The 143,241-nt window shown below is 46.4% G+C and overlaps 6 protein-coding genes and 2 pseudogenes across 8 annotated transcripts; 4 read left to right on the top strand and 4 right to left on the bottom strand.

Moving 5' to 3' along the window:
• Positions 1-46,554: 46,554 nt before the first annotated feature.
• On the top strand, positions 46,555-49,847 carry LOC120660536 (probable serine/threonine-protein kinase PBL28). Of its 2 annotated transcripts, none has more exons than XM_039939101.1 (7): positions 46,555-47,037; positions 47,193-47,453; positions 47,602-47,786; positions 48,372-48,570; positions 48,678-48,841; positions 48,928-49,032; positions 49,135-49,847. In XM_039939101.1, exons 2-7 carry the CDS (start codon positions 47,366-47,368, stop codon positions 49,459-49,461), a joined length of 1,068 nt encoding a protein of 355 aa, XP_039795035.1. In that variant the 5' UTR covers positions 46,555-47,037; positions 47,193-47,365; the 3' UTR covers positions 49,462-49,847. The 2 variants fall into 2 exon arrangements, with proteins under 2 accessions (XP_039795035.1, XP_039795034.1); XM_039939100.1 differs by having other exon boundaries at positions 47,181-47,453.
• A 2,734-nt stretch (positions 49,848-52,581) lies between these two features.
• LOC120660535 lies at positions 52,582-55,332 on the top strand. Its single transcript, XM_039939099.1, has 2 exons — positions 52,582-53,456; positions 54,909-55,332. The coding sequence occupies exon 1, from the start codon at positions 52,704-52,706 to the stop codon at positions 53,451-53,453; it is 750 nt and encodes a 249-aa protein (XP_039795033.1). The 5' UTR covers positions 52,582-52,703; the 3' UTR covers positions 53,454-53,456; positions 54,909-55,332.
• A 299-nt stretch (positions 55,333-55,631) lies between these two features.
• On the bottom strand, positions 55,632-57,249 carry LOC120660534 (annotated as a pseudogene).
• A 14,339-nt stretch (positions 57,250-71,588) lies between these two features.
• Positions 71,589-73,396, bottom strand: LOC120660533 (protein ALTERED XYLOGLUCAN 4-like). The gene is made up of 2 exons (XM_039939097.1): positions 73,059-73,396; positions 71,589-73,021 (listed from the first exon to the last, which is right to left on the bottom strand). The coding sequence occupies exons 1-2, from the start codon at positions 73,187-73,189 to the stop codon at positions 71,758-71,760; spliced, it is 1,395 nt and encodes a 464-aa protein (XP_039795031.1). The 5' UTR covers positions 73,190-73,396; the 3' UTR covers positions 71,589-71,757.
• A 17,175-nt stretch (positions 73,397-90,571) lies between these two features.
• On the top strand, positions 90,572-94,790 carry LOC120660532 (pentatricopeptide repeat-containing protein At1g52640, mitochondrial-like). Of its 2 annotated transcripts, none has more exons than XR_005669640.1 (5): positions 90,572-92,331; positions 92,865-92,918; positions 93,281-93,304; positions 93,391-93,433; positions 94,379-94,790. XR_005669640.1 is itself a non-coding variant. In XM_039939096.1 (5 exons), the coding sequence occupies exons 1-5, from the start codon at positions 90,677-90,679 to the stop codon at positions 94,498-94,500; spliced, it is 1,383 nt and encodes a 460-aa protein (XP_039795030.1). In that variant the 5' UTR covers positions 90,648-90,676; the 3' UTR covers positions 94,501-94,790. The 2 variants fall into 2 exon arrangements, 1 of the variants encoding a protein (XP_039795030.1); XM_039939096.1 differs by having other exon boundaries at positions 90,648-91,816.
• Positions 94,791-97,234: 2,444 nt separating this feature from the next.
• On the top strand, positions 97,235-102,634 carry LOC120660531 (enolase 1, chloroplastic-like). Its single transcript, XM_039939095.1, has 7 exons — positions 97,235-97,765; positions 100,483-100,790; positions 101,051-101,205; positions 101,294-101,611; positions 101,902-102,048; positions 102,141-102,191; positions 102,306-102,634. Exons 1-7 carry the CDS (start codon positions 97,380-97,382, stop codon positions 102,369-102,371), a joined length of 1,431 nt encoding a protein of 476 aa, XP_039795029.1. The 5' UTR covers positions 97,235-97,379; the 3' UTR covers positions 102,372-102,634.
• Positions 102,635-104,573: 1,939 nt separating this feature from the next.
• On the bottom strand, positions 104,574-106,792 carry LOC120660529. The gene is made up of 2 exons (XM_039939094.1): positions 105,917-106,792; positions 104,574-105,188 (listed from the first exon to the last, which is right to left on the bottom strand). Exon 1 carries the CDS (start codon positions 106,592-106,594, stop codon positions 105,932-105,934), a length of 663 nt encoding a protein of 220 aa, XP_039795028.1. The 5' UTR covers positions 106,595-106,792; the 3' UTR covers positions 104,574-105,188; positions 105,917-105,931.
• A 15,376-nt stretch (positions 106,793-122,168) lies between these two features.
• On the bottom strand, positions 122,169-125,281 carry LOC120662642 (annotated as a pseudogene).
• Between the last annotated feature and the right edge of the window lie 17,960 nt (positions 125,282-143,241).

The following is a 143,241-nucleotide window of genomic DNA, read 5'->3' as shown; positions in this document are numbered from 1 at the left end:
GGCTTCGAATCAACATGGGCTTTGGTCCTTCCTTTGGGCTTTGGCCTTCGTCTTTCTCCGTGTTAGCGCTCGATCACGGGCCTCGTCATTTCATGCTCCAAAATAGGCCAAAAACCTGCAAAAAACGAAGTTCCTCCAAAATATATGTGCAAATGTGAAAATGACCAATAATTAGGCCGGGGTTAGGACGGTTAGTGATTTTGATATTAAATTCATGCCATTATCAAGGGTAAATAAGGGATAAAATGGGTACTTAAGGAGTGCTAACATCCTTCATATTGAGTAAAACCACAGCCCGCTCACATCCCTTGGCATAGAGACATAGGTGTGGCTAAGTTGGTTTGGGTGGTTTTGGGACAACAGCTGGATTTACTTTTGTTTTTTTTTTGCCATTACTTTTGCTGAGGATGGTGAACGGCTATCCCCCACCTTCCGATTGGGATCAGACTTGTTTGAAACTTGTATCAGGGTCATCTTCTTTGGAGACCCTTTGAACTTGATCTTGATATTTGACTTCTTGGATTTTGGAATTTGCTTGTCACTTGATTCGGTCATTTTCTTTGGAGACCTCTTGAAATATGGATGTTGAATCTTGAAACTTGCTCTGATCTCATAGGGACTTGGAGGGTAGCCATTCACCTATGTGTATCTAGGTGAATCCTCGCAGGCATAATTTTCTTTTGGTCCCTTGTTTTCACCTTCCAGGGATGGCAAGTGGCTGCACACTGAATGAAACTTGTGTCGCACCAGGTAGCCCTTTTCTTGCTCTTCTCCTATAGTCTTCCCTGGAGTGTGTTGCCCCCATACCAAGAAGCGCGAGGGGCGTGGTCCCCTCGCTGCTCGGGAGTAACTCAAGTCATCTTCCCACTGCCTCCAGTAGAGCACGCTCAGCATGAGCTGTGCACATTGCATGTAGGGGCGTCGGCTGTAAGCTCCACCTCGAATACTTCCTTACAAAGTTCTGAGGCAGTCCCAACCTGCACTGCAGCTGAACACTCCATGGGGATAGACATTTATTTATTTTTAGGACACATGAGGTCCGTTTTTTTTTGGCAGAAAAAAGTGACCAAGTAGTGCAATGGTGAATGCACACTGATCATCTAAGAGGCAAAAGGATTTATGCAAAAAATATGAACCTCATAAAGCTTGGATTAATGTAGGAGATGTAGTCAGAAATAACATCGACAATATAAATGATTGAGGAGACGTAATGCCCCCCAGTGTCGGAAGTTACGCCGGAACATCATTGGCGCCACATATGGATGGGGATGCAAAATGTTGCCCCCAGTGATGCTGCTGCATGGAAAGTCATGCCAGAACGTCGCTGGCGGTGTGGATGACCAAGGAGGCACATTGATGCCCCCCAATATCGAAGCTTACGCCAGAATGCCATCAGCGCTGCATATGGTTGTGGGGGGTGCATCGTTTCCCCATAGCTATTGATGAATAGGATCATGCCGGAACACCGTCGGCGGTGGAGACGAGCAAGGCAGTTTGTTGCTGCCCCCAGTGCTGTTGATGTAGAAGACCAAGCCGTTCTGCCTTCGGCGATGGAGACGAGGGAGGCAGTTCGCTGCTGCCCCCAATGCTGTTGATGTAAAAAAAACCACGCCTAGAAGATCAACCTGCTGCACCTCCAAAGACGAACAGGGGCGCCATGGCAATGTTCGCTGAGATGAGCAGATCGATGGGGTCCTAATGGTCGAACTCCCGCTCCTCCGTGAGAACTTCACCTTGTCGCTGGTGGTGGCCTTGGAAGTGTGCAGCCATGTCGCCGGCGATCCGATCCGATCCCTCGACTCTGGCGCAGTCGGCGCAGTCGCCGGCTTCTGGCTCTGATGATGGACGACGAGTTTGGTGGTGGCCGGCGATCCCTCGACTCCGGTGCGTGGCTTGATGTTGCACGACGTCGTCTGCATATTCGATGGAGATGGGCTGGGGGCACGCCTCGCCCCTGGCTCCTTCAGCCGCCTGCTGCTCCCGTCAAGGAAAGGAAGAGCCCCCTTCGTGAAGACCTCATGTCCTTTATATAGACAGGAATTAGGGTGACATGCAGCCCTAGGCCTCCCACCCGACACCATCGGCCTTCAGTTGAGAAAAACTTGGTAGACTTATCCGCCCGGCTCTTGGCATGCAAAATGGAACCACACGCATCCTGTCTAGCCAGGCTCACTGCACCGTGGGCCTAACCAGGAATGCTCTCCAGCACACGGGCACAAGAAGCTAAGAGGATGATGCAGCGGACCTCTCATTTTGCTATGGGCCAAACGCCAAGTCGTTGCCACGGAGCGAGAGTTCAGGAGGTCTTGACGCTTCTAGAATCTTCTAGGCCACACCGGCTGCCACATGGGGCCAGCAGCAGCTCGAGATGGCAATACATATCGCACATACCTTGAATGAGTACTCGCCGCCAGTTCAAGGAAGCATGCACGCGTGTATATGCTTGCCACCATGCACGCGTATATGAAGCCCACGAGCTTGCTAGCTTGTCTCTTGTTATATTGCTGTTTTTCTCTTCTTGTTTCTCGGTAAAACACTTGAGCTTAACCCTTGACATTTGAATATATCATGACAAAAATACATCAAACACCTTGTACTGATAGAGTACTTCTTTTTTGCTCTTAATTTGATTAAGTAGTGCTTTTCCTACTAGATTTCCAGAATCTAGGGAATACTGTGGGGGTAATTGAAGATGTGCCAAAAAGGGAGAGTTCTGTGGTGCAGGCGAGTACTTCCCAGGTCTTATCGGGAAGTGTCTTGCCACAAGAGAAGTTGAAACTTGCGTTCAAGCTTGAGGGCCCTTGTTTGGTATTGGTAATTGAGTGACAACTTAGGTGGACTAATAAGTGTTTATGTTGAGATACACAGGAGATTAGTCCACACAAAGACACAAGTATGAGCAACATGTGCCATGGAGGAGAAATGGCTAAGGGTTGATGTTATGCTCATATAGTGTGATGGAGGAGCTCATTGCATATGAGACATGACATGGAGTTATGTGACCAAAGTGGAGAAGATCAAGACAAGGCTTGGCTTGATGGACCGGTTGCAATGAAGAAGGGCAAGTCAAGGCTTTGAAGCGAGGGACCGCGAGGCGGTGAAGCTTGGGCAAGATTTGGCGCCGATGGACCGAGGCAACGGTGAAGAGCGAGCAAGGTCAAGATCGATGGACCAAAGAGGTCATGTGATGATATGGAGTGGATCATATCATTCAAGAAAGATCAAGCCAAGTGTTGACTCATGATGATGATCAAAAGGCTTGATGGAGTTTGGTGCTTGTGTGGCATCAATATTTGGGAAGATGAAATGGAATGCGCAAGGCAAAGGTATGACTTGTAGGGCATTTCATTTCACCGGTCAAAGGTTGTGTAGAGAAGTGCATGACCGGATTTAGGATAGATGGTCGTACTATCAAGAGGGGCAAACTTGTTTGCATATCGGTCATCTAGTGCCACTTGAGCGATCTAACATTGCGATGTTGCTAGGATCGAGTGGCGTGGTGAGATCAAGTGAAAATCCTTTGAAAATGTTTGTGAAATGCTAACACACATGCACATGGTGTTGTTCCCATGGTGGTGTTGGCACATTTGCAAAGGAGAAGGTGTTGGAGTTGATGTTGATCAACTTGTGGGAAAAAAGAAGTTACGGGCGGACGGTCCGGCCTGGTAAGGCGGACAGTCAGCAAGTATAATTCATTTTTTGTCCAGAGAGGTTGCAGCTCTATTTGGGATTGAAGGCCATACTGCGGACGGTCCGCCCCTGGGGTGCGGACAGTCCGCAGGTGTTTTAAAGAAATCATCCAGAGAGGTTGTTTCTCTGGCTTGGGCTGAAAGGTTGGAATGTGGACTGTCCGGCCAAGGGGTGCGGACAGTCCGCAGGTCACTTAACAAATTGACCAGAGACGTGTTGTGTCTCTGGTGGGATTTAAGAGTGAAGGGCGGACGGTCCACCCCTGGGGTGCGGACGGTCCGCAGGTCAGTTGCTAAATTGTCCAGAGACGATTCGCTTCTGGTGGGTTGCATGATGTGAAGGGCGGACGGTCCGCCCAAGGGGTGCGGATGGTCCACCCCTCAAACTTTAAGTTTGTCTAGAGACGCTGTCTCTCTGAGTGTTCGGAGTGTCTGAACTGCGGACGGTCCGCCAATAGGGAGCGGACAGTCCGCGAAGGGCTCTAACGGTCGACTCTGACACATAATCATTGCAGATCTAGCCGTTGGGTTTGAATGGCGGACTGTCCGGTTTTTGTGAAGCGGACAGTCCGCGAAAACTCTGTTTTCACGGGTTTTGAGTATAACGGCCAGATTGGGGACTCCCTTTATAAATATAGGGTGTGGCCGACCATTTGTGGTTGCTGAGCACCTTGGGGACTTGGTGTCCATGTGTGAGAGTGCTTGAGAGCCCTCTACTCACTCTAACTTGATAGTAATCATCCGATCGAGTGAGAGAGCGATTCTAGTGCGATTGCTTTGAGAGATTGCATCGAGTGGCACTAGGTGATCGTGTTGCAAGCCGGTGTGCTTGTTACTCTTGGAGGTTGCCACCTCCTAGACGGCTTGGTGGCAAGAGGCTCCGTTGAAGCCCTCAAGAAGATTGTGCGGTGAAAAGGGTATTGTGCTCACCCCGCGGGAGCCACGAAGAGCAACTCTAGTTGAGCAAGACGTGAAGAGCAACAAGTGGTTCGGCCGGATCATGTGCTAGAGCTCGGTGTGAGCACTCCACGTGGGAGAGTGGGAGAGTGTGACTTGAGAGTCACCACTAGCAAGAGGATCGGCGATAACCTTGGAGCTTGTCTCAATGGGGATTAGCTTGGTGGCAACCAAGTGAACCTCGGGATAAAAATCACCGTGTCAATTTTGTCTACTCTTCTCGGTGGTTTGCATTCTCCAAATCACAAGCCTTGTATTTACATTCATATATATCTTGTGATTGTGTAGTTGCTCTCTAGTGTAACTAGTTAGCTTGTGTAGCTTAATTAGTTGCTCTTGCCTAGATTGTGTAGCTAAGCAAGTTGAGCTCTTGGATTTGGATTGTGTATCCTTGTCCTTGAGCATCTAGTAAGCTTAGGCTTGGCTTTGTGCTTTTGCTCATTAGAATTGTGTAGGAGCTCCCCCGGTTTGTGAATTACTAGTGCTTAGGCTTGTGTGGCTCGGCATTAGAATTGTCAGGAGAGTTCTTGCTAGCTTGGCACTCCATTTCCTTTGTGTAGGATCTTTTTGGAGGTGACTTAGAGTCATAGTTATAGGGGTGAAGTCTTGGCTAAGCGAATAGTTACAATTCCGCATAAGTTTCGGTTAGCCAGCGCAATTTTTTTAGAAAGGACTATTCACCCCCCCTCTAGTCCGCCATCTCGACCCTACAAGTGGTATCAGAGCCGAGGTCTCTCATTTGTGGTCCTTACCGACCCGAGAGGATGACGACTTATGGGCTAGATGTTGAGTGTCCACACATTTTTGATGGCACACACTTTGCACGGTGGAGAAATTGGATGACATGCAATTTTAAGTTTATTTGCCCTCAAATGTGGTGGATGGTAGATGTAGGTTTTTCTCATGTGTTGGATGAAAGAAATCTAACTCAAACACAAGAGAAATGCCTAGGTCGAGACATCCAAGCTACTAACATATTGTTTAGATTTTTGCATGATTGCATTCTTTGTGAGGTCATGAACATGAAAACCGCCCACGAGATTTGGAGTTATCTCAATGAGACATATGGGGCGGCCTCCGATGATGATAAGCCCAAGGAGGGAGTGCATGAGGCTGATGAGCACATCCACGACATGGTGATTGTGGAAGATTGCTCCACCTCATGGACAAGTGATGATGATGATGATGATGATCAATCTACAACAAGCTCACTTGACAAGGTTGATGATGACGATTCAAGTGTTGCAAATAATGATTCTACGTCAAGCACACTTGACAAGTGATTGATCTTAATTCATATGATGAGCTCTTGAGTAGATATGCTAGCTTGACCAGATTATTTGAGGAAGTGTTAGCCAAAACAATCAAATTTGAAAAAGAAAACTCTTTTCTCAAAGACACATGTGAACAACAAAAGCATCTACTTTATGTCATAAGTTGTTCACATGAGGAGCTAAAATTGACTCATGAGGAGCTTAGTGTTGTTCATAAGAATTTGGTACTAGACCATGCTTTACTCACTAACAAGTTTTCTAGTAAAGTAATTAAAACTAGTGAGAGCTCATCACATGGGTCAAAGGATCAATTGCAAAATGTTGCTAACCCTTGTGATGTAGGCAAGAAACATGTATCCATCTCATGTGATGATTTATTGTATATGCCATGTACTTCACACACAGATGCTTGTTCTTCTTCTACTATGCAATATGAGACTAACCTTGTAGAAGAAAACAAAGAGCTCTAAAGTCAAGTGAAGTATTTGAGCAACAAGATAGAGAGATGGACAAAATCAAAAGTCACACTTGAAAGCATAATAAAAAACCAAAGAAACTTCGGTGACATGAGTGGCATTAGTTCCAACAAGAACAAAGTCAAAGGAAAGAAATGGGGCAAGAATAAATATAATAGGAAGATGAAGAAGCAAGAAGAAATAAAGCTATCTCATTTCATGTGCTTTCAATGCCATGAGATGGGACACTTTGCAAATGGTTTCCCCAACAAAGAAAAGCTCAAGTTGAAGAAGGAAGAAGAGAAGCTTAAACATGTCAAATGCTTCAAGTGCCGCACTTGGGGTCACCTCAGCTCAATGTGCCCAACCAAGCAATTGGTGAAGCAACAAGAACCTCAACCAAAACCACAAGTTGAGCAAGAGAAGGTACCCCAACCTCAAGTCAAGATCAACCATGATGATCAAGTTGATGACTTGAAGATGATGAAAAAGAGAACAAGAAGGGGTGGCAAGGCAAGAGCAAGGCACCCAACTCACATTCAAGATACCAAGATGTTGAGCAAGAACAAAATTCAAGAGAAGAATCCACATGCTCACATCAAGTGCCATATTTGTGCAATATTGTGTCACCTAGCTTCGGGTTGCCCAAACAAGCTTGAGAAGAAGGCTCAAGCAAACTATGAGAAGCAAGGCAATGAGAAGCATCAAATGAGTAAGGAAGAAAAGGCTCAACAAAAGAGAAGATGCTACTTATGTCGGGAAAGGGGACACATGGCTTATTCATGTCCCTTAGGTAACAATTGTAAGCCTATTTCAATTGATGCAAATATTATGCTTAGAAAGGATGGTAATGGTACCTCATTTGTTACTATTGCAAAACATCCCGCTGTTCATACTAAGGCATTGCCAAAGTATGTTGCTCCTAACTTGAGAGAACCCAACCTAGTTTGGGTACCATCAAAACGTGGATGAATGTGTGTAGGTACCGAAGGCATAGGAGGCTTGATTCAAATTAAATTCATATTTTTGATCTTATAATTGAATTAAGGAATTGAAGTTTTCTTTGCATATATATACAACCCAATGCCAAGTCAAAACAATGAAGTCCAAGTGCTACAACATACAAGTATCTTATTCTAGTTGTGAGAAATTCATTGGAAATATTTGATGGCTTGCAAACTTATTTGTGTTAAATCTTGCTTTTGGATAAAAATTCTTTTTGCAAATTGAAAAATGTGCTAAATGTCATTTGCTTCTCAAATGTGGCTTGAAAACTAGTACATATGACATTTGGTTCTTATGTGCACTCTTTGCTTCAAATTTTTTATTTTTAAAAGCTTTTATGGGCTATTTATGAGTTCCCTTAATTTTACTTGATTTATTTTTGATTTCTCGCTCTTACTCACTCATTTGAGTCTTTGGATGGTGTCCATGCTAGTTTTGAGATTTTTGGAATTTTATTTGAGCAATAATCCCAATTCAAAGTTGAAATTGTGAAAGTTGGTAAAATTCTGGGCTATCTGAAATTTGGTAGCGCGGACGGTCCGCGTGTAAGAGGCGAACGGTCTGCCATTCATGAAGTTTTTCACCAGAGGCTCTGATCAGCAGAAAATTGCAGCACGGACAGTCCGCCCATGTACCGCGGACGGTCCTCCAGATGCACCGGTAAGCTTCGGTTACACCGATGATGTGTCCACTAAGCAAGCGCGGACGGTCCGCCAAGTATCCGCGGACGGTCCGGTAGGCTTCAGTTAGTCCGACGCCTGTGCATCAGAGTAATTGGATGACAAGTGAAGCAGGTGCGGACGGTCCGCCAGTATACCGCGGACGGTCTGCCTGAGATAAATTGAATCTGCCCAGAAACAATCTTAGCTCTGTCAAAATCTGGTAGCAATCTAGAAATGTTTGGTAGCTCAAATTTTTATGGCTGCTATATGACTTAGTGTCACACATCTCCACAAAATTTTATGGCAATTCAACTTGTACTCTAAGAGATATGATATATTCTTTGAGAGGTACAAAATCTGCCAGAAAAGTGACAAATATTGGATTGATCTTGAGTCACTTAAATTGAAAGGTCCTCAAGTTGGAATCATCTTTACAAGTGGTTGAGGAACCTAGGTTTGGTTTTGAAAGGAGCTAGAAGCATAACTAGTATTAGGTACAAGACCATTTGATTGTGGTGTGTACTTGGCACACATTTGGCTCTCAATTGAAAGATCAAGACCAAGCTCAAGAAGAAAGAAAAGGACTTAAAGAAAGATGTGAAGATTTTTCATCATGACAAGTCCATAGTTTGATCAATCAATCAAAGACATTCAAGTGAGTGTCAAGAATGGTTCTTGGAGAGATCACTTCTCCCTGGAGAGGGGCCGGGCCGCCCAAGAGTGGGATGGACAAGCAAGGTGCTTGGAAGGCCGACATGGAAGTGGTAATCTAGAGTCATTGGAGATGCTTAGTTGAAGCTATCAAATGGGTTGATCAAGAAAAGCAAGCAACACCTAACATAAGAGAGATTCATGATAGTTCAAGTATATTCAAGTGGTATTCTCTGAAGCAAGCAAAGATCAAAAAGAAGAAGCAAGCCAAACCCCAAACAAGATAGTGCACTTGATCATAAATAATTCTCAATTCATATGGGTGAAGAATGGTTTTCATATTGGTATTCATTGTCTTCACCAAGCTATTATAATTGGACTTCATGATGCTAGTTGGAGAGCTAAATTGGAATCTAATGACTATCCTCTACTCCAACATAGCAAGGTGAAATTGCGTGACACGCATTCATACTATGCTAAGAACATGATTAGTGCATATAGTCATATATAGTGATCATTCATGAAAAATAAAATAATTTTAAATGTTTTATGATGCCACTATTGCTTCTATGCTTGATATGATCTAGTGGTAACATATGACATGTTCATGAGCTAGTAAACCCAAATAGTTGATCTAGAAAATGAGCTTTCAAGTGTTTAACTCAACATTGTCAAGATAACCCTTAGAATGAGGTGTGAAGAAGTTTGTCATTGGTTCAAACTGAGTTGAATTATTTAGGCAAGTAGTCTAGATCAAGTCAAGGAGAAAGAAACTTATGGAAACAATCTAGTTCAAGAATTGATTATCAATGTCAAATTCAACAAAGTGGTCCATCATGATTTTACTAGTGATACTAGATTCAACAAAAGGTATATCATTGTATTCCTACAAGTGATATACATGGTCATACAAGTGGTATTCATTCAAGTAGATCTAGTGCAACAATGGTGGTTCCACAAGTGATCCTCAACTTTAAGTGATCAATTCAAATCAAGAAAGCCACCCTCATTAAGAAGAGCTCAAGATTCAAGTAGATTCACAAACACTTTGACATAGGGGGAGGAGCCCCACTACAAGGTATCAAGGTCAAGGATCCTACTAATGTCCTTCATGTGGCATTTTAAGGTGGTCTTCATGCTTCCACATGTTGTTGTTACAAGTGGTGTCAATTCCAATCAAATTGAAAGTGTCCATCAAAAATGAAGATTCAAGACTCAACCATCTACCCAAGTCCAACTCTTTGTATCAAACCACAAGCGCTTCATATGATTGCCTACAAGGGGTATTCAAGTGGTAACCCTACAAGTACAAGAGGTACAACTTCAAGTGGTAGCCATTGATCTTCACATGGCAAATTTCATGTGGTTTCAGCCCTTTTTATGGTCATTGATGACAAAGGGGGACAGGAATGAACAAAGATATGAATTATCCTTGGATGACAAAGGGGGAGATGAGATGAGAGTGCGAGCATGGACATGGATCAAGAGGAGCAATATTGAGGAGGATCAATATTATTGGACAAGAGGAGCACACAAGTAGGGGGGAGCAAGTTCATGAACTTGGTTGTTTGCATTTGATATGTGCATATTCATGTGCTTGCTTGCATTTGCATAAGTTCTAAAATTTATATATGCAATGCTTGTGTGTGATGTATGCTAGTCATAGAACTTAATTGATGATTTGATAACTAGCATGCATAGATTGTAGCTAGACATGTTATTTTTACATGTAAATCAAGAGCCTTGCTAATAATATTGATCTCATGAGGTATCTTGAGTTTTTGATGCATGTCTAGTTACTCATTGATGCTAAGGAATGAACTTCAAGGATGTAACTCCAATTGGTATCACGCTTCAAAGGTTTATCCTATATACCTTAGCATCACTTAGTAATGATAACAATCCCACAAATTTCATATTTATGCATGTGTGTGAGTTTAAAACCAAATCTCTTGAGCACACATGTAGGGGGAGTTATCACTACCAAGTCGGATTTTTATGGTGCTTATCCAAACTTTTACAAGTGGTCTTAATGGTGGATAAGAAACATAAAATCCAAACCAAGTTATCTATTTACACGTGTGTGAAGTGCTAGCTTGGAATATGCTTAATTTCCATATCTTTGTAGAGTTGTCATCAATTACCAAAAAGGGGGAGATTGAAAGGCACTTGTTTGGTTTTGGTAATTGAGTGACAACTTAGGTGGACTAATAAGTGTTTATGTTGAGATACACAGGAGATTAGTCCACACAAAGACACTAGTATGAGCAACATGTGCCTTGGAGGAGAAATGGCTAAGGGTTGATGCTATGCTCATATAGTGTGATGGAGGAGCTCATTGCATATGAGACATGACATGGAGTTATGTGACCAAAGTGGAGAAGATCAAGACAAGGCTTGGCTTGATGGACCGATTGCAATGGAGAAGGGCAAGTCAAGGCTTTGAAGCGAGGGACCGCGAGGCGGTGAAGCATGGGCAAGATTTGGCGCCGATGGACCGAGGCAACGGTGAAGAGCGAGCAAGGTCAAGATCGATGGACCAAAGAGGTCATGTGATGATGTGGAGTGGATCATATCATTCAAGAAAGATCAAGCCAAGTGTTGACTCATGATGATGATCAAAAGGCTTGATGGAGTTTGGTGCTTGTGTGGCATCAATATTTGGGAAGATGAAATGGAATGCGCAAGGCAAAGGTATGACTTGTAGGGCATTTCATTTCACCGGTCAAAGGTTGTGTAGAGAAGTGCATGACCGGATTTAGGAAAGATGGTCGTACTATCAAGAGGGGCAAACTTGTTTGCATATCGGTCATCTAGTGCCACTTGAGCGATCTAACATTGAGATGTTGCTAGGATCGAGTGGCATGGTGAGATCAAGTGAAAATCATTTGAAAATGTTTGTGAAATGCTAACACACATGCACATGGTGTTGTTCACGTACTGGTGTTGGCACATTTGCAAAGGAGAAGGTGTTGGAGTTGATGTTGATCAACTTGTGGGAAAAAGAAGTTATGGGCGGACGGTCTGGCCCGGTAAGGCGGACAGTCCGCAAGTATAATTCATTTTTTTGTCCAGAGAGGTTGCAGCTTTGTTTGGGCTTGAAGGCCGTACTACGGACGGTCCGCCCCTGGGGTGCGGACAGTCCGCGGGTCTTTTAAAGAAATCATCCAGAGAGGTTGTTTCTCTGGCTTGAGCTGAAAGGTTGGAACGCGGACTGTCCAGCCAAGGGGTGCGGATGGTCTGCAGGTCACTTAACAAATTGACCAGAGACGTGTTGGGTCTCTGGTGGGATTTAAGAGTGAAGGGCGGACGATCCGCCCCTGGGGTGCGGACGGTCCGCAGGTCAGTTGCTAAATTGTCCAGAGACGATTTCACTTCTGGTGGGTTGCATGATGTGATGGGCGGACGGTCCGCCCAACGGGTGCGGACAGTCCGCCCCTCAAACTTTAAGTTTGTCCAGAGACGCTGTCTCTCTGAGTGTTCGGAGTGTCTGATTTGCGGACGGTCTGCCAATAGGGAGCGGACAGTCCGCGAAGGGCTCTAACGGTCGACTCTGACACATAATCATTGCAGATCTAGCTGTTGGGTTTGAATGGCTGACAGTCCGGTTTTTGTGAAGCGGACAGTCCGGTTTTTTTGAAGCGGACAGTCCGCAAAAACTTTGTTTTCATGGGTTTTGAGTATAACGGCTAGTTTGGGGACTCCCTCTATAAATAGAGGGTGTGGCCGGCCATTTGTGGTTGCTGAGCACCTTGGGGACTTGGTGTCCATGTGTGAGAGTGCTTGAGATCCCTCTACTCACTCTAACTTGATAGTAATCATCCGATCGAGTGAGAGAGCGATTCTAGTGCGATTGCTTTGAGAGATTGCATCAAGTGGCACTAGGTGATCGTGTTGCAAGCCGGTGTGCTTGTTACTCTTGGAGGTTGCCACCTCCTAGACGGCTTGGTGGCAAGAGGCTCTGTTGATGCCCGCAAGAAGATTGTGCGGTGCTCCGGTGAAGAGATTGTGAGGGGTATTGTGCTCACCCCGCGGGAACCGCGAAGAGCAACTCTAGTTGAGCGAGACGTGAAGAGCAACAAGTGGTTCGGCCGGATCATGTGCTAGAGCTTGGTGTGAGCACTCCACGTGGGAGAGTGTGACTTGAGAGTCACCACTAGCAAGAGGATCGGCGGCAACCTTGGAGCTTGTCTCAACGGGGATTAGCTTGGTGGCAACCAAGGGAACCTCGGGATAAAAATCACCGTGTCGATTTTGTCTACTCTTCTCGGTGGTTTGCATTCTCAAAATCACAAGCCTTGTATTTACATTCATCTATATCTTGTGCTTGTGTAGTTGCTCTCTAGTGTAACTAGTTAGCTTGTGTAGCTTAATTAGTTGCTCTTGCTTAGATTGTGTAGCTAAGCAAGTTGAGCTCTTGGATTTGGATTGTGTATCCTTATCCTTGAGCATCTAGTAAGCTTAGGTTTGGCTTTGTACTTTTGCTCATTAGAATTGTGTAGGAGCTCCCCCGGTTTGTGAAGTACTAGTGCTTAGGCTTGTGTGGCTTGGCATTAGAATTGTCAGGAGAGTTCTTGCTAGCTTGGCACTCCATTTACTTTGTGTAGGATCTTTTTGGAGGTGCCTTAGAGTCATAGTAATAGGGGTGAAGTCTTGGCTAAGCAAATAGTTTCAATTCCGCATAAGTTTCGGTTAGCCGGCGCGATTTTTTTAGAAAGGACTATTCACCCCCCCTAGTCCGCCATCTCGACCCTACAAAGCTGCTGGGGATAAGTAGTCGAATATTTTGAGTACTTGCATATAGATCGAGTAGTGGGTACTAATCGTTTTGTGCTTTTTTTGGCAGGAGGTACTGGAGCAGGAGGGTAATCCAGCCCAGGATGATACAGAGCTAAATGCTCTGAAGGAGCGGGTAAAAACACTCTCATCCAAGAAGGCTGCCCTCCAGGAGAAACTTAAGAAGCCCTCCAAAACCAAGAATGGTTAGTCTTTAGCATATATGATGCAGTCGACTAGATTATTCTGCTTGGTGTTTATTAGCTTTTCTTTTAATCGAGTACATATCTGGCGCAAAATCTTTAAAGATTGAGGAAAGCTTGGTACTGGATCTAAATATTCTTATGTATAGAAACGCAGATGAAATTGAAAAGCTGAAGAGGATCAAGGAGGATTCTGACCGGGAGGCGGTGACAGCTATGACGCAGCTGAAAGACCTGTCAGAGTCCCGGGACTCGATGCAATAGGAGCTCGTGGAGCTGAGGCAAGTAAGGGACGCTGCCCAAGAAGTGGCTGAGATTATGGAGATCCCGGAAGGGAATGAAGACGAACCGCTCACATTGGCGGGGAAGCTTCGAAAAGTACCTGAATGTTTCGAAAGGTACGTCTCCACAACCACTCGACAGTACATGGGGCATGTACTCGGGTTGGTGAAATCTTACTGGACAAGCACACGTCTTGATGCACTTGGGAAGGGCGCCAAAACTGATTGTACTGAAGAACAATTCAGTTAGTATTTGGAAGAAACTTCCGTGGTGGCCAACCAGATAGTAGAGTCCCTGAACAAGCCCGAGTCCCCTTGAATTTGCTAGTAATTTGAGCTGGCGTGTAGGCCGCAAGTACTTTTGAACAAATGTTGAATATTTGTGTAATATCAAGTACTTGTTTTATGTTAGGATTATATAATCCTTTGGTGTGTCGAGCAATCGTATTCAAAACTCATCGCGCCTACTCAATCGTGATAGTACATACGAAGAATTGTATCCATATGTGCCTTAAGAGGCAAAGTATTCTCAAATAGGATCGAGTTGGATGGTTCTGAATCATAACTCTAGTACTGACCGGTTAGGATTGAATCCCGCAGGATTAACAAATTGGGATAAGTACTAATACCATAAGCCATAGCTTAGTCCGAATTTCTTTGTGGAAAGAAATGTTTTGTTAGAGCGGTACTCTTATGGACTCGATTGTCCGATTAAATGAGGGGGAACTCTTATCGAGTACATAAAGGGTTAGGAGCTTAGGATGTTCTTTGATAGATGGGTGAACAAGAGACTTTCGACAACTACTCGGAGTACTAAGGAAAACAGAACTCTTTTTGTACCTCAAGCAAGCGAGTAACACCCGTCAAGTACTTGAGGCAAAAAGGGTTCCGTAGTTGAAAATTTCCTTGGTAGTCTAAGCAAGCAGGAGACTCATGTCCACTTATTTTAGAGTATCAAGAACTTATTCATGCTCCATGATGGATTTTCACAGTTGACCAGTTAGGATAGACCCCGCTTGGACATCCAGGTAGCATACAACTTTTTATGAAAATATCCTAGACTACTCGATCCAACGAGTAGCATGTCCTATACCAGGACAGGATTGATTTCTGAGATAGAACTGTTAGGATGAACTCCGTCGAGTTAACCAAGACATAAATATTTTAGAAATATCCAAAACTTACTCGAGCAAGGCGAGTAAGGTGTCCTACCCAAGGACTGGAGTAGTTTTAACGACAGGTTTGTTAGGATGATCCTCGTCAAGTTACCCAAGATGAAAATGCCGAAAAAATATCCCAAAACCTACCCGAGCCAGCGAGTAGGGTGTCCTTAAACCAAGGACTGGAGTAATCCTTAGGACAAGTCTGTTAGGTATGAACCCCATCGGGTTATCCAAGACGAAAATGTCGAAAGGATATCCATAACCTACTCGAGCAAGCGAGTAGGGTGTCCTAACCAAGGACTGGAGTAACTCTTAGGACAAGTCTATTAGATATGAACCTGTTGTCGGTCGAAACCCACCGGCGAGCAGCGACAGGCAACACGAAGAGCCGGGAGGTTGCTGGGGCGCTGGCAGGCACTGCTCCCTCGTCGACGGCCCGCAATTCCAGCACACACCGCGGCTTGTGAAGACGCAGGTCGTGCCACCTGACCTATACCCGATCAGGAAGGTGCGAACATGCTTGCAATGATCTACCTGCATACACAAACACGTGGAAACATAAGTCCGAGCCGTGGTCGGCTCCCCGGGACGACTCTTGCATTGGCTTTAAAGAGCCGATCGAGTCCCGGTGTCAGATTGGATCTGTATCTATCCGGATATGATAAATAGAGAAAATAACTGTAAAGCTGCTTCAATTAAATCTAATTAATCTAATCCACGATGGTAAAAGCTTCACTGCTAGATCGGAACATCCTACACGTGACTGGGCCTAATGAACGTAATAGATAACTAAACCATAACCCAAAACAGAGGCCTAAGAACTAGCAAGAGCCGATTCCCGGAACAATCCCTATCAAGGCTAAGATAAAGCATCTACTACACCACCGGATCATCCAACCCGTTTGCAAGGCCTAACCTAGCAGATATCACGCTAACTCTTAGAGATAAGAGCAAACCATAACAGATCAGATCTAATAAACTTAAAAGAAGCAGAGTGTTGCCTCTGTGCAACTAACTCTATGCGACAAGAACTAGCATAAGATTGAAACATGACTGCACAGAGACAACATGATATTCGTAGATGATAAGCAACAAAGCACGACAGATCTACTAAAAGCCATGCTACGAACACCAAGATAACTAGCATTACTCGCCATCAAAAACGCTTCAGTACGAGTAATACCAAGGTAAAAGCAAGAACAATACTGCCCTAATCGCGAGAAGCAATCAGGGCAGCATGGCGCTTACTTGGATGAAACCCTAGGATTAGGGGTGGCGATGCGCCGAGAGTTGTTGTTTGCGAGACGTGATGACGCTCTCTTTTCATGAATAACATAGGGTACATATTTATAGTCCGGAGACTTGGGAAACAATCTAAACTAATCATGTCCCGATCGGACTCTATCTCTAATCTTAAACTAAATCTAAGGATACATGGCCCATGTGGCCCAGATGCTCACGCAGGAGCCGATTTACAAGCCCTCTTCAATCTCCTGCTTTAAGCCCAACTTGCTTTTCGGCCCATAAATTAATCCTGTTAAATTATGGCGATAACACATGCCCCCCTGGTTTTGGGAATGATAGTTCCAAAACCACTCCGTCGCTTCATCTTCCCGTTAATGTTCATTAAACACGCTGCAACCACCAAGGAAGACGCAACGTCTCTGCAACTGGCTCCTCGTAGAATGTGAAACTGCCGATCCGACTTCCATCTTTTCACTATTTAATCTCACCCCGAATCGGCTCTTCTTCACGGCAAAACTCCTTCTTCCTCCCAAAGCCAGTAGCGCAGAAAACCCCAATCCTCTAGCCATGGCGATCTCTTCTTCCTCTGGCTCCAACTCCTTTGGAGATTCCTCTTCTTCTTCTCCCTCTTCCTCTTCTTCCCTTTCCGCCTCCTCCATTGATCCTATCTTAGAGAGCCGAGAGCCGACCCCCGAATGGGACCCAACAGCAGCCTACGAGGCACTGGCTCCTCTGCACTGGGATGCAGAGGAGTTCGACTTTGGGGTCGCCTCCGAAGAGGATGAGCCCATGACTGAGGGAGAAGACCTCCGGCTCCTGTTCCAGGAGGAGTCGGAGAGTGGCGAGGAGAAAGACCCCTCTTCGGACGGAGTCGACTCCTCCTCGGAAAAGGAGATCGACTCCCCCACCGACGACGACGAGCCGATGGGCGGAAAGCCCTTTCGGTTCCTCGGGTCCTCCGAGGAGGACAGCGAGGAAGAGAACAGCGGCGGCGGCGACGGCTAGAGCGACTCCGGGTCTGAAGGCGGCAGCAGCGCCTTCAGCAGCGACGATGACGACGATGATGACAGCGACAACGACGGCAGCGGGGATGCGCCGGCCCGAAGCCCCAAACGCCGTAGGTACTAGGTACCTACAAGCAATAGCAGTAGGTAGCATCGTAGGGGTAGGATCACAAAGCCGAAGGATTAATTCCTTTGTAACAATCGGCTTTCCTTGTAATGATCTCTTATTAATGAAATCGAATTTCCTCCAATTTTGTGTGTCCGCTTACTTTCCAAAAAGCGGATGGCAACGCATCAGGCTTCTATAAATATCCAAGAGCTGACGAAATTCAAACTAGAAGCAACCCGCACAAGAGTAGAGTATCACTTCCACCTTGAACCGAACTCGACAAACTCTCAAATTCGAGCGTAATTCGAAAACCCAGCTCTACAAATTCGAGCAAGAACTTCTCCAAGCATCCAGAATTCGAATCAGAACCCCAAGTCAACGGATCTGAACCATGGCAGATTCTGCAGCTCAGACGATAAACTCTGCAACCGGTGATGCGGCAATCTGCGGCCTGAAGGTAATATTCGGCCTAAACCTTCAGTTTTCCTCAACTTACTAAGCCTCTGAAACACTAAACTCTGAAATATGACACCATATGCATACTTCTGAATTTCTGAACTTCAGGTGTCAGACATCCTTTTGCCGCATCCCTCCAATCCAAAATCTTTATGTCTTGGCCCACGAACCTATGAAAATCTCATAGATTTGATTTCTTGTGAAGCAAATAGGATCCCTTTTGTGAGTCAAAACATCGATCTGAACCTCTGGGCCGACTGCTTGAGAGCCTGGCCTAATCCCCCTAAGAGCTGGATTACATGGTACAGCAGAGTAGCAAAAACTTATATGCCCTTGTGGCAGGATTTGCACATAGCCGATGCACTTAGCTTATCACTGTCTCCACTCGACAAAGATGAAAATCTTCTGAAAACCATCGGCTATTTTTGGTCTGATGCACTGAACTATTTCCTCTTTGGTCATGGACCCATGACTCCCACTCTGCTAGATGTCACCATGATCACTGGCCTTGACATCGGATCTCCTAATCCTGCTGCCCACAAAATGGCAGAAGTCCCCTTCAAACTTTTTTCCAAGGTAAACTGCACAAACTGGGGCACTTACATGAATCAGCACATGAAAACAAAAGGTCCAGTGACTGAGAAGGAACACACAGCCTTCTTAAATCTTTGGCTAGAGCACTTCATCTTCTGTGGTCCTTTTTTAGCTCCAACTAAGAACTATCTTCCATTGGCCTATCACCTGGCCCATGGCAATCACACCGGCCTAGGCAAACTTTTCCTTGGAGAAACATACAGATATCTCCATTTGATGACATCTAACCTGCTTAACCGAAAGAAACTGAGAACTGGAGGCCCTTGGTGGTTTATTCAGTTGTGGGCACAACTGTACTTTCAGCACCATATCCCAAACTTCCAAGGCCTAACCAAGAACTCTTTTCCTGATGAGTGGCAAACCAATTAGATGTATTAGCTATGGCCAAGCTTTATTCAGTCTTTCTGGCAGTAAACTGAATTCAGCAGATGCAGCAAACTGGTTCAGAGTCTTCTACAAAGGCTTAGAGAATCCCCTTTATTTCCCATTCATTGAATCTGAATCTTTTGAGAACCCAACTGCCTTCAGATTAGATAACTTTGCCGATGACGACAGCAATCGGCATCTGTATTCTTTGATGATTCGACCTGGCTTCCTCCCTATTGGCATGAGTACCTCTAATAGAATTATCAAGCCAGGTTATGAATCTTACCAACCAGTCATAGCAGCTCGGCAATTTAGCCTAGGACAGGTCCCTCCCCACTTCCATATTCACCACTTGGTGGAGAGCAGAGCCGATCTGCCTGATGGTCTCACCAGCTCAAGATGTCATAGCATGTTCGATGATCTCCACATTCCAATACCAGCCGATCTGTCCTTCACCCCCTCATCAATCGGCTTCAGCACATGGTGGGGAATGTGGAAAACACATGTATTTAGGAGAGCTCTAGGTCCTCGACTGCAGCAGATTGATCCTGAATATGTAATCCCCGAGGAAGAGGTACTGAATCTGTGCACTTTACTCCTTCCAAGTCTTCTGTCCCTTTCTCTTGGCTGATCTTGCTCACCTCGTCGGCAGCAACAAGATGGTCCAGCACCTATGACCAGCAACGGGGAGCCATTCCACTTTCTTCCAACTGCCCCTGATGTACTCTTCTGCAAGGGATCACCAACAATGAAGAAAGTGATAATGACCATTCAGCCAGACTTACTTGAGTCAGCTTCCAAATGAAGACAAGCTTCTGCAAGCGTTGCCCCCTGAGTCTTGACCAAGAAAAGGAAGATGATCACTAGACGAGTCATCAACAAACAAGCACCAGCTTCCCCGAGTCCATCAGAGTCCAACACCAACCAGGTAACTCATCTTCTAAAACTTCTTCTTTATTGCACACATATGTACTCTGGTTGACTGTAATTCTACTTCCAGGACGCTGCTGAAGACACCTCCAATGTAGAAAACCCAGTACAACATGAGGTGACTGCAACTCTTAATGCACTGATGGAGACAAACAAGGAACAAGCTGATACAGTCGATGTTCTTGTTGTCAACACAAGCTCTAACAGGACGATTACTCTTGAACCGCCCAACACTTCTTCTTCAGAATAGGTAACATTGCCAAACCAATTCTGAACCAGCCGATAGCTTCATGAATGCATCTTGCTCTAACCCCAGATATGTCCATAGAACTTTGATATTTTAGGTTTGCTTTCCTTTGACCCGGCATCAATGGGTCTGACTGTCCCTGGAGCAGAAACACCATCTTTGCATCAATCGGCTAATTTGGCACATCAGCTTCAACTCATCAAGGATCTACTATCTGCTCCGATTACTGCTCTGGTTGATGATTCCAGCAACATAAAAGAAATTCTTGAGCAGATAGAAACCCAGCTTCCAGAATCACTTCAAGTCAAACTTTGGCCAGCCGGTGTAACACCCTAATTTAAATTCCAGCATTTATTAATAAATTTAATTGGCTTTATTTAAATTTCTAAGGTTTATTGTGTTTAGAATGGCATTTAATCTAATTTTTGTTCCTCAAGTATTTAAAACTTTATCGTAGGCGTTCGTCTCCTAGTCGACGTCCCTGTGGCGCCCTGCTCAGTTTCGGAGAGTTTTCATCGTATTTGTACTTCGCTTCCGCTGTATCAGACATTTTTGTCATTAATGTAATAAATAACATTCGTATTCGCTTTATTATATCTTTTACGTGATATGTGCTGTGATATACTGTTCATTCTATTGTATATACGTGTGACTTGATCCTGGTACGTATATGATTGCTCGGTTTATGTCCTTTTATAAACCGGGTGTTACAGCCGGCCATCTCCTTTTCTTCCGAGCAGAGGTGAAGGCAGCTCAACAAAGAATAGAAGCACATCGTTCTCAAGTCTCTCTGAAAACTGACATAGCTCAAAAGTGCAAAGCCCTCAACAAAAAGAAAGCAACTCTGGACGCTAAAGCTGATATCTCCGAAAGCACAAAACGACTCAACCTCTTGGAAAGGGAACTGATGGAACTTGAAGAAAAGGTCCGCAATACCCAAAGACTAATCCAAGAGGAGAAAGCTTCGATCGCAAACTCTAAACAGGAAGCCCAAGAAATGACTGAACAGATACGGGCAGAGTTTGCAGAGATAAACACCTTGAGTCGACAGATAGTATCAGGCGATGACAAGGAAGACGAAGAAATAATTGCAAGAGCTGACGTTGTACGTGCAGAAGCCATCCATGCCATAGAAAGATTTCTGAACTAGTAGAACCATTCAGAACATTTGATGTTGCCTGTAAAACCTGAAACTTGTACTCATTTAAAAACACCTTAAGTCGATGGTTACACATCGGCTGTCTCGTTTCTCATATGCATTTTTACTAGCCAACTCAACGTGATGGCCCCTTCTCTTTCTTTTTTTTTACTGGCCAACTCAACGTGTTGGCCTTTCTCTTTTTTTTACTGGCCAACTCAACGTGTTGGCCTATCTCTCTTCTTTTTTTTTGCTGGCCAACTCAACGTGTTGTCCTTTCTCGGTAGAGCCAGATGGATCTCATCGGCTCTTGTTACTCGCCTTCCCACATGCTCGGGAAATACTTCTTGAGGTGTTGACCATTGACAGCAACAGGAAACTTGACACCGTCCAATTCCTCGAGCATGTATGCATTCCCAGGCAAAACCTGATCAACCTTGTACGGCCCGTGCCAAGTTGGAGACCACTTGCCATATTTTCTATCTTTAGTTCCCAATGGTAAAACTGCCTCCCAAACCAAGTCTCCAACCTGGAAATTCTTTGGCTTGACTTTCTTGTTGTACGCACGAGCAACTTTAGCCTTATTTTCCTTGATCTTCTCCAGTGACCAAAGCCTTAGCTCTGTCAGGTCCTCCACATTATCGTTCATCAAGGCTGCATACTGTTCAGCAGATTGATCATTCTGAAACTCAACACGCCTTGATCCGTCCGTGATCTCCCATGGTAACACAGTGTCTTGGCCGTATACTAAATGGTACGGCGATGTCTTGGTGGACCCATGACATGAAATACGATATGCCCACAAAGCTTCTGACAACACCTCATGCCAGCGCCTAGGATATTCATCGATCTTTCTCTTTATGAGCTTGATGAGGCTCTGGTTGGATGCTTCAGCCTGTCCATTAGCTTGGGCATAATATAGAGATGATCTGATCAGCTTAATTCCCATGTCATCGGCAAACTTCCTGAACACCTCTGATATAAAGACTGATCCTCCATCGGTCGTAATGGTCTGAGGGATCCCAAATCTGTGAATAATGTGCTCTTTGACAAAGCTGATCACATCTTTTGACGCTACTGACCTCATGGGCACTGCCTCTACCCATTTTGTGAAATAATCTGTAGCAGCTAAGACCCATTGGTGACCCTTGCTAGACGACGGGTTGATCTGACCAATCATGTCCATGGCCCAACCTCTGAATGGCCACGGTTTGATGATAGGATTCATTACTGATGCTGGCACTATCTGAATTTTGCCAAACCTCTGACATGCCTGACATCCTTTATAATATTTGAAGCAATCTTCAAGCATGGTGGGCCAGTAATAACCCGATCGCCTTATCAGCCACTTCATCTTATGAGCCGATTGGTGAGTACCGCAGGTTCCTTCATGAACCTCATGCAAGAGCCAATTCGACTCTGAAGGTCCCAGATATTTAAGTAGCAGTCCTTCCAAGGAACTGTAGAACATGTCATCCCCTATCAGGACATACTTCATAGCCTTGAGTCTTGTCCTTCTGGGTGCCCCCCGAGCCGAATCCTTCAAGTAATTGAAGATATCGGCTCTCCAATCTCCGGGTTCTAGAAACTGAACCTCTACATCGACTCCATCGGCTGTCTCCTTGTAGCCAGAAGCCATCTGTGCCAAATCATTGGCTTCATTATTCAGAGTTCTGCATATCCAGTGGAAATTGATATACCTGAATTGCGACATCAACTCACGGCACTGCATCCATATCGGAAAAAGAGCCTCGCTCTCACATCTATATTCTTCCGTGAGCTGAGAAATCACCAGCTTTGAATCTCCAAAAATTTCCACTGCTTCTGCACCAGCTTCGAGGAGCAGTTCCATCCCTTTGCGAACGGCTTCATATTCCACCAAATTATTGGTGCATGGGGCAGTCATCCTGATGGAAAAAGAGTAAGTCACCCCTCGAGGCGATACCAACAGAATTCCCACACCGCACCCATCATCACAAGCCGATCCGTCAAAGAACATAGCCCAAGCACGAATAAATAATGCAGCAATATCAGTGCTGATCCTGTCTGCAACAAGATCCGCTAGTGCCTGTCCTTTGACTGCTTTTGCAGGTTGATACCAAATATCGAACTCTGACAATGCAAACATCCATTTTCCAAGCCGGCCTTTCAGGACAGGAGCCGACAGTATGTGCTTTATGACATCCGATTTGCATATGACAATTGTTTCCGCCGAGAGCAAAATATGGCGAAGCTTTGTACATGTAAAGTATAAGCAAAGGCAAAGCTTCTCAATTTCAGGATACCTGGTCTTGGCATCTAACATGCGTCTGCTGAGGTAGAAAACCACCCTCTCCTGGCCGTCGTGCTTCTGGACTAACACCGAAGCAATGGAAGTGTCACCCACGGATAGGTACACATAGAACGGCCTATCTTGGTGAGGAGAAACCAACACTGGAGGCTTCGACAAATATTCCTTGATTTCATCAAAAGCTTGCTGCTATTCTGCCCCCCAGCGAAACTCATCATCAGATTTGATCTTCACTAAACCCATGAACGGTTCGATGCGCCCAGACAGATTAGAAATAAATCGTCCAACAAAATTAATTTTACCGATGAGCTTCTGCAATTCTTTCTTCGTAGTAGGTGGCTTCATCGTTTTCACAGCTTCTTGACTCTTTAGGCCGATCTCGATTCCCCGTTCATGCACCAGGAATCCCAGAAATTGACCGGTCGATGCGCCGAAAGCACACTTCTTTGGGTTCATCTTGAGCCCAAACCTTCGAGTCCGCTCCAAAACTTGACGCGGATCTTCTAGATGCCCCCCAGCTGATTTGGATTTGACCACGACATCATCAATATAAATTTCTACCAGTTTGTCGATGAGATCATGAAAAATATAATTCATGGCACGTTGGTACGTTGCACCGGCATTTTTCAGTCCAAAAGTCATAACCAAATATTCGAACAAACCGACCGCGCCTAGTACTCTAAACGCGGTCTTGTTCACGTCTTCTGGGGCCATGAAGATCTGGTTATAGCCGGCATTATCGTCCATAAAACTCATCATTTTGTGGCCAGCAGCTGCGTTGATCAATGTTTCTGCAACAGGCATCGGGTATTCTTCCTTTGGCGTTGCTCTGTTGAGATCTCTAAAATCGACGCAGACACGTCATCGGGCATCCTTCTTTTGTACCGGTACCACACTAGAGATCCATTCTGCATACCGGCACGGCCTGATGAACCCAGCATCCAACATCTTCTCCACCTCTTTCTTGACTTCCTCTAGGACTTCGGCCTTCATTTGGCGTGCTCGTTGCGGAAACAGCCGAAACCCCTTCTTGAGCGGGAGCCGATGCTCAACGATGCTTCTGTCCAGACCGGGCATCTCAGTGTAGTCCCATGCGAAACAATCCCGGTACTCTTTCAGCAGTGCAATCATCTCCTCACGCAAGGCCGGATCTAACTTCTTGCTGATAAATGTCAGCCGTGGCTTATCCCCAGGACCGTTGTCAACCTCTTCCAAATCGTCAGCTGACGTGAACCCGTATCCCAGTTTGCCGTCGTCTGAGAAACCAGCTGCGAACGCAGGCGAATCTTCGTTATCGACAAGATCGGCGGCAAACACAGGGAGATAACAAGAAAAATTATTTGGCCAACCGCACGGGCTGGCCGCTTCTATAATTCCATTATCATTCGGAACCAAATAGTTGATGAGTGGCCAACTGCCTGAGCAGGCCATCGTGTGTACATGATGTAAAAATTCCGAACCTAAACAGGATTTTTCTATTTTTTGGGGCCGGTCGCTGGGACCGGCCTCTCTAAATCCATTACATCCTGTGACATGACAGGATGCGTCTACTCTGTGAGGCCAGTGGATAAGACTAGCCTCAGTCCGTTTTTTGTCGCTTCGATCCGATCACAATCTTCTAGGGCGATCCCTGAGATCGGCTCTTGCCCTTCCGCATCCCAGGCATTCATGTCTGCGAGCGAGACCTCGCTAGAGTCATCTGCACGGACCACTTCCACTTCATCGCCATCCCATTGGACGAGATACTGATGCATTGTGGACGGGATACAACAGTTGGCGTGAATCCAATCCCTCCCAAGCAATACCGTATATGTACTCTTGCTGTTGACGATGAAGAACGAAGTCGGGATTGTCTTGCGGCCCACCGTCAACTCCACATTAAGAACCCCCATTGCCTCTTATGGTTGTCCGTTGAAGTCAGTGAGCGTCACATTGGTCTTGATTAGGTCGGCAGAAGAACGCCCCAACCGGCGCAGCACTGAATATGGCATCAGGTTGACTGCAGCACTAGTGTCGACCAACATCCTGTTCACAGGCTTGCCGTCGATGAAGCCCTTGAGATACAATCCCTTCAGATGCTTGTAGCTTTTCTCCTTGGGCTTCTCGAAGATGATCGGCTGTGGGCCCAGATCCAGCTGTGCAATAGGCAAATCCTCCGGTTGGGGTGCCCGAAACTCTGATGGGAGCACGAACACCATGTTCACATCAGCCGATGGCTTCTCATCGGCTTTTGTCTGCTTGGGGCGCCACTCTTTTCTTGGAGGGCGCCTTTCCTTCCTTCGCGGTCGCCTGACTTGCTCCGCGAGATCCGGACGCGCCTTCCTCAGCACGTCGAGGTACTTTGCTTCTGCCTCTTCTAGATTGCGCAAGCGCTGCACTCTGCACTTCTGCAAGCGATTAAGCCTGTCAGGACACCACCATGGACGATGGTACCTGTCTTCTTCTTCTGGCTCGGAATCACCCCTGGATGGCCACCTCACACGGTCATCACGACGTGTTCTGGGCCCTAAGCGCTGGAACACCGATGTCTCGTCTTGCTGGCGTCCTCGAGGCCTGCACTCCAAGCAATCATCTATATTAGGCAATCGGCTCATGCCAGAATTCCAGTAATACCTAAAGAATGGGCAGTGCCAGTGGTCGCGTATAGCCTGGCGTCTCCCCAGTGTCCTTCCTGTGCGGTGCTCGTACTCATCTTCTTCCGATTCGTATCGGCGGCGCAACTTGTACTGGTACTGGTATTTTTCCAGAAGCCGATTAGAAGCTGGAAGCTGATTGCGGATGTGACGCACTTGCTCTTCAGTCACATGCTGTTGTTCCAGTTCGTGTTCATCCTGCGGCCGTTTGCCAGAAGTGGCCTCTCTCCTCTGCTTGTCATGGCGGCGCATGGGTCCCGCCATATTGATCTGGAATGCCAAATTCTGGCCCTCGGATCTGAAATATGACAGCTCCACCACGTTAGCTTGTGGGAAGGGCTTTGTGTCAACTTTCATCGTGTGTTGAGCCAGAATTAATCGGCCTTGCTTGATAGACGATTGGATTTGACGACGCAGCTCCTTACATTCACTCGTGGCATGAGTGAACGAGTGTCGCCATTTGCAGTACAGCCTCCCCTGCAACTCTTGTGCGGTCGGCGGCTTGTGATTCTCTGGGAGCTTCAGCTATTTTTCTTTGAGGAGCAGATCAAATATCTGCTCTGCTTTGGTCACGTCGAAGTCGAAGCCCTTCACAAGACCCTGCTGCTTGATCCACTTGCACGGGACGTGGTTTGCCCCCCGAGTCCACTCTACCACGGCCACTTCTTGCTCCTCGCCAGAGTCATCAGATTCATCCGCCTGGGCCATGTTTACATGGCGCTTGAACTTGTCCTGGTACAGCTCAGGATGTTAAAGCTCATATGCCGTAAGCTTCTGCACCATGAGTGCCAGAGAGGTGAACTCCAACTGAAAAGCCAGATAATTGATCGGCTTAGCGAGTCCCAGTACAGCCAAATCGACAGCCTCCTTCTCTGTGATGCGTGATGAGTAGCATCGGTTCTTGACTTGTCTGAAGCAATGTATATATTCTGACACAGTCTCTCCTCGCTTCTGCCTGACTTGTGCGAGGTCGGCAATTCCAGCTTCAGCAGCCTCTGAGTAGTACTGGGTATGGAACTGATCTTCTAGCTGCCTCCAAGTTCGAATCGAATCCGGAGCCAATGACGCGTACCAACCAAAAGCCGGGCCTGTAAGGGATTGGCCGAAGAACCGGACCCTCAGAGGATCCGATACTGAGATCATTTCAAGCTGCGTTAAGTATCGGCTCACATGCTCTATGGAGCTGGCTCCTTCTGACCCGTTGAACTTGGTGAACTCAGGAAGCCGATACTTGGGAGGCAATGGGATCAAGTCGTAGTCACTTGGATACAGCTTGGAATAGCCGATCGCTTTCCTCTTGGGCAGGATGCCGAACTGGTCTCTCAGTATTGCACTGACCTGCTCCACACTAAGAACTCCTGGGGCCGATGGCTCAGCACTCGGCCCAGTAGCGTACTTTGCCAGCCACTTGTTTCTCCGCGTCTGCTCCAGAAGCTCCTGGGTTTACCATCTGCACCGAGCGTGTTGGATTGATGCAGTCAGGGATGTAGGCGCACGTGTAGCCGTGCGGGATCTCCTTGGGTGGCTCGGTGAGGAACTGGCCTTCTCCAGGATCACCGCCGATCTTGTGGACGACGTAGATCGACGAATTTTGTGGTTTTGGAGCCGCAAACAAGAACGGCAATAGCGGCCTAAAATGCAGTGCAGCTTTCTCTGTGTGACTCCCCAAGGTTGGTCCCGATGGAGGGTATTGGTTCTTGATTATCTCCTGGATGACGCGATGTGCCACGCGCTCAAGCTCGTTCATCAGGCTCTGAGAGTGCCGATGAAGCGTATGGGCCACCATGTAGTTCATCTCCTGACGCAGGGCCCTGGTGCGCTCCTCTGATGGTACAGACAAATCTACGTTGTCGAGAGCGCCTTCAGGTGAGAACCCCTTCCACTTAATGCCATGGTTGCGGGTCCTCTCAAAAGAGCCATTGAGATCGGCTTCCAACAGAGCTTTGATCTCATCATAATTCTTCTTGTGTTCAGGAGGGAGCTCTTCATACGTGATGGGCTTGGGAGCGGGTTCTTGATCTTGAGCTCCAGACATTGTTACAGTGGACGTTGTTGCCGAGAACCGTCCCACCGGGCGTGCCAGAATGTGTTGTCGGTCGAAACCCACCGGCGAGCAGCGACAGGCAACACGAAGAGCCGGGAGGTTGGTGGGGCGCTGGCAGGCACTGCTCCCTCGTTGACGGTCCGCAATTCCAGCACACGCCGCGGCTTGTGAAGACGCAGGGCGTGCCACCTGACCTATACCCGATCAGGAAGGTGCGAACGTGCTTGCAATGATCTGCCTGCATACACAAACACGTGGAAACATAAGTCCGAGCCGTGGTTGGCTCCCCGGGACAACTCTTGCATCGGCTTTAAAGAGCCGATCGAGTCCCAGTGTCAGATTGGATCTGTATCTATCCGGATATGATAAATAGAGCAAATAACTGTAAAGCTGCTTCAATTAAATCTAATTAATCTAATCCACGATGGTAAAAGCTTCACTGCTAGATCGGAACATCCTACATGTGACTGGGCCTAATGAACGTAACAGATAACTAAACCATAACCCAAAACAGAGGCCTAAGAACTAGCAAGAGCCGATTCCCGGAACAATCCCTATCAAGGCTAAGATAAAGCATCTACTACACCACCGGATCATCCAACCCGTTTGCAAGGCCTAACCTAGCAGATATCATGCCAACTCTTAGAGATAAGAGCAAACCATAACAGATCAGATCTATTAAACTTAAAAGAAGCAGAGTGTTGCCTCTGTGCAACTAATTCTATGCGACAAGAACTAGCATAAGATTGAAACGTGACTGCACAGAGACAACATGATATTCGTAGATGATAAGCAATAAAGCATGATAGATCTACTAAAAGCCATGCTACGAACACCAAGATAACTAGCATTACTCGCCATCAAAAACACTTCAGTACGAGTAATACCAAGGTAAAAGCAAGAACAATACTGCCCTAATCGCGAGAAGCAATCAGGGCAGCATGGCGCTTACTTGGATGAAACCCTAGGATTAGGGGTGGCGATGCGCCGAGAGTTGTTGTTTGCGAGACGTGATGACGCTCTCTTTTCATGAATAACATAGGGTACATATTTATAGTCCGGAGACTTGGGAAACAATCTAAACTAATCATGTCCCGATCGGACTATATCTCTAATCTTAAACTAAATCTAAGGATACATGGCCCATGTGGCCCAGATGCTCACGCAGGAGCCGATTTACAAGCCCTCTTCAATCTCCTGCTTTAAGCCCAACTTGCTTTTCGGCCCATAAATTAATCATGTTAATTTATGGTGATAACAGAACCCCGTCGGGTTATCCAAGACGAAAATGTCAAAAGAGTATCCAAAACCTACTCGAGTGAGGAGAGTAATGTGTCCTCAACCGAGGACGAGTGTTTCTTAGGACAGGTCTGTTAGGATGAACACCGTCGGGTTATCCAAGACGAAAATGTCGTAGGAACACTCGAAGTAAACCATATAAACTACCCGATTGCCGCTCTGGTGCAGAGCATGGCTTTGAGAGTGGTGTTTGTAATGGGGTATTGGCTAAGTGAGCGAGAGCCTAGTAGTCGATTTATGAAGGAATCAACTTTTATTGGAAATTTGTCGAGATTACAGGAGTTGTAAAATGACAAACTCTGACTCTTAAGACCTATCCCTTGCTCGTAGACACGAGTAATGGTTTACATAACTGAATAAAATTGTTCGGGGGATAAACTTAGTCGATACATCAATCGACTAGATTATTGGTAAGGTCTCCTTTAGGAGTGGTGCCCCAAGGGCCTTGCGGAGTGAGTTGCACTCGAAGATCGTATGAGAGCTCTTAGGGTGCATGAAGCACTTGTGTAGGAGCGTCTTCTTGATCCTATCTCTGCCCTGAGATGTTTTTCCATGATATGGGGTGCGCGATTTACCCTGAGGATGGGTACTTTCCGGCTTATGCTTCTTGAAGGCTGTAGAGGCCTTTGCTGGGATGCGGTAGTTGGAAGAAGGGTTGTAAGCCTCTATTTCCTCGTGCTCCTTTCTCCTTGAGATGATAACGTTGCGTGCATTACGACCAACGTTGATCACGTTGCGGAGGTCGTAGTTGGAGAAGTCATAGTTGTCGCCTTGCTGTTCCTGCTGGCTGTTGGCGAGGCGCTGGCGCCTGAACGCCCTTTTCTGGTTAAGCAGGCAATGACGCTCGTAAAGATCTTCTGCTGGGTGCTGCTCTTCCAATTGCACAGCGACCGTCACTGCTGGAGGAGGTGCAGGAGGATCTTGCTTGATAGTAGCTTGGGCTTCTATGATTGTAGGCAGAGTAGTCTCCATGTTGCCGGAGAGATACTCGTCAAAATCATCAGAATTGTAGTCGTCAAGGTTGAGATGCTCCGTGGAGTCATACTTAGGTTCCTGGACCTCGGAGATATGAACCATGAGGATTTCATGGCAAAGATCTTGAACTTCTTGGTCTTGTTTGCTTGAGGACGGGTCTAGTGGAGTGCTCTGCTGGAGGGGCAGATCTGCTGGCTGAGAGCCGGAGGCGTTAGGATCTTGTGCCTTCTTCAGGTGCACTGTCCGTCCTTGCGGTGTTGCATATATGACCAAGTATTGGAGGGAGTCCTAATCGGACTTGGAATTCTTAGTTGAGTTGGGCTCGACTTGTTTGCTGTACTAGATTAGGTCATCTAGATCATCCTCCGAGTTGGAAGAGTACTCGGAATCGGAGTCGGTTAGGCCACCGATTTTTGAATATGTGTGCTTTGGGTGAGCGAGAAGCGGGATGCCCATCTCCACGCGGAGGGCGTTCTCGTTCATCCAATAAAGCCATGATTGCGTGGGAGTCAGTCCTTCAGGCTTCTTAATCAAAGGCTTGTCAAAAACTAACTTGCTGGATTGTTCTGGGGCTTTAGCTTTTCCCTTTTTGAGTTTGGCCAGTTCCCAAAGGGCGTCAGCATGTTTGGGTGGATTGGCCATAGCGTCCATGAACAAGTCGACGTTGTCGGACCAGTCTTTGAGATCATCGAATGGTTCAAATTTTTTGAGACCGTTCATGAACTGATCAAAGTCCTGATCGAAAGAGGACTTGGAGGTGTCAGTTGTTTTAGGAATCTGACTGTGAGCAGGTTTCGGTGAAGGGTTCTGAGGTTTCCTGGAGATAAACGGTCCCATCCAAACAAGCCGAGGGTTTGTCTTACCAGATCCCCCGTAGATTCCTCCTCTCGATTTCTGCTTCAAGTTTTGTAGAGTGCCTTCGGCCAACTTAATGCAGTCGGCGAGCTTGGAATCTAGTCGATCGATCCCTGAGAGTATACCACCCGACCGTTCCTTTGGTGGGTTCAACGCTTCTCGGTTCTGCCGTGATGCAGATGAGCCAAGGGTGGATTCAGCAAATTTGATGCAGCCCTCAATTGATCGTGAAACTCGTTTTACTCCATCGAGTAGTTCTGAGTTGTTGATCCTTGGGCGTTTGAACGACTTGAGACAAGTCAAGTATTTTCCGAGGGTTTTGGAGAAGTGAGACTTTTTGGGATCAGAGTTTGTATCGGACTCGGCTAACTCGAGAACTCGAGTTAGAGTCGACACGTTTTCTGCGTTATCCGAACCGAGCTCGAGTAGAGCTTTTTTCTTGTCGAGATCTATAGTTTCCCAGATGTTGGTGGGTTGGAGTGTGATTTTCGGTTTAGGCGAGTTGGGCATGAGAAGGTGGCTGGAGAAGCTGCCCGATCCGTCAGTCGTGCATGCCCAAGAACCGAAAACAAGGGTTGTGCCCTCGGGCACGTTGTTGGCGTCGCTTGATCCGGCCATCGAATTCACCGATGAACTCGCCGAATCCCCTACCTGGCGCGCCAGCTGTCGGTGTTTATCGCCAATCCTGCTCAGGGATACCCTTAGCAGTAAGGTTTGTAGATAGGGATCGACTACTCTGGAACTCGGTGGTGCAAGGAACACAAAGATTTAGACAGGTTCGGGCCGCGAGTTGCGTACTACCCTACGTCATGTGTGGAGGTTTGTATTGCCTTAGGTGTTGATGTGTTTTGAGGGGATCCCTGCCCGCCCTTATATATCCAGGGGACAGGGTTACATGGAAAGTCCTAACCGAGTACAGTTGGAACCCTACTACAACACAATCGAGTAGTTTCCTTTGTACTGCAGCTAGTTCTACGCCTATTCGGGTAGTTACAAGAGAGGTAAGGTACATCCATAAGCTATCCCTTACTCTAGAATATTCTATGCCTATAAGCAGTCCCGCTGACCCGGGTCTGACAAAGGATACAATGGACGCACACGTTGAAGAAATCGGAGAGCTCGAGAACAAGTTCGCAGGATTGGAAATCCACCACGTGGACCGTGACAATAACGTGGGAGCTGATCTCCTTTCCAAACTTGGATCTACTCGAGCAGCCGTTCCACCTAGAGTCTTTGTTCATGAACTTCATCATCCATCAGTCAAAGTACAAAGCCAACAAGCTGCTGATGCGGAGGCCCTGGCCACAGTTAGAGAAGTACTGATGATCGAAGAAGACTGGTGGATTCAGTTCATCGACTTCATCAAGGAGTTCAAACTTCCACCACACATTGATGCCAAGAGCGTCGAAGCTGCTCGCATCATCAAGCGAAGCAAGGGTTTCGTTCTTGTCGGCGACAACCTCTACAAATGCTCTTATCTCCGGCATCCTCATGAAGTGTATTACCCATGAAGAAGGCAAAGACATCCTCAGGGAGATACACAAAGGAGTTTGCGGCAACCATGTCGCATCAAGGACACTAGTCGACAAGGCTTACAGGTCAGGGTTTTTCTGGCCAACAGCTGTTTCAGACATAGAAGACCTTTGATGAGGACATGACCAATATGCATATGACCAAGGCCCAAGCGAAGATAGAGTTCAAAGCCCAATCCACATTGAAGTCCGATTTATTCGTGAGTCCGGTTCGGACTGCAGGAGTAGGCCTCACGAAAACGGACGCCCAGGCCACATATGGGCTCCGTTCTGGGCGTTCTATATATCGTTGGAAAGCTAAGGAGATAAAATTTCCAACCCAACTGATCCCATATCAAAATACGCTCGGAGTCGATGGGAATCGTCGAAACAACATGACGACCAGAATCTGCCTGGATGCAGCGACGCCAGTTTTTGGGCCCGAAGGCCTTGTACTCCCTAGGGTTACCCGGCCACCCCCTTGGCCGCCCCCCTAGCCTCTCTCTTCTATATACACAGCAGCCGCCATTAGGTTACTTGGGTTTTACTTAGATTATTCTGTCGAGAACAGTTTCGCCGCCGTGTCGGTTTGTGAGACCCCAACTTTGAGATTAATCTTTCATCTGCAGAGTCACTTCAATTGAGATGCGTTCTTTCGAGTTCTTGCTTGTGTTCTTCGTTGCGCTTGCAGGGATTAGCCTTCTTGGCGAGGTCAACCGGGTTGGGACACGGTTGATAACCAGAGAAGTTGTGGTGCTAAGATTGTTGGATTCGGGTCTTAGGATCTGAAGCCGGATCGGTGTGTCTCGCTCCGCCTACAACGAGAGTTATCCAGAACCTGACGGAAGATCGGGAACCCACGTCCCCATTATTTGGTATTCAGAGACTCAGGTTTACTGTCAGGTTTCACATCTATCTTTAGTTTCATCAATTTCGCCATTGTCCCACACTCCATCAAAAAGCCCTAGAAAATTTTGTGTTCGTGCTGTTTTCCCATCCCATTATCCCTTTTAAGCCATTGCATATTTTGATATCGGAGTCCGCATCATTGAGTTTATGTCCATAGTCGTGGTCTTGTTGCTGGTTTAGATCGAGATCTTAGATTGGTTTGAGTTTTGCATCGTGTCACCGTGTCCTTTTCCATCCCGTCATCACGTCCGGTTCGGACTTGTCTCTGTCCAGTTCGGTATTTTGTTGATATCTCTCGCATACGAACTTGGATTTTTGTGTTCTAGTACTTTCTGGAAAGCTTGTGAAATTATCTACAACTTTATCAATTGTGAGAATTCCAGAAAACGTAGTTATCTGCGCCTAATCTGGATTGGAAGTCAATCTGTTGGTGACCCAGAAATTTCTGAGTAGTCTGTATTTCGGGGTCAATATTTTCTACTTCCTTTATCCAAAAGAGACTTTCCATATATTTCAAAGAAAGAGAAAAGGAGGATCTACAACTTTCGTGTTGTAAGTTTTCGTGTTTGAGGTCTCTAAATTTGTCAAACAGCCTGTAAAAGTTTGTGTAGCAAATCTGTAATTTACAGACAACAATTTTGTAATAGTGTGGAGTTGTCTCTTGCTCTTGTGGCACTTTTGAATAGAAAAAGAAAGAAAAAAAAAGATAAGTGCATAAAAAAGAGCCGCACAAAAAAAGAAAAAAATCAGAAGTGCTTGCATCCTTTTGTGTCCTTTGTGCTTGGTATATGTCGCTTGCTTGCTTGAACTAGTTCTAGGAACACGTTTAGGCCAGCAACATTGATAAGTACTTTGGATATTTATTCAATTTTTGCTATCTGATTTTCAATTGTGCTAATCCTTGCTACTAAATAAAGCCCCCCGAAGCTCCACATATTACTTCAGATCAGTACACCCAAAGGATCTTGCAATCTTAGTACCACTTCCTCACAGGTATCACGAACCAGCCACCGGTTGTACCATCCTCTGCTTGGCATTGGTAAGAACACTTGTAAGAGCTTGATAAGATGTGCGCGATTGTGTTTCCACCATCCACATCCACATATAGTAGTTGATAGGGATAACCTTTTGTGTTTTCTCTTGTCTACTTACTAACAATTTCAGGAAACACTGAGATTGCTCAGCGAGTGTTGAGTTCTCAAATGGAGAAAGTGGAGCAAAATCAATTCAACAATTTGTTCCAAACTTTCTTTGTCGTGATGGAATGACGTTGCCGAGTCATCATTGATGGTGAGACTTTCAACAACCTTGCAAGTTTAGAGCTGGTCGAGAAGCTTGGTCTGACCACAAAGCCACATCCACATCCATACTACATGCAATGGGTAAATTCTTACGATAAGATTAAGGTAACTGAATTTGCACATATTGAATTTAGCATTGGTTTTTACAAGAGTAGTGCTGATTTTGATATAGTACCCATGCAAGCATGTCATTTATTACTAGGAACGCCATGGATTAATATAAATGATGTGGTACATAAAAAGGTTGCAAATAGATATTCTTTCAACTACAATGGAAGAAAAATTACACTTAAATCTATGACCGCAACTGAAATTTTAGAAGCTGATCTTGAAAGAGCAGAGAGAAGAAAGAATGAGCCTTTTAGAAAAGAATGGATTATTTCAGATGTTACAGTGTCTTCCTCTAAATCTGATTTTGTACAAATTAAAGATATCTCTTTGTCTTCTGTTGGACCTAATATTTTGCAGCATGTATCTAAAACAGAAGACAAGATGATAGAGAATGAACAGGTAATTGTCTCAGGTAAGAGCTCTCTTGATGTGCTGAAATTGTCCACCACTCATGCTATAATAGAGCAACATTTAGTGGACCCCAAATCTGAATTGACTTTGTCACATGATAAATATTCTACTGATTTTTGTGATAAGGAAGAGTTGTGTGATAGTTCTATATTTATCCCTATGCCACAACTTGTGAAGGAAACTGATCCTTTTGTTTTGGAACCCAAGACTTATGCTAAAAATAAACATTTGATTCCAATTGCTACAGAAAAGGATGAAAGGAAATTGTTGTCTTCTTTAAATACTTTGGGTTATATAGAGTTTGATATTTTTTGTGCACTTAGTAGTTTGGAGGAGAAATTTAAATGTGTTGGATTGCCATGGTTATCTCGATGTACATATCACTTTATTGGCAATTATAATTGTGAAGGAGAGTACATGGTGCATCGTGTTTATATATGTTCAAATCTGAAATCTCCTTTTTCTATGCAACAATTTGATGAAAAAGAGGGCTATTTCAAGACTCATCCTATCACGCAGTGTTCTTCTTGTTCTTCTTTGTTTGTTTTGTCACAACAGGTTCAATTTCAAGAAGGGGAGCAACGCAGGATCATGTCAAGAATGGGAACAACTACTTCCGCAAGCATCAGCGACTTTGAGTCGAGGATGACTCAAAACCAAGAATGGGAGAATGATGAGGACATGACCAATACACATATGACCAAGGCCCAAGCGAAGGTAGAGTTCAAAGCCCAATCCACATTGAAGTCCGATTTATTCGCGAGTCCGGTTCGGACTGCAGGAGCAGGCCTCACGAAAACGGACGCCCAGGCCACATACGGGCTCCGTTTTGGGCGTTCTATATATCGTTGGAAAGCTAAGGAGATAAGATTTCCAACCCAACTGATCCCATATCAAAATACGCTCGGAGTCGATGGGAATCGTTGAAACAACATGACGACCAGAACCTGCCTGGATGCAGCGACGCCAGTTTTTGGGCCCGAAGGCCTTGTACTCCCTAGGGTTGCCCGGCCACCCCCTTGGCCGCCCCCCTAGCCTCTCTCTTCTATATACACAGCAGCCGCCATTAGGTTACTTGGGTTTTGCTTAGATTATTCTGTCGAGAACAGTTTCGCCGCCGTGTCGGTTTGTGAGACCCCAACTTTGAGATTAATCTTTCATCTGCAGAGTCACTTCAATTGAGCTGCGTTCTTTCGAGTTCTTGCTTGTGTTCTTCGTTGCGCTTGCAGGGATTAGCCTTCTTGGCGAGGTCAACCGGGTTGTGACACGGTTGATAACCAGAGGAGTTGTGGTGCTAAGATTGCTGGATTCGGGTCTTAGGATCTGAAGCCGGATCGGTGTGTCTCGCTCCGCCTACAATGAGAGTTATCCAGAACCTGATGGAAGATCGGGAACCCACGTTCCCATTAACCTTGTCAGATGATGCCCTGGCTACCAATTCTTTGGCAAAAAGACTCACGTTCTAGCACATAATCTGATAACAATCCCCCCATCATGGTCGTTCGCTTGTTGGAGTCTAGATATGATTGGACCACGAACCGTATCTCCAGGAGGATTTAATCATGTGCTGGTGGCAGTCGACAAATTCACCAAGTGGATCGAGTACAAGCCTATTGTCAAGATATCATCAGATAGAGCAGTGGATTTCATCTTCGACATCATTCACCGGTTCAGATTTCCTCATACCATCATCACAGATCTTGGCTCTAACTTCACAACGCAGTCCTTCTGGGATTTCTGTTACAATTCTTGCATCAAAATCAAGTATGCTTCAGTAGCTCACCCTAGAGCAAATGGTCAAGTAGAGTGCATTAATGGCTTAGTACTCGACGACTTGAAGAAGAGACTCTACGACGCCAACACCAAGAAAGGTGGCAAGTGGATTCAAGAACTACCCCATGTAGTCTGGGGGCTGCGAACGCAGCCTAGTAAAGCAACTGGACAATCTCCCTTCTTCCTAACCTATGGGTCAGAGGCAATACTACCTCCAGATATCATGTGGAAATCTCCAAGAGTATAAGCCTATCAAGAAGGAGAAGCAGACGAAACTCGACAACTTGAGTTAGACTCAATCTAAGAAGCCAGAATCAATTCTTTGACTCAATCAGCTAGATATCTTCAAGGAGTCAGACGCTACCACGATCGCAATGTCCAGCAAAGATCTTTTAATGTAGGAGATCTAGTCCTACGAAGGATTCAAGATGAGACAGGACTGCACAAGTTAAATTCCAGATGGGAGGGACCTTTCATCGTATCTAAGGTCACAAGACCCGGATCATACAGAATTACTGATGCAGATCGTAATGAGGTACCCAATTCCTGAAACATCGAGCACTTGCGCTGATTTTACCCTTGATCCAAGTAACATGGCGATGTCAGTTGATCTCTTTAATAGAGCAAGGGTTTTTTCAATTGTTCGACTACATTAGAGGCAGTTTTCAATCTGGTACCATCACCTTGGACTACTCCACAAAAAGTTTTTCCAACCAGGATAATCTCCACAGATTCATACCGACCTGGGTAACCTGTTCAGGATAGCTTACACAGTTTCCCATTGGGATGACTGTATAAGCCACATCCTTGTCCTCAATATAAGGACGCAACCTACTCGCTGGCTCGAGAAGGTGTATGGATACCTTTACTAGTTTGTCCAACTTGGGTAACTCGACAGAGTTCATCCTAACAGGTCAACTATAAGGAACTCCAGCCTTGTGTTAAAGGCAAAACTACTCGCTTGCTCGAGTATGTTATGGATACTACAAAATTTTGTCCTTCTGGGGTAACCTGACGGGGTTCATCCTAACCGATCAATCTTAGTAGTTACTCCAGTCTACATGATAGACACCCTACTTGCTGGTTCAAGTAGGTATTGGATATTTCTAAGATGGTTTCATCTTGGGTAACTCGACGGGGTTCATCCTAACAGATCTATCTTAGAAATTACTCCTGTCCTTGGCTAGGACACCCTACTCGCTTGCTCGAGTAGGTTTATGGATATCTTTACAAAGTTTTTCTATCTGGGTAATCCGGCGGGATTCATCCTAACTGATTAACTATAAAGGTTACTCCATGCGAGCATTCTACTTGATAACTCGAGTAGTTTGTATTTATCCTATGGTATCAGATCATACTTCTGAAGGTACACCAACAGGATAACACAAACAAAGATAAGATCTTACTGAAGATAATAAGAGCTGTTACAAGCAGATTATTCTGCCAAGTCCTTCAAAAACTCCTCAGCAATTACTTCTGATTCTTTACAATAGCTCTGGAATTTCTCATCAGAACAATTAGGAGCTATTCCCTTGGCTATAGGAGCTAAATTATGCTGAGGCCAGAAAGACTTTACAACTCCAATCATATGGGTCAGATAATTCTTGGAGCTGGCCGTCATGACATCGAAGAATTTCTTGGGAGCCTCTTCAAGACGCTCTACCAAAGATTTACTACTCGACGACCCCTCTTCAGAGTCTACCATATCTACGATAACCTGAGCTACTGCCACTAGTCAAGTATGGTCACTTGGAGAGCCTGATGAAATGATATCCTAATGATTATTCAAATCTTTGGTGAAGCAATATCAAGATAAGGATCAAAATAATACTCACAGGCTTGAGCAATCTGCAATTGTTCTTGGAGTTTTGCTTTCTCCTCCTCAAGGCCCTTGATCTGCTACTTCATTGCACAAAGTTCTAGATGATGCTTTTGGTTCTCTTCATAAAGCTTGTTCCGTGCAGCAAGGGACTCATCAAGGCATTTGGCAATTAACGCATTTTGTTGCTCCAAGGTCTTCCGATTGTCAACAGTCTTGTACAAAGCATGCGACTTCAAGAAGGATCGATTGGCAACTTCCTATAAAATACAAAGCAAGATTGGTCAGATGTCATCAACCACTCGACATAGGCAAGCAATAGCAGCAGAAGGTTTACCTTGGTATATTTAAAGCTCCATTGCATATAATATGCGAGCTTCTTCACGTTGTCTATAAACAATGGATCATCAAAAAGCTCCTTACCCAATTCCTCATGGGTAGACTGTGGCATAGAGTGGAAGGGTACTACTCGAACAGCAGGATCTCTTGATCCTTCAGCTCTACCACTGTTAGTTCTAGCAGCACTTGAGGTACCTTCAGTCGCTGCAGGAGTAAGCTTGGGTGCTTCAGAATTTGGCTCATTTGATGTTCCCGGCATGTCTATATTCGGCAAGTTGGCAGTTGAGTTCTCGATCAACCCAATCACTGGTGACTCGGGAGTTGATCGAGTAGTTGTTTCTGATGAATCACTCTGCATCCAGTTACGCAAATCTTAGATCTGATCCTTCTCATGCGCTGGAAGATATTGGATTCTAGCCAAGTGAAATTCGAAATAAGAAAGCTGAGGCAAACAGGATCTAATTAAAAAATGTCAGATTCTTACTGGCCACTGTCGAAACGGTGTCTTTTCCTCTGCAACAAAACTCCAGGAGCTGCCTTCCACTTCCTGCTATCATTAGAAGGAGCAGCATCTTCTGGAGATGGAGGCATGCAATACCATGTCTTGTAATTTTTCTGCACAGGATGCAAGGATTCATCAGAAGATTAAAAACTTTATCTACAAGTATTTGGCAGTATTCATCAAACTTGTACCCAGGTCTTTTCAGGAGGATTGGCAGCCGAGAAGAGTGTTGGCAGTTTCAGAGACTTGTCGAAGTTATCGAGTACTTTACAGCATCTCTTGACTGCTTCAGAATGAGCCATTGCTTCTAGCGAAAGTCTAGTAGGATCCTTTGTACCTTCATATCGGAAGGCAAGGCGTTTCTGGTGCTGCAGAGGTTGGATCCGACGACTCACAAAGGAGAAGACCACATGATCACCTGTGACTCCTTTGTTCTTGAAATTGCCAATGGCACGAAGGATGCACTCGACTTGTTTGCCACCAGGTCCTGCACTTGACCAGCTTGCTTGGATTTGGGGGGGGGCCAGCAACTCTTTCTAGAAGTAGAGATTCAAAGTTCCCGACATGAAACCAGAAACTTTTCCACTCGGCTCCTTTACCTGCTGGATTATAAGCTAAGTACTCATCTCGGGTCTCGGGACGAAGCACTAATTCACATCCGCCGACGACGGTGGGTTTGGCGGTATTTGGAACGGGTACAAGGGTGAAGAAATGTTGAAAATATGGAAATGGGGAAGAATACCAAGGAATGCTTCGCATAAATGAGTAAAAATAGAAAGATGCAAGATGGATTAGGGAGTAAGATAATGCAATTGGATTCCCCAGAATTGCAGAAGGGCATAGAAGAACTCAGATACAGGAAGTGCAAGACAGTGTTCCACAAAGTCACGGAACACAACGGCTTCAAGAGTACCTTCAAACGGGTAATCTTCTCCTTCACCTGCATGCCATTGGATTACGGCTTGACTCTGGAGAAGACCCATATTCTCCAATTCTTGCACAGTCGCTTGAGACATTTTGCTCTTGCGCCAGCTCGTTTAAAGGTTTGCAACCGCCTCATCTTCAATCTTGGACTTGTTCTTCTTGGGAGCCATCTCAGTGTCACGAGTTTAGGCTCGGGGGCTATGAGAGGGGTTAATGGATGCCACAGGCACTGGGAAAATGTAAATCTGAATTTGACGGCGGCTAGGAGTCAAAGAGGGTAAAACCCTAGAAGTTATTGCACAGATTTATATGGTCTCTGATGGCAACCTCGTGAATACCTGGAAGATCAACAGATGGTTTTCTCTTTTGGGAGGTTTTTGTCATATATTTTGCCACGAGTTTTTGATTCTTAAATCTAAATTACGAGATTTAAATTCAAAACTTGGGGGCTGCGGGATATGTGCATCAGAGATTTATTTTTCAAATTTTTTGGAAAATAATGAAGGAAAAAGACTGAAGTGACCCTCATCCTGATTCTGCGATTCAACCTAAGGCTCGGGGGCTACTCCATATGGAGCGCGAGTACTTCGCGCACCATATATGATCAAGATTTCGGAGCTTGAGCACCTCACACCTCGAAGCAATCGGAAGTACTTGGAGGACTACTCGACGTGTCTGAAGGAAGGCCCAGAAGCAACCAGAAGGATGTTCTGACTATTTGAAGTACTCGAAGACGTCCAGCCAAGTACTCGACGCTTGCAGGACTCAGCTACGAAGAGCTCGGGGGCTTGTCAGACCCGGGGCAGTGGGACTGCTTATAGGCATAGAATGTTCTAGAGTAAGGGATAGCTCAAGGATGTACCTTATCTCTCTTATAACTACCCGAATAGGCATAGAACTAGCCGCGGTACAAAAGAAACTACCCGATTGTGTTGTAGTAGGACTCCAAATGTACTCGGCTAGGACTTTCCATGTAACCCTGTCCCCCCAGATATATAAGGGCAGGCAGGGACCCCCTCAAAATGTCATCAACACCTAAGGCAATACAAACAACCACACAGGACGTAGGGTATTACGCAACTCGCGGCCCGAACCTGTCTAAATCTTTGTGTTCTTTGCAGCATCAAGTTCCAGAGCAGTCGATTCCTACCTACAAACCTTACTGCTAAGGGTATCCCTGAGCAGGCTTGGCGGTAAACACCGACAGTAGGAGTTGACCCAGTAGTAGCCGCAGGTGTAGTCAAGATAGGGTCAATGGTGGTACCCTCGTATTCAAGATCAAGCAAGCTAACACTTCGAAGACCAGTGCCGCTTGGTGGGTGAAGCTTCACAACCACATCCCCAACGTTGTCCGGGCCTGAAAGGAGGGACCCAAACTGGTCAAGATAAAGCTCCATAGATTCTCCTCGGAGAGGGGAGTAGCTTATTGTCTCCTCTAGCTCCCGTATAAAAGATTCACTACACATCTCACTATGAGAAACACCCCGAAGGTATCGAACTAAGCGATTACCTTTCTTCGTCGAAAGCACCTTCGGAGGCGGACGGGGCGGCTTTGTAGCCAGGATCTTCGGGTCAGCCTTCGAGGAACCAGCATCCACAGAAGAAATTTTTCTCTTCTTGGCGGCAGGATCTTCACCTGAAGCCCCCTTACTCCTTTTTCCGATTTCTTAGGCTCCTCCCGGTCAGGATACTTCACGCCCATAATGGCAAAAGACCGGTTCACACGAGAACCACTGGGGCAGCAAAGTGCGAAAGAATCATGCTCCTTCGAGAGATATGGCCCTGCTAGCTCCGCCGCCCTTTCCTCGACCTCTGCAACAATAGCCTTGTCACTTTTCCCAGCGGCTTGACTAGCGCAAGCTTCGGGAAGGAAACAGTCTCCTTTGAGGCACGAATGGCAGAAAGGGGCCAAATATTTGCACAAATAAACTGCTCAATCAAATCTCTTCCTCCAATCAGCCCAGCCGCCGATGCAAACGCATCCAGGCAATCCTTGTAACCAACACCAAACCTCCGGAACTCTGCCTGACTGATGTGCTCGACGGGAAGAATCTTCGAGGCCAAAGGATAGGAGACATCGGTTGGATTGTCGGCACTTGGAAAACCAACTTTGGCATAAAACCAAAATTGGGTAAAATTGGGTCCAGTCGTCGTCCCATCGATTCTTCTGACAATACGACAATTCCAACCGATCAATCTTCAATGACTTATTGGGCCTGCGGGGCACGAAGGTGCAGCACCCACTTTGAGCATTAAACACCTCATCTTCATCCGCAAACCTGACCTTGCGACCTTGAGGGTGAAGCTCACACAGGCGACAAAACGTATCAACTGAGATAGGCCCCGCGAAGGTCTTGACGGCCCAGAAAAATTTCGAAAGCTGAACGATCGCGTTCGGCATCAGCTGATGAATTTTCACCTTGAACCGGGACAATATTTCCAGAACCGCAGGGTCAAGGGGAAATCGAAGCCCAGCGACAAAGAAATCGCGAAACACAACGCACTCTCCATCTTCGGGATTGGGCGTTTCCTCCACTTGGGGCGGACGACAGACACTCACAGGGAAATATCCTCTCTCAACATACGACTCGATTAGAGCCGCAGACATAACCGAAGATCCAAACCTTAGGGTCGGAGCAGGTTTCTCCCTCTTCATCAGATCCGAAGGGTCGGCGTCCACGTTTGACAGATCTTCTTCCCCCTCTAAAAGGTGATCCCTTTCCTCAGACAAACTAGCACCTTCGGTCATGTCCTTCGCCGTAATCCTCACACTAGCCATCCCTGCCAAGGCACACAGCAGCAAATTTCGTTAAAAAAAACTCACAAACACTGCAAGAGACGCGAAGATCCCCCAACTCGCGAATCGCTTCGCCAAACAACAGAAGTGAAAACGCTCGAAGCTGCTGGCAAATCAGCGAATCACAGCACTCGACGCGGCAAGTTCGAAAAACTGGCAGAGCTTCGCTACAAGGAGGGCGTGAAAAGACACCTCAAACACCCCCCCCCCCTATATAGGGGGGTAAAAGTGAACAGTCATGTCAACGGTAGAATCGAGAAGAACACCAAGGGTCACCCAATAAAGGGTCGACACGTATAGAGAAATCACCTTCGGCTCGTTCCAGCCTCCGACGTGCGGGGAGACGTTTTTTGGTTGCAGGTGATAGATGCTTCGAGGGTTCGGCCCGTCGGAGTCGGCCCTCGCCCGCGAGGGGCTAATGTTGGGGATCGCCGTCTCAAAGGTCGGAGGTTGCCCGAAAGCTGCGACACGGGAGCCAAGCGAGCCGAAGGTAGCTGGAGCCCGAAGGTCACCCCGCTGCCCGAAGGTCGGCACATGCGCCCGAAGGTAGCTGGAGCTCGAAGGTCACCCGCCGCCCGAAGGTCGGCAGATGCGCCCGAAGGTGTGTAGATGAAGCCGAAGGTCTCCATGAGCTACCGAAGGTCCAGGGAAGCGCACGAAGGTCAACTGCTGATCCGAAGGTTACCGCGGTACCTTCGGGATAGCGTCCCGATCACAAATCCGATAGGGTAGGCAATTTGTACGCTCCAACCTGTATGAAATGACCTACGGCCCGGAATATTCGCAGAATATCCCTGGCAGGTAGGGGTATTATAGTCATTATGTAACAAAGGTTAGGGTTATAAATACCCCCAACCAATCTATACTGGACACGTGCTAATATGAGGGCGAAACTTTGTCACCTTGCTTTGTTTAACCTTCGTGTATGCACTTTGATTGGGTTATAAGGAAGCCAAGGACCCAACATGATGGTCAAATTATATATTACTTCTAAAGATGTTGTAACATTTATTTTCCTTTTAAATTTGGCTAACGTTAAAGAAAAAAGTCTAGCTTAGGATAAAATTGCAACAATCTATACGGCTCGCTACTGCCCCCGGCCTCATTGGAGGCTTAATAAGCATGCACGTCGAGGTTGGAGCCGGGTGGTGAGTTCGCCATAGGGAGTCTCCACCAAGCGAGCTGGGCTCCCTACCAGGAGAAAGTATATCTTTGGATCTTTATCGAAGAAGATCAAGAAATCTAGTGTGTTTATACTCGCCATCAGGATGACTTGATGCTAAAACATTGTTGTACGATGAAAACATTTGGTACTCATGTACTTCATTATGTTCCGGTTCGCAATCAGTAAAATCTTTATCGTGTAAGGATGTACAACATCTTGCTCCATAGGATCATATCATATGTTATTATGATCTGCACCGGTGAAAGAGGAAAGGATTGGCAAGAAAAAGGAGGATACCACCGAAGTCCACGGTGGTAAACCCTGTCCAATTGCCGCGGCGTTCTTCTGCAGGGTTTGAAGGACACTTCTTCTAGATATGTTTACCAATACTACTCGCGTTCTTCTGCAGGGTTTGAAGGACACTTCTTCTAGATATGTTTACCAATACTACTCTCTCCGTTCACAAAAGGATGCAACTCTCGCTTTCCAAGGAATCAAACAACTTTAAGTTTGATTAAATTTATACAAAATAATTCTAATATTTATGGTATAAAATAAATATTATTAGATTAACTATGTACTATACTCCCTCCATCCAAATATAATAGATATATTTCCATATGACACAATGATCAAGGACATCAAGTGTGCTTATCAATCTCATAAATGCAATATAGATTTTTTATTGGTCCTCCAATGTTTTAACTAGAAACTCCTCGTTTCTAGTGCTATTTATTACCACAACTCATGCCAATAGCAAATATAGCTATCATTTTTTAACATTTGAAGTTTGGAAATATATCTATTATACTTGGATGGAGGGAGTATTTTATAGCAAATCTATTTAACGACATAAATATTCGTAATTTATTGTATATATTTTATCAAAATTAAAATTGTTTGACTTCTTGATAAATTAGAGTTGCATTCTTTAGTGAACGGAGGGAATAGTTCACAAGTCTAGTCTGATGACACCCTCTGAATTTTGGCATTCAAACGTTGCAGCGTGTGCGTAATCTAACAGTCTCCCGTTTCGGCCCTCACTCGCACAACCGAAAGAGTGGCAAGTTTGGTCGTTGGTTCGTCGGACCTGCACCCAAAACCAACCCACTGACCTCACCTACAACACGAAGTAACCGGTTGCCATCAGAGAGAGCTTCAGAGGATCGATCTCCCTCCAACCAAGAAACGCTTGCGAAACAAACCTTCCCCCACCCCCACCCCCACCCGTCGTCCGTCTCACTCTCTTCACCGCGTCGGAATCAGCTCGAATCCGATCAACCACTCGCCCTCCCCTCCTCCTCTGCGTCACCGATCGAGCCATTGTCAATTGTTCCTGCCACCTTGATCCTGAACCTGTACGTCACCGTTGAAGCTTTCCGTTGCCAATTAGCAAATCAACATCCCTCCTCTCTTTTTTCTTTATTCATCTAGCACGGCCTGGACGGTTTACGGTTTGATTCAAAAGTCGTGGACGGATTGGAACCAAGAAGGGACCATCATCTGTATTAAACGCGGTTTTTGTGGTTCGGTCAGGAGTAGGACTAAAGAAGTTCACTACACTACTGGAGCTCGACAGCTTCCTGATAACGGCTACATTCCAACCACCGCCACCTCCACCACCGCTCCTCCGTCCTCGGTCGCCATCACACCCCGTCACACTCCTCCCTCCAATTCTCCAAACAATTTCGCCTCCCCGTCTCCACTCACCGTTTCCCCACGATCTCTGCCCGAAAACCTATCCTGCCGCACCAACCAAACAAACACGGTCTCTCCTCCCCTGCTCCTCAAGTTCCAAACTCCATTTCCGCTCCGGCGTTTCTTGGTCCGGAAGCACGCTCCTCTCTCCAATCTCTACACACATGCTATTGCTACGACATGCCTTGCGAGCTGCTAATGTGATGCCCACTCCTGCTCGGTTTCGCCTTGTCCTCCCTTCACTTCTTGGCCAAAGCCCCGCTTATAGGTGGCGCGTCGCGTCACCCTACTTGGCCCCCAAGAGACCGTCTCCTTCTTTACCATTGAATCGATCATCGCAAGCCTGCACTGCGTACTGCACCTCCGTGCCATCCCGTCCTCTCTCGTCCCTGTGCTCCTGTCCATCCAACGTCCTCCATTCCTCCTGTGTGATCGGCGGCGGCGGCGCACCGCCGGCGGTTTCTCGATCGGTTCAGGTCAGCGCCGTTAATTTGCTTGTTGGTCACCATGTGTTCTTTTTCTCCCTCCCTTTCTGAGAGAATTGTGAGTGTCTGCTATGAACACTGAATTGGATACCATGCACGCTGTGTGTTCTATGAACTGATACTTGCAGTGGCAGCCATTCTTGCAGTTCCAGGGCATGTGCTTTTTCTGGTAAAGCGTGCTGCCCCGTGCGTGCCTTGGGCCGGAGCAAGGAATATTTCCGAGTTCTTCAGCACGGGAAGGTATCTTCGAACTAGATGCATCACAAAGTTCCTGCGTGAGGATCTTTGCGCGGCAAACCGCGAGATTTCTTGGGCGGAGATGGAAAAGGGAGGGTTCAAGATGTTCAACTTAGTCTCATCCTGGAACAAGAGGAGGAGAAGCAGATCACTTGATCAGCTGAATCCATGTGAGCGAACCATTTCTCCTTCTTTTTCCCCCTTCAAAACATGCGCGAGTGTCCAAGCAGTATGCACTGCAGGAGTTGCTTCAGTTGACCCATCGATGCCTCCATGAAATTTCTTGATGGTCTGAAGAAAGTCCTCTGCACTCTGCAGGGGTGTACAAGTCGGCCGAGCTGTGGCAGGCCAAGGAGCAGAGCCCGCCGCCGAAGAAGCGCAGCTGCACGATGGTGTTCACGCTCAAGGAGATGGAGGAGGCCACCAACATGTTCAGCGACCGGAACCTCATCGGCAAGGGCGGCTTCGGCCGGGTTTACAGAGGCGTGCTCAAGGATGGCCAGGTGCTTTGCTTCTCACCGATTCCTGTCGATTTCCTTCCTGTCGGCGCGGGCTCATTTTTTCAGAATTTGTTGACGCACGCTAAGCTGTTTGCTTAAGCTCAGACGTTGATGTCAATTTTGTCCTTTAGTAGCTTTCATCTGAAGCATTTCGAATTATTGCAAGTCTTAGCAGCATTGATTCAGTTTGGAAGAGAGATTCTCTTTTTTCTTCTTCTGTTGAATGTATTTGGCATATAATTATTTAAGTGCTGTAGGCGATGGCCATCTGACCTGGATGTGATACGTCCAGCAGACAGCAACGATCAGAGTGGTGTGACATTTTGTCTGAACATCCACTCAAGAAAACAAAGTGGCAACCACCAGTCAAATTTTATCAAACGCCAGTAGTTGATCCTCGTCAGTTTTTCATGATAAAACTTGGCACCGAAGTTTTGAGCAAAAGCACTAAACAATTTATTCATTTCAGTTCAGAAATTGTATGTGGTAACCTTTTCAGTTAGTAGTTCATACTTCAGTAAATCCACTTGCAATGTTCAGAACACATGATTCTAACCGTATGAACTTGTATTTCTGCCGGATGCGAAGATCGTCGCCATCAAGAAGATGGACCTGCCCACCTCCAAGCACGCCGACGGCGAGCGCGAGTTCCGGGTGGAGATCGACATCCTGAGCAGGCTAGAGCACCCCAACCTGGTGACGCTGATCGGCTACTGCGCCGACGGGAAGCACCGCTTCGTAGTCTACGAGTTCATGCCCAAAGGCAACCTCCAGGACATCCTCAATGGTGACACCAAGCCCCAATTCTTCCTCTTCCAATTGCAACGCCACAGACAGTACGGTTGGGCCTGAACATTCGTTCACAAGTGACGACCTGACGTTTGGTTTCTTCAGGCATCGGGGAGGTGAAGATGGACTGGCCGGTGCGCCTGCGGATCGCGCTGGGCGCGGCGAGGGCGCTGGCGTACCTGCACTCGAGCACGGCCGTCGGCGTCCCCGTCGTCCACCGGGACTTCAAGTCCAGCAACATTCTCATCACCGAACACTTCGAGGCCAAGGTAGTCTCAGTTACCATTGCCCATTGGTGGTGGTTTCTTCCTAGTTCCTAACAATCCCTGCATGCTCAAACTGAAAACCCTGTCAGATCTCCGACTTCGGGCTCGCCAAGCTGATGCAGCAGGACCAGGACCTGCACACCACCACCCGAGTGCTGGGCACCTTCGGCTACTTCGACCCTGAGTACGCACTGGTAAGTCTGCCTGCCATGCCACCTCGATCGCCACCAGTTCACCATGATCCAGTTCAGGTTCTTGCCGTCGATGCTGGTGATCACCGCTGCGTCTCTTTGCAGACGGGGAAGCTGACGCTGCAGAGCGACGTGTACGCGTTCGGCGTGGTGCTGCTGGAGCTGCTGACGGGGCGGCGCGCCATCGACCTGAGCCAGGGGCCGCAGGAGCAGAACCTCATCGTGGGGATCCACCAGGCGGTGGGCGACTGGCGGAAGCTGCGCAGGGTGGTGGACCGGGACATGGCCAGGGGGTCCTACACGGTGGAGTCGGTGTCCATGTTCGCCGGGCTCGCCGCGCGCTGCGTCTCCTTCGACGGCGCCGCCCGGCCGTCCATGCCGGACTGCGTCAAGGAGCTCCAGTTCATCATGTACGCCAACATGAAGATCTGATCGCGCTCGCCGCCTCGCTCGGGTGTCTGGAGTCGCGCATGGGTTTTGGGACGGGGCGCGGCCGCCGGATGGGTTGCAACTGCAGGTCTGCAGCTTTTCTTTGGTCGATGAAATCAGAATCGGAGAGGATTGGTCTCATGATCGGGATACTTGTACAGGGTTATAGTAATTTCTCATTGCGATAGGAATGCATTTCGGTCTGCATAAGGGCAATGCTATTTTTTCCAAAAAGAGAAAAAGATGTTTGGGGCCGCAAATTCTTATACGAGAGATTGAAGAGAGATCTCGCATGTCTGTCATGTTGTCGTGTGCAAGCCTGCAAGGACTTCATTGTGTTGTATTCTCTCTGCTCTTAATTATGGATCGTTTTGGCACTTTTATATGCATAGTTTTTCTATGTATCTAGATATCTACGTGCATAGAAAAATAATACATCTGGAAATGCTAAAACAATGTGTATCAGTATTCTTTAATGAACTCAACACAGATGCAAATATTCACAAAATTTGTAAAAACATATATATGGCAGGAGCAACTACAAATATTACAATTTTATAAAATAGAAAAAAAAATTCTCCTGAGAATATCACACAAACAAATTGAAGTATAATTTTATTCAAAAACTTGTGGTAAGAAACCAATGATGCTGCTAGAATTTAGTTTGTGCGATGTGAACTATGACCTTTTTTAGTTTTTTTTTTTCTTTGGTGAAATTAGATGTGCATGACGTTGCCCAACTAGACTGAAAGGTTCTACAGTGACGTTTATTACGAAAGGATTCATGATATAACACAGTTCAAATTTTTTTTCCAAAGATAGAGGTCATCTTGATGTCTAAAAATTCAATGAATTTTGAATTCTTTCTAAACTTTGCAAAATTAGGTTCTTCTATGCAAATTTTCATGATTTTGAACCCTTAATTGAGTGAAAGAAAGAGTTAAGATAGAAAAATCTTTGAAAAAAAATATAAAACCACTTGTAACAGGTAATATAAAAGATATTGATTGTTGAGGGAGGCTGGATACCCAATTTTATAGTTGAGGAAGCAAAATCAGACTTTTACAATACTCTATCCTTTCACATTTATAAGGCACACATGCATATTAAGATTCAAATCTTCCCATATTTGATCAATAATTTAACTATTAATTATTATTATTATATAAATTTTATATGATTGGATTCTTAATCAAATATAGTTTATAATGATTATAAGTTTATAATCATAAGTAATATAATATATGATAAATAAATGATTAAAATATTATTTAAAAACCGTGCCATGTTTTATCATGTTTTATAAACATGGAAGGAGAGAGTAGATACAAAGAAGTGAGAATGCAAATTAGAATTTTTTCCAAAAAAAAAACACACCACAATCTCACAGCCCAACAAGCCAGCCCAGCCCAACTCCCATCGCGTGCCCAAACAAAAGTCCATCCAGCACGCGGCGCGGAACTTGCCATTGATTCCCGAGCGCAAGGGGTCCACACGCTCCGTTGCTTGCCTTTCACAGACGCCGATGCCGAGCTCGGACCCGGGCACCGCCGCGGCCGTCGTCTCCGCTCATATATACGCAGACCAAGCGAACCATACCAACCCACACGCAATCACGCAGCAGCGGCGGGTAGCCAGCAAGAACATCTCCGCGCTCTTCGACAAGATCCTCGAGCCGATTCGGCGGCCGGCCATTTGAGAGGGAGGGAGGGAGGGGGCGAGGAGACGCTCCCGCCGGCCTTCTTGGCGCGCATGGAGAGGTTCGCCGCCATGGTAGCAGCCGCCGGGCCGCCCCCGCGCCGGCTCCGGGGCCCGACGAGGAGGAGGTGAAGGAGAATGCCAAGGGGAAGAAGCTGACGGCGGAGGACGAGGCGTACCTGAGGATCCAGCTGGAGGAGATCGTCGTCGTCAAGAACGAGGACGTCACCCGCCTCGCCGCCGCGCGCGGCAGCAACTACCTCGGCGGCGGCAGCTCCCGCGCGTGCGCGCCCGGCGCGGCCGCGGCGGCGGGGCCTGCGCCTGCGGGGAGCTCGGCTGGGACGGCGACGGCGGCGGTGAGGGCCCGGGGCGCGCTGTCGACGACCGTGGGCTGGATCGTTGGCTCCAACTAGAGGGTCGCCGCTGTTCCTGTACTTCCGTCGAAGGATCCATCGAGCTGGTGAGCCGAGGTCTAGGGGTTTTTTTGGTAGATCTCGATCTTGCTCTTGTTCTTGGAGGCGAGGGGATCGGTTCTTGTGATCGAATTGGTGAACTTGCATTGTCTCAAACTGGCCCAATTGATGCCGATTCGGCGTATTACTTGGCTTCGCGGCGACAATTTGAGTTGAATTACGCGTTGTCTGTTAATTCGAGTTCGTATTGTCGTGGAAGCAGAGATCACCATCGATAGCTAACAATGCTCCCAGGTTACCATTGTTTTTACATCGAAAACATAGTAGCAAGCAAAATAAAAGCATAAGCCAAAAACACGGCAGAAGGATATGATCAAGCAAATCATAAACTCATATCTAGCTGCCAGTTGCAATGATGATGGAGCTACGAGAAACTATAGGTTCTGTATTATGGGCTTATGGCAAGAGAGAAGAAAATCTTTACCCCATTTGAGCATAAAATCGAAAAGGATGGTAAAATAGGAATTGCCATTTATTTGGTGACAAATTTGCTCAAGTTCCTACTAAAGTTTGGCAGCCCATGCGTACATACCAAGAAAATGAACGAAAAGCAGGGGACCTATCAAAGTTGGTAACAAATAAATGCTTCATAAAATTGGTGGAAGTTGCCATAATTTGGCAAGATAAGCATTGGCATCATGGAACCAACACATTGCAAGTCACCTTCGCCCTGGCTTTGGGTTAACCAAAGCCAAGGGAAGAAACGCTTGTACCATGAGAGCACAAAATGCCACATCTGCAACGAACCTTTTCATTTTTCGATATACTATACTCCACAAAGAAGTGTTTTCCTATTTTTGGGTCTTTTGTACAACAAATAAAAATACTAGTCCCCGGAAACACAATCAATCATTCCTGTGGAGGTGCTGGTGTTGTAACATTGAATTCATCATTTCAGCCATGCAGTCCCGCCTGTCAGTGACTCCCCACTGGACCAGCCAGTCAACCATGGAGTCGGAGCGGAGACAGGCACGCCCGAGCACGAGCAGGCGAGATCTCTCCCAATCTCCCACTCGATTCGTGACGAGAACACCCGCCCCCCTCGCCTCCCTGTCGGCATCAATCCCCTTCCCGATGGCGCAAGGCACCGCGCCCTCCGCCGCCGGGGCCCCCAGCGGCGGCGGCTGCCCCTCGGGCCCCGCCGTCTCCACGACTCCCCCGGGCACGCCCCGCGCCTCCGCGCCGCCTCCCTCCTCCGGGGCGGTCGGGTTCCACTACGCGGTGGAGCTCTACTTCGACCCGGCGCTGGAGAACCAGGTGCTCAAGGCGTGGAACGCGCTGGCGCGGCGGCACCTCGGCAGCCGCCTCATCGACGCCGCCGCCCGCCCGCACCTCCCGCTGCTCCACCTCCCCGCCGCCGCGCTCCCGCCGCCCGGGACCGGCGCCGGCGGGGACCCGCTCCTCCGCCTCGGGCCCTCGCTCCGGGCGCTCGCGTCCCGCCTCGACCCGCTCCCGCTCGCGCTCTCCTCGCTCGCCGCGCTCCCCGCCTCCGCCTCCTCCCCGAACGACAACGTGCTCTTCCTCGCGCCCACGCCCTCCGCCGCGCTGCTGGGCCTCCACGCCCAGCTCTGCGAGCTGCTGCGCAAGGACGCCGGTGTCGAGGTCCCCGACGCGTACCGCCCGGACCACTGGGTCCCGCGATGCGCCGTCGCCGTTGACGTGCCCCGCAGCCGCATGGCCGAGGCCTTCTGCGTGCTCCGAGAGCTCAAGCTGCTCCCCGTCTCCGGGTACGGGATGGACATCGCGCTCGTCGAGGTCGGCGCCGCGGTTAGGGAGCTCGTGTCCTACCCGCTCGGCGGCAGTGGTGGTGCTGGCGCCGACTGAGAGGTAAGATGCTCTCCTACTGGATCTTGATCTTAGATTTCAGGTCCCAGTTCACACGTAGTGTTCTTTTTAGGTTGGACAGGGAACTTCTAATTTTGATGCTGAATATTTGTCGATTTGGCAATTGGCATGAGTAGCTTGCAAACAACTAGGAGCTGGTTGAAATTGTTTGACCAGTGTTGAATTAGAGTGGACTAATCGGGAGTAGTAGAGTAGCAACTTATTAATAGGTTGTTCTATCTTAGGAGTGACAGCAAAGGTACCACTAACTGCAAGCACTCCAAAAGAAAAACCATTCTAGATGCATTACAAGAAATATTTCTTAACTCCTTCCTCACTTTGTACCTTGTGAATAACAAATTAGTACTGAGGCATAATTGTGTGTCACTGATTTGTAGATGTATGTCCTTCTCGCAAGATCATTTGCCATTTTGCTTTAACAGATACATATCTAATGGCATAAGCTCTAAGATTTTAAGGATTTACAATAGTTTTCAAGTTTAAGACTAAGCTGTGTATTGAATTGAATTGTAGTTTTAAATCATAAGACTAAATTGTCAAGTAACTGCTACTAAAACCAAACTTATAAAGAAACATAATTATAGCATATGGCCACCAAAAGAAGTAGATTGTGTGTCATGGCCACTGATCTTGTACCTTAGAGTTTAGACGTTAGAACAGAACAAATTGACATCATACGTCGCATCATTGTAGATATTATGTGGTTGTTTATTTGTTCTCAGCATAATTGATACAAAGCAAACAACCACATAATGCAAATTCACTCTCGCAATTCATCTGTTCCTTTCCTTTCTTTTTTGCCTTTTGTACTAGAATGTTCATCACGGTACTTTTAACTTTGGAAACTATTAAACACAGAAGGATTTGGATTTGTCAGATAAAGGCAAGGGATCAGGGATGTGTGGGTGACTTGTTGTTATGAACTGTACTTCATTAGGGGTAAAGGGGTAATCACTGCGGGAAAGATAACTGGGTGGAATCGGCTCGGAGGGAGACTTGGCTATTCGGGGGCTCGGGATTAATTCTTCTTCATTGCTTGATTGAAAGAAGATGCAATCCCATCCCTATAATATATACGAGGAGACTTGACCTTAAGAAACTAATCTCTAGAATTGATGAACTAACCTGATCTAATGTATTCTCTCTCCTAAAGTTAGTCTCAAGACAGCTAAAATATTTAGAACACTAGCTTCCCTTGTGCTTTGTAGACAACATTCCAGTGTCCAAAATTTGGGACACAGACGTTCTCTTGATGATCTATTTTCCTAGTAGCGTGTTGTATAACAGTGCTTATTCAATGTTCTTGATCACTGCTAACGGTCTCACTGGCATATTTTGTATTTGATCAGCTAGGGGCACTTTGAAGCCATATTCTACTAAGCAGTTGTATTGACACGGTGATCGCAGTTAATCTAATGCATGGTTGTTTTTCAGGTGCTGATGTATTTTGTACAATATCTAGAACATCATGGATGGACAATCATGTTTAACAAGGACGCCATAGTGACAATGTGGCATTTGCGCGTCCAATGTGCCTTCTTCGGAGGAACTACATTTGGAAGAAGGCTAGAACATACTGTATCCTAACACATACAGTATTTTGTTTGATCATTTCTTTAATCTTTTGGTTGATAATGTATTTGATGTTCCTCCATTGTTGACACTTCACATAGTGTATCACTTGTCTTGAAGTTTACTGTAATGAATGTTGTTAGTTATTGCGTTCGTGTGCCCTGAACCACCTGTGCGCTCTCCATTCTTTCGCTCACCAGATTTGTGTTACATGTACTGTGCTTGGAGCCTTTTTTTTGTAAACATTTTTGGAAATAGGCTGCAATCCTGATGTTCGGCCTTGTCAGGAGACCCCTTTCTGTATAGAATTCCAAGTTACATTTTTCTGGTAATCGGACAGTGTACCAACTCCGGTAGTTCGATGATCGTGGCTTGCAGAGTGCGCTTTTGCTGTGGCTTTTTCATTGTAATAATAACTGGCCCAGCAAATCGCTCTTCCTTGAGTAATTTGTGATGTTGGTAAATGATTACTGCTGACAACCAGGCCATGTTTATACAACTGTAAGCTGAGCTGAGCATAACTCACTGATTGTGTTTTGTTTAACTGGTATGTTTCAGGACTTCAGGTGATCAGGCCAGGTGATCTGGGCAGAGAAGATCATTCGTAGCATAGCGAGCGCCGCTAATTGATGGAAAAAGGTCAAGACACCGCGATCCGCACCTTACGCCTCACATTCAGGCCGTGTTTCAGGGCCATTGTCACATCCCTGGCATCTTCTGCAGACCTAAGAACAAGAGTACTACATGACGGACCAACTCCATTTGGTCGGAGATTTTGGACGGGTGCCCGTCCGGGCGCATCGCCGCCAGCCGCGTCACCTGCAGCGCCTCCACGGCCAGCCCCGCCCCGCGCGCCGTCGCGTCCGCGCCCGCCGCCGCGGCCTCCTCCACCCCGGCGCGCAGCATCTCCTCGTCCATGTACAGCGGCTCCCGCTCCCCGCGCGCGTACGGCTCCGTGCGCGCGCACGACGTCGGGCTGTCCCACTCCCCCTCGAAGTGCGCCGGCGAGAAGGTCGTCACCACGGCCAGCCGGGAGCGGGCGGGCGAGTAGGAGGAAGCGGAGGCGACGCGGGCGATGAGCTCGCGGAGCGCGTTCCGGACGGCGAGGCGGAACACGCCGAAGAAGCCCGTCTCCGGGCGGGTGCCCTCCGGGCAGCGGTGGCACCCGCTCAAGGCGCCGTGGTCGTAGAACATGGCCGGGTTTAGGTACCACTGCCCCGCCGAGAGCACCACCACGTCGAAGCCCGGGGCCTCGGCGGCCCACCGCTAGTCGGGTTGGTTGAAGTAGATCTGGTTGTGGTACAGCCCGCCCGCCGGCGGCGGCGTCTTGGGCCTCTCCGTGCCGTTCACCAGGAACGGGGACCAGAACACCGACACGGTGGCGTTGTGCGACGGGAACGCCCAGCGCCGGAACTTGCGGAGCTCGTCGCCGTCGCCGTCCCCGTCGCCGCCGCCGGCGCCGCGCACCAGCCGGGCCGGGAACGCGGAGGCAAGCAGGCAGACGAGGGACTCGCACTGGTTCCGCGCGAGCGAGTCGCCCACGAAGGCCACGTGCCGGCCGCGCACCGCGCCCAGGAACCCCGCGGGGTCGAACGGCGGCAGCGCGCACCCGCGCGGGCGCCACCGCCAGCGGAGGTAGCCCGTGTCGGGCCGCCCGTGCGCCGCGCAGTTCTGGCCGGCTTTGATGGTCTCGCCGCAGCTCGTCCCGCTGTACCGCGGGCCCGCCGCGGTCCGCACCCACTCCCCGTCCGAGTAGTCGCACTCCGGTGATGGCGATGCAGCAGCGGAGGCATTCGCCTGGCGCGACGGCGACGGGGAGGAGGGGGCGGCGGCGGCGGTGGGAGGAGGGGGCAGAGGGGGAGGAAGGGTGAGGAGGTAGTGGAGGAGGGCGAGGGGGATGAGCGCGTAGAGCGCCACGGCGACGGTGCGCTTGGTGAGGAGGGGAGAGGAGGCGAAATGGTGGCTGGGACAAGGAGTGGATGCACCCATGGGGATCGATCCGGCCATCCAGCTTACGAGAGCTCAGGAGGCGCGCGCATGGGATGGGGACAAGAAGTCGAGAAGCAGGAGTGAAGGCAGCGAGGCGCCCCGGGTGACTGAGAGTCTGAGATACAGGAAGACTGTCTGAATGGGCTGCTCGTCCCTCTTCTCAATAGTCGATGGGCAATGTATGAGCGTCTGTTTCCGTGTCTTAAACTCTAATGTTTAATTGGATAAGCCACTGATTACTCAGCATCCCACTCTTTGATTCTTGGTCAGCTTTATGAATAACAAGGTCATGAACAAATTCAGGTGCCTGTAGATATTTCTTGTAATGGTGAGTGCTGACACAAAGGCCCTGTTTGTTTCGTGCTACCGCAACTTGCGCTACGAGAGAATCTTGCATGCATGGAGCACTAAACAAAGTTTATTTATAAAACCTTTTTTATGAATGGGTGCAACTTTTCGCGACGAATTTAATGATAGTAATTAATTGATGATTGACTATAGTGATACTACAGTAATCATCCTCTAATCGTGCGGTCAAATGTCTCATTAGATTCGTCTCGCGAAGTAGTGCAAGGGTTGTGGAGTTAGTTTCGTAAATTGCCTTTATTTAGTATCTCTAATTATTAATTAAAATTTATGCTACTTATGCTACTCATCAAACCAAACAGGACCAAACTTAAGAACTGATAGGACTGTTTGACCCATCCATCGGGAGACATGAAATCTGGATGCACTGAACTGGAAGTGGTAACTTCAGGCGACAAGCAAGTTCATTTCCTTTACCTTCAGCAAAATTGTCGGCTGAAGAATGAACCAGGAGTTGTATTTTTCTAATAACCGCGGCTTCCAACCTGAAAAGAGCACGCGGCGGGTCTCTTTTCCTCTCAGCTAGAGGCTTTTATTCTTCGCTGAACTTTGTCTTTGTGCACGCCTTTCTGGCTTTCTCTGTTACTTCCTTTGTAAAATGAAGTCGCTTCCGTTTCCTTTGGATAGAATGCGAGTTTTGGCTATCACTCTCTGCATATTGGCTTGAGGAACCTTGATTCATTGGGCTAGTGAAATTCTGTTGAAATTGTCTATTTTGGTTGAAACGAATTGAGCTATGTTGTTGTGTGCTTGTTCACCAACCTGTGCTTTTGTAAGGTGAAGAAGTTGAAGCCGACGGCTTCCAGGGTAAAGGAATAAAACTACACGAGCAAGAGGCTAACTGTTGAATGAAATGTATATTTTATTTGTATAAACTGTGGCTGCAAAAAATATTGTATCTTATTATTTTTATGGCCACATCTTAAGCTAGGGTCTTGTTTAGATGCATAAAAGTGCATCTGTAAAGTAAAAGTAATGTAGCATTTTTGTTTGTATTTGGTAATTATTATCTCGTCATAAGTTAACTAGGCTCAAAAGATTCGTCTCGCAAATTATAGATAAACTGTGTAATTAGTTATTTTATTTAGCTACATTTAATACTTCATGCATGCGTTCAAAGATTCGATGTGGTGTGGAATCTTGTAAAGTTTTGAAATTTTGAAGAAAACTAAACAAGGGCTAGATTTATTTTTTGGTGGATGGTGCTTGTGGCTTGACTGCACCATCTATAAGATTATCTTTTTCTATATATTGTGGCTGCCCTAGGCTGTGATCTTGCAGCGCTTGAGCGCACTACTATTGGAAATAAATTTCAGTTAAGATATTTTTGATCTGCACTATTAAGGAAGCGTTTAAACCATCTAAACGCAATTAAGGAAACATAATGATAAAACCCTAATGGGTTATGATCAGCAGGCCCATTAGGCCTGTTTCCAGAGGCTGGCCTCCAGCCCCACAGTGCCTATAAATATAAGGTCGTGGCTAGCACCTTAATCACCCCATTCATCTCAATCTAAAACCCTAGCCACCGCTAGTCTGATCGCTAAAGTCACTGGAGGGGTTTGGAAGGCCAATCGCTCCCGTTGGCGCCCGAAGGATGCCGATTCGCTGCTGCATCTCCTACACCGACAAGAACGCCTACTTCCTCTATGGATCAGGCGTAAATGGCTGCTGCTACTGCTAACACTGGTATAATGATTACAATTTATTCCGTATTAGATTGATTTGTCATGAACTAGGTTATGTTAAGATCCTGGGTAACGTGCCACTAATATTAAGTTTTGGCAAATCTAACAATTGGTATCAGAGCCATCTTAACCTAGTCATGCACGATCAACTTTAAGCCATGTTTATGCCTTTGTTTTCGTCGGTTTAAGATGCATATGAACTGTGCAGATTAGATCTTATTGCACAGTTAAGGTTTGAATCACGGTTTAGATGCAATTAGCTCCTGCAGAATGGCTTTTATGTGTTAATCATGCTTGATTAGATATAAATCATGGTTAATTAAGTTTCTGATCACGAGATTAGATCTAATCTAATTCGGTTTAGGTCATGTTTAAGATTAATCTTGATCTGTTAATGCTAAGTGTCTCGGATTAGATGCAAATCATTAATGTTTAATGTTAATTTATGTTTAGACCAAGGCTAATTAAGATTTGTTCATGATAAAGTTGAGTAATTAAGGTTAGTGTTTAAGATTGCTTACTGTTTTCCCCAATTTATGTCACTGTTAAGTTAATTTCCGCAAATTAGATCCAAATTCATGAGACTAGATGCATCTGTCAGCATTTGAGAAGAAGGAGAATGCAAATTTCAGATCGCATAAGAAATTCCCAATTTTTCATGAACCCTAACCCTAAGATTACCTGGATGGCGACCATGAGTTGGATCGCCGTGCCGCTGGCATGAAGGTATGGTACTCTAGTGGAGCCCCTCGACGGGATGCCGCGCGTCCAGGACGCACGCGCACACCGGCGAGAGGGCCCACGGGAGCACCTTGAAGGCCGGCGGTGCATCAGGAAGACCGGCACATGAGGACGTGCACGCGCGGCTCTGAGGCGCAAGCACCAGAGGCGGCAGCAGGCCAGAGCCAGCGGCGCGTGGCACGCCATGAGGGGCGCCGGCGCTCAGGCGCACGCCGGCCCCACGCAGACGCGCTCGGCGCTCTGCTGCCGCGCATGGGCACCAGCGGCGGCCTGCAGGTCGTGCGCCCCATTGCGGCGGCCGGCTGATCCTGGCGCCTGTGCCCAGGCGCACGAGCAGGAGGCCGCGTGAGTTGCGGCGGCTCTAGCTGGAAGCTGAAGTAAAAAGGAAAGTGAGGACCTAGGGTTTGTTCCGACCGGGCTTCCATGTTTTATACTAATGGCATTAAGTTTTCAGCCGTCGGATCGAAACGAACGATCCAGATCCACCCGAGCTTAGGGTTTTCGCGGGATGAGCAAAATGGGCCGAGAGCGCATTTTGGGCCGCAAGCGAAGGGGATGTTTTGGGCTGTTTTTCATGAGTTTTTTAGCTCATTTAATGTTAAAGCCTTATTCTTTTACTGTTTCTTATGATTTAAGCTTAATTTTAATTGTTGTTATGTTAAAGGTTTTAATTATTTCTGTTGCACTTATTATTACTACCATTATGTTAATTAATTTTCATGAGTTATGTAAATGCTTTTAATCATATTTTAATTGCATTTATTCATGAAAAATTATGTTCATCCACCATAAGCAATTAAGATGCACTCTATTTAAATGGAACCATCGGAAAGTTTATTTAGAGCACTTGTAATTAATTCTGACCATCGTTGATTTAATTACGAGTTTTAATGATAAATTTCGTTTGTTTTCCCCATCGGTGATGCAAATTGAAATTTATGTATGATTTTAATCAGACCATCGTAGGATTAATTTCATACTTCTTATGCGCATCTTAATTGTGAATTTAATGAAGTTATTGTTCTCATGATTTTCAGTGAACACAGTGACGGGCTACCTGAAATCTATTGAGCCCCTGAATGGTACCAACTATCCAAGCTGGTATAAAGATGTTAATGTTGCCATTGCTGTGTGCAAGTATAATCTCGCCTTACGTCAAGACAAGCCAGCAGAGCCCGCTGATCTCAATGGTGATCGTACTGCCATTGAGAAGTGGGAGAGATCAGACAGGATGACCAACATGATCATTAAGAACACGATCACTCCGGCCATCTGTGGTGCTATTCCTGATAAGGATCAGGATGGTAATGATCTGAGCGCCAAGGCATACCTTGCCAAGGTGGAGGAGAACTTTAAGAGTTCTTCCAATACTTATGCTAGCACCCTGATCATGAAGATGCTGACTTCACAGTATGATGGGCAAAGTGGAATCAGGGAGCACATTATGAGCATGTGTGACATGGCAAATAAGCTGAAAACACTGGATATGGCTATCTCTGATGGTTTTCTGGTGCACTTCATCATGAATTCTCTGCCAGTACAGTACAGTCCCTTCAAAATAAGCTACAATACTCAGAAGGCGACTTGGAGAATGGTTGAGCTCATTAGCTACTGTGTTGAGGAAGAAGAAAGACAGAAAGCTAAAAGGATGAGGGATGTTGTCAACATAGTCAGCGAGCGCTTTGGGCGTGTTAGCATGAGCAACACTCCTAAGCATCAGGCTGAGTCTGGCAGCAGCAGACAGCATAAGAGAAAGTTTAAGGGTCATAAGAGCAAGGCCGTGTCACATAAGAAGACCTCTAATGAGAGGTTGTGCAAGTTCTGCAAGTCACCTAAACATGAGCAGAAGGATTGCCATGGATTTAAGGAGTGGCTTAAGAACAAATGTACAATTACTGATTATGTAACTTTTATTGATGAATCATTCTTAGTGAATTTTTCTCCTAATACTTGGTGGATTGACTCAGGTGCCACTGTGCACATTTCTAATTCACTGCAAGTATTCAGTTCGATCCGAACTATAAGAGAGGGGGACCGAAGCCTAAGAATGGCTAATGGCAATGAAGTGAAGGTTGAAGGCATTGGGAGCTTCGATTTGGAGTTACCAGGCGGCTTCAACCTTAGTTTGCATGATGTTCTTTATGTTCCTAGTTTGAAAAGAAACCTTATTTCTGTTTCGCATTTAGATAAGTCGGGACATATTTGTGAGTTTGGCAACTCTGTGTGAACATTAAATTTCATAATTTAAGTGTGGGCCTTGGTCATTTGCAAGGCGATCTTTATTTGCTCTCTCTTGATAATGTTTATTCTGCAATGAATGTGGATGATGTATCGCATAAACGTAAGTGTGATGATGAGACTGTAACACCCCTGTGTTAATCGTCTCGCTAATCATGAGTTAACTCGCTAAGTGTGGACTCAAATTCGTCGTTAACGCTAATCGCGTTCGCTTAGTAAACATCTATTTTAGCCGTGTTCGATCTCGTTTTTGTCCATGATCCGAGCCTCAAATCAATTTTCGCCCAAAACAAAAGTTGTAGATCTTTTCTTCCTCTACAACTTTTATTTTGGCCAAATTTCTTGTTCCCATATCAAATTTTGAGTTTTGGCCGGTCAAAAACAGGTCAAAATCATTCAAAATTTGTCACTAGGCTTTACTGTGCCTCCCATGTTCTTGTACTGTGCTCGACACGGTGCGCTCGCCGGCCATACCGGCGACTGTGCTCGTCGGCGCCGCCTCCACGCGTCGGCAATCGCGCCCGACCTCGGCGTCGGCGCCCTTATCCTCGCGAACGCCTCGAAGGTTCCTGTCCCGTTCCGTTTTCCCCTTCTCCTTCCTTGGAGCAGCGAGCGGAAGCGAGCAGAGCTCGTCGTCGACGTTCCACTGGCCGAGCTTCGCTGCCCCGCCTCGATTCATCGCACCCCGAGCTGCGCAGCCTCACCGTCCACCCACTCCGACCACCCACGAGCGCGGCCGAGCCCCTACTCCGACGAATCGAGCCGCAGATCGTCCCGGCCGCCATTGCAGTTCACCCGAGCTTCACCCTCTTCGTTGAGCTCCCACCTACGGCACTTCCCCGCCGAAAACGAACCCTCGGTGAGCACCACAGCCACCTCCTCTCGCTCCCCGTCCTTTTCCACGCCGAAATCCGCCACCACCGCCGCTGCTGCGCCTCCGCGCCGCCATGGCAGCGCCGCCGCCACCGCGCACGTGCCGCGGGCAGCTCTGCGCGCGTCTCGCCAGCCACCGTCGCGCGCCCCACAGCCGCAAGCCGCCGCAGACCGCAACCCCCGCCGCCTAGCGCCGCCTCCGCCGCCGGCCGGGCCGGAACGGCCGCGCGCCGCCGTGCCCTGCCTCCGCGCCCGCCGCGAGCCGCGCTGAGCGCGCGCCGCCGCGGGCGCCGGCCCCGCCGGGCCGCCTGGGCCGCGGGCGGGCCAGGCCGCACTGCTGGCAAGCCGCGGGCGGGCCAGGCCGCCGCCGCCGCCGCGGTGTCTGGCCGCCTCGCCGACCACGGCCTGGCGCGCGGGGAGCAGAGGAGGGGGGCGGGTCGGCCTCACTGACCAGTGGGCCCCGGCTGTCAGCCCCCTTTTATCTTTATGTTTTTGAGATTTATTCCTTTAACTCGGCTGAAACTTTGTAATTGCGTAGAAAATCGCAGAAAAATGCAAAAAATGCCAAACCAATTTTGTTAGCTTTCTAAAATCATGATCTTCAGAGGAAAAATGCTTAAGCATGTATTTTATCACTTTTGCTCTGATGAAAATTCAATTTGTGTTTAACCTAGTTTATTTATTACCGGTTTTTCTAGGGCTCTAAAATTTATGAAAAATTCGCAGTGGATTACTCCTTACATGTGTAATCCACTGTAAAAGTTTCAGGTGCTTGTTCTTTGTGCAAGTGTGTGGATCTATTTGTTGTTTAATTGCTTTTCTAGGGTTAAGTTAAATGCTTTCGATCGTCGTTAATTGCTGGAAAAATTCTATGGCATGCTTTACTGTCTTCACGTTACACTGATTAATTGTGTTGCTAGATCATGTTTGCAAGTTAGGGTTTTGCTTATAGTTTGCCCTAGCCATGCTCTTTTCTTTATAGAAAGGTTGTTAGTGGTTTTTCTTGGAAGGTAGCACTTCAAGCTATTTTTTTTGAGTTAATCTTTTTATCGCATTAGGTTCTCATGCATTGCACTGAGTTCTAATTTGTTGCATGACATATTTTATTCGTGTAGACGCCACGAACGACGCTGTCCACGAGCTAGTCGCTGAGCCGGTCCAGGAGCCACGAGCAGGAGCGCAGCAGGAGGACGCCGTTGAGCACGCCCCCGGAGACCTAGTTAACCCCGCTGACCTGCAAGTCAAGCCCCGGAGCATAACCATAATTTAAATTATTCAATGTTTATTTAAGTATTGTGTATTTATGTTCTAGGAGTTGAATGGAACCATAGTATGCATGTTTTCCCTAGGTACCGTGGGCCTATACTAGTATGCAGGTGTCGATAGAAATGCTTTGCTAAATAGGTTTTCGGTAGAAGTCGAGTGATTGCTGTCACTCGCGAGTTTAGGACCTTGATCCCTTAGCTTTGGCTTGGAAATGCGTTGATGAGTAAAAAGAATTGGAGACCGGGCGGGAATGAGCTGGAATAGATGAGAAAATAAACTTCCGCCTGTGTCGATTGAGGACCGTACCGTTGTTGGCCCTGATGACCGAGTTTGAACAGTACTAACCACATGCCGGAAGTAGGAGGTAGTCGAAACCGGTAAGCTAATTACCTGATTTGCAACGATACTTTAAATCGCGACTCGCTACTCTGGGAGTGGAATGATGGCGGGTGTTGGATAGTATGTCGCCTCCGGGTTCTCCGGGAGTTCGCCGTGAGGGACCCTTCACCCGGGTTTTGGCAGGTGCGATTCAGACGTCGGGGTGATGATGGGAACAGTTGACGTGTGTGGCCCGACGGGGTTTACGCGTGTTGTGTGAGTTAGGTCCACCTTGCAAGGTTAAATCGGATCGATTCGCCGTCTCTCTCGGTTAAGAGAACCTTGGTCATTGCGTCACATCATAGCAAGAAGTGGAATAAGTATTGGAAGGTAGCGATGGAATGCTTTACCTGTTGTTCTGAAGATTAATCTAATCTACCATGTGTGCTCTAGATGATTAGGCGAATTTAGTTAATACTTGATATACTAAACGGAGCTAAAATATTGAAAGTAAGGATTCACTCCTAGTTGCATTTCCGCAAAAGAACTCCAGAACCAAAAAGCCTTGCATGTCTAGGTAATGGGCTAAGTATACCTAGAGTCGGGTAAGCCTTGCTGAGTATTAGTATACTCAGGGCTGTTGTTGTAACCCTTCTGAGCAGGTTGTGTCCCTGCGGACTTCGAGGAGATCTGTGCCTCCTGGATTGGACAGCCGCTTCCTCCAGGTTGGACCGTCGAGTGGGCCCCGTCTTCCCCGTGAAGATTGGGCAGGTTGGCGTCACATCGGTGGGCAGGATGTGGAGCTCACCTTTTATCGTCGTCGTAGCTATCGTATTGTATTTCGAACTCAATTTTAAACTTCCGCTGTGCGTTTGAACTCTGTTGTTTGTATTTAAGACTTTATGTAAAACCTGTGTTGTAAATTAATTTGAAGATTTATGTATGCTGGTAACACCTGTGCTCGTCTTCGTACGGGTCTAAGTGCAATTGTGATCCTGGAGTACAGTAGTTTAATCGGGATTTTACCCGACAGCCTGTCAGGTTACACCGTTTTAAGTGCACAGTAACTTGATTAAGTATTAAGATGATGGTTAGTGCATTTAAGCCGGTTTAATTTGGACGGTGCTGCTACAGAGACTTCTTCGAAATTGTGGCATTGTCGTTTGGGCCATATTTCGAGGGGGAGAATTGAGCGTCTCATAAGAGAAGAGATACTCCATTCATTAGATCTCTCAGAATTAGATCAACAATGCGTTGATTGTATTAAGGGGAAATTCGCTAAGACAATTAAGAAAGTAGCTACTCAGAGTTCGGGCCTATTAGAAATAATTCATACTGGTATTTGTGGCCCGTTCCCAGTAAAGTCTGTTGATGGTTTTGACTCGTTCATTACTTTCACAGATGACTTCTCTCGTTATGGTTATATTTACCCCATTCATGATCGATCCGAGTCATTAGATAAATTCAAAATATTCAAGACTGAAGTGGAAAATCAGCATAATGTCACTATTAAATTAGTGAGATCGGATAGAGGTGGTGAATATTATGGGAGACATGCTCCATTCGGCCAAGTACCTGGACCATTCGCTAAGTATCTTGAAGAGAATGGTATAAAGGCCCAGTACAGTATGCCGGGCGAACCACAGCAAAATGGAGTTGCTGAGAGTCGTAATCGTACATTAATGGACATGGTACGTAGCATGCTTAGTTATTCTACTTTGTCTGTGGACCTGTGGATGGAAGCATTAAAAACAGCTGCACACATACTTAATCGTTTTCCTTCCAAATCCGTGCCAAAAATACCTTATGAGTTGTGGTTTGGGAAGAAACCATCGCTTAATTATTTGCGTGTGTGGGGTTGTCCAGCCGAAGCTAAGTTATTTAATCCACAGCAAAAGAAATTAGATGATAAGACGGTGAGCTGCTATTTCATCGGATACCCTGATAAGTCTAAGGGATACCGATTCTACTGTCCTGGTCGTTTCACTAAGTTCGTTGAGACCAGGCAGGTTGTATTCCTAGAGGATGCAGGAATCAGTGGGAGCTTTCCGAAGAGGAAAATTAATCTTGAAGAAATACGGCCTGAGTTTCCCATCCCGGTGATTCAAGAAACAGTAACACCTCAGTTAGTGCCGTTGTTTGTTCTTTCCGTTCAGAGTACACCATCTGTTCAGATTACGCCTCTTGTTCAGAGTACTAGCGCTGCTCCGCCTGTTGAAGTAGCTCCTGAGCCTGCGAGCGAACAACAAGCTGAGCAAATGGCGCCTAATGCTGAAGTTGAGAACCCTGTCGAGGTGCCTCTGCACCTCAACCAGCACATCAGCCTGTTGAACCATTAAGAAGATCACAGGGGGCTAGGAAACAGACAGTTTTCCCTGATTATGAGACATGCTTAAGTGAAGACATGTATGATGTTGGGAAAGCTGATGATCCTAACTCGTTTAGAGAGGCAGTATCATGTGAGAACTCTGCCAAATGGGTTGAGGCCATGGAAGAAGAGCTTAAGTCCATGAGTTCCAATGATGTTTGGTATCTGGTAGATATTCCTAATGGAGTCAAACCAGTAGGCTGTAAATGGGTCTACAAGACTAAACGCGATTCTAAAGGGAATGTCGAACGATTCAAAGCAAGGCTTGTAGCTAAAGGTTTTACACAAAAGGAAGGGGTTGATTATAATGAAACTTTCTCCCATGTGTCTAAGAAAGATTCATTCAGAATCGTTATGGCGCTAGTAGCTCATTATGACTTAGAGCTACATCAGATGGATGTCAAAACTGTGTTCCTTAATGGTGACTTGGATGAGACCATCTTCATGGCACAACCGGAAGGTTTTGTTGTGAAGGGCAAGGAACATTTAGGATGCAGACTTAAGAAATCTATTTACGGGCTTAAGCAAGCGTCAAGATAGTGGAACCTTAAATTCGATCAAGTGATTAAGAAATTCGGATTTAAGGAGAATGATGTGGATAATTGTATCTACACTAAGATAAAGGGTGGTAAATTTATAATTCTAGTGCTTTATGTGGATGATATCCTATTAGCGAGCAGCGATAAGCGTATGCTGCATGAGACAAAGGGATTTCTTTCATCCAATTTTGATATGAAAGATCTTGGTGAAGCCTCTTATGTTCTGGGCATTGAGATACACTGAGATAGGACCAAAGGAGTACTAGGATTGTCTCAAAAAGCATATATTGAGAAAATGCTTAAGAGATTTAATATGGATAAGAGTAAGGCCACATCTGTTCCATTAGCGAAGGGCGATAAGTTTAGTGAAGCCCAATGTCCTAAGAACCAATTGGAATCAGATGAGATGAAGGACATACCTTATGCTTCAGCTGTCGGAAGCCTGATGTATGCACAAGTCTGTACGCGTCCTAACTTGGCATTTGCTACTGGAATGTTTGGAAGATATCAGAAAAATCCTGGAAAGGTCCATTGGGTTGGTGTCAAGAAGGCATTACGTTACTGCCAAGGCACTAAAGACTTCATGCTCACATACAGAAGATCAAATAACCTTGAAGTTGTGGGTTATACTGATGCTGACTTTGCTGGATGTGTGGATAGTAGGAAATCTACATCAGGATATATCTACACGTTAGCTGGTGGAGCTATATCATGGAAAACTCTAAGCAAAGTTTAGTTGCAGCGTCGACGATGCAAGCTGAGTTTGTCGTATGCTATGAAGCAACTAGACAGGCTATTTGCCTTAAGAATTTTATTCCGGGCCTCAAGGTAATTGACAGCATTACGGAACCTATAACGTTATACTGCGATAATCAGTCTGCAGTATTATTTTCGAGTAACAACAAGTCAAGTGGTGCTTCCAAACACATTGACCTCAAGTATCGTGTTGTGAAAAAAGATGCCAGGATCGAACCATTAAGATTGAGCACATAAGAACTAATTCTATGTTAGCGGATCCGCTCACTAAAGGCTTACCACCGAACGTGTTTAAGCAGCACATTACTAATATGGGTTTGGTGGATAGTCTTTAGGTCCTGGTTTATGGCCATTATGACTCCTAACTAACGAATAAGCGTTCTACCGAGGTGTTTCAGTGAGACTGTGGGTAATGGGGACCCAGTAGTGCATCAAGTTACTGACGACACATTGGTCCGGTACTTTCTGTTACTACTAAGGGTGAACATTATTATGATACGAACATTAGCCTTAACCATTCGATTAAGTGGGAGAATGTTGGAAATAAATTACAGTTAAGATATTTGTGATCTTCACTATTAAAGAAGCGTTTAAACCATCTAAACATGATTAAGGAAATCTAATGATAAAACCCTAATGGGCTGTGATCAGCAGGCCCATTAGGCCTGTTTCCAGAGGCTGGCCCCCAGCCCCACAGTGCCTATAAATATAAGGTCGTGGTTAGCACCTTAATCACCACATTCATCTCAATCTAAAACCCTAGCCACCGCTAGTCTGATCGCTAAAGGCACTGGAGGGTTTTGGAAGGCCAAGCACTCCCGTTGGCGTCCGAAGGACGCCGATTCGCTGCTGCATCTCCTACACCGACAAGAACGCCTACTTTCTCTACGGATCAGGCGTAAATGGTTGCTGCTACTGCTAACGCTGGTATAATGATTACCATTTATTCCGCATTAGATTGATTTGTCATGAACTAGGTTATGTTAAGATTCTGGATAACATGCCACTAATATTAAGTTTGGGCAAATCTAACAACTACAAGGACGGTGGCTCTCGCTCTCTCTGTACAACGTCGCACTCGTGGCAGGACAAGCCGGCGCTGGCGAGCAGCGGCCCTGGAGTTACCAACCTAGTAGGGCGCCGGTGAGGCGGGGACAATGGGCGGCGGCACGCGATCTCGAGCAGCTGGCGAGGTGCCGACGCAGCCGGGCGGTTTTGAGATGCGGTCCCTCCCTCGTGGTCGATGCCGGCGGCGTCTCCATTTCCATTTGTTAACCCTGCCGGTTTGACCGTCTGTACAACGGGGCCTGGGATCTACTGTAACGGTCTAACGGAAGATCACGCGAAAGTGCAAAGCCGTGTTCGGATGGCTGGCTGGTGGTACGGTGGCTACATGACTACAGTACCAGTCGCTACAGTACCACATTGTCACACAAAATACCAATGTACAAAATAGCCCGCTATTAGCTTTTTAGGAGACCTACCGCTACGCTATACAACATTTGTCCGCTATGTCCACTAAAGGGGGTTTTACAGGATTTAGCGGTAATAAATGACCGCTATGTCCGCTAAAGATTTTTTCAAAAGAAATAAAAAATTAATATAACTAGAGTGGATCATAGACAAAGCAGTATATGCACAGTTGGACAGTCCAGATATGTGTCGAGTCTATTTTTAGAGTGTTAGACCAATGATTCTTCTAAATTTGTATGTAATTATTGATTATTTTATTATTCCGCTAAATGATTTAGCTTCCGCTATAGTTTTCGCTATAGCTCTTTTACTTTTTTAGAAGGGATTCCGCTAAATAATTTAGCCCGCTATTTTTTACATTACAAAATACTATTGATTAAGCTGCTACGGTGAAATCAGCTTCAAAAAATAGCAAACCGAACAGGGCGCAAGACCACCGCGGTGCGAACGCGACCCGATCCGCACTGGATCCGTCTCGTGTGAATCCGTCTCCAAGAGAATCAGAATCACGGTGCCGTGTCACATGACTCACATGCTGAGCAGTACTCGTAGGGTTTAAAATTTGTTACACAAAAAATATTAATTTTGATCAACCTATCACAAAAGACAAGTAAGTTTCCGAAAGATTCTCACAAAAGACAACTAACACCTCATTCACACATCATCAAAGATAAAAAATATATTTATAATTTTACATCTAACATTGATTTACGTGTTTAGTTCTACTCCCTCCATGCATAAATAGATACAATTCTACACTTTTTCACACAAACCAAGGAAGAGGTAAAATGACATAAATACCCCTTGTGTCAAGGAAAAAAATTTCTGACCGCTGCACCCTGGGCAGCGGACGCAGTGAGCAGTTCTATAGGGCGCTAGATCTTTCTGGGTGCAGAGACGGAACAGGAAGACTTTTTTTTCCTACACACGTATCAGGTGTGGACGTGTGTCTCCTGGCAACAATAGAAAAAAAATGAAACGGTGCCTTTTATTTTCCCTCTGGTACTATACTGAAGTTTTTTTCATGACTCAGGCAAACAGTTCCCACCCGTAAACACAAAAACGCAAAAACACACAATTTTATGAAAGAATCTTGCTAATTTGAAGTACTAAATGAAGTCTATTTATAAAATTTTTTGTATAGAAGAGCTGTAAATCGCGAGACGAATCTAATGAGCCTACTTAATCCATGATTTGCAACAGTGATGCTACATTAACCATTTGCTAATTATTGATTAATCATAGATTAATTAGCATCATTAGATTCGTATCGCGATTTACAACACATCTGTGTAAAAAGTTTTATAAATAAACTTCATTTAGTACTTCAAATTAGCAAGATTCCGTCGTAAAAAAAATTTACGTTTACACGCCAGGGAACTAAACACGGCCTCATTTGTCTCATGTGAGGCCCTGTTTAGTTCCCACCCCATAAACCCCGTAAACGCAAAAAAACCGTCACATCGAATGTTTCGACACATGCAGAGTACTAAATGGAGTTTATTTACAAAACTTTTTACATAGATGGGCTGTAAATCGCGAGACGAATCTAATGAGCCTAATTAATCCATATGTTGCAACAGTGATGCTACAGTAACCATCAGCTAATTATTGATTAATCATGGATTAATTAGCATCATTATATTCGTCTCACGATTTACAACCCATCTGTGCAAAAAGTTTTATAAATAGACTTCATTTAGTACTTCAAATTAGCAAGATTCCAATGAAAAAAATTTTGTGTTTCATCTAAACAGACCCTGAGTAGAGTTGCATTTTTTTGGACAAATTTTGAACTTTACAATTGCATCTATTTCTGAACAGAGGGAGTAAAATTGTATTTATTTTGGGACTGAGAGAGTAACTTTAACCAATGGTAATGTATGGTAATGTAGCTCCAGTACTGGTTACGAAAATGCACCCGGAGTTTACCTTAAACGGATTTTTCTAATTCCAGATCCCATCATTCCTTAGACGGGAAAACAATAATACAACAAGCGCGAAAGAACGGCAGAGCCATCCCATCAAACTGTTGCCACCACCCATAAACCTCAGCAGCCCATCAAGCCCTTCCATCTGTCGTGGTAAAACTAGGTTCACGGCGACGAGGACGAGGGCTCGGCGTCGGCGCCGGCGCCGTCGGCCCAGCGCTTGACGAGCTGCAGCAGGATCTCGTTCCACGTGTCGATGGGCCCGGGCAGGCACCAGTGCACGCAGTCGTTGGGCACGCGCTCCCTCGCGCCGCCGGCGAACGGGAACGGGTGCATGTACGCGCCCGGGTGCCCGTCCGCGCGCAGCGCCGCCATCCGCGTCACCCGCAGCGCCTCCACCGTGACGCCCGCCCCGCGCGCCCTCGCGTCCGCGGCCGCCGCCGCGGCCTCCTCCGCCTCGGCGCGCAGCATCTCGCCGTCCATGTACCCCACCTCCCGCTCCCCGGGCGCGTACGGCTCCGTGCGCGCGCACGCGGCCGGGCTGTCCCAGTCCCCCTCGAAGTGCGCCGGCGAGAACGTCGTCAGCACGGCCAGCTTCGGGCGGCGCTCACGCTGTCGCTGCTGGGCCCGGGCGCCGCGGAGGACGACCTCGCGGAGCGCGCCGCGGACGGCGAGGCGGAACGCGCCGAAGAAGCCCGACTCCGTGCGGTTGGGCTCCGGGCAGTGGTGGCACCCGACCACGGCGCCGCGGTCGTAGAACATGGCCGGGTGCAGGAACCAGTGCCCCGCGGACAGCACCACCACGTCGACGCCAGGGATCTCCGCCGCCCACCGCTCGTCGGGCTGGTCCAGGAAGAGCCGGTTGTGGTCCAGCCCCGCCGCTCCCCCCTTGGCCTTCTCCGTGCCGTTCACCAGGAACGGGGACCAGAACACGGACACCGTGGCGTCGTGCGACGGGAACGCCCACCGCCGGAACTTGCGGAGCTCGTCGCCGTCCCCGTCCCCGTCGCCGCCGCCCGCGCCGCGAACGAGGTGCGCCGGGAACGCCGAGCTGAGCAGGCAGACGAGGGACTCGCACTGGTTCCGCGCCAGGGAGTCGCCCACGAAGGCGACGTGGCGGCCGCGGACGAGGCGCAGGAAGTCGGCCGGGTCGAAGGGCGGGAGCGCGCACCCGCGCGGCCGCCACCGCCAGCGGAGGTACCCCGAGTCGGGCCGGCCGTGGGCCTCGCAGTTCTGCCCGGCCTTGATCGTCCCGCCGCAGCTCGTCCCGTTGTACAGCGCCGCCGCCGCGCTCCGCACCCACGCCCCATCCGAGTAGTCGCACCGCGGCGCCGCGCGCGTCCTTTTGGCCCCCGCGGCGACTTTGGGCCCCCGCGGCGACTTTGGGCCCCCGCGGCGGTGATGGGGAGGAGGAGGTAGCGGCGGCGGCGGCGGCGGCGGCGGCGGTCTGATGGGCAGGAGAAGGGAGGGAGACGAGGTAGTGGAGGAGGGCGAGCGGGATGAGGGCGTAGAGCGCGAAAGTGACGATCCGCTTGGCGAGGAGGGGTCGCGGGAGGGACGAGGTGCTGGAATGGTGGCGGGGAGTGGAGGCGCCCATGGGACGGGATCGAGGATCCGGGATCGATCCAGCTCCACCCTGGGTGAGAGTGACGAGAGTTGCGATGAGGGCTGAAATGGCCACCAAATGGGGAAGTAGCTGTTCAGGATTTCAGGTTAGAGCCGAGGGTCGGCGATCTGGTCATTAAAAAAAAAGTGGTTTCATTTGGGAAGAGGAAATGGGCGGTAGTTGGAGTTTTAGTGGACAGGATCAAGGGGCAATTGCCATGTACTCCCTCCTTCCCTGTTTATAAGGCATACACGTATATCAAGATTCAAACATTGTCATCTTTGACCAATAATTTGACTATTAAATTTTTATTTTTATAATGCAAATTTCATATGATTGGATTCATAATCAAATATATTTTACAATGATTATAAGTTTATAATCAAAAGTGATATAATATATGATAAATAAATGGTCAAAGTGTTGTTTAGAAGACCGTGTCATGTTCCACCATGCCTTATAAACGGGGAAGGAGGGAGTAGATTACCAACGGGTTGCCTTACAGATGGACCAACTAGCGTGTACAATGGCCTAATGGGTTGATTAAGTTGCCTTACTAATAAAATATTAGTCATTTTATTTTTTTTAAGTTACTATGCATCTAGATATATAAAATAATTTAGGACGAAGGTAGCAGATCGTTTGTTCCAATACAATGTGGCAAAATTTATGGGAGATAATTGTTTGAAAAAAAAGATATGTGGGAGATACAACAATACATGATGATTAAATCGAGAGCTAAGCTCCCAAAATAGGTGCACATGCCATTCAACCCAATGCGGATCTATTAAACCTAGCGGCTCGTGCCCATAGGAAATGAATGGATCGGATGAACGCATCTTATTGAGATTTGGGTGGGGAAAGAAACGTAATTTGAGGACTAATTGCAGCAATGTTCTTCTCCTTCCCCCTCTATCTTCTTCCTTCCACAACTCCACCCTCTTCTTCCTTCCACAGCTCGGGCATGAGTGCCCCTGCCCCGACTTGGCCCGCCCGCCTCCACCACAGCCAGAACCCTAAAGTTGCCCTCCTACCATCCCGAGTGCCTGGACGGCCTGCCTCCCCTGAGCCCCTTCTCTTCTAAGCCTGTCGTGAAAGCAACCAGGATTTGGTAAGCGTTCTCACCTCCCGCAGGAGGCAGCGTGCTATATTTATATGAGCAAAGAAGAGCCCTTGGCGTGGCTTACAACAACTCTAGATTGGTTCGGTACAAATATCTATACAAGAGTTTGTTACATCTACAATCTATCTCTAGTATCCGAATAACCTCAGGTTGTCACCACAAACAAATATGTCAAAGGACATTTGCCTAATGTATTCTCTAACACCCCTCCTCAATCACAACTTACACAAGTTGAGATTGTGTCGAAAATCTTCAAGCTTCCGAACTGACAGAGCTTTGGTCAGACCATCTGCCAACTGATCATTTGTCGAGATAAACTGTATCTTAAGGAGCTTTTGTACCACTCATTCCCGAACAAAATGATAGTCGATCTCTATATGTTTTGTGCATGCATGGAAGACATGATTTTGTGATAGATATGTAGCACCAATATTGTCACACCAAAGCTATGCTTGCGACGGACATGACACCTGCAGTTCTCGGAGCAGTGCTTGTACCCAGATTACTTCAGCTGTAGCGTTTGCCATGGCCTTGTATTCAGCTTCTGTACTCGACCTGGCCACTGTGGCTTGTTTACGTGCACTCCAAGAGACTAAATTAGAGCCCAAATAAATAGCAAAGCCACTTGTAGACCTCCGATCATCTATAGATCCTGCCCATTCGGCATCTGAAAATGCACTGACACACATAGAGGAAGATTTGCTGAACTTGATTCCTACATCAAGCGTATGCTTTACATACCTCAAGATTCGCTTCACAGCTGTCCAATGTTGAGTTGTTGGAGAATGTAAAAACTGACACACCTTGTTAACCGGGAACGAAAGATCAGGATGTCAACGTAAGATATTGCAATGCTCCCACGACACTCCTATATTTCGTTGAGTCTTCAGACCCAAGAGGTTCTCCTTGTTCCATAAATAATTTTTCAGAGATTGACAATGGTGTACTAACTGGTTTACAGTTTGTCATACCAACTCTCTCAAGGATATCCATCACATACTTGTTCTGTGACAGGACTATCCCTTCTTCTTTTTTCTTGACTTCTATTCCAAGAAAGTAATGCAGCTCTCCCAAATCTTTGAGAGCAAATTCAGACTTCAGACCAGCAAGAAGTAGTGGAATAGCTTCTTTTACTGAGCTCACAACAATGATGTCATCGACATATATGAGTAGATATATAGTCACACTATCTTTGATGTAGAAGAACAATGAGGTATCTGCCTTTGATGCCTTGAAGCCAAGCTGTAGAAGCTTCTGACTCAACCGAAAATACCAAGCTCTTGGCGCATGTTTCAAACCACACAGTGCTTTGTCCAACTTGCACACATAACTCGGCTTGGACTTGTCTTCATACCCAGGCGGTTGCTTCATAAACACTTCTTCCTCCAGAACACCGTGAAGAAACGCGTTCTGCACATCTAGCTGTCGGAGATGCCATCCTCTTGTCACTGTTATTGATAGAACTACTCGAATAGTCGCAGCTTTGACCACCGGACTAAAAGTATCTTCATAATCTATTCCATATCGTTGCTTGAATCCTTTCGCCACAAGCCGAGTCCCATCTGACTTCTTCTTAATTTTATACACCCACTTGCAATCAATGAGATTTCTACCTGAATTGGGAGGAACTAAGTGACATGTCTTGTTCCTCATAAGTGCATCAAATTCACTATCCATAGCTCCCTTTCAATTCTTATCTTCTAGTGCTCCCTGTAGATGTTCAGGTTCACCCGAAACTATTAGGCATCCATACCTTATTATGCCATCAGTGTAGGTCTTGGGTTTTCGAATTCCCCTTTGAAGCCTTGTAACAGGTCTAGCAATCTGTTGCTCTTGCACTGGCGCAACTGCAGAAGATCCTGAGCCATCCACATTTGGTTCTGCAACAAATGGTGCATTCACCTGATTTGTAGAAGTTGGCGCAGAGAATGATCCCGACACAGGTGGCGTGGCGTCTCCAGGTTCATTGTTTGGCACCGCTGCTGCTCCCGAGAGTGATCTGTCTGCTGATCCCAAGGCTGGTGCAAATGGGACAGGCGAAACATTCCCTAGGCTAGCTGGCAGATCCTCCTTGCTTGCCGTGCCATCACCAAGGCCTGCATCAGATATGATTTCACGCTGCAAAATATTATCACATTCAATTGAATTTTCACCATTAGTTTCTGAAATACCAGGAGTATTAGGCAGAGTATTAGACGTGTGATCAAATGTTTCCCCTGGATGATTAATACTGCTGGAGTTCAGAAGGGAAGAAGGGAGCAGAAGAATTTGTGAACGGAGAAGAGCACCAGCGTTTGGATGAAGTTTTGAAAAAGGAAACACTTGTTCATCAAACATAACATCCCTTGATATGTAAACTCGTCCATTGGACACATCCAAACACTTGAAGCCTTTGTGTAGCACACTATAGCCAATAAACATGCATTGTTTTGATCGGAACTGCAGTTTCCGAGTGTTATAGAGCCGGAGATTTGGCCAACACGCACATCCAAAAACACGAAGGGATTTGTAGTCAAGTTGTTGATCAAGGAGGCTGTAAGCATCTAGGCCCTCAAGGTATCTTTCGGTGATTAATGACAACCATTATTGTGACTAATGAGTTTGTGCAGCTTAATAGATCATTATCGCTCATTTGGTCATATGTCAAAAGAGGCCCCTCAATTTCATTATCCAAAAAGGCGATCTCGGTTTTCAACTCATATGTATGTCAAGACTAAGGATCTTTCTAGTCCTAAGTGTCATAAGGTTGAGAAGGACACTTAGATTAGTATAGGTTTTATAGTTTTGTAGTGATCGCACTATTAAGAGGGGTTAAGGCCAAGTAACTTGAGTATGGATATGGTCAATCAAAAATGGATGCACACTATGGTCACTCAGGTTCCAAGAAGTTCAAATAAGTGGTTCTCAACTTATATGTCAAGAATATTTGGATTTCATTCAAGACTCAAATCAGAAAAGGCAAAATCAGAAAAAGTCTTTAACACCGGTTTAACCGACGCTTACAAAATTCTATACGTCGGTTAAACGAAGTCAGCAGAGTCTGGACAAGTCAATACACCGGTTAAACCGACGTGTTTGAATTTAACGTCGGTCCATTAGTCCAGAGTTGGTTTTTCCAGAGTATTTCAAGTTCTATACACCGGTTAAACCGACGCTGTTTGAAATGAGACGTCGGTGCAATTGACCAGTGAGATGGTTTTCCAGGGATTTCAGAAGTTGTACTCACCGGTTAAACCGACGATAGGTTTGAGTTAACGTCGGTGCAGTTGTCCAGAGACTTGGTTTTTCAGTTGATCAGTGGACAACTACACTCACCGGTTAAACCGATGATACGTCGGTTAATCTGCCCAAGTTGTAACGGCTAGTTTTCAGATTGGGCAGTTTACATTCATCGGTTAACCGACACTGACTATTGGAGGTACGTCGGATTAACCGGCGCTACGCAGTTTTCTGGCAGCTTTTTCTCCAACGGCTCTATCCGTGTGAGCTGCCTATATATACTCCTCCAATGGGTCATTTTGCTACTCTTGACACCAGGCAACATCCATACACTTATACAATAGTCAAGAGCCACCTTGAGCTTCATCTTCCATCAAATTGATCATTCAATCATTCAAGAAGCAAGGCTAAGGATTTGAGTAGAGAGAAGCTTGTGTGCATCCGTTCTTGGTGATCGGTTCTTGCTCAAGTGAAGGCCCTAGCTTGTTACTCTCGGTGATTGGCATCACCTAGGCGATCTTGGTGATCGGGGTGTTTCTCGCGGAGCTTGCCAAGGATTGTGGGAGCCCGGAGAAGAAGATTGTACGTGGCTTGATCTCCACCACGCCGGGATGGTGAACAGAGACTCTTAGTGAGCGCCCTCGTCTCGGTGACTTGGGAGGTGACAAGACTCTTTGTGAGTATCACAACGTGAATTATGGGTGTGTGCCAACACATCGATACCACGGGAAAAAAATCCGGTCGTCTCTTGTCCACTCTCTTTATTCAAGCATTTTCTTTTATGCAATTTATTCATGTGCTTGACTTAGAGATCATAACTTAGCTCTACCTTGCTAGGCTTTACTTCTCTTTCTATCTCTCTTAGCTTGTGTAGGTAGCTTAGTTATCCGGTTGGTGAATTGGTGCCTTACTAGCATTGCATAGGTTAAGGTTGCTTTATTGTGTTTTAGAAATTGAAAAAGGCCCAATTCACCCCCCCTCTTGGTCCATCGATCCTTTCAATTGGTATCAGAGTCTCGTTGCTCATTTGGATCATTAGGCTTCACCGCCTAGAGCTATGGCCAAGATGGGTGGTTCGCCTCCTCACTTCGAGGGCAAGAACTTTGCTTATTGGAAAGTTCGCATGGCCGCATACCTTGATGCGATTGCCCCCGAAGTGTGGTTGGCAACAAAGACCGGATTCACCGGAACTCCCACCTCGGAACAAAGACAATTAAAATGGAATGCCAAGGCGAGAAATGCAATTTTCGAAGCCATTAGTGAGGAAGTCTTTGTTAGAGTTAATGGCATGGACTTAGCAAGTGATATTTGGAAGGAGCTCATTGAAATTCATGAAGGCTCCACTAAAGTTCGTGAGCAAAAATATCACTTGTTTAGAGCTAAGTATGATTCCTTTAAAATGCTAGCTCATGAAAATTGCAATGATATGTATTCTCGCTTGAATGTCATTGTCAAGGACATTAATGCACTTGAAATATCCAAAATTGACAGTGGCTCCATCAATCGCAAGATTCTCATGCTCCTCCCGAAGCCCAAGTACAACATCATCAATGCAATGCTTCAAAAGAAGAATCTTGACTCAATGGAAGTGGGAGAACTTGTGGGCGAAATTCGCGCTCATGAAATGGGTATCCTTGGTATGTCCGAAGAGCCAACTTCAAGCAAATCAATTGCTCTAAAGACCAAGGCAAATAAATCCCGCAAGCTCAAGATGATCAAGCAAGAATCAAGCTCAAGCAATGAAGAAGATGATCATCATGAAAGCTCATCCGATGTTGAAGATGATGGAGAACTTGCTCTCATGATGAGAAAGTTCACACGCTTGAATAACAAGATCAATAAGAAGGGTTTTAACTTTGACTCTAAAAGAGGAATGTTCCGGCCAATGGATGTCAAGAACAAAATTTGCTACAATTGTGGAGAAAAAGGTCACATCCGTCCAAATTGCCCCAAGCCGGACAAAAGAGACAAGGATAACGAGAGCAAGCATCGCCATGATTCAAGCGATGATGAAGAAGAAGAAAGGAAGAACAGAAACAAGAAACTTGGGAAGAAAAAGAGTCATGACAAGAAGACCAAGCTCTTCCCAAAGAAAAAGGGCAACACCAAGAGAAGCTTCTTGGTAGAAAAACAAGAATGGGTGACCGATGTCTCATCAAGCGAAGAGTCAAGCGATGAGGAAGAAGATATCGTCACCATCGCCCTCACAAATGAAGAACCATCGCTACCTCCATCTCCAATGTGCCTCATGGCCAAAGGTAACTCTAAGGTATGTGAGAGTGAAGATGATAGTGATGATGAGCTTGACCCTAATGAGTTTGCTAACCTCATTAATGAGTATACATCCGTTATCAAGAGGGAAAATGGCAAAGTCAAGGTTCTTGAGAGCACTCGTGCCAAGTTAGAGCTTGCCCACTCCGATTTGCTTAGCAAGTACAATGACTTGCTCAAAAAGCACAATGAGTCACTTGTACTTGCTAAGCAAGTTGAAGAGAGCCACAAAAAGCTTAAACAAGAGCATAGGGAGTTGGCTCACAAGTATCAAGAACTTGAATTTGCCTATGAAGCAATTGACCCAAGTCTTGAGAACTTTGCTCATGAAACTATTGAGAAGGTCAATGCTTCTACTTCATGTGATGACCTACTCATTAATGCAAATGTTACTAATGTTTTGCCCAAGCTTGTACCTTCTAGGGAAAAGGAATTGATGGATCAAGTGGCAAGCCTCAAGAGTAGTGTGGAGAATCTCTCAAGAGGAGAATACATCCACAAGGAGATTCTCTTCAACAATGCCCGTGACTATGGCAAGAGAGGTCTTGGTTCATTTCCGGAGCCAAACATAGCTACTACTCCTTCTCCGGAGATCAAGACTAGCTTCATCAAGGAAGTTGGTTCATATTGTCAACATTGCCAAGTCACCGGGCACCACACTAGGGAGTGCACTTTACCATCACGCTCTCTTCCCACTTTACCTAAGAATTACTCATCAATGTTTCAAAATAACCATTTTCTTTTGAGTACAGTGAAGGGCAAGGTGAAGGCCAAATTCATTGGCAAAATTGCTAAGGAGTCAAAGAAGAAGCTCCCCAAGCAACTTTGGGTTCCAAAAGCTCTTGTCACACATGTGCAAGGCCCAAAGCTTGTTTGGGTTCCTAAAACTCAAAAGTGAATTCTCATGTGTGTAGGTGAACTACAAAGCCGGTGGAAAACATTGGGTACTTGATAGCAGTTGCTCTCAACACATGACCGGCAATGATAGCATGTTCACCTCTCTTGAAGACCCCGGCGATCATGAACATGTCACCTATGGTGATAACTCAAGGGGAAAAGCTTTAGGTTTGGGTAGAATAACAATTTCTAAAGATTTATCTATTTCTAATGTCTTGTTTGTAGAAGCACTAAGTTTTAATCTTATTTCTATTGCTCAATTGTGTGATCTTGGACTAACGTGTACCTTTGACAAGAATGGTGTTGTAGTAACTCATGAAAAAGACAAGTCATTGGTATTCACGGGGTTTAGGCATGGCAACATTTACTTGGTGGATTTCTCTTCAAAGAAAACAAGCACCATGACATGCCTCTTCACCAAGTCGTCTCTTGGGTGGCTTTGGCATAGAAGAATTGCTCATATTGGCATGAGCAACCTCAAGAAGGCCCACAAGAGAGGGATGATCACCGGCTTGAAGGACGTTACCTTTGACAAAAATAAGTTATGCAAAGCATGTCAAGCCGGGAAGCAAGTTGTAACACATCATCCCATCAAGACGATGTTGTCTACCTCCAAGCCGCTCGAGCTACTTCATATGGATCTCTTTGGTCCAACTACATACAAGAGCATTGGTGGTAACCTCTATTGCCTAGTAATCGTTGATGATTTTTCACGTTACACTTGGGTCATGTTTCTAGGCGATAAGGGTGAAACTCCGGAAATCTTCAAGACTTTTGCAAGAAGAGCTCAAAGGGAGTACAACTCCCCAATTGTAAAGATCTGGAGTGACAACGGCACCGAGTTCAAGAATACGAAGATTGAAGAATGGTGCGATGAAGAGGGCATCAAGCATGAGTTCTCCGCCACCTACACGCCTCAACAAAATGGAGTGGTGGAAAAAAAGAACAAGACACTCATCACTCTAGCAAGAGCAATGTTGGATGATTATGGCACGTCCGAGAAGTTTTGGGCGGAAGGAATCAATACGGCGTGTCATGCATCCAACCGAGTGTATCCCCACCGACTCCTCAAGAAAACTCCATATGAGCTCATCACCGGGAAGAAACCAAATATATCCTACTTTCGAGTCTTTGGTTGCAAATGCTTCATCTATAAGAAGAAAAGGCTCGGTAAGTTTGAAAGTAGATGTGATGAGGGTTTCTTTCTTGGTTATGCATCAAACTCCAAAGCATATAGAGTATTCAATCAAACCTCCGGGTTAGTTGAAAAAACATGTGATGTGGAGTTTGATGAAAAAACCTCGGTAAGAGGAGGTTGTTGGCTATAAAAATGTAGGTGATGAGGAGATTGACGAAGCTTTGAAGAAGATGTCCATTGGGGATATCAAGCCGGAAGAGGTGCATGAAGGCAATGATCAAGGGGGATGACCTTCCTCATCTACACCAAGCACCTCCGTGGCACCCCAAGTGGATGAAGATCAAGACAAAGATGATACACAACCTCAAGAAGATGTGCCAATGCCAACACCCCAAGTCCAAGAACAAGAAGAGCAAAGTGTTCCACCACAAGCACAAGTCACCCACGATCCACCCCAACAAGCATCCACGCAAGCACCGCTAGTGAAGCATGGTCGCATCTCCAAGGATCATCCAATTGGTCAAATCATTGTTAGTCCTTCCAAGGGAGTAAGAACTCGCTCCAAGCATGCTTCATTTTGCGAATATTACTCGTTTGTTTCTTGTATTGAACCCACTAGCATAGAGGAAGCGCTTGAGGACTCGGATTGGGTGATGGCCATGCAAGAAGAATTGAACAACTTCACCCGCAATGAAGTTTGGGTCCTCGAAGCTCCTCCGAAAGACAAGAACATAATCGGCACCAAGTGGGTCTTTCGAAACAAGCAAGATGAACATGGGGTGGTGATACGCAACAAAGCAAGACTTGTGGCAAAAGGGTTTTCTCAAGTCGAAGGTTTGGATTTTGGCGAAACTTTTGCTCCGGTCGCAAGACTTGAAGCTATACGCATCCTTCTTGCTTACTCTTCACATCATAATATTAAGTTATATCAAATGGATGTGAAAAGTGCATTCTTAAATGGCGTAATTAACGAACTTGTTTATGTTGAGCAACCTCCCGGTTTGAAGATCCGAGGAATCCTAATCATGTTTATAGATTGCACAAGGCACTCTATGGACTCAAACAAGCTCCAAGGGCTTGGTATGAGAGGCTTCGTGACTTTCTAATCATGCAAGGCTTCAAGATCGGGAGGGTGGACACCACTTTGTTCACAAAAGACGTCAACGGGGATCTTTTCATTTGTCAAATTTATGTTGACGATATTATCTTTGGCTCAACTAACGATTCACTAAGCCATGAGTTTGCTACCATGATGTCTAGGGAATTCGAGATGTCCTTGATTGGCGAATTGACATTCTTCCTTGGTTTTCAAGTCAAACAAATGAAGGAAGGGACATTCATCCATCAAGAAAAGTATACTAAAGATATCTTGAAGAAGTTCAAGATGGATGAGTGCAAGCCAATCAAGACACCCATGGCAACCAATGGGCATCTTGACTTGGATGTGGACGGTAAATCGGTTGATCAATCCCTATATCGTTCTATGATAGGGTCTCTGCTTTACCTTACCGCATCTAGGCCCGATATAATGTTTAGTGTGTGCTTGTGTGCCCGCTTTCAAGCTAACCCAAAGGAATCACACCTCTCGGCTGTGAATAGGATCCTTCGGTATCTCAAGCACACCCCAAGCATAGGCTTGTGGTACCCCAAAGGCGCTAGCTTAGATCTCTTGGGATACTCGGATTCGGATTTTGCCGGAAGCCGTGTGGATCGCAAGAGTACCTCCGGGGGTTGCCACTTGCTTGGGCATTCTCTAGTTTCTTGGTCGAGTAAGAAGCAAAATTCCGTGGCTTTGTCCACCGCGGAAGCGGAATATATAGCGGCCGGTGCATGTTGTGCCCAAATCCTATATATGAAGCAAACCCTTTTGGACTTTGGTGTGAAACTAGATAGGATCCCACTTCTTTGTGACAATGAAAGTGCCGTAAAGATTGCCAAGAATCCGGTTCAACACTCTCGCACAAAGCACATTGATATTCGCCATCACTTCTCGCGGAGCTTGCCAAGGATTGTGGGAGCCCGGAGAAGAAGATTGTACGTGGCTTGATCTCCACCACGCCAGGATGGTGAACGGAGACTCTTAGTGAGCGCCCTCGTCTCGGTGACTTGGGAGGTGACAAGACTCTTTGTGAGTGTCACAACGTGGATTAGGGGTGTGTGCCAACACATCGATACCACGGGAAAAAATCCGGTCGTCTCTTGTCCACTCTCTTTATTCAAGGATTTTTCTTTCATGCAATTTATTCATGTGCTTGACTTAGAGATCATAACTTAGCTCTACCTTGCTAGGCTTTACTTCTCTTTCTATCTCTCTTAGCTTGTGTAGGTAGCTTAGTTATCCGGTTGGTGAATTGGTGTCTTACTAGCATTGCATAGGTTAAGGTTGCTTTATTGTGTTTTAGAAATTAAAAAAGGCCCAATTCACCCCCCCTCTTGGTCCATCGATCCTTTCAGAGGCGCTCAAGAGGGGTTGAGAAATCAATGACTTTGCTAGGAATGCGATTTATAAGATATGTTGCAGTGAGAAAAGCTTCATCCCAAAACTTCAAGGGCATAGAAGCTTGAGCTAGAAGGGTAAGGCCAATTTCAACAATATGGCGATGCTTTCTCTCAGCTGTTTCATTCTGTTGATGAGCATGGGGACAGGACACCCGATGCGTGATGCCTATTTTTGAGAAGAAGGAGTTAAGCTTTTCATATTCTCCTCCCCAATCGGATTGAACGGCTATAATTTTTCGATTGAAGCGGCGTTCAACAAGAGTTTGGAACTCCTGAAATTTGGAAATCACTTCTGATTTTTGTTTCAACAAATAAATCCACACAAATTTACTATAGTCATCAATAAAACTGACATAATACTTGTATCTGCCAACTGAATCTGCGGCAGGACCCCATACATCAGAGTATATAAGATCTAGAGGAGCAGAAGACAAGCTATCAGATTTTGGATATGGGAGTTGATGACTTTTGCCTTGTTGACACGCATCACACACTGACTTACTACTAGACTCTATGAGACAAGGCAAGTTATTCTTGCTAACAACTTGTTGAACGATAACAGAAGACGGGTGTCCTAAACGATTATGCCAAACAACTGAGGAGGGGGATTTTTGGATGCCGTAGACATGTTTGGTTGGCTTGATTGGTGCACATGGAAATGGATAGAGCCCTCCCTTACATCTGCCGTGCAGCAAAGTTTGCTTCGTCGCTTGATCTTTGACAAGAAAATAATTTGGATGAAACTCAAGGTAAGCTTGGTTATCAGAAGTAAAGCGATGAACTGAGACCAGATTTTTCTTGGCATCAGGAACGTGCAGAATATTTTTAAGATGTAGATCATGAGAGTTGGAGGGAAAAACACTATGACCGACATGACTAATACTCATACCTGCTCCATTGGCGGTGTGAATCTGATCATTGCCGGTGTACTTCTCCTTCATCTGTAGTTGACCGAGGTTGCTGGTGACATGATCTGTAGCTCCAGTATACGTGTACCAGTTTGTATCTACACCATATGATGCAGTAGCAGCAGCAACAAGCCTCTCATCCGGCACATAATCTTCATCGAAACGATGCCAACATTCAGCTGCTGTGTGGTTGGGTTTGAAACACACCTGACATTTGGGGCCGGTGTTGGATCGTGTACCACCATTATTGGATCTGCCATGACCACAAGTGTTGTTTTTGCCTCGACCACCAGATCCTCGGCCTCCACTGTTGCTTCTTCCTTTGCCTCGTTAGTTTCCACTACCACGACCTCTGCGATACGCAGAGTTTGCAGAGGGTTGGGATCCCCCTTGGAACATGTTGAGGCGTTGTTCAAAACTCTAAAGCTGAACGAGTAGCTCGTTCACTGTGATGGCCTCCAATCTTGCCAAGACAGCAGAGACAACAGGATTATACTCCATGTCATCTATCCCAGTCAGGATGTAGTGTACCAGTTCTTCTTCATCCAGCGCCTTGCCTGCAGATGCCATCTCATCTCCAAGCGCCTTCATCTTGCTAACATACTCAGCCACGGACGTGGCTCCCTTCTTTGCTGTTGCAAGCGCAATACGGGTATTAACAGCCCGTGCGCGAGTCTGGGAAGCATATATCTCCTCCAGAGTACTCCAAACTTGTGCTGCAGTCTTCGTTGTCGCCACCTGCGCAAGCACATCCTTGGACATGGATGAGAGCAGATAGCTCATGAGTTGCTGATCACGCGTCACCCATGTGGTGTACGCCGGATTTGGAGTCAGGATGGGCTTGCCATCCTTGTCCTTCTCTTCATTGTGTGTGGGCGGAGCTTGGACCGTCCCATCAAGATATCCCTCAAGCTGTGCAGCATGCACAGCAGGGAGAACTTGCACCTTCCATAGAAGGTAGTTGGTCTTCGTAAGTTTCTCCGTCATCGGAAGCCCAATGGGAGTCAGCGCAGAGAAACTTGATGCAGAGGAACTTGACATGTCTAGATGTATTGAGGAGATCTAGCTCTGATTACCATGAAAGCAACCAGGATTTAGTAAGCGTTCTCACCTCCTGTAGGAGGCCGCATGTGTATATTTATATGAGCCAAGAAGAGCCCTTGGCGTGGCTTACAACAACTCTAGATTGGTTCGGTACAAATATCTATACAAGAGTTTGTTACATCTACAATCTATCTCTAGTATCCGAACTAACCTTAGGTTGTCACCACAAACAAATATGTCAAAGGACATTTGCCTAATGTATTCTCTAGCACGTCGGAGTTGGGGAAGAGACGGCCACGGACACCTCCGACCGTCGTTGCCTCGCGCCCGCTGCCATCTCGACCTCCACTTGCGGGTGGCGGCTCCGCTCACTGCGGCCTCGACGCCCGCGCCGTCCACACCCCTACAAGCAATTAATTAACTAAATGGCTATACTTAAATTAAACAGAATACCTAACCTGCGCCAAGATTTCGAAAAATAGGTGTACAATAATGCATGGAGATTAAATTGAGCGTTAAGCTCCATAAAATATGTGTACATGACATTCAACCAAACACGACGTCTTTAGGCAACAAACCTTAAGCAAGAGCGAGACATTACGAACAGTTATGCATGATTTTTTTTCTTGCACGTCGTCGCCTTATTAATCCAGAAGATAAATTATTGTACCGTTTGATGAACACCGCAAACTTTTATTGACTTGATTTCATTTGTCTAATACTCTAGATCTGTTTTCTCTAGTGTCATGTATACAGAGATTAAAAAGGATGAGCAGATACGTGCACACCATAAAACACGAGCAAAGCCAACTGAAAAACAAAAGAACTGGGATCCAATCAACTGGCAACGGCAGGTTTGCAGCCGTCCTGCGCAATATGTACCAGACGTGTCTTTATTGCTTCAGATGGAATAATGCTCAATCGCAGAAAAAAAATGTAATAATGCTGCTGGGCACCACGGCGGGGTTCCGCAGTTTATTTATAGGCTCGGTTTAGTTTTCAAAATTTTTTCTACGGTACCATAACATCGAATCTTCCGACACGTGCATAAAACATTAAATATAATTGAAAAAAAAAATTAATTATATAGTTTAACTGTAAATGACGAGATGAGTTTTTTAAACTTAATTAGTCTATGATTAGATATTAATTATCAAATAACAACAAAAGTGATACAGTATCCAAATCTAAAATTTTTCAAAAAATAAACACAGCCGAGCTCGTGGCCGGGAGCGTCGCGTCGTGGCCCCCACTTCTGTGCAGAAATTGATCGACCGGCCGCACGTTCTTGCGCCGCGCCGGCCGCTGCGTGCCGGGCCGGCGCACCGACAGGGCGACAGGCGTCAGCCGCACAGGCACACAGTGGACAGGGCACAGCGGCGCTGCGGGCGACTAGCGAGCTCCCCGGCCGGGCGGGCGTCCCGTCCTGGGGATTGGCCAAACATGGGCCGGGCCTGATGGTTCTGGCGAGGCGGCCCTCATATCAGCAATGCCTTCCACTCGAAAAAAATCATATCAGCAATGCCCCACATGACGACATGTGGCCCACCTGTAGGTACTCTCGCCCATTACACACCTTGTGTTGGTTGTGCTGAGAATTGTAGCGCTCTAGGAACAGTAATAATTTTAACTACTAATTACGGTGTCAAACAAAATCAGTTTACAAAACCAACTTCAGAACTCTAGCGCTAGTGACCCTGGAGAATCTAAAAAGACATTTGATCGCGTGATTAGAGGGTGGTTACTATAACATAACTGTAGTTAATTATCAATTAATTACAGTCATTAGATTCGTCGCGAAAAGTTACACCCATTCCTAAAAAAATTTACAAATTGAATTTATTTAGTACATCATGCATGCGAGATTCTCTTTTCGAGAAATGTGTGCGCTAGGATTCTTGCAAAGCCAAACAAGACAACACTCTGTACCCACTCGTTGTTCTGCCTCCAACAAAGAGCCGTTTAGTTTCCAAAAAATTTTGGGTGCTACAGTAACTAATAATGTTTGACCACTAATTAGAAGTATTAAATATGAATAACTGACAAAACCCATTCCACAACCCCCGGGTGAAATTGCGAGACGAATCTTTTAAGTCTTATTGGATCATGATTGGACAATGTCGTGCTACAGTAACCAATCTCTAATGATGGATTAATTAGTCTTAATAGATTTGTCTCATGATTTTCCGTCCATTCATGTAATTAGTTTTATAATTTGTCTATGTTTAATACTTCTAATTAGTGGTCAAATGTTGTCCAAAAAGTTTCACCCAAAAAATTTTGGGAACTAAACTGTCCCAAAATTCGAAACCCTGGCTCGCTTTCGGCAGGACAGCACCGACCCGGGCCCGCTTACTCCTGGGAATGGATTGTCATCCAAAATCCAACTAGCAATATCCAATTAACATCCAATTAATGTGATCCTATCATCCAGTCCAATCCTACTAGACAGTTCTCACCATCCAATCCTGTCCAATCCAACCTCATATACATATTATCCATCCAATCAATCCAAATCAACCACTAGTGGCCTGCAGCCCAAACTAACTTTGGTATGCACAGATATATTGCTCACATATCTCATCACAAATCAAAAATTCAAGATAACCGTAGCAATAGGATACGACTACTCAAAGCTCTCAAAGCATTCATTCAAGGTTACAACAACAAACTTGAGGTGTGGCAGATACCCTGCACGGCTACACCCTGAACATACTATATACTATGCATTTAGTCGGCAGCATGAAGTCACGAACATCAGTGGAGCTTGAACATCAATGCAAATCACTAAACACCCGGACTCGGTTTCACGGATCATGAAATTCCCAAGAAAGAGCGCAGCGGGGGAGCATGAGCATACAGGGCTGTGATGCCGCGGCTGGTGGCTGTGAAGGTGCTGCTGCAGATGAGGGCGCGGGTGGGCGGAGGTGCCCGGAACACGGCGCGGATGAGCGCCTCTCCGGACCTGAGAAGGCGGCGGACGCTGTCGGCGACGGTGGTGCTCGGCCTGGGCCCGCCCTCCGGCGGCGGCGGCGGAGGCGCGGGCTCCGGCGGTGGCAGCAGCAGGGGCGGCGGCTGCGGCGACGCCGGGTTGGATGGCGAGGACGAGGCCATGAAGTACTCTGGTGGGGAGTGCCGTTGGAAGACAAACGAGAACACAAAAGCTGCTGCTAATTCCGGGGAGAAGCTGGCCAGCGCGGCAAGAACACAAGGAATCGGTACCCATCTTAGAGTGGGCGAGAGACAAATGAAGAGGGAGGAGCCGAGGAGAGGAGGGGGTGCTCACGTCGTGGGGAGGGACTTGATGTGGGAGGCAAGCGCAGAGGCGTGGCGGTGGACGGCGTAGACGGCGACGCCGAGGGCGAAGGCGCCGGTCCAGGAGACGAGCGCTGCGGGTTGGAGTGCGGGATCCCGGCGTTGGCGGCGAGGCGCAGTGATGCGCGGCCTCCTCCCCCACCCCCACCCCACCCGTCGGCGGTGAGGCCGAAGTGCTCCGTGCGGCGGCGTGCAACGGGGGAGAGGCTCCAAGAGTAGCGCCCCCGTCCTCAATCCAACAGGATTTGGACTTTTTTTTTAATCCAATAGAGTCCAATCCTAAATTATATAAACAAGTGGATATCCATATCCAACGAAGTCCAAATCCACTTAAATCCATGGGCCAAAATGCAATTGGATTTGGATCTAGTCCAATCGATTCCCAGGAGTAGGGGGCCGTTTAGTTCCCAAAAATTTTCTCCCAAAAATTTTCACCTTCCCTTTGAACACATGTAAGAAGCAATAAATGTAATTAAATAATAAAACTAATTACACAGTTAGTATGTACACGACGAGACAAATCTTTCGAGCATAATTAGTGCATAATTAGTCATAAGTGCTACAGTAACCCATATGTGCTAATGATGCGGTCAAAGGCCTCAAAAGATTCGTCTCGCGGTTTCCAAGTGAGTTCTGAAATTAGTTTTTTAATTAGTGTCCGAAAAACTTTCCCGATATCTGATCAAAGTGTCGATTTGACATCCAATTTTTTTTGTTTTTGGAACTAAACGGGCCCTAGTCCGGCTCGTCATCGACACGCCTCCAGCCCCTTTCCCAAATTCCAACACGCTCACCCCTTTCTCTGTTCCTCGGCCCTCCGCTCTCCTCCCCACGTTTGCACCGGAGACGCCCACCGCGATCTCATCTCCTCGCCTCCGAATCCGCCGCCTGCCGCCCGCCGCCCGCCGCCCGCCGCCGAGCCCAGCCTCCTCCACGACCCGCTGCGTCTCCGGTAAGCCCCCTCGCTTCTCCCGTGTGTTTCGTTTCCTCCGGTGCGCCCTCACGTCACTAGCGAAATCTGCTCCCCCTGCCCAGCCCCCCACCCGCGCTGCACGTCGCGCGAGATGCAATCTGCTGCAGCCAGGCTGCTCGCCGCGGCCTTGCCTCGCCGCCTCCCGCCGCGCTGCCCGCGCGCCCACCTCCTCCTGCGCGGGCGCGGCCTCTGCTCCGCACCGCCCGGACAGCCGAATCCACGCCCTGACCCAGGCCCCAGCCCCGACCCGGACCCACAGCTCGTCGGCGCGCTCTGCCGCGTGCTGAGCGACTTCCGCGGCCCGCGGCACGACCTCCGCGCAGCGCTCCACGGCTTCGTACCCCGCCTCACCCCTGCGGCGGCGGCCGCCGTCCTCCGCCGCTGCCGCAACCTGCCCGTGCCCTCGCTCCGGTTCTTCCTCTTCGCCGCCGCGGTGCCGGGCTTCACCCACCTCCCGGACTCGCTCCTCGTCCTTGCCGGCTCGCTCGCGGGCGCGCGGCTCTTCCCGCTGCTGCGCTCCCTGCTCTCCGACCTCCCGCGCTCCGCGCTCTCGCGGGACCTGTTCCCGCTGCTGTTCCGCGCGTACGCCCGTGCCGGCCTCCCCGACGACGCCATCCGGGCTTTCTCTTCCATGGAGGGGTTCGGGTTCCCGCCAACAGTCGCCGATCTCCACTCCCTGCTCTTTGCGTTGTCGCATAATGGCCTGGTAGAGCATGCCGAGGCCTTCTTTAGGGATTCAGCAACACAGTTCGGTCTCTCGGCAAAAACCTACACCATCCTCATCTCTGGCTGGGCTGTGGTCACAAAGCCGGAGAATGCGCGTAAGCTGTTTTGCGAAATGATTGAGAGAGGCATTGTGCCTGATGTGCCCGCATATAACGCATTGATTGATGCCTTGTGTCGAGGAGGGGATGTCGCTCTTGCACATGTACAGCTAAAAGACATGCAACACCGCCATAAGCTTGTTCCTGATGCTGCCACTTATGGCCCGTTCCTTCGTTCTGCATGCGCTTCAAAGGATGCTCGTGCTGCTCTTCGTGTGCTAGATAGGATGCGTATACATGACCTGACACCAAATGTATTCACATATAATGCTATCATCCAGTTACTGTGCGAGTTGGGAGAGGTTGATGAGGCTTATAATATCCTTAATGAGATGGCAACCCGTGGGCAAATGCCTGATATTTGGAGCTACAACACTCTGCTTAATGCACATTGTAAGCTGAAAGAGGTGAACAAGGCGCTACGTCTTATTTCAAGGATGGATGAAGACTCATGTCTGCCTGACCGGCACTCTTACAACATGATTCTGAAAATGTTGGTTTCTGTAGGAAGAGTTGATAGGGCAATTGAGGTTTGGGATGGAATGGAAAAACGTGGTTTCCATCCTGGGGCAGCAACTTATGCTGTCATGATTCATGGGCTATCTTGCAAGAAGGGTAGAGCAGAGGAGGCCTGCAGCTACTTTTTGAGGATGGTGGATGAGGGTATCCCACCTTACCAGGCTACTTGTCAAGTGCTGAGGGATAGGCTGCTCAGGCTTGGGCTGCGAGATGATCTCGGGATGCTCACTGATAGGATGAGACAGAGCACTTCCTGCACAATACAAGATTTGGCAAGTATCATGTGCAGTAAGAGAGCAGAAGAAACTAGAAATATGAATAGTGACCATGAATTCTCTGGTGTTGACCTTGATGAGAGTCAGTGGAGGGAGAAATGGAAAATAGGAGACTGAAGAGTAAAAATGTAGGGCCTACTTATTTGTCTATGTCTTCCATAATTTGTTTTCCTGGTTCCCTCCCTGGCGTTTAAGTTAGGTAATAAAATTCATACAATACACCTTATTTGGGGAGGTTTAATGTGTACAACAGTTCCAGTGATCCCATTAATGAATGGCACTCATAACTTGGCTCTGCAATTTCTTATTTGGTATTTTCTAGAGTATATTTACATTTTCCCCTTGCACTGATTTGACTTTTGTTATGCACTTTTCTGTTAGGATGCTTGACTGATTCCATAATTATGACGATTCTGTATTCTGTATTCTCTAGGGTGTTTCATATTTGATCAATTTGTAATTCTTGAACTTGTCTAATAAAATTATAGCCGAACATGCATTTCATTATTTTCAGTCATTTTACGTTTGCTGGCATGAAAGTGGAAATCCACGAGCTATCCTAATGCTATGTAACACCAGCCTGAGCTTATTTTGATTTAAATGCAAATCTGGTACAGTATATTGTTGTTAGTTCACCCATTTTCTGATCTTGCCATTGCAGACTAACATGGATTCAGAGCCGTCATCACAGAACCCAGCAGATATGACTGCATTTGTAAGTTCTGATTCTGTATCCTGTCATGCATTGTAAGATCTGTTAACATGCATTATTTATATAGATAAGTTTACTGTTCCATGGCACAGTTGTAGGATAAAACATAAGAATCAATATCTCTTGAACAAACATTGGACATGCTTTATTCAGCATACAAGTTGTACTACTTCCAGTATCATTTAGTTGCAATGCAGTTTGGACTTTGGACTGGTTAGATAAGAAGAGGAATCAGACTATTGAAATATTAAAGACAAAGAATATAGTATTTGTGTTAAATTCTGGTTTTGTGTTGCCGAAAAGTTGTAGTTTGCTTTTGAAGAACGAGGAATCTGTAATTGCTGATCGCATGCTTTCTGTTTCAGGTGCAAAATCTCCTTGGACAAATGGTGAGTGCCTTTGGATGTTTTTATTAACCATCTCCTCCAAATAATTTACCATCATTTCCCACTCACTCGAATGCTGAATATTGCAGCAAACAAGGTTTGAGTCCATGTCGCAGAACATTGTGTCAAAGAATATCCTTATCTGCAACCAATTCAATATTTTCATTCTGTTCTTCTTTTCAAAGAAAATGTGAAAATGTCTCTGACATTGTAGTCTTTTATGATACAGATATTGTTTGTTTCTGATATAGAAATATCTGATGCCGTATTTTTTTTTATGATGCCATTAGGCTTTTCAGATGCTGATATATGCAGGAAAACATTATGTGCATTTCTTTTTTTGAGTGTGTTTGTGCAATCTTGTTGTGTGATTTAACTATTCAATGTGAAGCATAAACAAACCACGTATACATGCATATAAAATTCGCCACTATCCATACAATATTCTTGTTGGAATTCAAGAAAATCTGCTTTGCCGTAACCAAGTTTGATGCCTAGTTTGAATTGATGTTTCCTTTTAAAACTCTCGCCCCTTTGTTATTGTTTTCTTGGATAGAAAATAAGGAATTTGGTAGTTGTATTTTGGTTAAGCTATTCTTAGGTTAGTTTTTTATGACATATAAAAGACTAAAGCAAAAGTCTGGGACATGCTAAAGAATCATTCTTACAATTTCCTTTCGCCTAGCTATCTGCAGAATCGAAACATGCGATTAGAATCGAAGTAAATCTGCTGGTGTAAGTATTTCAGCTTGACTTATGAAACTGCAGTTACCATTGTATTCAAGAGAAACTGAATTTATGGTTAAATGAAGCTATTATTAAGGTATCACTGACATACTCTTGTAGTAATCTCGAATTCCTGATTGTTGCTTTATCACACCATCAAGAATCCGTGATTGTTTCTTCATCGCACTATCATAGTAAGATAAAAATGTACCATCTTTACCATTTAACTTATTGACAATTTGAATCAATTATTTGTGAATTTGACATCGGGAATGATAGGAGCTACTGTAAATCTATTTATTCATGAGCTATATCTACACTCGTGCACTGTTTTCTTTAACTACATTGCACTAGATGAAATGGGAACCAAGATCGACGAGCTGGAGCAGAGCATCAATGATCTGAAAGCTGAGATGGGCACGGAGATGCCTGCCAAGAAGCCTGATGAGGCGAAGCCTGCTGATTCTGCTTAACTTGGCTGTGATCCAGATACTGGCAAGTGAAAACTTGAACACTTTGTGACAGATTTTTAGAGTTATGAGTAATTCATTGTCTTCCATGGACCATATCCACAGCATGAGTGTACTGTCAGCTATGTAGACTGGAGCCATCTTATGAAATACTGTATCCATAGTTTGGGCACTCAGCTCTCTATATTTGTGCAAATTCCTTGGTGTTTTCCCCCCTGTGACCACTCACCAACTATTTGTTTGGTTTTCTAGTTGTTGATGATAAGGTGATGTGCGAAATGTATTCCTTTTTACAACAGGTTTGATGCTGGGCGGTGCTGACGCTTAATCCCAGTGTGAGTTAGTAAAGGCTGCTGCTTCTTAATAAGCTGATAACTCAGACTGTTTCTCCGTTTTTGTTCAATTGAATCACTGTAAACATGTATAGATCTGTAAAACAGTGATAAAAAATCTTACATCCCTCAGTCAACGCATCTGTCTCTGATTTTCTAGCAGAATTTGAAGGTGCACTGAAGGAGGAAATTTATCCCACGTGGTGTTGACGTATTAAAAAAAAAAGTAAAATGCACTGTGGGTACATGAACTTGTAGTGCTGTGTCAAATAGGTCCATAAACTTAGAAACTGGACATCTAGCCCCTCGAACTTGCGAACTCATTCATCCCAGGTCCAGTCCGGTTTTGCATGGCTTGCATGGCACTGTGCGCCCGCGATTTGCTACAGTAAACCCGGATTGCTACAGTTACCGCGGTTTTGTTTTTTCTTTTCTAATTTATTTCGACTGAATTTTTGAAAAATCATAACTCTTCGATACAACATCGGATGAAGATGATTTTTATATGAAAATTGTAGCCCTCGACGAGATCTACAACTTTCTAGTTTTGAGTTTTTTCATTTGATGAAGTTAAGTTGCCCAAAAAAATTATACAAAAGTACAGCACCATAATAATCACGTACTTCTGCTTGTCGCACTAGAAAATTAATATATTTTTCTATTTGTTGTCAAATGAAGACACTTGTATACTAAAATTTTAGTACTCTAAAAGATCTAGATTCTTAGAGTTTTAAGTTTTTATATTTGAAGTTGTTAAAATATCGATAAAACAGTTCTTAATATGCTGCTTTATACTGTTTTATCGACATTTTAACAACTTCAAATATAAAAACTTAAAACTCTAAGAATCTAGATCTTTTAGAGTACTAAAATTTTAGTATACAAGTGTCTTCATTTGACAACAAACAAAAAATATATTAATTTTCTAGTGCGACAAGCAGAAGTACGTGATTATTATGGTACTGTACTTTTGTATAATTTTTTTGGGCAACTTAACTTCATCAAATGAAAAAACTCAAAACTAGAAAGTTGTAGATCTCGTCGAGGGCTACAATTTTCATATAAAAATCATCTTCATCCGATGTTGTATCGAAGAGTTATGATTTTTCAAAGATTCAGCCGAAATAAATTAGAAAAGGAAAAACAAAACCGCGGTAACTGTAGTAAATCCGGGTTTATTGTAGCAAATCGCGGGCGCACAGTGCCATGCAAGCCATGCAAAACCAGACTGGACCTGGGGTGAACGGGTTCGCAAGTTCGAGGGGCTAGATGTCCGGTTTCTAAGTTTATGGACCTATTTGACACAGCACTACAAATTCATGTACCCACAGTGCATTTTACTAAAAAAAAATATCAAGCTGCGGAAGGTGGAATTTTACCCCACCTGGTGTTGACGTATTAAAAAAATATTAAGTTGGGGGGGGGGGGGCTCACACATGTTGAGAAGACTCTTATTAAGCTGTGGGGGAAGACCTCACACATGTTGAGAAAACTCCTATTAAGTTGCGGGGGAAGACCTCACATGTTGAGAAAACTCCTGGACTCTCACACAGGCTGTGTTGACTTATTAAGCTTTAGGTTATAGATGAAAGAACTGGTGACGGTGGGGCGAAGCTGTGTGGTGACGTCGGGGTCGCTCGACCTGACGATTTTCTGCAAAATCAATGGTAAATTATTGTTTTGCACTATTCCACAATGAAGTCGGCCCCATCATGCAATGAAGCAGACCTCGGCGGGGTTCTCGGCTAGCTTCGCCCTAGGCGGTGGAACGAACGATCACACAAGGTCTGAACTCTGCTGCCTACAAGTACAGCATGTGCAAATGGGATCCAGCCTACAAATACAGAAGCTCAACACGACCAAAGCGGCATTCTGCAAGACTGCAACAGAGTTTCTGTTGCTACCATGTTATCTTCCTCGACAAACTTTGATTTGGAGACAGGTTTCTACTGTTAGTTCCAAGTTCCAACCAGAAATCCTGGAGTTGTTCCAAACGATACATGAGCACAGAGAGAGAATACGATTCGCCGTCTCATCGGAGCTCCGGCGCCCGGCGACCTGCAGATGCTCCGGTCACGTGCCCCGGCATTTCCACCGGCCGCTCCAGATCAACTAACCCCAGAAGGTTAGTTGGTCTAAGACCGTCCACAGTGGAAGGAGCAAATGAAGGAGCAAATATACTGTTTGACACTGTAGATACACTGTTTGGCACTATAGACAGAGAGGGCGTGGGAAACAAGGAGGAAGCAAATTTCCTCTGCCTCCCTCCGCTGTGGTCAGCCTAACCATAGACGACCAGCAAGGCGGCAAACCCCTCGATGACACGCGGGCCCCGCCTGCCACCTCCGGCTCGTCGCCTCCACCAACCCCCGCCTCCTTCAAAAAACTTATTCGCGGAAACCCCTCGCCACCTCGCCGCCTCCGCCCAACCAACAGCCGCGACGACCTCCCCCACGCCGCCGCCGCCGCCGCCGCCGTCGTCACCGCCGCCATATAAACATACCCCCGCAGCCTCCTAGTTCCCGCCTCGGCACCCTCCGCCTCCGACACATGGCCCACCCCCACCTCCTCCTCCCCTCCGCCAAGCCACTCCTCCCCGCCGCGGCCAATCCGTCGCGCCGCGCCGTCGCGGTCCGCGCGGTGCTCTCCACCGCTTCGACGCCCGCCAAGGCGGCGGCGGGAGCGGAGGCGGTGCGGTCGATCCGCGCGAGGCAGATCGTGGACAGCCGCGGGAACCCCACCGTCGAGGTCGATCTCGTCTCCGGCGACGGCCGCCTCCACCGCTCCGCGGTGCCCAGCGGGGCGTCCACGGGGATCTACGAGGCGCTCGAGCTCCGCGACGGGGACAAGGCTGTGTACGGCGGGAAGGGCGTGCTCCAAGCCGTGCGCAACATCAACGAGGTCATCGCGCCCAAGCTCGTCGGCGTCGATGTGAGGTGAGCTGGAGATCAATAACTCAGGTTGATTTCTGTTCAAATGATGGATCCGTCTATCTGATCACCAGTATGAATGCTGCGAAGTGGGTAGTTGGGAAGCATAGTGTGTCATTTGTTTGTGATGCAAGGTCAAACTGCCTCAGTCCATGTGGTTTAATGGGTTGACCAGTGACTTGTTCGACTGCTATCTGACAATGATGTCCAATCTTCTGGTTATCTTTAATCGTAAGGATTAGAAGCGAATGTGGTGAAATTGGTGGAAGTGCTCACTTATATCATACTTCATTCACTCACATAAGTCAGGAATTTCGCGGCGTAGGTGCTGGAGCAAATTAGCATGTTTGTTTGACTATATATGAGTTAGGTGCTTTGGGACTTTATTATCTGCATTCATGAGCAACAGTTGAGGAGAATCTTAAGGTCCTGGATAACATGTTACATGATGTTTAGGTCTTTTTGATGCGGGACACTGAACCTTTACCAGTGTGTGGATTCTTAAGGGTTTGTTAATAACAAACAAAGTACTGGGTAGTAACTAGTAGACACTTTTTTTTTAGTTAAGTAAATATGGAAGTTGTTTCTACTTTTCTGGTGGTTATGACAATTCATGAATATTATTGAGCTTGCTTTCATACTAGTAATAGGATTTGTTCAACGCATGTGGCTGTTACTACTGATCCTACACATCCAGTTTGCCATTAGGTTAGAATATTAGTTTGGTGTTCCTTGGCTTAGCATGTTAACTTAGTGTAACATGCTAATTTGTATTGATATAGTTGCGGTCACTGAAGACTTGGAGTGCTTCACCTACAATTGTTCTGGTGTTTAGGGTATTTTCTGGTGCTGCATGAAACATTTCTCATGCAAGCATGATAACAGTATTTGAACAAGACATTATCGAGCAACTTCTGTTGCTTTTTTAGTGCAGTTACTGTTTTTTGCGTGATTAGTTAACTTTCAGAGTAACTCTCTGACTTATGTTTCAATGTTTGCATCTGAGTACCACACATGTGGAATGGGGTTAGTCAATTCTAGCTTGAGCGACCACTATGTGTTTGCAGGGTTGCATCTAGTATCATGAGGTTTCGGCTAAACTCTTAACAACAACAACAACAACATAGCCTTTTTTCCCAAGCAAGTTGGGGTAGGCTAGAGATGAAACCCGAAAGAAATAAGTTCAAGGTTCAGGCACATTGATAGCTAGTCTCCAAGCGCTCCTATCCAAAGCTATCTCTTTAGAGATATTCCAATCCTTAAGGTCTCTCTTAACCGACTCATCCCACGTCAGTTTAGGTCTACCTCTATCCCACTTTACATTATCGACCCGCTCAAGAACCCCATTACGCACCGGCGCCTCAGGAGGCATTCGTTGGACATGTCTAAACCATCTCAGCCGATGCTGGGTAAGTTTCTCCTCAATTGGTGCCACTCCGACCCTATCCCGAATAACTTCGTTCCGGACTCTATCCCTCCTTGTGTGCCCACAAAACCACCGCAACATCCGCATCTCTGCTACACTCAGTTGCTGGACATGTCGCCTTTTTGTAGGCCAACATTCAGCACCGTATAGCATCGCCGGACGAATTGCTGTCCTATAGAATTTGCCTTTTAGCTTTTGTGGCACCCTCTTGTCACAAAGGATGCCAGAAGCTTGCCGCCATTTCAACCAGCCAGCTGAAATTCTATGCCTAACATCTTCATCAATGTCGCCATCCTTTTGTAGCACCGATCCTAAATACCGAAAAGTATCCTTCTGGATCACCACTTGTCCATCTAGACTAACGTCTCCCCCCTCATGCCTAGTCGCGCTGAAATCGCACATCATGTACTCGGTCTTGGTCCTACTAAGTCTGAACTCTTTCGACTCTAACGTGCGTCTCCACAGCTCTAACTTCCTATTAACCCCTGCCCTACTCTCGTCAACTAGCACCACATCATCAGCAAAGAGCATACACCAAGGGATCTCATCTTGTATATCCCTTGTGACCTCATCCATCACTAAAGCAAATAAATAAGGGCTCAATGCTGACCCCTGGTGTAGGCCTATGTTAATAGGAAAGTCTTAATCTTAATCTTTCTAAAAGTTCTGTGCACTAATATGCACATTCTTGGTTAATATATAAGCTTAAATGCCACATTTGCACCTGTGGACTCTTCAAAACTTCATAATCTTTTGCTAGAACACCCATCACAAAAGTTCTGCATCCAGCACTGTCTAATCAGGTAGTATGGTAAGGTCCAAAGACTGTTTTGTCTAGAAGCTTCTGTGCTATTTATGCTATGATGCGGAGAGCATGATTTCCTCAGGTACCGAATTGCCATATATTTTTTTAGTATACTACCAAAGTTATTGGCATCCAAATGATGTTTACAACTTATGCTAAGTTATAAAATGTTTGTGGTCGTGGATACGTAAAACCACCATTTCTGGTCAGTTTCATTCCCCATAATTTTAATGGTAATAAAATTGTATAGATTACCTAAAAGGACACAGGGAGCAAAGCTATGCACTGCCAACTACACGTCTACATTTCATTGCCATCAGAAGGGATATAAAAGAAAATGGCAATTAGAGTATATGATGCTATTTCCGCAGACATTTTGTATGCAGATATATGCTTACATGTTGGAAGGTGCTGCAACATAATTATTTACCAACTTTGGCTTTATAGTTGCTATGTCACACCTAATGCAAACTGCACCTGACATTTTATCAGGAACCAGAGCGATGTTGATGCAATCATGCTAGACATTGATGGAACTCCGAACAAATCAAAGCTGGGTGCCAATGCTATTCTTGGAGTCTCCTTGAGTGTATGCAGGGCAGGCGCTGGTGCAAAAGGAGTTCCTCTGTATAAACATATTCAGGAGCTAGCAGGAATTAAGGAGCTTGTCATGCCTGTCCCAGCTTTCAATGTAATAAATGGAGGTAGCCATGCTGGCAACAATCTAGCCATGCAGGAGTTCATGCTCTTACCCGTCGGAGCAACTTCATTTGCTGAGGCTTTTCGGATGGGGAGCGAAGGTAAATGATCTTTTGGTGTTTTTCTATAAGGAATTAAGGAGGTATACTTTAGTAACTAATTTGTCTACTTTATGCATGTTACACTTTAATATTTGAGCGTACATGCTAACTGGTAACAGTTGCTTTGTGTCACACACAGTTTTGATAGTCATTTTTATTATATCAGTAAACAAATATATTGGGAACAGTTGCTTCTACTTGTTTCCATTAGCTGGTAATTTTATCTCCAGTCTCACTGGAATATTCTTGTTCATTTACAGTTTACCATGCCCTGAAGGGCATTATTAAGGCAAAATATGGCCAAGATGCATGCAATGTTGGAGATGAAGGTGGCTTTGCTCCTAATGTTCAAGACAACAGAGAGGGCCTTGTCTTGCTTATGGATGCCATTGAGAAGGCAGGCTATACTGGAAAGGTGTGACACCATTTAACTATTTTCATTAGACTTTTATTTAACTGATCTTTTCTATTTTGTTTAATACTGAAAAGAGATCCTAATGCAGATAAAAATTGGAATGGATGTTGCGGCGTCAGAGTTCCTTACAAAGGATGGAGGCTATGACCTGAACTTCAAGAATCAGCCTAATGATGGAGCCCATGTTCTTTCAGCCCAGCGTCTGGGTGATCTGTACAGAGACTTCGTCAAGGACTTCCCTATTGTATCAATTGAGGACCCTTTTGATCAAGATGACTGGAGCTCATGGGCTTCATTGCAGTCATCAGTTGATATCCAAATTGTTGGTGATGATTTACTTGTCACAAACCCAAAACGTATAGCGGAGGCTATTGACAAGAAGGCTTGCAATGCTCTATTGCTGAAGGTAACGTGGTCTTTGAATGAATATTCATACCTTTATCATATTTGGTGAGCATAGTCGGTGTAGGATGTGGCAGCCTTATTGTAATATAGGCATATAGCTGATAAATATAATTTCTTTCTACTGTTATTCACAAATAGGCTAAAGGGATGTGATGTAAAGCATTATCTACCTTCATTTATTTTTTGCTTCCTTCCAGTGCAGAACATTATGACATGCCAAACAAGATCTATGTTGAGAATTGAGATACCTTGTACTACAACACTAAACGTCTTTTTTGATATTGAATCCAGGTGAACCAGATTGGTTCTGTCACTGAATCAATTCAAGCTGCTCTTGATTCAAAAGCTGCTGGCTGGGGTGTGATGGTCAGCCACAGAAGTGGTGAAACAGAAGATAACTTCATTGCAGACCTGGCCGTTGGCTTAGCTAGTGGGCAGGTAAAAGTCCACCAGAAACCCTAGCTGTCACATTATATTTCTGCTGCTGTTCATCAGAGATCATAACAGAAACCAATTGTACGTTTCATCAGATTAAAACCGGTGCTCCATGCCGTAGTGAGAGGCTGGCAAAATACAATCAGGTAAAAACATCCTCCTGATTTTACTTCCATTTGTTATATTTCTATTTTTATAGACTTTCTTTTTCCTCTATTGTTTTGCTTGAATCATCTTAATTATATTCTTTTTCTGCACAGCTTCTGCGGATCGAAGAGGAGCTAGGCAACGTGCGCTATGCTGGGGAAGCATTCAGGTCGCCATAAGAACTATACAGGCTTCAGGATGTAGCAGAGCGTAAATTGGCTGTACTGTCGAGTAGAAATAAAAGCACTAACCGTTGGTCCGTTGCAAGTTGTGCCCTTCATCCATGTACGATGCACAATGAGTCATCCCAGTTTTCTTGCGGGGTTATTATCTCTATATGAACCTTAACGTCTGCACTGGCATCAACTAGAAAAAGGCACCATATGAATTGCGCAAGTGCATCTTATTTGCACAGTTTTCGCTAAACTTACAGTTATATGTTTGAAATGCTAGCCTGACTGCTAATACTCTCTCCGTTCCAAATTATAAGTTATTTCAACAATCTTGGAGAGTCAAAAATTTTCAAGTTTGACCAAATTTATATAACAAGATAATAATATTTATGATATTAATTAAGTATCATTAGATTCTTTGTTAGCTATATTTTCATAGTATACTTATTTGATGTCATAAATCTTTGTGTTTCTCTCTATAATTTTGGTCAAACTTTGAGATGGTTTGACTCTCCAAGATTTTTGGAATGACTTATAATTTGAAACGGAGGGAGTATATGCCCGTTGCGAACAGAATGGAACTGACCACTGCTGTTGGAATAACTTGAAACAATTTGGGCGAATGACCTATTCTGGTAATAACTAGTATCAAACATTTCGACTTGCAGCACATTTTCCAGACCAGCAATAACGATGCCGTTAGATAATAGCTTGGCAGTAGTGTGTTGGCTCATCAAATCCGGCGGCGATTCCGCTGCCCCCTTTCCTCTCCAGCGTCCAGTATGGCGTCGGAGAGGCAGGGAGGCTGGGGAATCGACGTGCGGCTGTATATAGACTAGGTATGTGTGTATCTAGGTCTAGGGTTTGCCGAGGGAGAGAAGCTGCCGATTTCGTTCGTGTTCGGATGAAGGTGGTGGTGTTTTCTCCCTTGCGGCTGCTGTTCCTTCCGTTGGCCATCGGGGATGGTGGTGCGGCGGAGAGGATTTTGCTCCTCCAGGATGCGCCGGGTCAGTACCTTTTCTTGGTTTGTCCTGTGAGGTTGTGGTGGGTTCATCCGTCGGTGTCCAGCTTTCCGGCGGCGAAGGTGTCGACGACGACGCGGCTCTTGGGATGCAGTGGTGAGGGTGCTGCGGTTGACAGGTATGTGGATCTGGCCACTCTTTGCAGTGGCTTCGGGCGACGAGCTCAGATCCAGGGCCGAGATGGCGTGGGGTGCGTCCCCGGCCGATGTTCTTGCTCGGTGTTTGTGTTCCCATCTATGGCGGACATCTTTTGCGGCTCACTTCTAAGCCTTGGTGCGATGGCGCTTGTCTCGGTCTGCGGCGGACGGCTACCATCACGAGCTTCTTCCGGTGACTTCGGCGGCGGAGGAATCTGGCGATGGGCAGCGGTCCTGGAGAATGCAGAGGCCTCAAAGGATTTCTTTGCGTTTCTTCTCCTTGTTTCTAGGGGCTTCTGTGTAGTTGGGTTGTTTCCCCTGTATCCTTTGCTGTGTTCGCCCATGTACGCGTACTTGTATGGTCTCCTTGCATCTTAATATATATGCGTACTGTTCAAAAAAAAAATCCAACTAATGCAAGGTGAGAACTGAGAATGTGCTACTTCATCTTTGGGACTCCAAAATCCAAATTATTGGTCATGCATAATAAAAGCTACGTATATTTTAAAAAATAGGGACCTATAAATTATAACTTTTAAAAAATAAAACGGACCTATCTCCGATAACATTCGTGGCGGGGGAGGCGCGTGGGTATGGCGGGGGAGGCGCGTGGGCAGCCCGGCCACATCACCTGGAATTCGTTGGGCCTTGCGATGCCCATCGAATGCTTAGCGACGCTTGGAATCTTACACGCATCTTACACGCCTGGAGTGATTTGCACAGAATCTTACACGCATGGAGTATTAAATCTAAACAAAATAAAAAATTAATTGCATAGTTTGCTTGTAAATTACAAGACAAATCTAATGAGCCTAATTAGACACTAAATTGCTACAGTATTGCTACACTGATGGAGCACAACATCAAATTAAGACATGTGTTGTATGCATCGACCTCAGCTTACTGAAGAACGCATACTTTAAAGTAGTACTTGCAGCCTAAAGCCCTATGTAATATATGCAGACTAATAATTGTTTCGTTGATGTGAGTTTAGCATACGATGTAATATAAACCTCGCACAAATTAGAACCGAGGGAATCGCTCCACCGTTTCTACCAATCGAGGATTCCACATAATTCAATTGTTAATACACAATTAATATGAGAGAATTGCATTCGGAATGCTGCGAACAAATATGCTAGTGAGCACCATACACTGTTTTGAGCAGCTACAGTGCTACACAGAACCACTCCAACCACCGTACACTGAGTATCTACCAACTAGCCTGGTGTAGAACGTAGCAAGCTTCACAAAGATACATCCCAATGGCAATGGGAAACATAACCCTTGACACATGTTATTTAGGCAAGGCATGATTGGTTATTTGGTTATAGCGATAGGGAGCAAATCATGATAGCTAGGCTCTATCATCAGCCCAAGTGCTTAGCTGCTGGTGTGCCATGCTCTGGCAAATGGTCGTAAGGATCTTTGATGATTAGCTGCTAGGTAAACTCCTTGGGGGATGCCTGATCAACTGTAGAACTGAAGATCCGAGATTTCACAAATCAGCTTCTCGATCAGCACATTGTTGATGTTGTCAGGTCTCTGTGGCCCTCCTTTGAATCTTGCACTGTCTTGTTTGAATGATAGATCGATGCATAGCCTTCTCCTTGTTTGTCTGATCAGTTCATCAATCCGTACATCCTGATGTGGTCCGATACATACTGTTACAGAGATAAACAAAACAAACTCAGGTTGTGCTCATTCCCATTGCAATGAATGCTAGCATGATTTGGAAACATTCATTACAGTTTTATGAACAAAAACGCCACCTCAGTTCCATCTCTATCCCAGGCTCCCCCTGCTGTCATACAGAGCCCAAGCTATCTTATGAAACAGATGGATTCATTTCTAGTGCAGTACATCAGACAGACAGACAGAGAAACAAAGTTATTTCACAGCCATGGCAGTCAGTCTAGGAAACGGAGACGTCCAACAGCTAGTGTAAGATCTATCAGTCTATAACAGTTCTTTGAACTAGTTAGTATCAGAGCTAGTCCCAGGATTGTCAGTTTCAGGGCAACCAAGAAGGAAATATGTCATCTGAACTTCAAGCATCGAAGTCAGCACTGATATCACGCAATGTTCTAGTGCTAACATCACACTGCATCAGTGAAGATGAATGGTGAAATGCTCATGACTAGTTAGTTTCCTTGCGCCAAACTAACAAAATACAGCCATTTGCACATGTTCAATATGCTAGTATACCTTGCTTCAATATTTCCCAGGTAAAGAATGCATGTCGACATTAACATAAAAGATTAGATTTCTCCTGTCCAATATATGGTGCATAGAAACCACTTACAGAATATTAGCACATGGATTATGACAGACATTGTCTAGACAAAAATATAAGGGATTGATCGGTACAATATGGGGGGTGCTTACTGACCGTGAAACAGGCAGATTAGAAGATGCCGCGGTTCCGAGCAAGCGCGAGGAGGTCCTCGGCAGCGGTGGGTGGAGCAGGCGTTGTGGGGATCATGAGCACGGCCCTGTAGAGAGGGTCAACAATGCTACCGGTGCTGGTGCCGCGATTGTCAGGGCTGGGACTTGGGCTAGGTGTTGGAGTCCTGATCCTGGCGCCCCTCACCTTCCTCGTGCAAACCCTAGGCTTCCGCGGCTTGGAGACGGACAGCGCCTGATCCTCCATGTCCTCCGACTCCGAAGAGGGAATGGAATGGGAAGAAGGGGAATGCTGGGGGAACGGGAGGGAGCACATGGTGATGACATCTTCCTCCTCTTCTACCCCCCCTTGGCCCTGCTGGCTCTGTTGGCTCTGCTGGCCCTGTGTAAGAGGAGGTGTGCTGAACACCTCTGCCTCCTCCTCCTCGCCGCCGCCGAGGAAGGGGACGCGGGCGAGGAGGACCTCCTGCGAGGCGGAGATGTCGCCGCAATCGTCCTCCACCTCCTTCACCAGTCGCGATACCCTCTCGGCCGCATCCGTATCCCGAGCGGAGGCGGCGCCAGAGCCGGAGCCGGAGGCAAAGGCGGCGGCCATGCCGCCAAGGCACCAACGGAAGAAAGTCGGGGGATTGGGATCAGGAGGAGCCGCCGTCATGCCATCCATGACCCGCCGCCCATCCCCAGCGGCTCTGGCGGCGGCTAGGGTTTCGTTTGGTGGGATGGGACAGGGAGGGCCGGAGGGAGAAGTGGCCGTCGGGCCCCGGCCAAATCTGCGGCGCGGTGAGGGTGCTGTGGCGGTGGCTCGGGCCTCGGAGGTGGCGGGGGGTGGCGTCGGCGGCGTCGCTCCGTTCGTCTTGCTGTTTTTTTTGTTTTTTATCCATACCATTACAATTTTCAAAGTTCGGAGAAACACCATTACTATTCGTCTATTTCGAAACATATCATTACAATTTTTCGCTTCTCGCAAAAATGACACGGAATACGTATGAAGACAACTTGGGCCCAGCTGCAGGTGTATATGAATACGTATATTGCATTGAAGGCCCTCTATCCTATCACTGACTCGCGGGCCCCACATGTCATCTTCTTCTTCCTCCTTCCTCCTTCCCTGCCGCCCTCCTCCTCCCCGCGGCCGAGGTCGAGCACGAGGCGGCTCTCCACCCGACGCCAGATCTGAGCGAACACGCCGCGACGCCGGAATAGGGGCTCAGGGCGAGGCCGGGGACGACGACGGGGGGTGGCGGGGCAGACCAGCCGCGCGCCGCCCCTGCTCCTCCCTCCCGGGGCCGGCGGGGCGGAGCTGCTGCTGCCCGCGCCACCGGTCCGCCGCCGTTCGCGCCCTCGTCCTTTCCTCACGCGCCGTCCGTGCCGCCCACGAGCAGGGGATGGGGGCACAGGGAGCACGGGAGGGAGGCGCCGGTGCCAGGAAGGGAGGCTGCGCGGGAGTGGGGAGGAAGATGGCGGCCGGCGAGCGCGGAGAAGGCAAGGGTCGTGGCCGGCGCGCCGACAGAGAGAGCAGGGGCCTCCCGCGAGGGGGATGCAGGAGTAGCGCCGGCGAGTGGGGAGGGATGGAGGAGCAGGGGAGCCGGCCGCCACGCGCTCGCCGCCATCCTCCGATGCGAGGCCTGCTCGAGCTCCCCGGCGCGGAGGGTCGTGCGCCACCCTAGGGCGCTCTGGAGGTAGCAGGGGAGGAGGACAGTGGAGGGGAGGGGGCTGTTATTGCCATAAATTGATAGGGTTAATTTATGGGCCGAGAGCAAGATGGGCTTAAAGCAGAAGATTGAAAAAGGCTTGTAAATCGGCTCCTGCGTGAGCACCTGGGCCACATGGGTCATGTATCCTTAGATTTAGATTAGAGATAAAGTCCGATCGGGACAAGATTAGTTTAGATTGTTTTCCAAGTCTCCGGACTATAAATATGTACCCTATGTTATTCATGAAAAGAAGGGAACGTCATCACGTCTCGCAAACAACAATCTCGGCACATCGCCACCCCTAATCCTAGGGTTTCATCCAAGTAAGCGCCATGCTGCCCTGATCGCTTTTCGCGATCAGGGCAGCGTTGTTCTTGCTTTTACCTTGGTATTACTCGTACTGAAGCATTTTTGATGGCGAGTAGTACTAGTTATCTTGATGTTCGTAGCATGGCTTTTAATAGATCTATTGTGCTTCATTGCTTATCATCTATGAATATCATGTTGTCTTTATGCGATCATGTCTTCATCTTATACTAGCTTTTGTTGCATAGAGTTAGCTGTTTAAAGGCAACACCCTGCTTCTTTTATGTTTATTAGATCTGATCTGTTACGGTTTGCTTTTATTCTTAAGAGTTGGCATAATATCTGCTAGATTAGGCCTTGCAAACAGGTTGGATGATCCGGTGGTGTACTAGATGCTTTATCTTAGCCTTAATAGGGATTGTTCCGCGAATCGGCTCTTGCTTATTCTTAGGCCTCTGTTTTGGGTTATGGTTCAGTTATCTGTTACGTTTATTAGGCCCAGTCACGTGTAGGATGTTCCGATCTAGCAGTGAAGCTCTTACCGTCGTGGATTAGATTAATTAGATTTAATTGAAGCAGCTTTACAGTTATTCGCTTTAATCATCAATATCCGGATGCAAATAGATCTCATCTGACATCGGGACTCGATCGGCTCTTTAAAGCCGATGCAAGAGTCGTCCCGGGGAGCCGACCACGACTCGGACTTATGTTTCCACGTGTTTATGTATGCAGGTAAATCATTGCAAGCACGTCCGCACCTTCCTGATTGGGTATAGGTCAGGTGGCACGCCCCGCGTCTTCACAAGTCGCGGCGTGTGCTGGAATTGCGGGCCGTCGACGAGGGAGCAGTGCCTGCCAGCGCCCCGGCAACCTCCCGGCTCTTTGTGTTGCCTGTCGCTGCTCGCCGGTGGGTTTCGACCGACAACACATTCTGGCACGCCCGGTGGGACCTTCATCAACAGCAACGCCCACCATAGAGATGACAGGAGCTCAAGATAAAGAACCCACTCCCAAGCCCATCACGTATGAAGAGCTCCCTCCTGAACACAAGAAGAAGTATGACGAGATCAAAGCTCTGCTGGAAGCCGATCTCATCGGCTCTTTTGAGAGGACCCGCAACCATGGCATCAGGTGGAAGGGGTTCTCACCAGAAGGCGCTCTCGACAACGTAGATCTGTCTGTGCCATCAGAAGAGCGCACAAGAGCCCTGCGTCAGGAGATGAACTACATGGTGGCCCATACGCTTCATCGGCACTCTCAGAGCCTAATGAACGAGCTCAAGCGCGTGGCGCATCGCGTCATCCAAGAGATAATCAAGAACCAGTACTCTCCATCGGAACTAACCGGGGAGTCACAGGGGGGAAGCTGCATTGCAAACCAAGCCACCAGTGTCCTACTCGCTCGCGGCAGCAATACAGCAGAATTTGCCGATCTACGTCGTCCACAAGATCGGCGGTGATCCTGGAGAAGGTCAATTCCTCACCGAGCCACCCAAGGAGATCCCGCACGGCTACACGTGCGCCTACATCCCTGATAGCGTTAGTCCAACACGCTCGGTGCAGATGGTAAACCCAGGAGCTTCTGGAGCAGACGCGGAGAAACAAGCGTGGCTGGCAAAGTACGCTACCGGGCCGAGTGCTGAGCCATCGGCCCCAGGAGTCCTTAGTGTGGAGCAGGTCAGTGCAATACTGAGAGACCAGTTTGGCATCCTGCCCAAGAGGAAAGCGATCGGCTATTCCAAGCCGTATCCAAGTGACTACGATTTGATCCCACTGCCACCCAAGTATCGGCTCCCTGAGTACACCAAGTTCAACGGGTCAGAAGGAGCCAGCTCCATCGAGCATGTAAGCCGATACTTAATGTAGCTTGGGATGATCTCAGTATCGGATCCGTTGAGGGTCCGGTTCTTCGGCCAATCTCTTACAGGCCCAGCTTTTGGATGGTACGCGTCATTGGCTCCAGATTTGATTCGAACCTGGAGGCAGCTGGAAGATCAATTCCATACCCAGTATCACTCAGAGGCTGCTGAAGTTGGAATCGCCGACCTCGCCCAAGTCAGGCAAAAGCGAGGAGAGGCTGTGTCGGAGTATATATAGCGCTTCAGAGAAGTAAAAAACCGATGCTACTCGTCACGCATCACAGAGAAGGAGGCAGTCGATTTGGCTGTTCTGGGACTCACCAAGCCGATCAAGGATTTGGCTTTCCAGCTGGAGTTCACATCTCTGGCACACCTGGTGCAGAAGCTTACGGCATATGAGCTCTATCATCCTGAGTTGTACCAGGACAAGTTCAAGCGCCATGTAAACTTGGCCCAGGCGGATGAATCTGATGACTCTGGCGAGGAGCAAGAAGTGGCCGTGGCAGAGTGGACTCGGGGGGCGAACCCTGTCCCGTGCAAATGGATCAGATAGCAGGGGCTTGTGAAGGGCTTCGACTTCGACGTGACCAAAGCAGAGCAGATATTTGATCTGCTCCTCAAAGAAAAACTGCAGGGAAGGCTGTACTGCAAATGGCACCACTCGTTCACTCATACCACGGGTGAATGTAAGGAGCTGCGTCGACAGATCCAATCGGCTATCGAGCAAGGCCGATTAATTTTGGCTCAACACACGATGAAGGTCGACACGAAGCCCTTCCCACAAGCCAACGTGGTAGAGTTGTCGGACTTCACTCCTACGGGCCAGAATTTTTCATTCCAGATCAACATGGCGGGGCCCGTACGCCGCCGCGACGAGCAAAGGAGAGAGGCCGTTTCTGGCAAACAGCCCCAAGATCAAAATGAACCAAGGCGACAGCATATTACTGAAGAGCAAGTGCGTCACATCCGTAACCAGCTTCCTGCTTCCGATCGGCTTCTGGAGAAGTATGAATATCAGCACAAGCTGCGTCGCCGATATCAATCGGAAGAAGAGGAGTACGAGTACCGCACAGGGAGGACGCTGGGAAGGCTCCAGGCTGTACGCGACCACTGGCATTGCCCGTTCTTCAGGTACTGCTGGAATTCCGGCATGAGCCAATTGCCCACTATAGATGATTGTCTGGAGTGCAGGCCTCGGACACGCCAGACAGGCGATACTTCAGTGTTTTGACGCTTGGGTCCCAAAGTGTGTCACGACGATCATGTTGAGCGGCCGGCCAAGGGTGATTCCGAGCCAGAAGAAGAGGACAGGTACCATCGCCCACGGTGGTGTCCTGACGGGCTTAATCGCTCGCAGAAGCGCAGGGTGCAGCGCTTGCGCAATCTAGAAGAGGCAGAAGCAAAGTACCTTGACATGCTGAGAAAGGCGCGTCCGAACCTCGCGGAACAAGTCAAGAAAAGAGTGGCGCCCCAAGCAGACAAAAGCCGATGAGAAGTCATCGGCTGATGTGAACATGATCAAATCCGATGATGAGTTTCGCTGGGGGGCAGAACAGCAGCAAGCTTTCGATGAAATTAAAGAATATTTGTCAAAGCCTCCAGTGTTGGTTCCTCCTTAGCAAGATAGGCCGTTCTATGTGTACCTATCCGTGGGTGACACTTCCATTGCTTCGGCGTTAATCCAGAAGCATGACGGCCAAGAGAGGGTGGTTTTCTACCTCAGCAGGTGCATGTTAGACGCCGAGACCAGGTACCCTGAAATTGAGAAGCTTTGCCTTTGCTTATTCTTTACATGTACAAATCTTCGTCATATTTTGCTCTCGGCGGAAACAATTGTCATATGCAAATCGGATGTCATAAAGCATATGCTGTCGGCTCCTGTCCTGAAAGGCCGGCTTGGAAAATGGATGTTCGCATTGTCAGAGTTTGATATTCGGTATCAGCCTGCAAAAGCGGTCAAAGGACAGGCACTAGCGGATCTTGTTGCAGACAGGATCAGTACTGATATTGCTGCACTATTTATTCGTGCTTGGGCTATGTTTTTTGATGGATCGGCTTGTGATGATGGGTGCGGTGTGGGAATTCTGTTGGTGTCACCTCAAGGGGCGACTTACTCTTTTTCCATTAGGATGACTGCCCCATGCACCAATAATTTGTTGGAATATGAAGTCGTTCGCAAAGGGATGGAACTACTCCTCGAAGCTGGTGCAGAAGTGGTGGAGATATTTGGAGATTCGAAGCTGGTGATCTCTCAGCTCACGGAAGAATATAAGTGTGAGAGCGAGGCTCTTTTTTCGATATGGATGCAGTGCCGTGAGTTGATGTCACGATTCAGGTACATCAATTTCCACTGGATACGAAGAACTATGAACAATGAAGCTAATGATTTAGCACAGATGGCTTCTGGGTACAAGGAAACAGCCGATGGAGTCGATGTAGAGGTTCAGTTTCTAGAACCTGGAGACTGGAGAGCCGATATCTTCAATTACTTGAAGGATTAGGCTCGGGGGGCACCTAGAAGGATAAGACTCAAGGCCATGAAGTATGTTCAGATAGGGGATGACATGTTCTACAAGACCTTTGAAGGACTACTGCTTAAATGTCTGGGACCTTCAGAGTCAAATCGGCTCTTGCATGAGATTCATGAAGGAGCCTGTGGTACTCATCAATCGGCTCATAAGATGAAGTGGCTGATTAGGCGATCGGGTTATTACTGGCCTACTATGCTTGAAGATTACTTCAAATATTACAAAGGATGTTAGGCATGTCAGAGGTTTGGCAAAATTCAGATAGTGCCAGCGTCAGTAATGAATCCTATCATTAAACCGTGGCCATTCAGAGGTTGGGCCATGGACATGATTGGTCAGATCAACCCGTCGTCTAGCAAGGGTCACCAATGGGTTTTAGCTGCTACAGATTATTTCACAAAATGGGTAGAAGCAGTGCCCATGAGATCAGTGGCGTCGAAAGATGTGATCGGCTTGGTCAAAGAGCACATCATTCACAGATTTGGGATTCCTCAAACTATTACGACCGATGGAGGATCGGTCTTTATATCAGAGGAATTCAGGAAGTTTGCCGATGACATGGGAATTAAGTTGATCAGATCATCTCCGTATTATGCCCAAGCTAATGGACAGGCTGAAGCATCCAACCAGAGCCTCATCAAGCTCATAAAGAGAAAGATCGATGAATATCCTAGGCGCTGGCGTGAGGTTTTGTCAGAGGCTTTGTGGGCATATCGTATTTCATGTCACGGATCCACCAAGACATCGCCGTATCATTTAGTCTACGGCCAAGATGCTGTGCTACCATGGGAAATTACGGCTGGATCAAGGCGTGTCGAGTTTCAAAATGATCTATCTGCTGAACAGTATGCAGCCTTGATGAACGATAATGTGGAGGACCTGACAGAGCTAAGGCTTTGGTCACTGGAGAAGATCAAGGAAAATAAGCCTAAAGTTGCTCATGCGTACAACAAGAAGGTCAAGCCAAAAAAATTTCAGGTTGGAGACTTGGTTTGGGAGGTAATATTGCCATTGGGAACTAAAGATAGAAAATATGGCAAGTGGTCTCCAACTTGGCACGGACCGTACGAGGTTGATCAGGTTTTGCCTGGGAATGCATACATGCTCAAGAAATTGGACGGCGTCAAGTTTCTTGTTGCTGTCAGTGGTCAGCACCTCAAGAAGTATTTTCCGAGCATGTGGGAAAGCGAGTAGCAAGAGCCGATGAGACCCATCTGGCTGTAGCATAAAAGGCCAACACGTTGAGTTGGCCGGTAAAAAAAAGAAGAGATAGGCCAACACGTTGAGTTGGCCGGTAAAAAAAAGGGAAAGATAGGCCAACACGTTGAGTTGGCCGGTAAAAAAAATGAATGAGAAGGCCAACACGTTGAGTTGGCTAGTAAAAATATATATGAAAAGCAAGATAGCCGATGTGCGACCATCGACTTAAGATGTTTTAAACAGTTACAAGTTTCAGGATTAACAGGCAGTACTAGTTGTTTCTGGAGCCTATCTATTGGTTCAGGAATTCTTCTATGGCGTGGATGGCTTCTGTGCGGACGGCGTCTGCTCGTGCTATGATTGCTTCATCATCTTTGTCATCGCCTGTAACTATCTGCCGGCTCAAGGTGCTTATCTCTGCAAACTCTGCTTGTATCTGCTCGGCTATTTCCTGGGTTTCTTGTTCGGAGTTCGCGATGGAAGTTTCCTCGACCTGGATGAGTTTCTTGGTGGTATGAACCTTTTCTTCGAGTTCTGCTAGTTCTTTCTTCAGGAGGTCGAGTCGTTTCTCGTTGGCAGACACGTCAGCTTTGGTATCTAGAGTTGCCTTCTTCTGGTTGAGGGCCTTGCACTTTTGAGCAATGTCAGCTTTCAGAGAAGCTTGAGAGCGACATGCTTCTATTCTTTGTTGTGCTTTGCTCACTTCTACCGGTCAGAATGGAAGATTGCTAGCTGGCCAAAGCTTGATTTGCAGTGGCTCCGAGAGTTGGGATTCTATTTGCTCGAAGATGTTCTTTATTTCACTGGAATCACCAACTAGAGCAGTGAGTGGAGCAGATAGCAGATCCTTGATGAGATGAAGCTGATGTGCCAAATTAGCCGATTACTGCAAAGATTGTGTTTTTGCTCCAGGGGCAGTCAGACCCATTGATACCGGGTCAAAGGAAAGCAAACTTGAAATGTCGAAGCCCTGTGGACATATCTGAAGTTAATTGCAAGATGCATTTATGGAGCTATCGGTTGGTTCAGAATTGATTATTGTAATGTTACCTGTTCTAAACAGGAAGTGATGATCGGCTCTGGTGTAGCTGATCCGGTTGGATTGGAGGTGACAACAGAGGCTTTGACTGTGTTAGCCTGTTCGTCATGTACATCCGTCAGAGCATTTGAAGTGTCAGTTTCAAGGATGTCTTCAGTTGCGTCCTGAAAATAGAATTACAGTCAACCAGAGCATGTGTGTATGTAATAAAGAAGAAATTTTAAAAGGATGAATTACCTGGTTGGTGTTGGACTCTGATGGACTCGGGGAAGCTGGTGCTGGTTTCTTGATAACGCGCCTTGTGATCATCTTCCTTTTCTTGGTTAAGACTCGGGGGGCAACAATTGCAGAAGCTTGTCTTCGTTTGGAAGCCGACTGAAGTAAGTCTGGCTGAATGGTCATTATCACTTTCTTCATCGACGGCGATCCTTTGCAGAAGAGTACATCAGGGGCAGTTGGAAGAAAGTGGAATGGCTCCCCGTTGCTGGTCATAGGTTCTGGACCATCTTGTTGCTGCAAACAGGGTGAGCAGGATTAGTCAAGTAAAGGAATGGAGAGCTTAGAAAGGATGTATAAATTCAGTACCTCTTCCTCAGGGATTACATATTCAGGATCAATTTGCTGCAGTCGAGGACCTAGAGCTTTCCTGAATACATGTGTTTTCCACATTCCCCACCATGTGCTGAAGTCGATTGATGAGGAGGTGAAGGACAGATCGGCTGGTATTGGAATGTAGAGATCATCAAACATGCCGTAGTATCTTGAACTGGTGAGGCCATCAGGCAGATCGGCTCTACTCTCCACCAAGTGGTGAATATGGAAGTGGGGTGGGCCAAGACATAAAGATTTTGGATTGGAGGGATGCGGCAGAAGGATGTCTGACACCTGAAGTTCAGAAATTCAGAAGTATTCATATGGTGTTATGTTTTAGAGTTTAGTGTTTTAGAAACTTGATAAGCAGAAAGAAACTAAAGGATTAGGCCGAATATTATCTTCAGGCCGCAGATTGCCGCATCGTCGATTGCGGAGCTTGTCGTCTGAGCCGCAGAATCTGCCATGGTACAGATCTGTTGACTTGGGATTTGGTTGCTGTGGGTTTTGATTCAAATTCCGGTTGCTTGGAGAGTTCTTGCTCGAATTTGTAGAGCTTGGTTTTCGAATTACGCTCGGATTTGAGAGCTTGTTTGGAGTTCAGTTCAAGGTGGAGGTGATGCTCTTATGCGGGTTGCTTCTAGTTTGAATTTCATCGGCTCTTGGATATTTATAGAAGCCTGATGCGTTGCCATCGGCTTTTTGGAAAGTAAACAGATGCGCGGAATTGAAGGAAATTCGATTTCATTGAAGGAAAGTTCATTACAAGGAAAGCCGATTTTACAAAGGAATTAATCCTTCGGCTTTGTGATCCTACCCCTACGATGCTACCTACATCTACCAGTCGTAGGTATCTGAATGCCTATGGCGCTTCGGGCTTCGCGACGGTGCATATCCGCCGTCGTCATCGTCGTCATCGCCGTCGTCGCTGCTGCTGTTGTCGTCGTCCTCGGCACTGCTGCTGCTTCGCCCACCGCTGCCGCTGCTTCCTTCTTCGTTTCCCTCCGTGGGGGCTTTGAGGAATTGGTGGTGGTTTCCTCCTGCCGCCGTGTCGTCGCTATAGGAGGAGTCGATCTCTTCGGAGGAGTCGGCTCCCTCCCAAGAGAAGACGTCGTCTTCACTGCTCTCAAGTTCCTCTTGGAACAGGAACTGGAGGTCTTCCTCTCCTTCGGTCTCGGGCTCGTCTTCCTCGGAGACGACCCCGCAATCGAACTCCTCTGCATCTCAATGCAGAGGAGCTAGCGCTTCGTGCGCTGCTATCGGGTCCCATTCGAGGGTCGGCTCTCGGCTCTCTGGGATAGAGTCGATGGAGGAGGCGGAGAGGGAAGAAGAAGAAGAAGAAGGAGATAAGGAGGAGGAAGAAGAGGAATCTCCAAAAGAGTTGGAGCCAGAGGAAGAAGAGATGGCCATGGCTGGTGAAGGATTGGGGTTTTCTGCGCTACTGGCTTTGGGAGGAAGAAGGAGTTCGCTGTGAAGAAGAGCCGATTCGGGGTGAGATTAAATAGTGAAAAGATGGAAAACGAATCGGCAGTTTCACATTCTACGAGGAGCCAGTTGCAGAGACGTGTCTTCCTTGGTGGTTGCAGTGTGTTTAATGAGCATTAACGGGAAGATGAAGTGACGGAGTGGTTTTGGAACTATCATTGCCAAAACCAGGGGGGCATGTGTTATCGCCATAAATTGACAGGGTTAATTTATGGGCCGAGAGCAAGATGGGCTTAAAGCAGAAGATTGAAGAAGGCTTGTAAATCGGCTCCTGCGTGAGCACCTGGGCCACATGGGTCATGTATCCTTAGATTTAGATTAGAGATAGAGTCCGATCGGGACAAGATTAGTTTAGATTGTTTCCCAATTCTCCGGACTATAAATATGTACCCTATGTTATTCATGAAAAGAAGGGAACGTCATCACGTCTCGCAAACAATAATCTCGGCGCATCGCCACACCTAATCCTAGGGTTTCATCCAAGTAAGCGCCATGCTGCCCTGATCGCTTTTCGCGATCAGGGCAGTGTTGTTCTTGCTTTTACCTTGGTATTACTCGTACTGAAGCATTTTTGATGGAGAGTAGTACTAGTTATCTTGATGTTCGTAGCATGGCTTTTAGTAGATCTATTGTGCTTCGTTGCTTATCATCTACGAATATCATGTTGTCTTTATGCGATCATGTCTTCATCTTATACTAGCTTTTGTTGCATAGAGTTAGCTGTATAAAGGCAACACCCTGCTTCTTTCATGTTTATTAGATCTGATCTGTTACAATTTGTTTTTATTCTTAAGAGTTGGCATAATATCTACTAGATTAGGCCTTGCAAACGGGTTGGATGATCCAGTGGTGTACTAGATGCTTTATCTTAGCCTTAATAGGGATTGTTCCGCGAATCGGCTCTTGCTTGTTCTTAGGCCTCTGTTTTGGGTTATGGTTCACTTATCTGTTACGTTTATTAGGCCCAGTCACGTGTAGGATGTTCCGATCTAGCAGTGAAGCTCTTACTGTCGTGGATTAGATTAATTAGATTTAATTGAAGCAGCTTTACAGTTATTCGCTTTAATCATCAATATCCGGATGCAAATAGATCCCATCTGACACCGGGACTCGATCGGCTCTTTAAAGCCGATGCAAGAGTCGTCCCGGGGAGCCGACCACGGCTCGGACTTATGTTTCCACGTGTTTGTGTATGCAGGTAAATCATTGCAAGCACGTCCGCACCTTCCTGATCGGGTATAGGTCAGGTGGCACGCCCTGCGTCTTCACAAGCCGCGGCGTGTGCTGGAATTGCGGGCCGTCGACGAGGGAGCAGTGCTTGCCAGCGCCCCGGCAACCTCTCGGCTCTTCGTGTTGCCTGTTGCTGCTCGCCGGTGGGTTTCGACCGACAACAGGGGCGGCCGTGCACCACACCGCACCGTGTCTCCGGCCGGCCACTCGCCACGCCGCGCTCCTGCCCGGGGAGGGAGTAGGGGAGGGAGGGAGGCCAGCTCCGCCGGGCCGAGGAGCCTGTGCGCCACGCCGCCCTGCTGCTCGTCCTCCCTGCCGAGCCCTGAGGCGTGCTGGCGGCGGCGCGTGGCCGGAGGAGGGAGGAGGAGCTGCAGAGGCGGCAGGGAAGGAGGAGAGAGAAAATGGGAGGGGGGCGGCAGGAAAGGATGAAGAAGAAGATGACATGTGGGGCCCGCGAGTCAGTGATAGGAGAGAGGGCATTCAATGCAATATACGTGTTCATATACACCTGCAGCTTCCAAGTTGTCTCCATACGTATTCTGTGTCATTTTTGCGAGAAACGAAAAATTGTAATGGTATGTTTCGAAATAGACGAATAGTAATGGCATTTCTCCAAACTTTGAAAATTGTAATGGTATGGATAAAAAAACCCTTTTTTAACCCTCTCGTCTGGGTACAGCTGCTCACACACCCATCCTACAAAGGAGACATATCCTATGCAATCGGCCTACCTGTGCAATCGTGCAGTCCGCGAATATGAAGCATCCGATCTCAATCCAACGGTCGCTGCTATTTTGCACTTAAACCCCCCCCCCACCTCATCAGCAATCTTCTCTTTGAATACTTGCTAAACACCCCCTCGATGATATCGAATCGTTAAACCGTACCCCCAGGTATCGCTCCGCTCCGGTTCGTGACGCGCGGAGGACTTCTCGCGTGGATGCCGCCCTGCCCGCTCGCGAATCGCTGCCTCTTGGACGCCCTACCAAATCGCGACTCCCTGCCTGCTTGGACTGAAACGGAAACTGATTTTTAGTATGTCTCAAAATCACCACGCTTAATCAGTACGCTTACATCAATCAGTACGCTTACAGAAAAAAAAACTAAAGACCTAAAGCTCTAGGGAACCTTTCGCTTCTTTTTGCAAGCATTGACTTCTTTGCTTTTTTTAATCCTTTTGCTTCTCCCTTTTGAACAGATATCAGTTGGTGGATGGACTGTCATTTCATTTGGAAATTGGAATATGGCAACCGATGAATGCCTCATATTCATCTTGCTTAGACTGTTTATTAGGCGATGTCATTTGATCCAGTGGTGCCTCAAGGTTAGAAATCCCCAACAATAAAAAGTCCATGCCTTCCTCGGAATTGTTGGCTTTTCTTATCAAGTCTTCAAACTTATTGCGTACATTTGCTATCTTTTTCCTCATCGCCGGATCATTAGATTCTAGAATCTTGTCGTCCAATGTGTTCCAATACCTTTTGCACCTTTTCTCCCATCTTTGCAAGAAGTAGTCAACCGGTAACTCTACTTGTTTTTCACCACGTAAAACCAGAATAATATGGCGGCATGGGATCCTCCTTGACAGAAATTACTTGCAAGAACATGTTGGCATCATACTTACATGAATATCTCTATCTTTCTTTCTTCCATCACCTATGGTCACAATTTTCATTTCATCAGAAAGGGCAATATTTTGAACCCAACAATGATCTCTAGCAGCAACAACCTCTTTCTGAAAGGATAAGAACACCACATGTGTGTATAGCACACTACCCTGTTTTTCCATAGGCCAAGATGTTTTCAACTGTGGAGCACTATGAATACTTTTGTTGTCTGCCTTCAACCCCTCCTGCCGTTGCCATTCTAAGGCTGTCTGAAATCTCAGCCAAAATTCAACAAATGATAGTTTGTGGTGAATAAAATGGCTAAAAAAATCCATTTGCACTCTCGGACCTGGATGTGGTTCTAAGGACACCTGCTAGAGGTACATCCATATAGTATGCTGGAATCCACTCTTCACGGATTCGATATCTATTCTGTATCCATTCATTCCCATCCAAACCATACTCAGACATTAAAGAATTCCAATCTGACTCAAATTCTTCACCTGTTTCTGAACCCCAAACACATGCATTCAGCCTTGGCCAGAAATCAGAATTTTCATCATTAACAGAAGAATAACCACCAACCTTCTCTGGAAACTTTTCCATGATATGCCACATGCATAACCTGTGAACTGTGTCTGGGAAAATTTTTGCAATTGCAGCTCTAATGCTAGCCCAGCAGCGGCGGCGGCCTCTCCCGGCGGCGGCGGAGGCTGAACGGCCTCTCTCTGCTCTAGCGTGATGCCGTCGATCTCCCAACCCATGGTGGCAGCGCAAGCGGGTAGGGCGGCGTCCGCGGCTTTGCTCGACGGGAATTGAAGACGAATAGTTGCGAACCGGAATCGGCAGGACGGGCCCACTCGTCAATGTGAGAGACCCGGAGGGAGAACCCACTGCAACAGCACAGGCAGCCCAGTAGCTGCCGCCCTGCGAGTCCCGCACGAGCCCCGGCGGGCTGGCGCGATTCCCCGCGCCCTGGGAATTCAACCTCCGCCACAGCCGAGCCCGACGCCGGCGGGAGAGGGAGATAGAGGGATGGGCGTGGGGGGACAGCTTCTGGGACCTCCTGAAGCCCTACGCGCGGCACGAGGGCGCGGGGTACCTCCGCGGCCGCCACGTCGCCGTCGGCCTCTCCTTCTGGGTCGTCTCCCACAGCACCGCCATCCGGGCGCGCTCGCCGGTTGCGAGGAAGCCGAGAAGTCCTCTGCGCGTAGCGAACCGGAGTAGAGCGATACCTGGGGTTACGGTTTAACGATTCCATATCATCGAGGGGTGTTTAGCAAGTATTCAAAGAGAAGATTGCTGATGAGGTGGGGGGATTTAAGTGCAAAATAGCAGCGACCGGTGGATTGAGATCGGATGCTTCATATTCGCGGATTGCACGATTGCACAAGTAGGCCGATTGCATATGATATGTCTCCTCCTACACACGCACACATTACTCACACCACACATGTACAAACAAACCTACAACTACACTAAGATTCATAGACCGCGTCCTTCTTAATATCACCGGAAACCTCCGTAGGTGGCGGGCACGTCACGATCTCATTGTAGCTCCGTGCGTGAGAGGCAACGTTTGGAACCATCCAAGTAGAGACTGTATATTGGGGAAAATCCCCGGTGAAGCACCTGGTCCGATCCCAGGAATCGAACGCAGTCGGGCTGGGCAAACACCCTCGCCAGCAGCCACCCGAGCTAAGCTCGGTCTTCGTTCGTCTTGCTACTGCTGCAATGCAATTGGCGGCAGGCTCCATCACTCCAACGTGGGCCGCTTCGAGGCGGATAAGAGGGAAGGGCCCCTGGACCAAAATTAGCGGCTTTTTTATTTTTATATTTTTTAAAAACATTTTTTACAGAAATATATTTTCGGTTTCACATTTTACAGTTTTATACACCTACCGCTCGCCAGGGGGGCGGCAGGGTCCTAAATATAAATAAATATGTTTTTTTTGCGCAGAGGCTCCTAGCCGGAGCCTGACGCCCCCCCTACCGGGCGGCAGGCAGCCAGCCCGCCCGGTAGGGGGGCGGCAGGCTCCCCCCAAATATAAAAGCTGAGCCCCTTCTCTCGCACCCTCATTTCCTGCCCACGAGATCCAGAGAGGGGAGAGGGAGAGAGGAGGGGTGAGGGAGGTAATTCCACCGGCGAAACCCTACCCCACCGGCGAAACCCTGCCGGATTTTGGATCCGAACCGCAGGTAACCAATAAGGGCTTCACCCCTCCTCTCTCCCTCTCCCCTCTCTGAATCTCGTGGGCAGAAAATGAGAGTGCGAGGGAAGGGGCTCAGCTTTTATATTTGGGGAGAGAGCTTGCCGCCCCCTGCCGTGCGGGGGGGGGGGGGGGGGGGCGGCAGGCTCCCGCCAGGTGCCTCCGCGCAAAAAAAATATATTTATTTACATGTAGGTCCCTGCCACCCCCTGCCGGGCGGTAGGCCCCCTGCCGCCCCCCTGTCGGGCGGTAGGGGTATAAAACTGTAAAATGTGAAACCGAAAAAATATTTCTGTAAAAACATTTTTTAAAAAATATAAAAATAAAAAAGCCGCCCAAAATTACCTTCGATGGGCCTCTCCTTCTTCTTGTGTGCTTTCGATGATGGGCAGGAGGGTCAGCCCGGCCCATTTAGAACTGAAAGGAGCACATGCGTTTGACAACAGAGAACTCCTCAAACCTTGAAAAAAAACAAACTTGCAAACTCTGCACAAGTTTTTTTTTCACTGAGATGCATTTCTAGGATACTCATCTTATACATAGGTGTCCAACACTGCTGCCAGACGTACGCACAGTGACAACAATTTACACACACAAATCCGATCCCCCTAGTGCACGGTGACAACAATTTCATACACAATCTTCCGGCGAACGACGGCCGCGCGAGCTACTAGAGGCCGACGTAGGGCGTGTCGACGGATCCGAGCCAGAGCGCGCCACCGGGGCGCTCGACGACCTCGCGGACGGTGGCGTTCCCGAGCCCGCGCAGCGCCCGGTCCACGGCGCCGTCCGCCGCGCGGACCCTGACGGCGGCCACGGAGCGCGGCGTCGTGCCCTCCTCCATCCACGCCTTGTCCCGGTTCAGCGCCACCCAGTAGGAGGAGGAGGAGGAGGAGCCGTCCCCGCCGGCGAGGCGCACGTTGTCCGGGTAGCCCGGCAGGTCGGCGAAGGGCTCGGTGGCGCCGGCGCGGGGCCCGCGCAGCCAGTGGCGGAGCAGGCGGCAGCGCGCGGTCTCGGCCACGACGAGGTGCGTGCCGTCCGCGCTCAGCGCCACGCCGTTGGGGAAGGCGAGCCCCGACGCCAGGCCAGCACGGCGGCGGCGCCCGTGGCCGGGTCGTACCGCAGCAGCCGCCCCGTCGTGTCGCCGGTGATCATGAGGTAGTCGCTGCATCCATGCGCGCGGCGGGCGATAACAATGTCAAAGTAAGGCTGTATTTAGATGTTTTGGTGTAAAAATTTTGAAAAAAAAATCTTGTTATTTTGGAGTACTAAATAAAATCTATTTGTAAAACTTTTTGCATAGATTGGTTGTAAATTGCGAGACAAATCTAATGAGCCTAATTAATCTATAATTAGCGGATAGTCACTGTAGCATCACTGTTGTAAATCATATATTAATTAGACTCATTAAATTCGTATCGTGATTTACAACCCATCCGTGCAAAATATTTTGTAAATAGATTTTATTTAGTACTTCATGTACGTGTCTAAATATTCGATGTGATATTTTTAGGTGTAAACTTTTTAAATCTAAACACTGCCTAAATGAGATGCTTCCCGCGATAATGATAATCCATTGCTGCATGCGCACTGTGGATAAGTGCGGTGGTGCGTTCCGTCCCGTCTCCATTGTCCATGTGACCCGACCCGAGTACCCGCGGAGGCACGGGCAACGGGACAAGCAGTCAATGCGGCGGCACGTACGGAGGCCGCCAAGGCGCCAAGTGTCGCCTCCCGTTTCGCACGTACTCCGCACGTCAGACTACCGAATGCGGCCCTTGCTTAGGCCTTGTTTAATTGTAAGGTGTAAAAATTTTGAAAAATAATTTTTCTACATTTATTAAATATAGACTAATCACAAAATTAATTATAGAACTCATTTGTAAATCGCGAGACGAATCTAATGAGTCTAATTAATTCATCATTAGAGGTTATTTACGGTAGTAATTTAGCGTCTAATTATGACATAATTAAATTCATTAGATTCGTCTTGCGATTTACAGGCAAACCGTGTAATACGTTTTTTATTTCGTCTAGATTTAAATCTCCATGCAGGTGTCGGATTTTTTTTTGGAATTTTGAATTATGCAACTAAACAAGAGCTTAATTAGCATCCAAAATTCCAAAACTTTATAAGATTTATCATCACATCGAATCTTTGAACGCATATATGAAGTATTAAATGTAGCTAAACAAAATAACTAATTATATTATTTGTCTATAATTTACGAGACGAATTTTTTGAATATAATTAACCTATGATCAGATAATTATCAAATACAAATGAAAATCGTACAAAAAATCTAAAAAATTTTGCAAGAAAACAAGGCGCGGTCGATCATGAACTTGAGGGACGGACGGAGACGGACAACTCTCGCCGTCCGTGCTCCATCGATAACAGGAGGTCAAACGGCAGTACACGTGTCGTCGCCCATGTGACGGCGGTCAGGCGAGCAGTGAAAAGGGTAGCGCAGCGCCGCGCGTACCGTGGCACCCACGTGTCACCGCCCCCCTGGTTTACCTTTACCCAGTCGGGCCCACACGGACAGAGCCTATAGCTGGCCAGACTCGCAGTCAATGCAATGAGCCAACGGGTGCTCCCTCCCTACACTAGAAGCTGCTGCACTGCGCCACTGCCGCATACGGTCGGTAGTAGTAAGGGAGCGTTTAGTTCTCAAAATTTTTTAGGAACAACCGAAAATTAAACTGACTAAATATGGTCTAATTGTAAATTTAATTATACAGATGGACGGGAAATCGCGAGACGAATCTATTAAGTCTAATTAAGTCGTCATTAGGATTAATTATTGTAGCACGATATTGTCTAATCATTGCATAATTAGATTCATTAGATTCGTCTCGCGATTTTAACTAGGGATTGTGAAATGAATTTTATCAGTTATCTATATTTAACATTCTTAGTTAGTGGTTAAATATTCGAAGTTACTATACCTCACGGAAATTTTTAGAAACTAAACAGGCCCTAAAAACAAATGAAAACAAAGACTCGGTTCGATCGTATCGGTATATACACGTACCTTCGCTGGAACGTGGCGCTGCTGTCCGTGAAGTAGACGTGCCCGGCCTCCTGGTCGACGTCGACGCCGTTGGCGAAGTTGAGCGGCGCGCCGCCGGCCTCCGCGGCCACCGCCTCCGCCCGCCCGCCGCGCCGCCCCACGCGCATCAGCCCCAGGTACGCGTCCGCGAAGTAGAGGTCGCCGGACGCGCGGTGGAACTGCAGGCCCAGCGGCCGCCCGCACGCGCTCTCCGGCGCCGCCGCCGCCCTCCTCTTCGCCGCGCACGCCGCCACCGTCCTGCAGCATGCACACGCCGCCGGCCGGTTAGTTACATACATTAGCAGCAGCTGGCGCGAAGACGACGGCCGATCGACACGCGCGCGTACTCGTGCTTTGTGGTTGTGCGCGAACTCGGTCCACCCGCGCAGGGGGCCGCGCCACCGGAGGACGCGCCCGTTGGAGACGCCGGTGTAGGGCCCGTCGCCGCGGTGGTCGAAGGCGAGGCTCTCCGGGCCGAACGCCGGCCGCCCGAGGCGCACGTGCAGGATCCGCCGCCCGACGTACACGGACTCCATCTCCTCGCGGCAGGTCACCACCATCGTCGCCGGCGAGCGCACGAGGAGCAGCAGCAAGGTGGCGGGGCTACACTTGGCGGCCTCCATGGTTTTGGGAGAAGCTCGCTAGCTGTTGGTGGTGTCTTCTTTTTGTCAGTGTGACTGATCACTGACTGTGTGGCCGGACGGACAGTGTCAGGGCATGTGGCTTTTATACGGCTGTGTTTAGTTTCAAAATTTCTCATTCCAAACTTCACTATTCACTTATTACATCAATTTTTTTATCACATGTATGGAGCATTAAATATAGGTAAATATAAAAACTAATTGCATATTTTTGATGTACACAACAAGATGAATCTTTTGGGCCTAGTTAGGTCATAGTAGGACAACAATTAACACAAACAAACGAAAAGTGCTACAATATGCTACAATGTCTGATGTGACTCTTTTTACCACCATTTTACGGATCTAAACACAGCCTACGTAGAAGTTGTCAGAGGCGCCATCAGAATTCACAAGAGATTCATGGGTCCTGTTTAGTTCCCACCCCGTAAACGCAAAAAAACCGCCACATCAAATGTTTTGACACATATATGGAGTACTAAATGAAGTCTATTTAGAGCCCGTTTAGTTTCCAAAAATTTTCATGCACTACAGTAACTTGCAACGTTTCACCACTAATTTAGAGTATTAAATGTGGATAACTGATAAAACTCATTCCATAACCCCCGGGTGAAATCGCGAGACGAATCTAATGAACCTAATTATGCAATAATTAGACAATATTATGATACAGTACCAACCTCTAATGACAGATTAATTAGCCTTAGTAGATTCGCTCGCGATTTCCCGTCCATCCATGTAATTAGTTTTACAATTAATCTATATTTAATACTCCTAATTAGTAGTCAAACGGCCTCAAAAATTTATACATAACGGCCCCTTACAAAACTTTTTTGCATAGATGGGCTGTAAATCGCGAGACGAATCTGATGAGCCTACTTAATCCATGATTTGCAACAGTGATGTTACAGTAATCATCCGCTAATTATTGATTAATCCTGGATTAATTAGCATTATTAGGTTTGTCTCGCGATTTACAACCCATTTGTGAAAAAAATTTATAAATAGACTTCATTTAGTACTTCAAATTAGTAAGATTCCAACGCAAAATTTTTTTGCGATCGAAGCCATGGCCATTTTTGCCGGGCATAGCTTGCTGGCATACTACTTTCTTTCGACAACGATACAAGTACTATTATTATTATTATAGTGATTAAAGTAAAGTACTACATGGCATAGGTGACCATTGACCCATATCGGCCGAGGGGCAAAGAAAACTGAGCCAAATCAAGTAATACTCCAATTCCAAGTGTAGATGCTGTGTGTTTGGATCCACCAGCTAATGGTACGTAGCTAATTTTAGTTGGATATGATCCAAATAGGAATAGCTAATCCACAGTTAAAATCATTCTACTTAGCTAGTTGAACCAGCTAATTGGATCGTAGTTGCTATTTAGCAAGTTAGAATGGATCTAACTGTGTATTAGCGGATTCCATTTGGATTCATCCTATCAATTAAATTAAGAATGGTGGATCCAAACATGCATGCCCTAAATTGGCCTCCGCCCGCCTTTTACCAACAGTTGTTCTTCCTCTTGAGGTCGCCATGCCACTAGCTCGATCTACCCCTGGTCCTGGCACAAGCAAGGACGAGAATTTAGCAACGCACTGTACGTTTGCTTCTGTTTGGTTGTCATTCATCTCGATCAACTTGGGTCCGTCGTCTGTTTTGCGCGAGTGCGTTGCTCTTGCTCCCACGCCTCGGCCTCGCCCCCGACTATCCCATCCATCTTCGATCCGACGGCCCGAAAGGCGCCGCACGCACATTGCCCGGATAAGGCCGACCCGCCGTTGACCGGGCGTCGCAGTCGCGGCCCTCCGTCCTTAAGCCCGGCCGGCCGCGGTGGTCTCTTCACAGCAGCCTGATCCTCCTAAAAGCGCTGCACATCGCGTGGGAGCTGCATGCCCTCGTCCTCCACGCAGTAAGAGACGCAGTAAAACCCCAAGCTGCTGGAGGAGGACCTTCACATAGTACAGTACTTCCTATGTATATGCACCAGAGAGCATCATCTCTGGTGTAACAAGCACCGTATTACCATTTCAAATTTATACATCTATACTATTAAAAAATTCCAACAAAATATGAATGAATAGTTCATGTCACGTTTTACCATCATGCAAAAATTGAGATGCAACGGAAACTTGTACAAGATGAAAAGAAAAGAAAAGAGCTATTTCATGTCAACAGTGCGGGTTGCAACTATTCATCATAGATCCGTAACCTGCTACTATATATTGATAGCCTGATTTTACTCGGTTGTTTCTCACTGCAAAAGTTCCAATTGCATCACAAATTTTGCATGACGGTAGATGCTTGCATGCTCTATTAATTCACATCTTTGTTAGAATTTTAGATGCACAAGCCAGTGGTTTTTTATAGGAATTTGCACCCAGATTCTGTTAGAAAATTAGGCAAATTCAAGTTTAATTTATTCCATAAAATTGCCGCAAGCAAGAAAAGCATGATATCATATATGTGCTTGTCCAAATAATACATCATCATGAAAATATTCCAGTACCAAACAGCAAGACATGACATGTGATATTTCTCAATAAAAAAACACGTTCAACATGTTGTAGACACTAGACACAAAATTAGCAATTTTCAGAAATAAATCGGCATACCCAGTGGCAGAGCCGGAAGCACCCGAAAGCGACATGGTGCTTGGTCGATGTAGTCATCCCGCTTGGTGCAGTGCAGAAAAGTTGCTGTGAAGATCTCATCAAGTCGTGCGAGACGAGTAGTCGTGCCGCGTCGCACTCCCTAAAAACGTGATTGCTGTCCTCACCCGAGCAGGTGAACCCAGCGGACGGAGACGTTCCGGTGGCCTACTCTTCCATCTCGTGTGCGCGCAAGAGATGGAACGGGAAGAACTCAGAGTGCTGCTGGATTGTGGTGATTGCAAGAGATTAAACCGAAGGAGCCCTCATCGGCTTATATCAAAGAAGGGAGGAAAGCGAGGAGTCGCGCTGCGGGAGACGGAAGTGGAGAAGACTGGAAACTCCCGTCCATAATCAAGCCTTTGATTGTCACTAATTTTGGTAACTCCCGTAATCAAGCCCAGTGGCAAAAATAAGCCCAATGTTGCTTTTGTGGTCAACCGCGCGCTGCGCTCGGCGCGGTTGATGCGCACATGGGGCCCTCACTATACCGCACCGCCCTCTGCTATCTCAGTGTCTCTTTTCCCTTGTACTTTACTTTTTTCTTCATCTCTCTCCACGCACTCCCTCGGCTCCATGGCGGCGGCAGGGGAGGGGTGGCGTGGCATGGCGGGCCATCGGGAGGGAGCTAGGTGGCGCGGCGGAGCTGGTGGTGGGGAGGCGGAGGGCGGCGCGTCGGGCCGGTGGTAGGGAGGAGTGACGCCGGCGGTGAGAGAAGCAGAGGAGCGGTGCGGGGGCCGGTGGCGCGGGCCCAGGGTGAAAGCGATCTAGGCCCCTAAGTGGGTTTTGGTGGTTAATGACAAAACACATGTGCGTTTAATCGTGTAATTGAGCATGTGTGCAGGTGGTGAACTTGTATAGGTGAATCAAGTGACGATATACGACCCTCAAAAAGGAAATGAAAAAGAGGAGTTCAAGTTTACTCGAGAAATTAGATTTTGAATTTGAAATTTGAGTATAGGAACGCCGTACTATCAAGAGGGACCTGGTTCAAGGGTTTTGATTTAGATCTTGTGCTCAAGAGAACCTATACAAATATTTGTGAGCCACAAAACAACTCAAAGGAGTCATAAACCGAAGATTGTTCCCTGCCTTACCCGGATACTCCGGGTATAGGGCCGAATACTCCGGACCCCATTGCCCGGAGTATCCGGGTGCTGTTTCTGGGCTGAAAAATCAGGGCTGCCCGGAGTCTCCGGGCATATACCCGGAGTCTCCGGGTACCCTTTCGCCCAACGGCTATTTTTGGGCTGAAGACTATAAATACTCCCTCCATACCCCTTCAGCCCTCTCTCTTGCCACTTTGGACGAACAGAACTCAAACCTAAGCCAAAGAAAGCTCCCTCACTCTCCCTTCTTCATTCTTGAGTGATTCCCTTGAGGGATTTGAGTGAGAAGCAAGCAAGAGCAAAGATTAGTGCTAGTGAGCCTCATTCCCATCTCTTGAGCATTTGGTTTTGGTCAAGCCCGCGGATTCAAGTTTGCTACTCTTGGAGTCTTGTGCTCCTAGACGGCTAGGCGTGCTTGTGATTGCTCAACCAAGATTGTGAGCTGCACAAGAAGTTTGTAATCTTCATTCCTCGCCGAGGAATCCATAGTAAGTAACCTTGGGCTTGAGAGGTGATCTCGCCCTTGGGAGAGGAGCATAGGGGTTCTTGAGCACCGTCTCTCGAATCCTTCCTCAACGGAGACGTAGCACCTTCGGGTGTGAACTTCGGGAAACAAATCTTTGTCTTCTTTGTCTTAGTTTACTTGATTTAGTTGTCATTTGCTTGTGAGACTTCTTTTCTAGGGTTTGAGCTCGATCTACTCATTTACGAGTTTCTAGTGAACTTCGTTTGTTGGTTATCAACCTTAAGGAACCCCTGGTACTCTTTATCTAGCTCGATCTACTTTTCTTGCAGAGTTACTTGCAGTTTCGTTTCAGGTTATTCAAACCCGGAGACTCCGGTCATAGCTCCGGATACTCCGGACCTCCAAACCCGGAGTATCCGGGATAATCAGTGTCTGACCCTTTTGTTAAGTGTTTTTAAATTGCAGATTGCCTATTCACCCCCCCTCTAGGCATCTTAAGGTCCTTTCAATTGGTATCAGAGCTTGGCTCTCCATCCAAAGAACTTAACCGTCCGGAGAGGTCAAGATGTCGGATGATGAAAAGAATCAAGAGATTCGGGTTAATGAAGGTGAAAAAGGTTATCCTAGTGAGAAAAGAGACAAAGACAAGAATGTAGAGCCATCCAACAACAACAAGAAGGGAAAGAATAAGAATGGTGGAGTAGAAAGTGAAGAAGAGACATCCGATGATGAGATGTCTTATGAGGAGTGGAAAGCATGGAGGAAAAAGAAGAAGGAGCAAAGGAAGAAAAAGACTAGCTCCCGAGTTATCATTGACTCTAGTGATGACTCCGACACCGATTCCAAGAGAAGAGCCTCACGCTCTTCAAACAAGGGCAGCTCATCAAAGTCAAAAGGCAAAGGTGATTATAGAAGAGTTGCTCATGATTACACTTTTTCTCTACCTAGTGAGCATAATGCATCAATTCACATGGGCAAACCACCTTTCTTTGATGGTACCGGGTATAATCAATGGAAGACTAAGATGTTCGGATATATGAATGCAATCCACAAGGATCTTTGGAAAGTTGTGGAAGTTGGTTGTGAAATTCCGGATGAAGATGAAACTCCAACCCCGGTTCAAGCATATGTGCTACAAAGGAATTTCCAAGCATTGAACATCCTACACACATCCGTGAGTCCCGAAGAGTTTGACAAGATAGAGGATGCTCCAACCGCCAAAGATGCTTGGGACACTCTCCTAGTGAACCATCAAGGATCAAAGAAAGTACGAGAATCAAGAATCAAAACTTTAGAAGATGAATTGAGCTTGTTCTCCATGAAGAAGGATGAAGGTGTGAAAGAGATGTACAACCGCATGAAGAAAATCACAAATCAAATCAAATCTCTTGGTGGTGACAAGTGGGGCGACCGTGAGATTGTGGACAAGCTCTTGACCGTGTATATGGCTAGGGATGTTACTCTACCTAGCTTGATTAGAGCCAAAAGAGGATTCAAACATTTCACCGCCGAAAATGTACTTGGAAGAATTGAGGCTCACCATGATCAATTAAAGAGAGTCAAGATTAACCAAGATCTAGCCGAGCTTCAAGAACAAGCGGCCAAGAATAGTGGGTTGGCACTTCAAGCTAGATCAAAAGGCAAAGAAAAGGCAAACCAATCCTCTAAAAATGAAGGCACTAGTAGTGATGATGATGAAGAGCTTAATGATGAGCAAATGGCTTTCTTTATCAAGAACTTCACAAGAGTATTAAGGAAAGGCAACTTTAGAAACTTTGGAAAGAATAAGAGGTATGAGCCAAGAAGAAGGTCTAATAGGCCATGTTTTGGGTGTAACAAAGTTGGGCATTTCATTGCCGATTGCCCGGAAGAGAAGAAGAAGAACAAAGACACCAAAGAGAGCACATCCAAGAGAGATAGATCAAGATACAAGAAGCAAGCCGGAGAAGCACATCTTGGTCAACAATGGGATTCACAACAAGAAAGTGAGTCCGAGAAAGAAGATGTTGCAACCATGGCTTTCAAGGCATCATCTCCACATCCTCCAAGCTTGTTTGAAGATCTCACCGATGATGAAGATGAATCTCCTATCATGTGCCTCATGGCTAAAAACTCCAAGGTAACATCTCCAAACTCATCGGACGATGAATTGGATAATGAAGTAAAAGTTGCTAAACTAGTCAAGAAATATGGTAAAGGGGCCGCAACTAAAATGATGAAATTAGTAATGAAACTAGATGAAGCGGATGAGACTCTTGAAACACAAGAAGAATTGCTTAGACTTGAGAGAGAAAAATTCAAGGCTCTTGAAAAGGACCTAGCCTATGAAAGGGAGGAAAACAAGATACTTGTGAACTCAATCAAAGTCAAGGATGGCACTCTTCTTGAGTTGAAAGAGTCACTCTCTAGTGAAAAAGAAAAAGTGGATAATTTGACTAGAAAATTTTCTTTTGTCAATGACACTAACACTTTCCTAAGGAAGGATAATGAGAAACTTCAAGAGAGCATGACAAGCTTACAAGCTAATCACACGGCACTTGAAGTTCAATTTAATACTCTTTGGGAAAGTACTTCTAAAACTAAAGAGACATCTAATTCATCTAGTCCTTCTACAAGTCAAGGATGTGCACGGTGCTTTAATGTTGATATTCAAACTTGTGCTACTAACCATGTTGAGATAAATGCAATGAAGAAAGAAATCTCTAGACTCACTCACTTGTTGCAAGAAGAGGCTCCATCACATACTCAAGTCCCAAAGAAAATTCCCTTTACAAGGGTAGGTGAATTTGAGAAACACACCAAGGGATTTGGGTCAAGATACATGAGCAAGTTTGGGTTTGAAGTGGGTAAGGGACTTGGTAGGAATGGGCAAGGTACTCCACATGCCATTCCATTTACCAAAAACAAGAACAAGACCGCCTTGGGAGCTCAAGGAGGTCTAGTGAACATGACCACTCCCATTCACAAGAAAAATGATGTAATTCAAGAAAGTGGTCATGTCAACTTCATCAAGAGAGGCACAACATGTGATGAGGGTGCCAAGATTGTTGCATCCTCATTCAAAGAAGATAAGTTCAAGGCCTCTAACCCAACTAAGATCAAGGCACAAGAATCATCTCATATATCCTTTTATGCCGATTATGTATTGACAAGGAACCACCGTGGTAAAGTGGTTGCCAAGTTTGTAGGACACCGTACGTGGAACACAAAAGTGAAAAAGCATGTATGGGTGCCCAAAGTTCTTGTGACTAACATTAAAGGACCCAAGTATTGTTGGGTACCTAAAAGAAAAGAGTAATTTTGTTTTGTAGGGATACTCCTCCGGTGGATCAACTTGGGTGATTGATAGTGGATGCACAAATCATATGACCGGAGAAAGGAGTATGTTTGAAACAATAACCGCATCAAGTGGAGATCATTTCATTACTTTTGCGGGAAATCAAAAGGGAAGAGTGCTTGGTACTGGTAACATTAATCTAAACTCTCAGTTCACTCTCTCAAAAGTTCTTTTAGTTGAGTCACTTGGTTACAATTTGTTGTACATCTCACAACTTTGTGATTCGGGCTTCAATTGTTTGTTCACTAACAAGGGTGTGACCGTCATTAGAAGAAGTGATGACTCCGTTGCTTTCAAGGGGGTGCTCAAGGGAAAGCTCTATCTTGTGGATTTTTCTCAAGAGAGGGCTCAACTTGATGCTTGCTTGATAGCAAAGTCTAGCTTGGGTTGGTTATGGCATCGCCGACTAGCTCATGTTGGGATGAGAAATCTCAACAAACTTCTAAAGGGGGATCACATCCTAGGACTAACAAACGTTTCTTTTGAGAAAGATCGTGTATGTAGTGCATGCCAAGCCGGAAAGCAAGTTGGTGTTCCACATCCATCAAAAAGCATTGTCACCACCGTCAAGCCATTTGAACTTCTACATATGGATCTCTTTGTCCCGGTGGCGTACATTAGCATTGGTGGTAACAAATATGGTCTTGTCATTGTTGATGATTATTCTCGTTTCACTTGGGTATTCTTTTTGCATGACAAAAGTGTAGTGCAAGAGACCTTCAAGATGTTTGCAAAAAGAGCTCAAAATGAATTTGAGACTAAGATCAAGAAAGTGAGAAGTGACAACGGCACCGAATTCAAGAACACTAATGTAGAAGAGTTTCTAGATGAAGAGGGCATTGGTCATGAGTTCTCGGTTCCATACACTCCTCAACAAAATGGAATTGTTGAGAGGAAAAATAGAACTCTCATCGAGGCCGCAAGAACAATGCTTGATGAGTACAAGATCTCGGATCAATTTTGGGCGGAAGCAATCAACACGGCATGTCATGCAATCAACCGCATATATCTTCACAAGATCTTGAACAAGACGGCATACGAGCTCCTACTTGGTAAAAAGCCTAATGTGTCTTACTTTAGAGTTTTTGGAATTGATAATGTTGTAGGAATGGAAGAATCATCAAGTCAAGCTATCAAAAAATTGGCGATTGGTGAAATAAAGCCTCAAGAACAAGTGGACAATGATGATGATGAGTTGATGTTTGAAGGGCCATCTACCTCTACATCCGCTGCAAAACCCGGAAACTCCGGATATGAAGCCGGAGACTCCGGACACCTTGACCGGAGTATCCGGACTCCAGACCGGAGTATCCGGGCTATTCAAGTCGAGGCATTAACTCAACATCAAGATCAGTCTCAAGATGATAGAGAAGCTGAACCAATCCAATATCAATCCTCCATTCCACATCCAAGAGTTCATCACATAATTCAAAAGGATCATCCCGTGGATAATATTCTTGGAAGTATAAGTAAAGGGGTAACCACTCGATCTCGTTTGGCTACTTTTTGTGAACATTACTCGTTTGTTTCTTCTTTGGAACCTCTTAAGGTGGAAGAAGCACTAGATGATCCGGATTGGGTGATGGCTATGCAAGAGGAATTGAACAACTTCACTCGGAATGAAGTCTGGTCCTTAGTAGAAAGACCCAAGCAAAATATCATTAGAACCAAATGGGTCTTTCGAAACAAACAAGATGAACATGGCGTGGTAACAAGAAACAAAGCAAGGTTGGTTGCTCAAGGCTACACACAAATCGAAGGTTTGGATGTTGGTGAGACGTATGCACCCGTAGCTAGGCTTGAGTCAATTCGTATTTTGCTTGCCTATGCTACTCACCATGATTTCAAGCTATATCAAATGGACGTGAAGAGTGCTTTCCTTAATGGACCAATCTCCGAATTGGTATATGTTGAGCAACCACCGGGCTTTGAAGATCCAAAATTCCCAAATCACGTCTACTTGCTCCATAAGGCGCTCTATGGGCTCAAGCAAGCCCCTAGAGCATGGTATGAATGCCTTAAGGACTTTCTCTTAAGGAAAGGCTTTGAAATAGGTAAAGCCGATCCTACTCTTTTCACTCGCAAAGTTGATAAAGATATATTTGTGTGCCAAATATATGTCGATGACATTATATTTGGCTCTACTAACAAAACTTGGTGCGATGATTTTAGTAGGATTATGACTAAGAGATTTGAGATGTCTATGATGGGCGAGTTGACCTTCTTCCTCGGATTTCAAATCAAGCAACTCAAGGATGGCACTTTCATTAGTCAAACCAAGTACATCAAGGATATGCTAAAGAAGTTTGATATGGAAAATGCCAAGCCCATCAAAACACCCATGCCAACCAATGGGCATCTCGATCTCAATGAAGATGGCAAGGCCGTGGATCAAAAGGTATATCGCTCCATGATTGGATCCCTTCTTTACCTTTGTGCATCTAGGCCCGATATTATGCTTAGTGTGTGCATGTGTGCAAGATTTCAAGCTAATCCGAAAGAATGTCATTTGATGGCGGTTAAGAGAATTCTAAGATATTTGGTTTTCACTCCTAACCTTGGTTTATGGTATCCCAAGGGCTCATCTTTCGATTTACTTGGCTATTCCGATTCGGATTATGCCGGTTGCAAAGTGGATCGAAAGAGCACTACGGGGACTTGTCAATTTCTTGGCCGGTCTTTAGTAGCTTGGAGCTCCAAGAAGCAAAACTCGGTTGCCTTGTCCACGGCGGAGGCAGAATATATCGCCGACGGTGCGTGTTGTGCACAACTTTTGTGGATGAGACAAACGTTGAGTGACTTTGGTTGTCATTTTGATGCAATTCCTCTATTTTGTGACAATGAGAGTGCAATCAAGTTAGCAAACAACCCGGTACAACACTCCCAAACAAAGCACATAGACATTCGTCATCACTTCTTGAGGGATCATGAGGCTAAGGGAGATATTGGTTTACAACATGTAAGCACCGACGGGCAACTTGCCGATATCTTTACTAAGCCTCTAGATGAGTCAAGGTTTTGTGCTTTGAGAAGTGAACTTAACATCTTGGATTCTCGTAACCTAGCTTGAATTACTGCATACACTTGAGTGATCATAGATTAAGTGATTATTAAAATGAAAAGTTCTTAAAAACTTTCAAAAATTTGGGTGATTTTGTGTTTTTAAAAGGCTTGGTTCTTCACTTTACTCACTTGAGATCATTGTTTCCATTGTTCGATTGTTGGCTGATCTCAAGTTGAGTAATTTCTCTCACACCATTAGATCTTCAAAAATCTATCTTAGTCAAATCCATCTAGATCAAGTTCTTTTGAACTTCTTTCTGCTCAGTCTCAGGGGGAGCCGGAGACTCCGGCCCAGGTCCCGGAAACTCCGGACTATCCGGATACTCCGGATATCTGGTCTTTACTATATACCGCGGGGGGGTCGGGGTAAACCGTTACATTCACTCTTTTTACCACAGCCGCCGCCCCCTCTCCTCTCCACTCTCCCACTCACGCCCTAGGGGCGATTCCACTCTTCCAAGCATCAAGAACTCGTAAATCTTTGAAGGAAGAATCTCCTCCCCTCCGGAAACTCCGGGGAGTCATTGGATTTGAAGTTCCCGCGCTCTCAACAGTTTCAAAGGCATGGTGAGGCCACGCTCTGGTGAGTCCTTGGAAGACGCAGAGCAACGGAGACAAAAGAGGCGTCATGATCCTCACTCTCAAAGGGAAGATGCTCCTCGAAATCCTCCAAGGGAGTTGCGTCCACGTCATCGTGCCGGGAAGGAACCCGCTGGGAGCAGTTCTAAGGAGCCAAGGAAAGCTCCTTACATTTTGCAAAGCCGAGCAGCGGCTCCTCCATCTCGTCCAACTCCAACAAGCAAGGGTATTGCTCATGACATATGTCCTAAGACCCCTCCTCGTTTGGTAGTTGAGTACCCTCCCGGGCAGCGCACTTATCCCAATATTCCAAGGCTTCATCGACCTGTGATAGTGCCTGGCTTCACAGTTGAGATGGAAAGAAACTATTACAAGCAAGATGTGGCACTTAGAGAGGCACGCAAAGAGAAAGTTTACAGATATGACAAGAGTGAAGGTCTTGAGCGGCGCTTTTGGTGCAAGCTTCATGAAGACTTCTATTCTTCAGTTGTGATGCGTAAGTCTCGTGCTCCCATAGTTCATTGCAAGTACGTGGATTGGAAATATTATGAGAATATGAAGGATCCATTCTTTAATGAGGCTATGGCAAAGTGCAAGGAGATGGGTCTCTATGATATTATGGGTTTTCGCTATGATTGGAATGAAGAGATCCTTGGTCAATTTCATTCTTCTTTATATTATGATGAAAATGAGATTGCATTTTATTGGACCACCGAAGGAGTAAAATATGGAGTGGATTACATGACCTTCTCTAGATTACTTGGACTTGGCACTGAGGATGAGAAGAGAGATCCTATTCATGTGGAGGAACAACTCAAGACATATCAAGTACCCACCTTGTTCTACAATCCTATTTGTGCTCAAGAAGGAAAAGCAAACCATCTCTTGCCGGTTTACTATGCAATGAATCAATTCTTCAGAGCAACCGTTGATGCAAAGGATGGTGATCCCGTGGCACTTAGATACTATGCAGTGAATCTTCTAGCCCGGACTTTGCCAAGTGGTAGACCTTTTTGCATTATGGACTTCATTTGGAATGAGCTAAGAAGGACTATGATTGAGGCCAAGAAGTCCCTTCCAGCTGCACCATACATCATGTATATGATAGAGAGGGTGACCAAGGTCACATTTCCAAAGACAGTCAAGCATGAGCCTCTTCACTTGCGTGCCTGCTCAGGTGATGCACCACCTCCTCCTCCAGCTCATGCCGGTGCAACAAGGAATCCAAGACATGATCCTGCTCCATCTTCTGTGGGTGCCTCTTCATCGTCTCGCCATCATCATCATGACTCCTTTGTGAAGAGGGCCCTCCGCAGCTTATTTGGGATGTGTAGAACTATTGCAAATGATGTGCATGAGAACTCAAGGTCCATCAATGAGATACGGGGTCATTTGGGACTTCCTTTGGATCCTCACCGCGAGCTGCCAGACTTTGATGATCCATTTGCTGAGTGGGATGCCGCCGATGAGGCTTCTATTGCCGCTACTCATGCTCCACTTCCACGTGCCCGTCGTCAGCCCCGTTCTCCTCGTCGCCGTACTTCTTCCTCCTGCCATGCTCCTCCAAGTGGCCAAGAAATCTTTGATGAGGACGTGGAGACCGAAGAAGATGAGCCCTTAGGCTATCGTGAGCACCCCGACTCTGATGAAGATGAGGATACCTCCGAGGATGCCGCCCAAGATGACAATGATGAGTAGATGGACTTCTTGCTTCTTTTCATTCCCTTTTTGGCACTTGATGACAAAGGGGGAGTGAAAATGCCATATATGTACTCATTTGGGCATGTGTCGCTTTTGTATCAAACTTCTGTCATTTCCATTTCGTGTTAAAACTCTCTTGATCGTTTGTAAGGACTTTGTGGTGTGAGATCCTTTGTAATGAGTGCTACTCTGTGCTTAGCTATCGAACTTGAGTTATTTCTAAGAAATTTCTGCTAGTGTGTGACATATTTGAGCTGTGGATTGTCTGTTTTCTGTTTTTTCTGTGTTCTGGTTCAGAAAGGCCGGATACTCCGGGCTACAGGCCGGATTCTCCGGATATCTTGACCGGAGTCTCCGGACTTATACCCGGAGTCTCCGGGTCCAGCTGTCAGATACACATTTTATTGAGTGGATAACATGTCATATGCATCACACATACTCCTGGCACTCACTTGTTCACCCCACTGTAAATCTTATAAGAGCATTTGTGTTTCTCTCGATAAATATGCCAATTGTTGACATGTCAAGTCAAAATTGAAATTCAAAGTTCATGGCATACTTTTAGGGGGAGCTCTTATATGCTAGATGTTTATCGCATTATGATTATCAAATGAGTTACATGTGGGTTGTCATCAATCACCAAAAAGGGGGAGATTGAAAGCGATCTAGGCCCCTAAGTGGGTTTTGGTGGTTAATGACAAAACACATGTGCGTTTAATCGTGTAATTGAGCATGTGTGCAGGTGGTGAACTTGTATAGGTGAATCAAGTGACGATATATGACCCTCAAAAAGGAAATGAAAAAGAGGAGTTCAAGTTTACTCGAGAAATTAGATTTTGAATTTGAAATTTGAGTATAGGAACGCCGTACTATCAAGAGGGACTTGGTTCAAGGGTTTTGATTTAGATCTTGTGCTCAAGAGAACCTATACAAATATTTGTGAGCCACAAAACAACTCAAAGGAGTCATAAACCGAAGATTGTTCCCTGCCTTACCCGGATACTCCGGGTATAGGGCCGAATACTCCGGACCCCATTGCCCGGAGTATCCGGGTGCTGTTTCTGGGCTGAAAAATCAGGGCTGCCCGGAGTCTCCGGGCATATACCCGGAGTTCCAGGTACCCTTTCGCCCAACGGCTATTTTTGGGCTGAAGACTATAAATACTCCCTCCATACCCCTTCAGCCCTCTCTCTTGCCACTTTGGACGAACAGAACTCAAACCTAAGCCAAAGAAAGCTCCCTCACTCTCCCTTCTTCATTCTTGAGTGATTCCCTTGAGGGATTTGAGTGAGAAGCAAGCAAGAGCAAGGATTAGTGCTAGTGAGCCTCATTCCCATCTCTTGAGCATTTGGTTTTGGTCAAGCCCGCGGATTCAAGTTTGCTACTCTTGGAGTCTTGTGCTCCTAGACGGCTAGGCGTGCTTGTGATTGCTCAACCAAGATTGTGAGCTGCACAAGAAGTTTGTAATCTTCATTCCTCGCCGAGGAATCCATAGTAAGTAACCTTGGGCTTGAGAGGTGATCTCACCCTTGGGAGAGGAGCATAGGGGTTCTTGAGCACCGTCTCTCGAATCCTTCCTCAACGGAGACGTAGCACCTTCGGGTGTGAACTTCGGGAAACAAATCTTTGTCTCCTTTATCTTAGTTTACTTGATTTAGTTGTCATTTGCTTGTGAGACTTCTTTTCTAGGGTTTGAGCTCGATCTACTCATTTACGAGTTTCTAGTGAACTTCGTTTGTTGGTTATCAACCTTAAGGAACCCCTGGTACTCTTTATCTAGCTCGATCTACTTTTCTTGCAGAGTTACTTGCAGTTTCGTTTCAGGTTATTCAAACCCGGAGACTCCGGTCATAGCTCCGGATACTCCGGACCTCCAAACCCGGAGTATCCGGGCATATACCCGGAGTATCCGGGATAATCAGTGTCTGACCCTTTTGTTAAGTGTTTTTAAATTGCAGATTGCCTATTCACCCCCCTCTAGGCATCTTAAGGTCCTTTCACAGGGCGAGGAGGGGCGGCGCGGCTAGCCGCGGGGGGTGGGGGAGCCCAGGTAGATAAGTTTTTTTTCTAAAATTATTTTTTGATACAAAATTTTTTACAAAAACTTTTTTTACTTGAGATTTTTTGTCTGAGGATGCAAAAGTTTTTTTTACCTGAGTTTTTTATTGTGGATGAATTTTTTTTAAATTTGTTCTCAAAATTTCTCTTTCAAATTTTTTCTCATCAAACTTTTTTCTGCCTGAAAAATTTATCTGAATTTTTTTTCAGAAAATGACAAAAAATTATCAACAAAAGAAATATTTTGTCTGGTCGGAAAATCGACCGTACAGACGCCAACTAACAGGCGCCCGTAAATTAGTCTGCCCCAAAAATAAGGTCACGACCGCCCGCTGCCTGCCTCACCTTGCATGCCTCGCCTCATTTAAGTTCAGTTAATATCCCATATGGTATTAAACCATTTAATGTGCAATATTGGACCGTAGAGTTTTATTGGATTTAATAAATATTAATGAGCCAAGCCCATATTATATCTAACAATCCCCACCAAACTCTATGGAGACTGTTAAGTTGAACATCCATCTAGAATAATAGCTACACTCAGCCACAACTGATCAATGGACAAAATCTTGAATTGAGAATTTTGTGTGAGATGAGTTTCACTAGAATCCTTAACTGATACTAGGCTGCACAGAGCATTCCCTCTGTTTGAAGCTTATAAGTCACACTTCCTGGTCTTTTTCATGAGTATCTAGAGATTACCCACATCTCATAGATTGTGATTAGCAATCGAACTCATATAGGTGTGTTTCTCAATTTTCTGACAGTCTTAAGGCGCCTTTTCACATGTCTTGTAGACTTCATATTGTCCTTGGAACTGTTCACATTTGTTATCACAGTTCATGGAGATAGCCGGTATATGTTTCTCTATAATCAGCAAATCCATAAGGAGCTCACGTAGCCACTCGGCTTCAGTGCCAGCAGTATCCAATGCTGTCAGTTCTGCTTCCATTGTAGACTTCGTTGAGATAGTCTGCTTGCAAGACTTCCAGAAAACAGCGCCACCTCCAAGCAGAAACACGTATCTGCTTGTGGCATACAGCTCATCAGCATCAGAAATCCAATCAGCATCACAATATCCTTCTAGTACCCTCGGATACCTGATAAAGTGAATGCCATAACTCATTATGCCTTTTAGATAGCACATTACTCTCTCAAGAGCAACCCAGTAAATATCTCCCGAATTTGACACAAATCGGCTTAGTTTGCTCACAGCAAATGAGATATCAGGCCTGGTTGCACTAGCCAAATACATGAGAGAACCAATTATTTGTGAATATCTCAATTGGTCTCTTGCAATTTTTCGATTTTTCCTCAAAATCACGCTTGGGTCATAAGGAGTTGGAGCTAGTGCACAGTCATCGTACTCAAAATGATTTAACGCCTTTTCCACATAATGGGACTGCACAAGAGTAACCCTACCATTTTCTTCTTCTCTCAATAGCTTAATGTTAAGAATAACATCAGACTCGCCCAAGTCTTTCATCTCAAAATTGTTAGACAGAAAATTCTTCACTTCTTTGATCACTTCAATATTATTCCTGAATATTAAAATATCATCCACTTATAAGCACAAAATGACACAATTACCTCCACCAAACCGATAATACACACATTTATCAGTTTCATTCACCACAAAGCCGGCTGATGTTAAAGTTTTATCAAATTTCTCTTGACACTATTTAGGGGCTTGCTTTAGGCCGTACAAGGATTTTTGCAGCTTACAAACCTTACCCTCTTGACTTTTTTCCACAAATCCATCAGGCTGATCCATATAGATCTCTTCCTCAAGCTCTCCATTTAAGAAAACTGTCTTAACATCCATCTGATGAATGAGAAGACCGTGTGAGGCAGCCAAGGATATTAGCACACGTATGGTCATCAGTCGGGCAACTGGTGAGTAAGTATCAAAGTAATCTTCTCCTTCCTTTTGTGTATAGCCCTTAGCCACCAGTCTTCCTTAGTACTTCTCAACAGTACCATCAGGTCTCTTTTTCTTTTTGAACATCCATTTATACCCCACAGGTTTACATCCATAAGGACGATCAACCACTTCCCAAGTCCCATTAAACATAATGGAATCCTTCTCACTTTGCACTGCTTCCTTCCATAAGTCAGCATCAATAGATGAATATGCCTCAGCAATGGTTGTGGGAGTGTCTTCCACAAGGTATATAATAAAGTCTTCACCAAAGGATCTTACAACCCTTCGTCTCTTACTCTTTCAAGCGACTGTATTATTATCCTCCTCAGGAGTTTCCACATGGGTTTCAAAATCAGCATTATTTATCGGTTCATGGATATCATCAAAAGAAATAGAATCATGACTAGAAGTACTAGGTGTATTTTTCATGGGAAATTCATTTTCAAAAAATGTTGCGTCTCTCGATTCCATGATAGTACCTTCAATCATATCCGGTATTTTGGAATTTATTATTAAAAATCTATAACCCACGGTGTGTATAGCATAACCAAGAAAAACACAATCAACGGTTTTGGGTCTAAGCTTTCGCTTCTTGTTAATTGGCACGTTCACCTTTGCCAAACAACCCCATGTTCGCAGATAAGAGAGAATTAATCTCTTTTTCTCCCATTCCTTGAATGGTGTAATTTCTTTGTTCTTTGTGGGCACCTTATTCAGAACATGACACGCTGTCAAAATCGCCTCACCCCACCATTCCTTAGGTAGTCCCACAGTTTCTAACATGGCGTTAACCAAATCAGTTAGAGTACGGTTCTTTCTCTCAGCAATCCCATTGGATTGTGGTGAGTATGGCAGTGTCCTCTCATGAATAATTCCATGCTCCGCGCAAAACTTAGAAAATTCATTTGAAAAATACTCTCCTCCACGATCAGAACGCACCTGTTTAATTTTCTTTTCAAGTTGGTTTC

Source organism: Panicum virgatum, chromosome 2N, assembly GCF_016808335.1.
Source record: "Panicum virgatum strain AP13 chromosome 2N, P.virgatum_v5, whole genome shotgun sequence".
Lineage (NCBI taxonomy): Eukaryota > Viridiplantae > Streptophyta > Magnoliopsida > Poales > Poaceae > Panicum > Panicum virgatum.
The sequence above is the reverse complement of the archived record's forward strand: the minus strand, read 5'-3'. Positions and strand labels throughout refer to the sequence as shown.

Coding starts and splice junctions, on each gene's coding strand:
- LOC120660536 (XM_039939101.1), top strand. CDS start 47,366: ATGGAAAAGGGAGGGTTCAAGATGTTCAACTTAGTCTCATCCTGGAAC. Junction 47,787..48,371: donor GCGTGCTCAAGGATGGCCAG/GTGCTTTGCTTC, acceptor CCGGATGCGAAG/ATCGTCGCCATCAAGAAGAT. Junction 48,842..48,927: donor CCGAACACTTCGAGGCCAAG/GTAGTCTCAGTT, acceptor AAACCCTGTCAG/ATCTCCGACTTCGGGCTCGC.
- LOC120660535 (XM_039939099.1), top strand. CDS start 52,704: ATGGCGCAAGGCACCGCGCCCTCCGCCGCCGGGGCCCCCAGCGGCGGC.
- LOC120660533 (XM_039939097.1), bottom strand. CDS start 73,189: ATGGGCGCCTCCACTCCCCGCCACCATTCCAGCACCTCGTCCCTCCCG. Junction 73,022..73,058: donor CTCCACTACCTCGTCTCCCT/CCCTTCTCCTGC, acceptor GCCGCCGCCGCC/GCCGCCGCCGCTACCTCCTC.
- LOC120660532 (XM_039939096.1), top strand. CDS start 90,677: ATGCAATCTGCTGCAGCCAGGCTGCTCGCCGCGGCCTTGCCTCGCCGC. Junction 92,919..93,280: donor CAGCAGATATGACTGCATTT/GTAAGTTCTGAT, acceptor TTTCTGTTTCAG/GTGCAAAATCTCCTTGGACA. Junction 93,434..94,378: donor GCAGAACATTGTGTCAAAGA/ATATCCTTATCT, acceptor ACTACATTGCAC/TAGATGAAATGGGAACCAAG.
- LOC120660531 (XM_039939095.1), top strand. CDS start 97,380: ATGGCCCACCCCCACCTCCTCCTCCCCTCCGCCAAGCCACTCCTCCCC. Junction 101,612..101,901: donor GCAATGCTCTATTGCTGAAG/GTAACGTGGTCT, acceptor TATTGAATCCAG/GTGAACCAGATTGGTTCTGT. Junction 102,192..102,305: donor GGCTGGCAAAATACAATCAG/GTAAAAACATCC, acceptor TTTTCTGCACAG/CTTCTGCGGATCGAAGAGGA.
- LOC120660529 (XM_039939094.1), bottom strand. CDS start 106,594: ATGGATGGCATGACGGCGGCTCCTCCTGATCCCAATCCCCCGACTTTC.